The sequence below is a fragment of the Haemorhous mexicanus genome, chromosome 6 (assembly GCF_027477595.1).
Source record: "Haemorhous mexicanus isolate bHaeMex1 chromosome 6, bHaeMex1.pri, whole genome shotgun sequence".
Classification (NCBI taxonomy): domain Eukaryota; kingdom Metazoa; phylum Chordata; class Aves; order Passeriformes; family Fringillidae; genus Haemorhous; species Haemorhous mexicanus.
This window is the reverse complement of record NC_082346.1, coordinates 25,540,700-25,684,878: the sequence shown is the minus strand read 5'-3', so window position 1 is coordinate 25,684,878 and position 144,179 is coordinate 25,540,700. Positions and strand designations below refer to the sequence as shown.

General features: G+C 36.7%; 1 protein-coding gene across 6 annotated transcripts; it reads left to right on the top strand.

Annotated features, from left to right (window-relative positions):
• Positions 1 to 40,216: 40,216 nt before the first annotated feature.
• Positions 40,217 to 136,466, top strand: FUT8 (fucosyltransferase 8). Of its 6 annotated transcripts, none has more exons than XM_059849312.1 (13): positions 40,217 to 40,345; positions 61,863 to 61,939; positions 82,465 to 82,559; positions 90,245 to 90,376; positions 91,706 to 92,126; positions 100,310 to 100,425; positions 100,576 to 100,741; positions 106,721 to 106,835; positions 112,818 to 113,055; positions 126,305 to 126,551; positions 127,719 to 127,895; positions 131,749 to 131,899; positions 135,499 to 136,466. In XM_059849312.1, exons 5-13 carry the CDS (start codon positions 91,924 to 91,926, stop codon positions 135,814 to 135,816), a joined length of 1,731 nt encoding a protein of 576 aa, XP_059705295.1. In that variant the 5' UTR covers positions 40,217 to 40,345; positions 61,863 to 61,939; positions 82,465 to 82,559; positions 90,245 to 90,376; positions 91,706 to 91,923; the 3' UTR covers positions 135,817 to 136,466. The 6 variants fall into 6 exon arrangements, with proteins under 6 accessions (XP_059705295.1, XP_059705290.1, XP_059705292.1 ...); XM_059849307.1 differs by having other exon boundaries at positions 40,218 to 40,345; positions 100,573 to 100,741; XM_059849309.1 differs by having other exon boundaries at positions 40,218 to 40,345; positions 61,863 to 61,943; positions 100,573 to 100,741.
• The last annotated feature ends 7,713 nt before the right edge of the window (positions 136,467 to 144,179 follow it).

Sequence of the window (144,179 nt, the reverse complement as noted above, 5' to 3'; positions counted from 1 at the left end):
GGGAACTTCTGGTGCTGGTTGTGAGCAAAAGCAAAAGAAACATTTCTGCTCATACAGCAAAGGTGCTATATGAATGGAGATGTTTTAGACTGTAGTTTCTGTTTTAGTTGTTTTAGCCTGTTTTAGATTGCACTTTCTAAGCCTCTATCCATAAGACCTCTTCCTGTTCCCAGTATAATTGTGGTAAAAACTTCACTGATTTCATTGCTGTCGGAGCAAGGAATAATGCATTCTGAGAACAAAAAGCATTCATTGTGAATTTGCACTCCAACCAATACAAGCAGATATTATGTTTCATTCTGTTTACACAGTAGGCCAAACAATTTTGAGACGTGAATAAGCCACAACAAACCTTGTAATTATTTTCTTCTGTCGTTAATTTGGAATCTTGTTGGAGCACAGTAATCTAGTTGTGGAAGACCTGGGAGATACTGCAAAATTATTTACAGCCACAACAGACTACACTGGTTCCAGTTGGTGCCAGAGTCTGAGGCCTCCTCAAGCCCCTTAATTCCTTACCTTTAATAACAGCTCCAGATCCTATAACTGCATTCTGTCCTTGCCTGTCAGGTCCCCAAGAAATGTGTTTTAATCAAAGGCTCTTCTCAAAAAGAAAAAAAAAACCCAGTAATTTTTTCTTTCAAAGATAATTGCCTATATGTAGGCCATGAAATGTCACATTACCATACAAAAACTCTATAAGAAAACACTGAGGCCTGTTGAAAGCACATTCTGTTAAGGAATTCAACTGTCTTCTGTGTTTAACTAGCATTTAAACCTTGTTCCATGAATCTGAAAATATTTTAGCAGTGCCCAACTTGCATGCCCTGTTTTGAGATGGAAACTGAACACCCTTGGTCAAAGTGCTGTGACAGTGCTGGGTAGACAGATTTGGGGTACTGCCTGCAAATTCTGTGGTTTTATTGGAAAGGCATCCCTTCCTACTGATTTCTCAGCATTTCTCCATCTTTCTCAAAGGACTCTTCATGGAAATAAGTTAATCTTTTCAAATTCATTCATTCCTGCCACTGGGTGCTACCCGCTGCCAGAACCTTCCTGGTCACATAATTATCCCTGCAACTGCCAGCAGTGTGCTGCAGAGGATTATGCAGCAGGAGCAGATGAACTGCTAAATAAATCCTGTTTTCTTATAGATAGTATCAGAAAGGAAGGACGAACAGTAAAACAGGGGAATATCATAGAAAGAGACTTAGCTGCTCTTGAGCTCAGATATCTTTTGATGGTTTTGGGTTGGTGGCTGCAATGCTGTATGTGCAGCTCAGAATTGGAATTAACTCCCCGGAGCTGTAAATGAACATTCATTAGGGCTCCTTTGCAATAAAATGGGATCTCCTCATCCATTTTAAAACTGGATGAGTCAAAGAAAATAATCCCTTCTTTGGCAGAGAGATAGGCAGGTTGTTAATTAATAGGGCTTGCAATTTTTATGATTCTTTGACATTGTCCTTCAAACCCCTGCAGGTTTAATGGGCCTATAGTCTTATTGCTTGGGAGTGTTAGAGAACACTTTTTCTATGTATGCAGGAGGGAATACCCAGGTGTGAATGCTTCATCAGCAAGTCGTGAATACTGCACTCTTATGCTCAACTAATGTTGAGCACCTTACATTCAAATTTTGAGGATTCTGCTTCATGGAAATGTGGCTATTTTTATGTAGAAGCCTTTCAAATAGATTTAATGTCCAACACTTTGTACCTAGTGTTGGCACAAGAAATTTTTTCCCACAGTCCACTCAGATCAATGATGGCATTACTTGAATATTTGCCATTGTACATATTTAAGGTTGGAGAAGTAACCTGCTACCTTGGCTTGGAGAACTGAAGGGCATTGTGAGCTTCCAGCCATTAAGGGTTTCTTGTCTTGATGATGACTCTCCTTGAACAAATAAACTCTTCAATAATAATACTACCCCGTGTGTTATGTGAGATCCCCTTTAATAAGCTTGTAGGGGTATGTACATATCCCTCACCAGACTGTGAGGCAGTGACCCTCAGCTGATAACAATGACTCTACTAGCCCTAGAACTGGAAGAGATACAGGTTTGTTCTCCACCTAATAAAATGTGCTAAGATTAAAAAAAAAAAATGTAATATACAAGGCTCCACAGTTCCAGAGAAACCTCTCTGGAAAGAAAAGAATTTTTTAGTCATACTTCTGCCAGAACTCTACCGTATGGGACAAGTGGTGTGGATTGCCCCAGGAGGAGCTGTGGAAAGATGGAAATTTTTCAATCACCTGTGCTTCTGTGAATGAGAGCGGGAGGAGGTGAAGTCTCTTTGTCCATTGGGTGTGCCTCAGCCAGGATATGTCTACACTGCCCTTAAACTAGTGGAATGTTCAGAGTTGCATCCTAGTTAGATTTGAACTGCCTCATTCTGCCATTGGTTTAGTGCAGCACAGAGCCCAGCATAAGCTCGTTTTCTTCAGCTCCTTAGCTGGATTTTGCTCCCATTCTGACCTTCACTCTGCGAGATCAATATTGCACACTGTACCCAGCGTAGCTAATTTTGCACATCTCTGTGCTGTACAGTAGTCAGTGGGATGGCTGCATACCCAGCATCGCAAGAATACCTTCCCGTTGTCACTTGTCATGCTCAAATCTCTCCACAAGAACAGGATCTTCCGCAAACAGGAGGCAAACCTGAGCTCTGTTGTGGTTCATTAGGAACAACAAGCCCTGCTGTGCTCACATCCCATCTATGTCTTGCTCTTGGATTCCTGTGGTTTCCTGTTTTATTTTCCCCCCCACTGCTTCCTGCCTCTTTGCTGTACCCGAAGTGGTGAGCAGCTGAAGCCTCTGGGACACAGGGTCAGTGCTGTGAGGTGGCCAGCATGGTTTGGAGCATGATCAGACACTGTGCTTGAGCTAAGCCCTTCTTATGGTAAGCAGCTCTGCTGATTCCTGCTTGTTTGCTGCTAGGAGTGTGAAGGTTGATCTAGGTAAGAAATCTTTCCGCTGGGAAATACTATATTTCAAAAGTGAATTACACCTGAAAACAAAGGGCCAGATTTTCAGTCCCCAACAAGATCCCTTTGAGGTGAGGAGTGACATGGATATATGCCCTCCACACCAGCCTCACAGACAGTTCTTGTGCTGTCATCGCTTGAATGAACACAATGGACTTATTTTCTGATTGCTGCCTTTGGCTTAAGGGACATGTTGAAGATAGTAGTGGGGGGAGTTAGGACCCAATGCAGTCCATCAGTCCCAGGTTAGAAGAATGGTTTGAAAGGAATCTGTGGACAGAATGCCCTGAAGCTGTTTGAACAGGAGCTGACCCCTGCTCAATCCAGAGTTAAAAGCTAGAAAAGGCATTATCCCTCTTTGATTCCCCCACCAAAGTAAAAGCTCATGCACCAGATAGAGTCTTTAATTTCAGATCCAGGTCCTATTTTGTGCAGAGCAGCCCCTGCAGAGTCAATATTTTGACTAAAATGGCAAAGGCTCTCATTGCCTGTTCTTGGCTATAAATGTATCCTCAGCTAGAGCTGTGTTACTTCCTAAATTACATTTTCCCATGATTGGATTTAAAGGACCCAATGGGTTGACGTAATTGTTTAAAAATTATTCTAATGGGGGATAGCTTGTTGTTTTATATGTTTTAAAACGTCAGCTTGAATGAAAACTGGCATCTGCTACCAATGAGACAAACACAATCCTCTTTTTCACATCTCTTTCTTCCTAACAGAAGTCATTGTATTCTTTGGTGTACAGCATTTCTGCAGTGAGATAGTTCCTAGTTGTTTCCTTTCTTTGAACCTAGACTGAGAGCTGAGATAAAGTATCTGACTATGTTGTACTGAAAGAGACAGAAAATCCCTCTAAGTTGGTGGTAAAAGATGAAGATCGACTAAGACTTTTTCAATAAAGGACTGGATTTGTTTTCAAAATGTTGTGCTAGTGTCTCCTACAAACCAGATTCAGCAATGAATGGGAATATCAGCCTGAAGATAACAATTCTTTCAGAAACAGCATATCTGTTACAGTGTTATCAGGAAACTGCAAAAAGCTTGGATTTTTGTTACAGTAAATTCTGGAGCTGGTTTTGCCAACAGCTTAAATAATGGAAATCTTTGTCTCAGTTTATAGGTGAAGATCATTCAGACATATCTGAAGATGAAGGCAGATATCATCTCTCTTTGCATGATAGTACCAGCCATTTAAAGATTCAAAAAGATGATGGTGTGGGAAGCCATTATCAAAGAACTTCCCTCTTCTCTGCCTTTTTCCAGACTGATGGACAGCAGGTGCACTAATACTTTACTTTGCAAGAATTAATGCTTTTAAATAATAAAGCAGATGGCAACATTGACTGCATTTATGAAGGGCAGATTTCAAAGACTGCAGTTCCCTGTCCGTGATATCACACACGTTTGAGTGGAGGATCTTTGGAGTATAGTGGAGGAGGAGCAGCCACATGTACCAGGCGTTAAGCACAGAAGCATTTTTCCACAGCCCCAGGGGAAGCTGACAAGTTGGTTTCCAAACTAGGAAGGGAGATCTAAATATTATGTGTGAAAATAGCTTGATGCATTGGTAAAGCAGAATTCCCTTTCTCTCCTGTCCTGTCCTGTCCTGTCCTGTCCTGTCCTGTCCTGTTCCCCAGCTGTTATGACAACTTAGCAGTAAAGGCCCATATCTAAATAGGGTAGAAATAAAAAAAAAAAAAAAAAAAAAAATTACTAGAAACAAAAAATTAAATCTAGGGCTCATATACAAAATCTAAAGGAAACACCTGATGGAGAAAAAGGTTTCAGCTGAACAGATTTGCCAAGAATTTCTTTTTGCAGACAGCTTTCATTGAGGGAAAAAAAAAAAAAAATCAAAGGTTTGAACATTTTTTCAAACCATAAAATGGATTTAGAGAGCTATTTTCAGTCCCTGGATTTGTCTGTCAAACTTGATAGTACCTGCACTATGGAAAAGAGCAAGAAGAGAGGTCACTTTGCCTCACAGAAGGTGTAAGCTGAAGGAGAGCTCAGCCTCCAGGGCAGAGTGTGGGCATGAAGCATATGCCAGTCTAGGGAGTTGTGGCTCATCATTGCACTGAGACAGAGCTAAATACTCTGCTTCAGCTTCATGTATTGGAACCTAAGATTTCTCTCATGGAATACTGAAACATTTAATATCATATTTAAGGGGTGAAAAAAAGCAGAAATATCATTAGTTTGACAATTCTGAAAGTCCCAATTACCCAAGAAAACACCCCAAACCCCAGTATGTTTGTAGAAAATGACCCAAAGAGAAAAGAATGCTTTGTCCAGCCTTTATTCCAGTAGGAGACTGTTATGTTACCTTGTGGGTAAGAGATGAATTGAAGGTCTTTCAACTTCAGAAAGTGTTTCTACAACTTGGACAAAAGCCTCTTGGGAGAATACCTAGAACTAATAGCCAGATCTTAGAAAAGAATCTGGCAACTTTTTGCCCTCTCTCCCACCAAAAGGAAAAAGGTAAAAGGTAGGAGGAAAAACAAAGCAAGTAATCAGGTTTTGTCTGCATGGGATGAAATCTTGAAGATGCTGATGGAGCACCAGCATTGCAACCAAAACCGCGTGAGGCTGTTTTTCTGAGAACAAAGCTGCTTTCAGAGGGCTGTTGTTCCCATTAGAGAATATTGTGCTCTGGCAATGAAATCTTCATGTGTTTTATGCATTCTGCTTTCTGTCAGTGAAAGTGCTTTGTCACATGTTTGTCACCCGGCAGGACTCAGGCCCAGATCTCTTCTAAGTGACTAATGCTATCACCTTTCAGCCTGCCACTGACAAGCTCACAATCCCCTATTACTGTCAGCATTGTGGGCATGCTGAAGTATTAAAAGCTCTTTCTTGTTCCATCAAAGGAAGAATTAACCTTTTGATCTACTTTGCAGCATTCTGAATCTTGGGTTGTTTGTTTCATGCTAATGAAATTCAATCTGTGCAACAGCAGAGGCTTCTTAAGTCTTACAATTCTTCAACAGAGGCTGGGAATGGAAACCTGATCTCACAAGTATGGTCTGAAATCTTGCTGTCAAGGTCATTCAGCCTTTTCTGAACAGAAAGGAACTGCAGGAAAAAAGAATATAAAATGTTTTCTGCTTTATTTTTGACCATTTATTGGACAAAAGATATTTTTCACCTTCATCTTTAATATTAGCTCTAATAACAGTCCTATAAACAGCCTCCTGTCAAAAAATTGTCTCAAAGCAGTGTACTGTGAAAATGTATTCTTAACTCTGTATCAGAGAATAGCTGTGAGGTCAGTGCTGAATTAATTATATTAGAGATTATTCTAGATATTTCTAAGACCTTGGTTCATCTCTGTATATCCAGAACATGTGTAGAACAGCATCACTGGTAGCTTTTCTGAGGGATACTAATGGATGGTCTTTAGTCCAAGAGCTGAAGATGACACAGCGGAAGAGTGGTAATGACACTAGATTCTGTCATTGATCATTAAAATAGTAGAGCTGGGCAGGAAAGATGCTGGCACTGTCGCTGCATGGCACATTTGTTCTTCAAAGCATAGTCTGCAGTGTTATGCCACGTCATACAACATATAAGGAAAAGAGGCTGCCTTGCTGTTTGCAGCAATTTTCCACGGCCATTTTTCTTGTTTGGACCCCTTGCATGGAAGATATGCAATTTCCATGACTCTGAAGCAAGTTTTTCATTGCTTGAAGTAAATCAGTTCTGTGCAGAAGTGGGGAATGCACTACAACTGCAGAACAGTGATGCCATAAACCTTTTAAATTCCTTTTTTGTTTTTTAGAGGCTGTAGGGTAGGCAGCTTGCAGCTCATGCACTCGTAACTCTTTGCGCCTGTAATAAAATTATTGAAATGAATCTTTCACAAGGTATGGTTCAGATAATACCACAAGAATTTCTCAGCAGCTTTTTTGGAACTTACCTTGACTGCCAGACCAGTGCAGACAGGTGGCTTAGTGTGCATGTGTGTGAGAGGGGCAGAGCTTTCTCATGTGACTGCGGCTATCACCTGGTTCTATGCAGGCTGCAAGATCACCTTGTATCCTGATGCATCAGCACTTGCAGTGTAAGCTCTAAGCACAAATACAAAGGCACAGCCAACAACAAAACCCTTTGAATAGATGCAAGACAAAAATAGGATTGGTTTTGTGTTTACACGAACAAGCAGCAAGATCCACTGTCTGCCTTACGATTTAAAATGTAATGGGAATTATGACTGTCATACTTCCCCTTGTGTACCAACAGAAATTGAGGCCACAAAGAGAGAAAAAGCCTGGCTTGAGATGGTACAGCAGTTCTTCAGCAGAGGCTGGAAATGGAAACTTGATCTCACAAATATAGTTTGGAATCTTAATGTCAAGGTTATTTAGCCTTGTGTGTACAGATTAAAACTGCAAAAGAGAGAACACAATCTATTTACCATTTAATTTTGAACTGTTTATTGGACAGAACTACAAATTTCTGTCTTAGCATTAATACTGCTTCTTCACCCTTGCTTTGAAACAAAAAATACTTCAAGACATGGAAGCTGTCTGAAATTGGTAAATGTTTTGTTATCTAGTCCCACACTGTATCACTATTCTTTTTTGCTTCTTATTTTCTTTAGGAGTGAAAAGAGACATCTAAAAGCTGGCATTGATGCTTAATTTGTAGACTGTAAAAACAGGAGATGTTTGGAAAGGTACATCAAAATTGATTGGAATTGTGTCATTCCCAGTGCAGTTCATTCTTGTGTAGAAGACTAAACTCCAAATTCCCTGTTTCACTGATGACAAGATTTTGCAGTAATCCTAATAGCGTGGCATTTAGCCTGCAAGGGCCAGAGCTGCAGTGCAATGGTGCCTCCCTTGCCTCTTTTAATTCCTCTTCAACCCTCTGCAAAGCAAATTTACAGGTAGAAAGTCTGGATGTGGTACAAACGCCTTCTGCTCACGTCTGCTCTTATTCCAATGGCAGAAATTCTCTTTTTCCTGACATGTGTATAGCTTTCTGACCAGACTGTATTTGCTTCTTTATTTTCATCTATCATCTCTATTTCTTAAATAATTAAAGAGCTTTCCCTGATTAGATCTGTACTTTAATGCTTTGAATGCATATATGCAGCTGCAATTTTCACCCTCAAGCATGAGGATAAATAAGGATGTTGTGCCTCTGAACTGTTCCACCCTTGTGGTAACAGTCCTAAAGTAATCTGAGTAGCCAAGATGCTGAAGGAAAGAAGTTGGTTTTGATCTGTCCCACTAAATTAATTTTCCTTTACATCTCTTTGCAGATTAGTTATTTGTCTGTAAATTAAAGCATTTGAGTATGAAAAAGAAACAGAGAAACCAAGAAAAGAGTGTTTTTGTAAAAAAATTAAAAAGTGTCTTCAAAATTAAGAATATTAATTTTTATCCTTTTGCAATGAAAAAATTTCCATTGCAGTTACTGTGGTGGGCATTAGGACAGCTTTCTACGTGACTAAGAATACATAACTGCATATTGAGTGTAGCTGTCCTCTGTTTTTAAATTTTATGGATAATTAACCTTTTCCAGTAGCTTTTACTATGGAGCTGAATATTTGCTAGGATGGAGGAGGTGAAAATGCTTTGGAAGGAAGACAGTATAGGAGATTAGAGAAGGAAAAATACCCAATTAAATTATTTTTTTCCATGGGATATTCTTTGCTTCTTTTCTTTTTACAAGATTACACTATCTGAATCAAATCTTCTCCATAAGCTCAGTTCTTCTGCTGAGTCATCTTTTCTCTGCAAGGTACACCACCCCTTTTGTCCAATTTTGAGAATTTTCGTGGCACTACTCACAGAATATGTCAAGTCTTCCATTATTAGATACTGCACTGACCATTTTTTTCCCCAGTCATATATAATGGGAGCTGTTCCTTGGGTCCATGGTCTTTGGATTGCTTTTTTCTTTTGCCTACAAAGAGCAGCAGCAAGAGTAGCTTCCTCATGCCCATCTTAAATCTTCTGAATGGACCAAATCCCAATGCACATGTCTATAAGTCCTGTTCAAGTTCTGTCTATAACAACTTTTTATTGCTTTCAAGATGAATTTTCAAAATATTTTTACCATCTAGTATTCCCATTTGGTATGTATGATGGAAAACCAGACTGTTTTACATTTCATACAGACATCTGGGGCAATATTATGTATTTTGTGAGATAACAATAGGGAAATACACATTCTGTAAACTGGATTATACTGAATCCTGCCTGACAGTTAGTTTCGGAGCAAGTATTTATCATGTGCATGATCTCATCTCAGTCTTCTGCTGTTATTTCATATTTACAGTCCAGACTAAATAACTTAATAGTTTGTATGCAGTTTGTCTTTTAAAACCAGCTATGAATCATACATTCTAGACATAATCTTGATCATGGAAACTTCAGCTTTTGCATTATACTTTCTAATGAAGCTAGCCTAGTTTGTCTCTTGTCCGGAAATATTATAAATAACATTAGCAAGCAGTGTACATTTATATTGAATGGCCCTTTCTCTTTCCCTAGCTTTCCCCCTTCCTTCTGGTAAGAAATCATCTCTTTGCTGCAGTTTATTTTAATGAAGATATGAAAGAATTTTTATTTTCCTTCTGATTAAGAGAAATTTATAAGGTCTCATTTTTTTTTTTTTCCTTTTTTTTTTTTTTTTGGCTTTATAGCTTGTCTCTCATGCAACCAATTAGTAAATATAGTTTTAATTACCAGGTGATATTGGTGATATTTCATGGGTGCCAGAGTTTTGGGGGAAAAATCTTGTAACTGCTATAATGAGAGTTAGTTTGCCCTTTTATGGTTGAGTCATAATTGCCTTCTAATGCCCCATCCTCCAAAGGTTCTCATACACATGACCTTAACATGTTTTAAAAATGTTCTCAGTTACTGTGTTTTAATCTTGGACTTTGGAATCTCTTCTGAAATGTTTCTTTGTGCTTTTGGCTTTGTTTGCTTGTTTTGATGAAAGAGAGGCAAGAAGTTCCTGAATTTTACCAGATAATTTCACCTGCTTGAGCTACCACTCAGGGCTCTAATTAATGTCTTAATTTATACACAATGATTTTTGTTTAGTTTTTCAACCTTTTTCCCCTGCATAATAAGGCAGATGATTTTTGTAGATTATTTTGATCCATTTGAAAATGAATCACAAAATAATTTCTCCAAAATATGACGCACTTACCATTGATAGCTAAAATGCTAAAGTTTTCTTCTTCATATTCTGGGTGTGCTATTCCATATGGAGAAATCCTCTTTTATGTTTTCATATTTATATATACCAAAGACCTCCTTTTTTAATAAAGCCTTTTGGGTGCTGCTTCACCCTTGTAAATATTTCTGTGCACAATCCTCAACAGCAGCATTTAAAACTCCTTCACTTGCATTCAAGAAGGAGGTCTATAAGACTCTGGATTAAGAAAAAATTTCCATGTTTGGTCTAAGTTTTAAAATTGCCTCTTTGTGACAAGTTGATGATCAGCAAGCCTTCTGTCACTAGAGTGAAGTGTTCTTATAATCAGGGAAATGACTGTATCTCAAACATTATGCAGCATTTATGAGCATGTCCATTTGTTCATGTCTCCTTCATTTCTAAGAATTTCATTGTCTTGCTGAGTTCACCAGGCTCTTTCCTTATATTAGAATCAGACATTTTTAAACCCGTTTCATACTAGCTCTTGCAGCAAAACAAATTGTCTTGATTTTCTTGTTCACTAGAGCTTATTTTCTAAAATGCTCTGAAGTTGCAAACAGCCTTGCTCTTTAAATATACCATTTTTGTCTTTGAAGTGTAGTGTGGCTGGCTGGACACATTCATTTGAAATCACTCAAATTCCTAACCTCTGTGACTTCCCCACTTGCAGAGTCTGTCTTTGCCAAATAGATGAGCTGTCTGGGATTTTCATGATATCAGTGGTTTAGATGCCATTTGCATGTTTTTAATCTCTTGGAGAAAGTCTGCATCATTCTGCAGTCATCTTGCATTTTCAGGCAGCTCACAGTGAGATTCTGGGAGGTTCTTAGAGAGCACCTCACCCCCAACTAGAGAAAAAAATGGGACAAGACCAACCAAAGCCTTGAAAAATGCTAGTATATGTGAGGTTTAACTGAAGCCTACTGTTTATCTGTGGAATTACTGAGCTTTCTTGCAGGCAGACAGATAATTTTTGAGAATCTTTATGTCTGGTGTAGCGGTGAAGCTTTATTTAAGTAGGCTTTGTGAATGCTTACAGGAAAGAAAGGTGTTTACAAAGAGGAAGCACTTCAGTTCATTGGTATCTAGTATTTTGGAGCAAATAACTGATTAATCGCAATTGACAAGGATGATGAAAATCATCCAGAAGGCTGAAATGAAAATATTTAGCATTAATCAATAATCACTACATTATCAGTAGTGATAATTAAGTGATTCTGTCTTCAAGTGACAGTTAAATGGACATGTGGCAAAAGCTACCCATGAGTTTCTTTGTATTATCTTCTCTCTTCCTCTGTTGGATAGCTCATGTGAATGGAGAATTTGCTTTTCTTAACTAAAGATGATTGCAAATGAAAAGTGCAAGCTGCTTTGTTATGCAGCTGTGGGCTGACAGAGAGTTACTGTCAGATTTCTTTGGGAAGTTCAAACATGAAGCACATTAAGCTTCGAGTAAAGACCAAATTGGGGTAATCAGTTTGGGTAAATCAGAAGAGCTTATTTGACTTCAGCTAAAAATCTTGCTGTCTAGGTCTGATTCTCAGCGATACCCTTGTATTTACATATTTAAAAACTGGGAGTTGCAGAAACCTAACTTGTGATAGCAGCATTTTTTCCCTGTTAAATGCAAAGCAGCAGAGAATTAGGTCCCAGCTTCCAGTCAAATTTGGAAAAAGAGAACAGCAGTGGGAGATAGCTTTTAAATATATTACAAAGTAAAAAACACCCAAAACTCTAATACACTAATACACTCTTCATTTATTTTTCATCACCCTCCTTGTATGTGTGAATAGTCACACTGAAGCACAACTATATTTAATCCTTGTTTAAGTCAGCTTCTGTCAACATAAGTTGTAAATGAAGTCAGTACAACCTCACCCAGGAGTGGAAGCGATTGTAGCATGACTTGCTTCAGCTCCCTGCCTCTCAGGGCACAGAAACAAGTGCTGCAGTGCCTGGGACCTCAGCAGGGCCAGGGCTAGAGACACCAAGGAGGGCATTCTTCAGCAGACTTGTGGTTCCTCAGACAATGCTGTGTCCCAGCAGGAAGTCAGGTAACAAAGCCAGCTCTCGCTCTTGTGAAGACAAATCCCTGTGGATGACCAATGCACTGTTGACAGCAGGAGGGGTGACTCACACTTTGGGTTTGGTTAACTGGAATACCAACAGGGTGATTCTGGAGTTGTGTTACTGTGGTTCCTACCACAGCAAAGACTCAAAGTGTCAGGAACTGCCTAGGTCTCAGTAATGTTTTCATCTTTTTACACTGGTAAGTGCAGTAGAGATGTTATGAACTGAAAGTCAGTAATCCCTGACCCAAATAGGTAAGTGGTAAATCATGTAGGTATAGAAGCAGTGCAATAGATCCTCAATTCAATGTACAATTATTATGAGATATACAAAGAATAATTGACTGTCTTAAATGTGCACCTTTGTTTTTCACGTTCTCCTACATGAAATAGCATGAAAATGTGATTACCCAGTGAATGGAAAATTACCTGAATGAAAATTTCATAGATCTGAGAGAGGTGTTTGAATTCTGCTGCATTTACACAGAGCCTCTCACATCCTGACTGATGTCATTAAGTGACATCATAATGGAACATGACACAATGCTCTTTTAAATGCCATCAAGTCCAAAACTTGATGGTTTTGGTACACTCAGCGAGAATAAAACCTCAGGGCATCCAGTCATATTTTTTTTCCATAGACTTCTTGTGGAAAAGATTCTTTCAGCTCTTTTTGTGATTCTCTTCCTAGGTTGCTTTTCTCATAGTGGGGATAATATGCACCATGAATTGGTGAAAATGCTATTTAATGTACGTAACATGGTCCTGAGGATTCAGGTCGGTAAATGCTATTGTGCTAATGTTACTTTGCATCATCTTCCTCTTTTATCTTTCAGATTGGTGAGTTTGTCTCTTGCACAACTCTCCAAAAATAGTTAAGGGTCTGAGTGCCTCGGTGCCCTTGTGAAACCCTGCCATTGTTTCTGTAAAAGGTCATTACATTAAATATAAGCTGTAGTGATCCTTATGAAGGCATGAAAACCTGCCCAAAAATGATAAAAGAGCAGCCACACACAAACCCTTTGGTAACTCTGTTATTGAGTGAATGAGTTCCTTAATCTCTTGGGATTACTTCAGTAAATTTTTGCTTTAGACTGAGTTTTGGTTTAAACCATAAACTAGTTTTGTCAGCACAGCTACTCAAAATGTAGAAAAAAAAAAGAATAGAGACATAATCCAGTCAAAGAAACCTTCACAGCAGTACACTTCTCTGTATGGGGAAGGATGCCAGATTTCTTCAGCTGCTGCTAAGGCTGATGAGACTGGTTGCCTTCCCTGAAAACAGCCCAAGGCATAAAGCCACTGGGCTCCCCTACTCCTTGTTCATATGGAAGTGCAGATAGACCAGGAGTCCACAGAACTGGGTATCTTTGGTCTTTCTTGTGAGACTGCTTTCAAACCATGTACTCTGACCCACGGCTTCAGGCTTTTCAGGCTACGACGAGCAATGGCACAGCTTTCTGCTTTCATGCCTATGAATCTGGGACCACTGAGGCCACTTGAAGGCCTTCAGTACAGACATTGATTGCTGAGCAGCCTAAAATGTTTATAAGCAACTATTTGTGGATCAAAAAATGACAATGTTTCAATTTGAATGTTGTTTTGTAATGAAAATGCTGCCCTGCTGAAGGCATGGTCAGCGAGGCTGTCCATGTGAGGTGTCTCAAGCTGGAGGCAGTCCCTCAGAGCTCAGATATATTGGAGCTTGTTTGCTTTCCTGACGTCCCACATGGACAAGGTGTTAAGGAGCAGAAGATAGACACAAGTAGGCAAGAGTAGGTCTCCTGAATTCCATCTTGGCTGCCATGTGCCCTGACATCCAGACTCCTGTTTACTGTTTGGTCAGCTTGTGTGCACTTTTTAGAGAAGATATGATGACAGCCTCTCTAGTCCAGCTGCAAGGGATACCAAAGAGGATGCTTATATTTTAGACTTCTGTAATTTCAGGGTAATGTTTACCACCTAAGGTTAATTACTTCATGCCTCAGTTTACCTGCAGTACAAGCCATCCACCTCTTGGATTGCTGCTAATGGATACCTCCAATGGTACAGAGCAGAGCTGCTCTAGAAGCAAGGGTTGTGAGCTTCACCATCTCCAGAGTAGTGTCTGCAGGTAATAGAGGCTCCCCAGCACCTGGATTTGAACTTGGCACAAGACAAGGGCTGCTACTGATCATTTGCCTTAAGGAGGTAAAAATGTTCTTGAGCTGGTAGGAACATGCCTGAGCTAAAGCTGGAACAGCTGATTTCACTGTGACTGTAAAGCTGAATGAGGATTTCTCCTCTTCTGTGCAGAATGGGACACGTCACATAAGGATATGAAAAGTAAAATTCCAGAAGTATAGCACTGGCCAAAAAGTGTAATCAAAACAGCTTGGCAATTAAATGTCTTAAAATAACTTTTTTTTTTTTTTTTTTTTTTTGTGAACTTCCAAATTTCAGAAAATATTCCCCAGGAAAATTTAATAAAATGAAAACTGTTTTTGGAAAAAATTAATATCATAATTTTGGTATTTCAATTTAGCATAGGATGCTTTTACTTAAATGTATTTTTTCCCTAAGTTTTAACTAATAGTGATTGTTTTATGTTACTACTGCCATATTTTTGGTAAAAGAGCTGTATTTATTTCAAAAATAATGATTTGGGTTTACTATTTTGAAATGGTTGGGATTTTATCTGTTTGCTAGATTAGAGTATCTTCTGTTTGTATCATAATGAAACTATTAGTATAAATAGACAGCACTTTGATCTAGAAAAAGTACTTGTTTCAACTTACTGTTGTTAACAACTTGTTGTTCTTTCAGATTTTTAAATTAAGGAGTATCTATGTTTCTTCAGGAAACTCTTCCTGACTTCCTTTAGAATTCCACAGTAAAACAAATATATTTTTCTAGCACAGCATAATGCCAATGAGACAAAGGTTAGGGAGAATTTTACACTGGTACAAATGCATTTGTTGCTCCTTTCAGCTCTTCTGCAGGAAGCAGACAGGGAGATGGAACTCCAATGTCTTTTCCTGGTCAGATGCATGTGATCAAAGCTCAGGTGTCTTGACCTTTGACATCCTGCCTGCTGTTGTGGCAGAAGGGATGTGCTGCATGTGTGAACTGAACTGCCCAGCTTCCCTGGGCCCCAAGGCAGGGGTGGGGAGGGATGGGGGTTGTTTCTGCTTATGAATGAGCACAGCCTGGCTAACCATGGTGTTGGGTAGAAAAAGCTTTCTTCTACGACTGCTTCTGGCCAAGGGCTGCTTACCTTGTTCACTGGACTGAATGCAGCCTTCCTTAACATGGGAAAGGGAGCAAGGGGATTGAACAGGGTAGGAAGGAAAAAACAAGGATGGATTTCTGAATTGCTTCACATGGAGGAAAAGGCAAATGTTACTCTTGTTTTGGTGAAAGAGAAAGTCATTTCTGAAGCATGAAATGCAAACCGAGACTCTTGTGCCATTCTGGGAAAGGGAATAAATTGCTTGGAAGAAACTTTAAAGAGGTTCTTGATTTTTGACGATAATGGCTATCAGAGAATGATTACAGGATTTTGTGTGGAGAGGACTATGAGACCCAACTAAGCAGAAGAATCACAGAAAGTGCTGATAGAAAAGATGTGTGCAAGATTAAAAATAAACACTTATTTTTTTCTGGATGATTTTTGCCAACTGCTGGAAGTAGCTCTCTATTCCTGCTGGAAAATATCTCACTGTGTTCTAAACCACTTCATTTTATCCCAGCAGGTTTGATTACTTAAGGGCATACATTTGTCTTGGTATATGATTGTGCAATGCATTTTCTAGTGGCTAGAAACCAGAAGTAGTATCAAGGTCACACTTGGTAAACAAGGAAATAAGATGCCAAGCTTTATAGATATATCTTTCACCTGCAGAGTTATCTCATGTGGATCAACATAAAATAACAATAATGGCAAAGTCTGGAAGAAGTTTGTACCATTGCTGTTGCAGGTTTGTGGCTGCATGGAAGATTTCAGCCTCAGCAGCCACCATCTCACCAGCATCTTCTCCACCATTACAACATATCTTTCCTTTTGTTCAGACCAGCCTGAGCAAGGTGCTTTGGGAAGAACTGTGCGTGCTATTTGTAGGTAAAGGACTTGCACAGTCTGGTCTATTTATAGATAATACAGTTAATCTCATCTTGAAAACAAGGAGAAAAGCGATATAGACAGTGGCAGCTGTGACACTAATATATTATATTTAGCCGTCGCATCCTCTTCTAACCTGCTGTTTATTGAATGTCATGACTGCACACAATTAGTCACTGTTTTGTTGTGGCTGGTTGTCTCCTGCTGGTCTCCTCCATTCAGCTTTGCAGACTTGTTAATAGTTAACTTGTGATTTTCTTCAGGGAGCTTAACCCAGTTTATTCAAATGTTCAAGCCGTATTTACCTGGGAGGTTTATATTGTTCCAGCTTCGTTTCCCACACAGCTGTACGTGCTTCTTGCAGACAAAAGATCTGTACAGCCCTATTTATTTATTGATTACAAGATTCACACTGCTTGGGAGCAGGAAGAAAACAGCAGCCAGTGGCAGGTGAAACACATTTTTCCAATTATAGTTGAGAAGTCTTTATCATTAGTCCAGTTATACCCATCAGAGCGTTCTGGACTGACCTGCCAGTATATCTTCCTTGGAAATTACCCCATCCAAGGCTGTACTGAACAAGATGGTCAAGACTGCATTCAGCATTGCAGCATTGTGTGTTTCCTTGAGCTAACCACTGCTTAATACTGATTTTTTTTTTTGCTATGTTAAATATTTCTCTCCTATATATAAGAAATCCAGAGCTACAGATTAAAATTGACCATGAGACCCGTGAGAGAAAAAAAAAGTGGTTATATCAGCAAATGATCTCTTCCAGATGGCCATGATTCTACAGTTCCTTGCTCAGAAAGGGCTTGGTCATTATTTTTGTTTTGTCATAGACCAGAAACTTGCTATAAAATCCTCATCCCAAAGCTCATCTATGTATAACACTAAACACATAAATAATATAGAGAAAATGTTTATATCTAGAAGGATGAGTCTATCTTATAAATACTTGAAATGTGAGACAGTAATGGTATTAGTAAAGATAACCTTACAGTTACATAGTACTCACAGCTGAGGGTTAAATATTTTTTCTATATTTTCCATTTTATACTTACATCCTAAAACCAGATAAAGAAGACTATTTTTTCTTGTAATAGAAATATTCCTTTCTAAACTACAACATGTGACATAATAAGGTGACATTTTAAACTTGGTCTATGTCAGAATGATACCAAAAGAACAACTAAGACAGCAGCAAGGAGAGATCATGTTAAAGGCAGCCAACTTCTTCCTGATAAGTAACAAGGAGAGTAGCTCCTGCCAGGTTGTGACTGCAAGAAACAAACCCTGTGATCTTAACCAGTTTCTGTGTTTCAGCAGTGGCTGACAGAGAAGCAAATCTGCTTTTTATCGTCCTCGTGCAGGCTGCTGTAACGTCACTGTGGCTAACCTCTGACTGTGTGAAGGACAGGACATTGCAGCAACCTCAGAGACCATGATAGAGAAAGCCAAGAAATGCAATACCATAAATAGTGAGAGGGAGGAAGAATTAGCTGAAGAAATCTTTTGGAAGAAAAGTAACTCTTTTTAGTTTTGTGTCATCTTTTGTGTCTTTAGAAAGCTTGGATTTTAGTGAAGCTGTATCCAAATATCAACAAAAGAGTTCTCCTCCATGCTGTCCCCAAGAAAAGAGCCACAGGCATCTTCTGGCCTATGTATACACTAAAATTACTGGGGTTGCATCTCAGAGTATAGAAGCCTGTTTCCAATTTATAGATGGTGATATACAAGTGCAGTAAATCATAGGTTGAAATTTTTGAAACTTCTCTTGAGTTGAGGAACAAATATTCCCTCCAAAAACATCAATGATGAACATTTACAGTTTATTGACTCAGTTTGTATTTGTCTGTTCTGCACCTTTGCTGATCTGGAACAGTGTCAGCTGAGGGTCTCTTCCCCTTTGCATGAACTGCATTTGAGAAGACCCAAGTCATGCCAGAAAGATTTTATGCGCATTATTAAATCAGTGATGTGTGTTGAAGAATGATGCAAAATTTCCAAGTGCAAAAACTTTTTAATGATTCACCATGACTCAGAAATCTATGATTCTGCAAATTGTAAATATATGTGGCAAACAAAGTTGGCCAAATCTAAGAAATACAGATATATTTTATTTAGACTGGGAAAGAGACCATTTTCTGATGTTTCCTGTAAGATGGATTTTTTGTTGTAAAGATGGTCTGCAAATACCAACACATGGGATTTCTGAAATGAAGTATGACCCCTGGCAGCTGCTGGCTGAAATTGGTGTGGTCCTCACTGGGCTCAGTGCTGCCCACCTCCTGAATAACAGCTGTGCCTTCATGACTATGTTAATTTTGCTCAGTGTCTGCTCCCTTCCCAGGTCTGGATTGCTGGGATGTGTCTGCCCTCTGGAAGCAGTTTCAGAGTTTCTAGGCCCCCAAGCCAGTTGGCTGCCTTGCTTGTAGGGGCTGGATGCCTGGCAGTCTCTTGGAATTCCACTCCATGATTCATCAAAAATGCAGATCCCATTCCAGTGCTGATACCAGCCTGATGAAGCCATGTCTTCTTGGAGAGTTCACAACCATCTTTGAATGGTAAAAATTATTGATACTCCCAGAGACACTGATACACAGGCACAACATTATCATTAGTTCCCTTGCTGTGTAATTACCAGGCATAATTCAATATTTCCCCCATGAACAAAGCATTCACCAGTTATGCTCCACCTGCCCCTTTGGCAGTGTCCACAGCACAGAGTAGCTGAGCAGGCCTGCCAGCCCTTTCCAGCCTCATCCTCACACTCTGGCACACAGTTGCAAGGCAGAAGTGATCTAATGCCCAATGCCCAATTGTCTTCACACAGCTCATCCTTATGTCAGCCTATCCTTTCCCCATCTCTGTCCTTGGCTACCTGGGCCCACTGCCTTCTGTCACTTCGGTAAGGTGGCACTACTGCATTTTCCACTGCTGCATATGCTCACTTTTCTTCTCATTATCTCCTCCTTCAGTTTACTGAGCTCTCTTCTGCCTTCAAACCTCTTTTTCCATATTGCCTATCGCTGGGGAGCCAGAGCTTCCTCTGCCCTTCCTACTTCAGAAGCAGTCAGCAGTCAGACACAGCCTTTTCACATCCCATCCCTTCCTCTCCTGCTTTTCAATAAATCAGTCTCTTCTGCCTTTTTCTCAGGTCTCTATTAAATACTGTCTTAATAGGTTTTACCTCCTCTTTCACTATTTTTCCTGGAGCCATGACAAAGTCGGTTTTCTCTTCGTCTTGCCTCATTCATCTCCTTTCCACTCCATAACCCCAACTCTTCTTCCACTGGGATTTGTTCCACCCAATTTGTCTTATTTCTTAAGGCTTATTTGATTCAGCTATGTGTGTGTTTATGTGAGCATCTAAATCTAATGACCCATTCTTTAACCCATTGGTAAGCTGAAACCTCAGCAATAACAGTGAAGATCTTACAAATATCAGCTTCCTGCAATTTTCATGAAGATTGATGACTGGGTGAGGTAAAAAGATTTGCACTTGCCTTTCCTGATGGAAAGGCTGCAGCATGTGCTCCTTCTTCCAGTGAAAGTACAATTATTAATTATTATTAATTGTCAACATCAGGAAAAACTTCACTCAGAGTTTGCATTTTCCTTGACAAAGGAAAGTGTAGTCATAAGAAAGAAATTTTTAAGAAATCAGACAACAGGAATTCTGTTGCTCACAGAACTGCTCCTTTTTCACTCTTTAACTCAGAGTTTCATTATTTAACTTTGAAGTTTTACTTTTTTATTTCATATCTACTTTTAGCTACTTTTATCTTGGCTTTATTGAAATGTCTCATACAAATTTTTAGTCACTCAGGTTTCTGGTTTAACCTCCGTTTGTGAATCTGTTCTTTCTGCATCTTGACTTCTTCTTCAAGGTATCCCTCTTCATGTCTCCTTTCACCTTTATGCATTGTCTCCTCCCTTAACGCTTCTATTTCTCTTATTTTCTCTCTGAGGACTCTTCTCATGAATGTCAGTTCCTTAGTTTTGTAGCTGCTGGTGACTGCCACCATCCCTGAGCACCTTCTTTATAGTCTTTGCCTCTGTAAGGAGAAAATTGCCTTTTAAATGCAGAACTAAAAAAAAAAAGAGAAAAAATAAAAGGCATTGATTTATCTGGAAGAGAAGGGAAGAATATAGAACCTTTCTGAAACCTTGTAAATTAATTCATAGCCACAGTGAAAACTGATCTGCCCTCTTATCAGACTTGATACATTTTCATATAAATGTTCACAGTTCTGTCACGTACAGAAGAAATCTTTCTCTTATTATGCAGATCTGTTTCTGAGACATGTAAAGTTATTCTGCACTACAGTTCATGCAATGAGAAGGCTGTATGGCTTTCAAGTCACACAAGTCTTATTTTGCTTATTTTATTCTCATTGACCTCTCAACAGTATTTAAAAAAATAGTGGGAAATGAAGCTGGGACCTTCTGAATAGAAGAATACCAATACTTGGCATAGAAATCTATTAAAAACCAATAAGACATGAATTGTTCCTTCATCCTGGAATACCATCTGAATTGTTTCATAAATACCACCAATGAGTTAAATTCACCATTTCAGAGGTAAGATCCTAAATCATATACTTGCAGAGAGAATTTCTTAAAACCTGAAATAAAAATATAACTGATGCAAGAAATCAAGGATAGAAGTCTTTTATAATTGAATGACAGATAATGAGAAGCAGCAGAGAATAGATGCTCTCTAGTGGGCCTGGTTATGAGGGATGCTCCTCATTTTCAGTCCAGGAGCACATAGAGCAATCTCTCCAGCAGAGTTTTCAATCACTGTATTACATAAATCCCAGAGACCACACACAACTGCCTGCATAGGAGTAGAATTAAGATCCTGTACTAAGTGAGAACTTGATTTTGCCCTGAGCAATTTCTGCAGAAAATTTTCTTAGTACTTCAGCCTGTGAAGTATTACAGGTCCAGTGTTATGACAGATAGCTTCATTTCCACAACCAGCTAAGAGCTCCTGAGTGACAGTAGGTTCAGCTCCCAGTTTCACACCTTAATTGAGTAAATGGAAATCAAATAAATAGGAGCAAGGAAATTGCAGCTTGCTTGTGTATGATCAGATCAGACCAGACCAGACCATAGCTCTTACACAAACATGAGATAAATGGGCACACCATACTTGACAGGCAATAACCTCAGTTCTGACCAATAGGTGGAGAGTTTTGAAATATTTTTTTTTACCTGGATTTTAGTCTTTATGTCAGGCTAGAAAAAGAAAGCTTCTCAAAATATTATTTATTATATGTGTCAAAACCTATTGTGTGGAGAGCAGTTTATGCTTTAAATTTGTAATAGCTGTCTGCCTTGTAATGCACTGCCATTCATGTAATTGCCATCAAATTTTAGTGTTTTGGTCGAATAATTATTTGCTGTTAAGTCACAATCTGCTTCTTATGCACTGCTTGTAGGGAACTATGAAATTATCCATCTATGATAAAATAGCTTATGGAAGTGGGTAGGCTAATAGTAATGGTTATGTAATTGCAGTGAAATGTGGAGAGATTCTTCAGGTCACTATTTTTCTAGAGTCTGTGCAGACAAGTAGTTAAGAAATGCCTACTTTAGTTACAGGAAACATTGACTGTACGAAACGCGCAGGAGAAAGGGGAAGCAATTATGGGTACATATAAACATAGCTAAACAAAAATAAAAGTAGGCCCACATATTTTGTCAATGAGAGTCTTCTTCATATGAACATTTCAAGTGGAATCCAGCAGACATTGCAGACACACTGAAGCAGCTGCTGGAAAAAAAGGGTAAATTGATTAATATAATCTCAATAGCACTGATTTTGTACCTCAGATATCACAATGTTCATCCTTTGCTCCAGACTGTTTTAGTGAAAACAGTAAATAAGTATACTTGCCTTACTGCCTCATATTCTTAAGTCTTCTCAAAATCTCCCTTGCCCCTGGATTAAATGCCAAACCTTTCCTCACTTGGTTTATTTTGCTTTTCTTCAGTTTTCTCTCTGTTGTTGATTCCATTTTTCTGGCATTTCCTTTTAAATTTGTGGGATTTTATTCAATAAACTTTATCCAGGAAATTGAGTGAAATGAAACCACTTTGGTGGAATATTTTCCCCAGATCTTCCATAGCAGAAAATAAAAGCAGTGTAAACCTCTGCCATTATCTCATTTAAATCTGTTTCTGCTTTCAGATTATAGCCTCACTAAATTAGCATTAGAGAAACAGACCTTTATGTTAAATTCATTGCAGGGTTGTGCCAGCAGGACTAGTTGCATTTTAGTGGTCCCTCTTTGCCTGTTTGAGCAAAATTATAGCAAAGCCTTGAATAGTATATTAAAATGGAACACAACCTTTTTATGTTGTACTTTGAGTAGTTGAAAGCTTAAGCTTCTGTAGAACCCCATTACTATTGCATAAAGCATGTTTCCCATATTTAAAACTCTGATTAATTAAAAACACTTGCAGTAATTAACATGCATGCTAGAGGAAGCCAGAAATTACCTACACAAAATTGCTTGTGGTTTATTTTGGTGTACATACAAGAAAACTTGATAAACAAACTCTTTTCCTGGACTTCTGACTCCATGAAGTAACACTGTCTGGGTGTCTGGTTTTATGGTATTCCTTACAGCAGGTTTTTCTCTTACAGGCAGCTCTGTCTCTTTGAGCAGATTTCTGCCTTGTGTGTATTTCATGCCCCCAGTTTGTGTCCCAGCAGTTTGTGAGCAGTTCTCCTCTTGCTTACTACCTCTACCTTTTTTTGGCCAATGAGCCCTTCTTTGTCTTCTTCACATGTATTCTGTATTAATCTAATAGTGGGCACTGTAGGAAATGAAATAATTAATAACTGATAACTACTGCAACAAACTGCAGTGCAACCAGGGTTGCTGAAAGATGTTGCCAAATGAGGTGAACTCAATGGCACTTAACAGTATTTTTGCCAGTATTTTGCCTTACCTCCCTGCCATATATTTCTTTCAAAACAAGGATTCTCTGGGCCATAATCCCACAAAGATCCATAACAAGATGAAATGTCTATACATAATTTAGGACTAAAAATTGCTAAAAGGATATAGTAAACACCCCACACAGTTTTATATCATTGCATCCCAGTAAGCTCCTCTTTTATTTTATAGTCTGAGCAAGAACAAGAGTAAGCCAAGCCCATCTAAACAGTAAAGATATAGTGCTGGTTTTCATGGAGGCTTTTAACAAAATCTACTCTGAAAAACAGATTTTACCTGATAGCTAACCTGCAAATGCATACTGAATGAAATGTGACATTACTGAAATGGCTTTAATTCTTTCATAAATACAGATAAGATCCATATCAGCTTGTACCAGAAGACAGGCAAAATATTTAATCCACAGTTTGTTTTGTTCTTGTTTGGGTCTGGGTTGTTTGGGAACACATAGCTACTACATGTGTACCAGACAGACCACTTAACCTGCTTCAGTATTGTCACAACATCTTTTTGACTAATCTCCTAATCTTGAGATTTTGAGTTGATTTTGATCATACTTGTAAAAGATACTGTAGAGTCTGTGGGTGATCAGTTTATTTGGAGTGCATGTGTCCAAGCACACCCACTGAATGGAAATTATTCATCTCATAAAGCTGGCAGAAGACAGATACTGACTCTGCAGCTCCCCTGAAAACTCTCCCAGAGTTGCAAAGGTGAGCTCACCTACCAAGACTGACTTGGTGGATCTGGTTTTTCTACCTGTTCCTAAGGCTGTGAATTCAGTGTGGTGCTGTTGGTAGATGATATTCTTCTCCCCTGGTTTACTTACCAAGGAACAACTGTGCTTCTTCATGGATATGCACTTGTGTATGAACAGTCTGTGGAAAAGACAAGCTCAATGACTTTCAAAAACCTGTGCTTTCTTCCAGTCAAACCCAGCACAGCCCCCCAACTTTACAATTAATAGCTGCAAGTGTATTTCAAAGAAAAATGTTTCTTCTGTATATGCAAAATTTCCTTATTAAAATAACCTCTGAGCAGTTCCTCATATGGGCAACTACAATGTTTTCTGTGCATTAAGGTGGAAAGACTTCAGGTGACTAAAGATAATTTTTAGACAATAGAGAGAAGGTTTTTAGCAGTTAGAGACCATGATACTTCTCACAGTGTCTGTCACTTATAACTTTGTGTAAGTCTAAGTTGTCAGGTATAAGATACTGTGACATTAATTTTTTCCTGCATGTGGAAATAGATTATAATAGTTATTGCAAGCTGGCTGAGATGCTGTGGATTTATCTCCTGCTTTATTGTGCACTGATTACTTCTTGTGGACAAGCCCATTAGTCTCTGTAAGTGTGTTAATGGTTTCCCCAGATCACTCTGCAGCAGGACTTGTGATGATGGAGTCACCTCACTTTACAAGTAAAGCAATTTGAATGAAAATCAAATTTGAATCAAGGCTTTCCTAATTGTTTGGGGAGCTGTTTCCTAATTATTTATCCCTCTTTGTTCTTTCTCCTGTTAGTACATAAAGACGATTTTATTTTACCACACCACCATGCAAGTTTTTTGTCATTGTTTGAGTAATTGCATAACTCAGTCAAGAGAAACATAACTAATCTAGATTCAAGGTGGTGACACCTTAGAATACCAACAGTTATGCATTCTGTATATCATATAAAGTATTATTAACTCTTTGGGGTTACGCAGAAATCAATTAGCCAGAGTGTGAGGATGTCAGACTACTAGGCTACGTATTTGCTGGTATTTCAAATTTGCACTTGCTGGTAATTTATTTGATTAAAAATTAGCATATCCAGATTTTGCCATGCTGTGATTATGAGGGCTGATTTAGCAACAAATTGTAAAACAGGCTTATTTGGTAGTGTGCTGCTCTAGAATAGGAGGTGGTGGTTAAGCTTACTATTACATGAGGTCGAGGAGGTAAGGCTTCATTTACTCTGAAATGCATCACTGATGTTTTCACCCAAGAACCTGAATCATCTGAGAACCTGTACTGGGTGTACTGAGTCAGACAAGAGGCCCAGATTGCCCAGTGCCCCATGTCCAGCACTGGCCATACAGAGAGGCCCAGGAAAGAAGCACAAGGCAGGCAGGAATGACCTTTCTCCTAACACATTCCTGCACTCCAGCGTTTTCCAGCCATTTTTCCTTGGGCTGAATTTTGTTTGGCAGTCTTAAGTAACCCGTACAAGACCTCTATTTGTGCCCCTGTGAGCTTTACTATCCACAATTGCAACAAGATATTGCACAGGTCCACCACCTGTCACATGAAAAATTACCTTTCTTGTTTGCTTTGAACCTGGCTGGTGCTAGCCTCTTCTCCAGATGATCAGTAAGGTCCAATCCAATCCAATCCAATCCAATCCAATCCAATCCAGTCCATTCTTTTCCAGATCTGGGAGCCCTAACTAATTTAAATCATGCTCTAAATGGAAATATTTCCTTTTGCCTTTCAGCATTGCTGCTAGATTAGACCTTCCTGCCCTTTCATAATAGAAATTGTTTGGTAGCTTTTAGAACAGCTGACTCCACAGCTTCTATTGCATGGAAATATTTAACTTCTGTATATTTCTGTGTACATGTATATCAGATCCTGGAATGGTATAAATCTGTAAATCTGCTGGTTTCAAAGCAGCTCTGTTTAGACAAAATGAAGCTGTCACTGAGGATTTGCCTTTCTGTTTATTGATGATGATATAAATTTAACAGGTGTTTGAAGATTTTTACAACTTTTGTAGCCTACCTTAAAGATAATCAATAACCTGAATCTTCAATATAATCTCTGTACAGAATTAAATGATAAAGAGAAGTGTGTAAAACAAAGTAGAGCTGTGTTTTTTCCTTTTTGGACTTAGGCCTACTTGCCAATTGATTTTGGTCTGATATTACTGATCTGGTGAGAATTTGGATTATGGAAACAGGAGTGCCTTATGTAATTTATTCCATGGGTAGTATGAGAACACAGCATGTTTCAGTAGTGAATACTTCAGTGCAAATCTGACAACAGTGATTGGCACAGACGAGTAGCCTCTATAAATGAAAAGTCCTTTACATTGTGTACATTTGGAAGAAATAATCGGTAGCACTCAAATTAAATGTGAACTGTAATGAAACAAAGGAAAATCATAAAATAAACAAAGTGAAGTTGCTTTATTTATTTATTTATTCAAGGATTCTGTGGAAAAAACAGGAAAAGATGTAGGCACAGTCTGGCTTTTTAATTACCATGTTAAAAATCAAAATGCAAATAGTTTATGCAGAAGTCAAAACCAAACCAAGCAAACTACCTCAGAGCTGGGCAGCATTCCACCCGCAGAAGATTTGTTACATCATGCTTTAAAACTGCCAGCAAGAGCTTTGGGGAATATTACCACTGCAATGTTGCAACCACCCAAGGAACTGGCACACAGAGTGCACAGCTGGGCTATGCTTTGTAGGTCTGATCACAGATCTATTGCATGAATTCAGTGCATAAATATCAACTTTGAGCCACACATATGCCCCTTTTCAAGAGTTTGAACAGTCATCTGAGACAATAATGCAATAAAGATCTTGTTTGCAATTTCTGAATGAGACAACATTTAACAGGAAGCAAGTCAGATAACTGACTTCTGCATTCAAACCTGTCACATGACAAATTGTATTTCACATTTAAGATATAAAACAACTCTATCATTCCTTGTTGCCATTTTGAGCCAAATTTTATGCCTTTTTGAGAATGGATTTTAGCTTCTTTATGGCTTAGTAAACTTTGGGTAGAAAGTGACAGCCTGAAGAATTTGCTGTTGTATCATAGTTTCCACTTCTTCAGAGATACAGATGTCCAGTTTTAACCAGCTGATTTTGCTAAAGCAATGAAATTAAAGGTTGACCAGGGATATAGACTCTCACACTTAACTAATTAAATGCCTTTTATTACTGAATAGAGGATGGAGACATTTGCTGTGGCAGACAGGTTATTTGGATATTTGGCTAGCTGCAGATCTTTCTTTGGCACTGCTCTATTAGTCTCAGCTTACAGGGAACCTTCAGCAGTGTCTTCAGCAGACCCAGGGAATGCTGACAGGCTACAGCAAGTCACAGCAGAGGCAGGGCCCTGAATGCTGAATGAAGTTTCAGCTACCAAATCCTCCAAAACTGTCAGCTTCAATGAGACTCTCTAACACTGTCTTTTTAGTGTCAGTGAGTAAGGCATTACTTTATTCTTAGCCTGGAGGCATGTGTGTGGCCAACAAAATTCCAGCCTCTACACAAATGCAGATACCAAACTCATTCACTTATTTATACATTTTTAGCAAACAAAAAAATTAATGTTCATTGGTCCTAAATGACATAATTGTCCTTCATTAATCAGTATTATGTTTTCTATTGGTTATTGGTTTCTCACTTCTCATGCTAATTAGTTTATATTTTTCAGTCTTTTTTAGTATTTTTTTTCCAGGTAGAGACTTTTCAGCACACATATACTGAGTCTTTATTAGCTTCTTCTCTCTCTTCTGGTTTCTGCAAAATGTCCTTGTAGTCCATAAATTCTGTGCTTCTTGTATCCAATTTCAACAATACATGACTCTCTACCAGGCCTTGTTCATTGAAGCATATCAAGGTTAGCTTAGCAAACTTAAAGTTTCATTAATTTTCCCACGCTCTATTCCCACGCTAGATGCTTATGACAACTTTGCTAAATGCTGGCTAAGAATAATTTAAGAATAACACACTATTTGTAATATATATATATATATAGGTTACAATGAAGCAATTAAATTAAAACCATTAACTAAAATTATTAAGAGGTTCTATTGTTTCCAACAATTCCAGAATAATTTCACTATTTCTGTGCTATTTCATAGTGCCAGCTTGGGACACCAGCAATGCCTGTGCTGCTGCCTCTTAGTTACTTATACAATCAACTGACTTATCAAATAATAGGAGTTTCAACCAGTTTCCCTAAATTTGGCATGGCACAAAACCTTTTCCAAACTATTTGTCACTCACCCCTCAGTGTGGATTATCGGCCATAGCTTCCTCTTGATGTCAAGGAAAAGGACCAATTCCTTATGAAATTACTGCCAAAACCATACCATTAGCTAGAATTAAGCTGGTTAGCCTCCTGCAATGAAATGCCTTCTGTGCTACACGATCACCTAATTTGTGAAGACTTATTTAAAAATGCACACAGTGTGCCAGGTGGAAAAAAGCTGCTTGGAGCTTGACACTATTCACACTTACATGAACACAGGAATTATACTTATTTTGCTCTGTGTCCACATTTCTGACATTTTCCTTTGGAAAATTGGTAGCCATGGAGTGTTCCCTGGGTGTGCACACAGCAGCATTTTTGGAACTGTCGCCTTATATTCTCTTTTGGCTTCTAAACTGATTCTGTAGTACCTGAGGTCCATTATGCAAAGCCATCTATGTAACAGGGAGCATTTTCAACTCCTCACCCTGCAGGATCTCAGAGCACTTTCCAAACCAATAGACATGTGTCATTTACTGAGCACTGTATGGGGCTTATTATGGCTTAGTAAATATTTCACCTCTTCAATAAAACCTACATTCAGAGCCTACATAGGGTCCGTGTCTGTAAGAGTTCAAGAGTTGAAGAGAGGTGGCAATACCAGAGAATATAAAATCTACTGAAATAAAATTTGAACCAATAGGACTGTTAACAGCCAAAAAGTCCCCCAGGAACAGGGTGTGTGATGAAATCTTATGATAAAAAGCAGCTTGCCTGCATTCACTGAAGGTTTGAACTTTAAAACAAAACACTCCAATGCAATTAACCTCCCCAAGATACCAATAAAAGAACATCTTTGTCATGCCAACAGAGAAATAAAACTTTGCAATAAATTCTGATGAAAATCCAGTGTCCAATACTATTTAAAAACAAACTGCAGCATCGATATTTGATACATCCCATTGCTGTCCTGTGAGAGCTACCTTCTATCTGGGGATTTCGGATCTCTTTGGCACAAGTTGGCTCACTGCCTTTGAGAGAGTTGTTATCTCACCATTCTCCAGAGGAGAGCAGGAAAAGTCACAATGAATAGAGTTATAAACTGATCAAAGTTCACACAAAAAATCAACAGCAGAGCTGACAGGAGAGATACCTTCATTCCAGTTCTTCTACTGTAACCATATTTATCCTGCCAGGTTAGTGTATACAAAATGTGTCAGGTTTTGTGGGGCTGCCCCGCTGGAGGCAGGGGTTAACAGTTTTAGTGGCTATGTGGGTTTTAGTGGTATTTGGGTTAGAGTGTACACAGTACACTATAGCCATGCACCCCCGCACACCAGTTCCACACCTGTCCATCGAAGTGATGGACTAGAGTTTTACCATTTACTTGGCACTAAACTTCAAAAGTAGACAAAACCCAAATTTAAAATCTGGGCAGAATAAGTTGGAGAAGAGTGGATTGGAAAAAAAGAAAGATTTAGACAGGAAATCCAGATCAGTTTTATAGTTGTGGTGAAGCTCATAGGTACTTCAGCCCAAGGAAGCAGTTGGTCTTGGTGAAAGGCAGATTGCATGAATTGCATGATTATGAATTATTATGAATTGCAAAAGCCATTTCACATGTTTATCTTCCAGCCACTTCACATATTTCTCTTTCTTCGGAAAGAGACTACCCACACTCAGAGGAACAGAATAGCATGAAAGTTTCTCTTCACTAGGGACCAATAATAATTTCTGGCAATAGCAGCTACTTTGTTCATGCCAGATATTTTGAAACATTTCAAACTATTACAGAGAGATTTAAAATGTTCTTTTACATGTGCATACTCTGATTCAGAATATTTAGAAACTTGTTAACAAGAACAGCTCTACTATTTTAAGATGTGAAATGGTCAAAGGTTTTGTACATATTTTTACAGCTGTATTGATGATGAGAGTGAGGGCTGGCTGACTGCCACACAGAACTCAGAGAAGTCATTGGCAGATGAAACATGACCTGCATCATTCGTTTAGGTGGGAACAGAAGCTGCTTTGCTTACCCTGGATATGTAAAATATAATGTCAGTCAGATGGGCACACACATTTCTTTCCATGAGCTGCTGCTGGTCACCCTCTGGGACTCTGCCTTTAAAAAGTACTCCTAAGTTGCTTCTGCAGCCAAATCCTTTTTGGGTTTTGACTGACTGACATATTTGCAGTGAGTGGGAAAACATGTACAGGTATTTCACAACAATACAATTTATTATTTAATTCTCTAATTGCATTATTTTAGCTATGTAAAGTTTTGTGTTACTCAAGTGTGAAAGAGAAAATAATAAAAAGCAATCTTATAATAATTACTACAGGTCTGAAGGCTTTCTGGATTGCGACCATCTTTTCTGGCATTGCTGTAGAGGAACCCTGGAATGATTGAACCCTGCTATATAAATCTTTCTGCTCCAAGATCTGTGCTGCCATTAATGTGTTTTTGACTCCTCAGTGTTTAAGCTGTATTTACATATGTCAGTTTTTACCAGTTCTCTCTCATGGCACTCCTATTTCTCTTATCAATTATGAACTTGGCTGTAGGATCAAGAGGAAATAGAAACATCAAAAGGAAGTAATAATTTGTATTAAATCATGTTTGTAAAAGATTATGTAAACTTTTCACCCCTGATGTCTCCAATGACAGAGGAGCTAAGCCTTCTTCAACTCTTCCCTGGAGGCAACTCTTTGAGTTCAGACAAATAGCAAGCCTTATTTGAACACAATATAAATGTAGACCACGTTGGCTTTATAAGATTGCTTTGCTGCACTAGTCATCCTTGAGGGTGGAGTAAAATACTGCCACTTATCAGTTGTTCTGCGGCCACCCTGCAAAGATAAATTCAGTTAGGCGGAATTAGGAAAGAATTTTGGTTTACCTCTGCTAAGATAAGACTAGATAGATTATATATGTGTTCCTAGCCCAGTCTATCTACCATCTACAGCATACAGGGGAAGGGAAGAGCACAAAAAGAGGCTCACCCATTTTGAGTCGTTATGACGTAGGAATTTGTACTTTGGGCGTAATTCCCAAAGTAGTAAACCACTTCACTCTCAATTCCCTGTGCAAATGAAAGTTTTGTGCTACCAGTTTAGATAAAATAAATTTTAATCTCACACATGCATCATATTCATGTCCAAATTTTACCTTAGAATTGGAAAAAGCTTGCAAACAGTAGATTGCTTATGATTAGTGCAAATAAGCACTACCACGGTAGCCAAACACATATGTGCTTAGAGAGCAAAAGTGGGTCTTTTAATCCTCTTTCTGCACTGGCCAGATCAGTAACTGCCTTTGGTAGTAACCAGGTCCTAACCTGGGCCTTGCTCTGCTGCTTTCTGTGTTGCTAAAGGGCATTGCAGCAGCTCAGCTTAATCAGGCACAACTGAGGAGAGAAGGCTGCCTTAGGCAATGCTTACATACTTAATCTAAGAACTATCAGACTTCACAAAAAGTGTACCTGTATTTTACTGGAACTGAACCCCCCTGGCTGATTGATAGAGATGCTCTGAAATAATCCCTTGAATGTTAATTCAAGAAAGGTGAAAGGTTAGCAAGGAAAACAGTTTCAATTCTTCATATCATGCAATATAATGTTTTTCAAAATTACTAGAGAAGCCTTAATTATTTGGCTTCTCTAACTATATTGAATAATTTTCCTTCTTAAAGGTTAGAAGTAAATTGATTATCAAAAGAATCCAGAGAAAATTACTAAATGGGATAGCCAGTTCTAAAGCCTGGTAACAGTGCAGTGCCTCTGAGCGTTACTGACAAAAGCTTTGTTTCTCTCCACTAGCTGACAGCTTTGTGATTACAGTGGGACACTATGGGAACTGCCACCAAGTGGGAATGCTGGATGTTAGAAGCAGAACCTTAAACAACCTTGGCATTTGGTGGAGAAACAACACAGATGGGCATACCAGAGTAGCTTGCTCTCAACAGCCCTTCATTCCCTACAGCCTTTCATTCCCAGCAAAGAGCCTGGTATGTTTGTAACCATCTGGAAATCGGATTTTTCTTTGTTTGTTTGGTTTTTTTTTTTTGTGTTTTCTTTTTTTTCCCCAGGGTTAATGCAGTTTAGTAAGTTAGAAATAAAGTCTTGAGTACATCTATCAGTGTAGCAAGACCCACTTCCAGAGTTGCAAGTAGATGTTTTGCTTCAACTGTAAAAGAGCTGGTGGGAGTGAAGGCTTTATTTCTTTTCTGGCTTTTTTTTTTTTTTTTAATGAGATACCAAGCCATACTTAATTGTTAGCCACAATATTTACTTTGTGTCAATGCTTCTACAAGCAGGAATGCAACTCTAGTGAAGGCCCTGCACATAACTGTTAAATTTCCAGGTGGGGTACAGTATCTGGTTTATCGGGCACTTGCTAGGAGGTAGATCCTTTTTCTTAATCTACTTGCTAATGGAAGGAAAAACTGGTCGTTCAAGTTACATGTGGGACATGTGACGTGAGAATGGGCTGATAAGTAAATTGCACCCCGAAATTGATTTGCTTGCTTATTAGCTGTTTTTCCATTTGCGCCAATACTGATAGGCGCAATAACAATGAAATGCCCTTGGGAAATTGAAGAACTATTTCAATTGCAGCTACTGATGTAATAATAAATTCACATAAATTAGTCAAAAGGAAAACAAAATAATTGAGTCTAATGAAAGCTTAATTGAATCAAATGTGTTGGTCTTGCCTGGTTTTAGTTTACAGAAGTATTTATGTCCAGAATGCAGCAGAGTTCCATGTGATGTGCCAGGCCAGTGCAGCAGACTGTCCTTCTCCAGCAGATCTTTCATTGGCTGCTCATTCTTTGAAAGTGTGTGCATAAACCTCTTGCAAAGGCCGTGCAGAGAAAGAGGACAGCTGGGGTTATTATTTGAAAAGCTGATAGTACTCTCTCTATAAGCCACAGATAAAATGTTTCACATTTCTATTTCAGGCTGTAAACCAGACCGGGCTGTTCTTGAGTGTAAGTTTACTTTCACAGGAAATCCATTGTTTGGAAAGCTAATGAAATCACCACACCCTGTGAGCACACAGATGAGGCTCTCAGATAAATTCTTATTCTCCATGAATACCTAGAAATTATCTGATAATCTATTGTTAAATTGCAATATTGAAAATCTTACAAGAAATGATACATTTATTTACACAAATCTGTTGGGCTTGGGAACTTGATCTGAGAAAGGAGGCAAAATAGCAAGCAGGAATTTTAATGTCCAGTGCAATGCAAAGATAAATCATCAACCTGGAATAAATCACAGCAAGTTAGCAAGAGCCTAAATTCGAAGTCTAAGATCTTGAAGCAAGAGAGCTTAACCTGTTGTATAAAAACACTGGCAACCCTGTAGCTTTATTTATTCCCCTCTGGATGTATACAAACCAAAAACTACTCTGAAGAAACATTCTTGCAGAGTCAAGCATTCAAAAAAATTTAGCTCTTTCCCCTTCCCTCTTGTGGCAGAAATAGGAGCTGAGAAAAGATAGGAAATTTTCATGTGAAAATGTGTGGGTGATAAACAAGTGCATTTTCTCCCTAGATGGCAAGAAGTCCAGAAGAGAGAATACAGCTGTAAAGTACTGTGAAAATAGTGTAGACACCAGCACTCTTTTGAATGTCTTGCATTCAGTTCTCATAAAATAAATCTGAGCCAGGAAACCTTGAAATATTTAGGCAATTAGCATCTTAGCAACACCACAATGACATATTTTGAAGTTTGTAATTACTACTCAGCTCTAGAAATGCTGCTTCTTCTAGTACTTTACAGTAAAAAAGTGATGAATTTGTCTATCTGTAAGGATACCCTAGCTACTCCAGGCATAAGAAATGCATGGAGATGATGTGAAACATGAGAGAGAGGACTTCCTTCTTTTTGTCTCCATATACAGCAAGACCAGGAACTCAGTTTCAGATTAAGTCCTATTAAAAGAGCAGGCCATATCCATTAGCATATTTGGAAAATTTGCTAAGAAAATCTAGCTGCAAAACTCGATTTGCTTATATGACAATTCTGAGGGTGTGAGACATCTGATTTTTAAAGTCATATCCTCCCCCTTGCTCCTTATAGGAGTAGTCTGGCTAAATACACATGGATTTTTAAAGGAAAAACTAAAGGCACGTTTTACCTGCATAATTCTGACACATTTGAAACTTAAGGCACTGCATAATTCTGTCACTCCGAAACTTAAGGCACTTGAGAAAAAAGGGACACAGCTTTAAAAATGCTGGTCCAAGCATCTGAGAGTTTGTGAAAACAAGTATTTCTGCTGTCAGCAATTGAAATGAGATCTTAGAGTGGGAAGTGAAATGAGATCTTAAAGTGGGCCAACTTCAGGTGTTAGTGTCTACATTAGTGTGTTAGTGTCTGCAGCTCATCCAGCTCGTAATGCAAGTTACATTGTTGGATTTTAATCCTGAAGTAGCTTTTACTGTGCATAGTTTTGGATAATCCAAATCACACATTTTGGATAATCTGTATTTTACTTACTCACCTGCAGGCACAAATGATTGTGTTTACACAGCTGTACTACTTGAGGCTCAGTTTAAAGAAAGAATGTACACATGGAGAAGATCCTTTTGCCTTTGCATTTACATTACTGTCTTTCCAATATAACACAAGAATGGTCTCTGCTCTGCTGAGATGTAGAGACTGCTGCTGTTAGTGCAGCTCTCCCTGCTTCATTTCCCCAGAAGAGATACCACTGTGCAGCTATATTTTCCATATAACCACAGGCATCTCTGATATTAAATGAACATTCACAATATGATTTTTTGATTACACAACCTACCCAGCACATTTTAATTGTGTTTGCCCTTTGTTCCTTTTGACCTTTAAGCCTCTGCTTGCAATAAAACCAGTAAATAGAAAGAAACAAAGTGCTATACCACATCAAATCAGACTACAATTCACGGAGAAGAATTGTAAATGTGGAAGCATCAAGAAGGAATAAGTTTGTCCTGATTCATATAAACACTTTATTCAAGTGTTTTGGGTGCAGATAAACAGTCCTTGTGCAATGTTTGTTATGGTTTCACCTGCTTCAAGCTGGAAACTGAAAGTGTTTTGGTTAATGGGACAGAAAAGTTTCTTGAGTTGCTCTGCAGCTGCAAGTACTTCTGTATGTTGTAATGAAGCTGTATCTCACATCTTTTAACAGCAATGCATCTCAGTAATTCAGATTTTTTTTTGTTTTGTTTTGTTTGTTTTGTTGGTGTTTTTTTTCCACAGAGGAGGAACCATTGTTTTGTAGTGCACTTACAATGACTGGCTGTACTTGCTGGCATTTCCTGGAAAAGCAGAAATAAATACAGATTTTCTTGATATCTTTTAATGGACACAGATATAAGTCTCAGTAAAAATGTATTAAAACTTTTCTTACAACATTACTAACTAGAGGTGGGGGGGGGGGGGGGTGTTTCAAGTATTTGAAATTGTTTTTTGTGTGAAGCTGAGACCTAACAAGTATGAGACCTGATTTCAAGCCAGTGGAAAAAGCAGAAAAAATTCTAAGGGCTACAACAGAAACATTTGATGGATCCTTTAAAAGGTTCTTTAGAATTTAAGAAATTTGGTTTCATATTAAATGATTGGTAATAGTCTCAGAATTATTTTTTTAAGTTTTATGTAATATTGGCAGTGTCTGTAATCTCATTCCTATTTTGTCTTGAACTACCTTTAACCCTTGTGACACGTTTTCTGTAATTCTTATGTTACAGCTGCATTTCTGCAGTTTCCTGACTGGTGCAGTGTCTGGGTACTCATAGCACGTCAACTTCTACATGGCAGAAAAATTAACTGATTTAGATTTTTGTTTTTTGTTTTTTTTTTTTCCCAACTCATCCTCCTCAGTATATAAAATCTTTATTTAAGAGGGACAAAGGCTTAAGGCTTAACACCCTTCCACTGCAGTTTTTTCAAGTGTAATTTCTATATTTCTTTCTTGAATATACTGGTTTTTGAGCTGTTCCTACCCATGTCTTCCTACTTCATATGACAAAACAAAGCTTGGATAAATTATGTTAGAAACTGTATTATTCTTTATAGCAAGCAAAGAGAAAAATACCTGTAACACTCTCCTGTTCTGATTTTAGTTTTAGTGATCTTTGAGTGTTACCATTTTACAGTGGTCTGCAACAGGTAACATAGAATAGTTGGTATGAAATAAAGCAAATTTGCAGCACCAAGCTGCATATGGGAGGATTCAGATAAGTGTGTGCTTTAACTCTGGTGTCACCTGGAGAACTGGATGTCTTTGTAAGTGAAGTATTTCTAAGGTACAGCTATACTGCAATAAATAAAAAGTGTCTACAAAACCTAAGGTAACCAAAGCCCCTAACTGATGCTTAATTAAAAAAAAAAAGAGAAGTACTTTTTAACATCCCTTCCAGCTCTGGTGATTCCTTCTTTTAAGTTTACTTTTACTACTGCAATAGCTAAAAACTGAATGTCCTTCTAATCATAACTGAATGTCCTTCTAATCATTTAATATAAAGGGATAAGGATTTAAGGCATTTTTTGGAGGAGTTGTTGTTATCCATTAAGAGTGCTTTATGGCTCTCAGGTGTAGAGATGGTGAAGAATAAGAGACAACTTGTTAACACTGCACAGAGAAATAAAAAGATCACGAAAGTAGAATTTTGTTTCTAGGGAGGTTTAAATGTGGACTTCAGTATGTGTTCATTATTTGGAGGAAAAAGGCAAAATATCTTTACATTCCATTTTAACTCTCATTGCTAATCAGAGGAACTTCTGAAACAGGTGGCAGGATGTCTCATCAAAGTGAAAGTGGAGTTGCCCTGCTGAGATTCCACCTGCTTTGTAAAAGTCCTACCACCTTCTTGCCAAGTGGAAAGAATTAGCTGACTCCAGCAGATTTTGGGTCTGTATCAGGTAAAAGTGATTCTTTAGGCTGTGAGAGTGAGCACTAGAAACTGTACACTCTACAGCTAGAACTAGAATCCTCCACCTTAAAATTGTTTAAGAAAATTAATTTCCTAACCATGGTAGTGAAAAAGTGTTCCATATTCTAGTGTAAAGTTCCTTTCCCAAACATTTCAGAGCACTAACAAACTAAAGCTCTGCCCCTTGGTCACGGGATGAAGAAGTTGTTGGAGTCACAAGAGGCATTCTACACCTAAAAATGAGCTTTTTGTGGTGAAAATAAAATTAGCTGCTGGCCTTTCAGTATAATTTGGGAAATGTACTTCAAATTGTATGTACCTGCTGCATTTAGCATTTGTAAAAAGTTAGCGCTCTGTGATAGCACTCCCCTCACTAGCTTTTCCTCTCTCTCCCTCGTAATTTAATTTTCTTTCTCCCATTATGTCGTGGCTTAGCACAGCTCAGGTCACAAATTCCTCAAAATAAAAATGAGGCTGATAGCAGTAGGTGCTATAACATGGTTAGAATTGCAATATAAATAAAAATAACTCCTAACCATACAAGTTATGTGCAGACTGATCACATTTTGCCCACTGGTATCTCCAGTAGATACTGGGCATAGTACTGTGTAATTTTCTTCACTTTAAGATCATATGCCTGTAGCACAGAATATCATGGGCTTGAAAGCAAGTAAACCAGCAGTAGTTTCCACACTGCCTTAAACAATCACTTGAAATGAACTTAATTTCACACCACAGTAAGTACAACTGAAATCACCACCAGTGTATCAATGAAAGAGCCCATCTATTTTGGCCTGATTTTCGTCCAGTTTGCAAACATTGTATCTAAGAACTGTTTGCATTGAAAGTACCCCAATATTTTGTGGGTTAGTAATCAGGTTTATGTCTAGAAAACAGTATTTTCCTACCAGACAGAAAAGACCCACCACTTTTCATAAGTCTCCTGAACAATTTTACTTTCTTTTAGAATCCTTCTTTAGGTGACATCCTCCAAGAAAAGGCAACATACAGTTAAATGTATCATTTGGAAAGCCATGCCTTGGTTTCTGGATCATCAGCTTTGAGTCACAGAAAGATTTGTGTTGGAAAGGGGCCTTTAAAGGCCATCTAGTCCAAATCCCCTGCAATAAGCAGGGACATCTTCAGCCAGATCAGGTTGCTCAAAGACCCGTTCAACCTGACACGTTGAATATTTCCAGGCATGGGGGCTTCCTTCTCTTCCCTGCATTCCACACATTTTTGGCCATTTTGCATATACCTAAACTTTTAAAATGGTTTTGATTTATGGGACTGGATTTTGGTATATAAATCCTTGACTAAATTTGTAGGCAATATAATTGTTAGTAGGTATAACAACTGTTGCAGGAGCTAGCAACTGCACTCAGTGCTTGACAACCATCAGCAATCTGCTTATCATCTCAATTTCTCAACTAATCTCTATTATTGTCAGTTAGGAATCAAAACCTTTGGGAAAAAAGATATATTAATTATTTCTGCATTTCCAGATCGCTCTGGAAGGTTGCTATGGGCACAGAATATTGTAACTCTTCTTGGCATCCCCCAGACAATGCTGGCGGTGGTTGTGCCGCAAGCTCCATGTCAGCACGCAGCTGATCCAGAATGTATGAAGTCAAGAAAGAAAACACAACAGACACTGGCATAGTGTCTCACATTACAAGCACATTTGTGAATGTTTACTAGTTCTGGGAAAAAAAAACCAAAACCAACAAAACAAAAACCAACAAGAGGGCTAGTGAAATAAACCAGGGAAGACAAGTGTGAATGAATACAGGACACAACACCAATATGCAGGACAGCTCTTCTGAGCTCTGGGACGGAGTGCAAAAAGGATGTGATACTTACAAAGTATCCATCCTTACCAGCTCTGGCTTTTACCGAAATCACAGTATCTTCGAACATACTCCTACCACAATTTCTACTTCACCTGCTACCTTGCCATCTCTGCCATTTCGTCTCCCAAGCAGACTGAAACATTAGCGGTGCCCATTGCAAACTTTTAAAATGCACATAGCTTCCCCAGATGAATCTTTAGGAAACTATAACTACGGTAAATGCCTGAAATTCCGCATCCATCCGAGTTCAACCGTTTACGTGCACCTTTGGGAAGGGTTTTGTTAAGCCACAAAGGCGGAACAGTCAAGGGTGCTTGGACGAGAGCGGGCCTCTCTCCAGTCCTGCTGTCATCCAGCAGACAAAGAGCACTCATTTTTCTCTCATAATAGAAAATTTCGTGAGATTTCTGTCTTTTCTAGGGATCTTTGCATGAAAACCACTAAGCCTGTTCCCGGGCAGAATGCGCTGGCGCTGCGGGACCAGCCTGTTGCGGGCAGGAGCGGGGGCTGCGGGCGGCCCTGCCCGCCGCTCGGCATCGCTGCCGCGCATAAACCCGCCCGGGGCAGGGACGCCTTTCCGGAGGGATCAAGCCGCAGTTTGGGGGTGCCCTGCAAAGCCGCCCCCGAGCCCGGTCTCCGCCGCGCTCCCTCGCGGGAGCCAGGAGCGCCGCGGCGGCGCTCAGCGGGCGCCGGCTGCTCCGCGCTCACGCCCATCGCCGGGGTAAACGCGGCCGCTCCTGCGCCTCCCGCGGGCTGTCGCCGCCGCCCCGCGCTGCCCCGCCCGGCGGGGACAGCCCCGCGCAGCGATGCGGGACGCCGCCGAGCCCGTCCCGGCCGCTGCCGGGGCGGGGGCGCGCGGGAGGAGGCGGCGGGGCGGGGGGAGCGGCGGCGCTGGAAGGTCCGGGGCGCGCATGCGCGCTCCGGCGCTCCGTGACGGGGGCGCTCCCGCGGCACCGGGGCCCGGCTCGCGCTCCCATAGGCTGCTTCCCCCGGCAGGCGCGCGCCCGCGGCGCGGCTCTTCCTACCGCGCTCGCGGGAGCGCGCGCTGCCCGGGCCGTGCGCCGCTGTCACAGCTGCCCGCGCGCCGCTCCCCGCCCTCGGCGCGCGCCCTGCCCGCGCCCCGTCCCCGCCAGCTCCGCTCCGCCGCCGGCGGGTTCCTGCTTCCGTCTCCTCTCGCCGCTCCCCGCCCGCCAGCCCCGCCGCCCCCCCGCCCGGCACCCGTGGCAGCGGCAGCGCGGGCTCCGCCGGCGGCGCCGGCACTCCGGTAAGGGGATGCGGGGGCTCAGCGGCAGCCGCGGCGGCGGGGAAGCGGGTACCGAGGCGAGACCGGGCTGCTCCGGCCAGCGCTCCCCATCCCTCCCCCGGGCCTGGCGCCGCCGCTCTTGCGACTCGGGCGCTGTTCAGCAGCCGCTGCCGCCGCCGCCGCCGGGGTGGTGATGGCGGGGAGGGGGCCGGTCCGTGCCGTGTGCCGGGGTCCCCGTGGGCTCCCTCACCTGAGGGTCGCTGGTGGGGCCTGAGGCCGCCGGAGAGCGCGGCAGAGAAAGGGGAGGCCGGGGCTCGGCGAGCGGCCGGGGCATCACCGTCGGCGGCGGGGCCGGGCCGGGCCCGGGAGGGAGATGCGTGCGAGCCCCGGGCGGCGGCGTTGCCCCGGGCGCGGCGCGGGCAGCGGGGTTCCCGCAGCGCCGAGCGCGGCTGCCGCCGTCCCGTGCGCCGCGGCCGCGGGGCGCCGGGGGCGGCCTCCAACTTTCCTTGTCCCGGGAACTGCGGCCGCCCGAGGGACGCCTGCTTTTGGCAGGGAGGAATACACGGGGAGCGTGGGCTGTGAGGACGGACCTCACGCTCTAGAGCCGCCTCGTAGCTCGAGGAAGTGTTTGCCTGACGCGGGTACAGAGCCATCGGTTGTTGCCTGGGGCTTTTCCCCACGGCGACCTTTCCTGTATTTGGGCACGGTTGCCTTCGGTCGTGGATCCTGTTGCTGGTAATGCTCTGGCGATTTAGCTCTAGGCGAGTTAGTGCTTGACGGATGCTCAGGTCTTTCACATGTATGTGCAAGAAGTGCGAGCACTGTGTTCTTGATGCACCGCAAAGACCAGGCTGTGACCCTCTGCTTTCAGAAGCTCCTGGTTGAGGGTACAAGAGGCAGAAACTATAGCGCTGTGGTGCAGATTGTACCAAGAAGCCTAAGGGCAAAGGCATGAGCTTGTAAAATTGCTTGTTGAAAGACTGTAACTTCCTCGGGGCAGTACCTGCTGTCCTTGCGCCCTCAAGGCACACATGGTACGCTGTGATGCACAGTATGCTGTGATGCACATGCTGTGTGTACATGGATGTGGCAACCAACCCTGTGCTCACAACATTCGTGTACTTTATCTGCGATCTTCTATTAGCACTTGGCACCTCTTGTTCTGTGTGTGTTTGTATACTGAAACATATGCATCGGCTGAAAATTGTATGTTTCAGTATCTCTGTGTACGTATATAAATACACACATACTCTTTCTGTCCCGAAGTACAGGATCTTAATGTCTAGACCTGAAAGTTACTGGAGTAAATACTTCAGAATGAGTGAGCCTGAAAAGGTTTCTTGATTTTATAGTATTAATCTTATTTATTTTTCCAAGTAATTTTCCACTGCAAGTCATCAAAAACTTCAGAAAAGTCTGAACTGCAAAAGTAAATAAGTGGCCAGCTTGCCTGTGCTGCTGATGCTTGGGGTGCTTTTACAGATGACTGTTACAATTCCTTTCACTATTAGAGAAAACTAGTTATGAGGAGTTGGTGATTCTCCTTTGATGTATTTCCAGTAGGGTCTGTTTCTCCAGTTATTGCAGGTATGCTTACTGCCAGATTTTTAGTGATGCTTGTTAGGGTTTTATATGTATATCTACCTTAAGCAGGCACACTAGCATATTGCAAAGTTTGCATATTTTCCCAACTACGTGTAATAAGGCAGCCTTTTCAAAGTTGGAAGTGCAATTAATTACTCATATTTTCTGAGCAAAAAGTTCAACAACGAGGGAAAGGCAGGAATCAACTTGGAGTGTTGAATCAGGCAAATTCACTCTTTCAGTGATGTAGCTGCCAGGACATTTGACAGCTGGGAAATACAGAAGGTCAGTTGGAACTTGTAGCTTTCTTTTCCTTTTAGTCCATTGTCTTCATTTGTTTAAAATTTTGGTGGTTTCATTAGCTGAACAACTGAAAATACAGTAGTTCTAAGTAATACGAGAAAAAAAAAGTTAGCTGTACATGCTGGAGTAGAAATGGAGCTACTTCACCTTAAGTGAATTGGTAAAGGTTGTATTAAACCACATAGGGGCTTCCCTTTGGTTTGACATCTGTGGTTTATGATCACTTTATTGCGACTTCAAATAGAGACTTGATTGTATAATTGAGTGCTTATATTTTACAAATATTGCAGACCATTCAGAGTGTAAAAATTTTTAATTGTGATCCATTTCTGTCTTTGTGTAGCTGTATGGAATTGGTGCTTTATCTGTCAGATCTTTTCTAAACCAGATCATTTTCCCAGGCTTGGAATGTATGCAGTTAAAAATAATAAATGATAATTTTATTTATAGTTTATCAGATCAGTCTGTTCATTGACATTTCAATGGATAAAGAAAAAGAAGGTTTGGATTTGAGTATTTATATCTTGTTGCAGTCAGAATTAAAGTAAAAAGTCATGACTATAATCTTAGACTGGTCTGGAGGGGGAGCTAGTGTCAAAGCAAAAGTGACTTAATTAAATCTTGTTGTCTGGTCATAGAATATGCTTCTAATACAATTAGGAAAACAAATATAGAGGATGCATGCTTTGTATGATTGCATTAATATGCATCTCTTGTATGATGAAAGTAATCTGAAAGTGAAGTGATGTGTGATTTTTTTTGGGAAATAGAGTGTTTGTTTCGCTGTTGTGCAACAAAAACTATATCCAAAGAACTTAGAAGTTGGAAGATCAAGCTCTTACACATCATGAAATGGCAGAATCAGAGATTCCTGTAAGACATGTAATGTGGCCTATAAATGTAGGGTTTAATTTTACATTTTCCCCTACAATGTTGCTTTCAGTTTATAGCATAGAATGGCATAGATGGTGTTCAGTGTGCCATACTGAATCCTTCTTCTTGGTATCAAATAATGTGTGGCCTCAATATTTGTTTATGTGCTGTTCACACTGTACTTTCTTAATTTCCTCTTTTGCTGTTTCATTACCTTCAGTCTCTAGTGCCTGCATGTTTCACTACTAATATGTTCACATAAGTCTCCTGAGATATATTATATATTCCTTTGTGTTGAATATCCAATTTAGGACCTTTATGATATGATTTTTCAAAATAATCTATCAGTGTTTTAATGATTTATGTGTTCTAAGATGTTTTCCCATAAAGGTCTCATTTACTAACAATAATCTGGCTTTTTTTGGTTGTTTTTAATAAACCCCTCAACAGGGTTCCATGAATGCATATCTAGAAAAGACCTCATTGCTTGATTTGTAGTATGGTGTGTTGATTTAGACTGCAGGTATAAATACTTAGATCTGTTGCAGTGTTAATCCCAAGGTACTAAGTCCATAATTTTGATGAAGAGTGGATTGCTCATTAAAAGTTTGTAGGGGGTTTTGATATTTTTTTTTTTCTTTTAAAGATGATTTGTATGCAAGAAAGAAGAAGAAGAAGAAAATAAAAATTTCCAGGACAGTATTAATTCCCTCACTTTTCCTACAATACCTGTCTTATTAACAACACACTTGCCAACATTTGCAGTGCATGTGGCAAGGTCCTTATATAATATAATGTTGTTATTTATTTTTTTTTCTAACACATTGTTCAGTAACACAGCAAGAGTACCTTGAGTGCAAGGGCACAGAGAACAAGATCAAATAACCTTTAATTTTTGTGATGTGACTATATATATTTTTTTAACTGATGCTAAGGTTTTTGATAGTCAGCTGTTTAAAACTCCACAAAATTCTTTGCATATAACGAAAATGTTCAGCATTCTAGATTTAAAAAAAAAAAAGTCAGCAAACCTGATGGACAGGAGGAAACCCTCTGTCCTGTGGGATTGCACATATGACTAATATGCATATAGCATATAAGTCTTTAAAAATGCTGAAATTTGTCTATTTTGCCGTGCAACTTGTGTCACTTGAGCTGGCTGGGAATGTGATACTAGTAATTTGTTATTCAGCTGTACTCCAAATGATGTTGTCTGTGTATGTTTTTCTGAGATTTTGAAGTGTTTGAAAGTAGAGGTGAAACTCTGGAATCTTGGGCCCTATTTCAGGCTCTGGGAGTGAATATATTCTGTTGGATGCTGATTTTTCTGCTTATTCCTTGTGTGATATCCCTGTCCCAATCTTCTTTGCCCTATCCTGAAATTTTTATTACAATTCTATTTTCCCCAAGTAAACAGTTTGTTTTTTGCTAGAGGGCCTCTTATCTGGCATCCAGTACCATCCAGTGTGCATAGAGGTTCTAACTAATAAGTTGTTTATCCAAGTTTCTTTCACTGTTTGAATTCTTTCACAGTCCTGTCTGCTGGTCTCAGGTTTCTGTCCACTATCCTCAGTTTCATATCTAGTTCTCTGTCATAAAAAGGATCTCTCCTCTCTGTGTTGCATTTCCACTGGCTCCTGTAGTTCTGTATTCTGTAGTTTTTCTCCTTCAATTTTGTGCTTCATTCTTCCTGGCTTCCCTCATCTGAATTTGTTTTTTCCTTTCATGCCTGTCTTCCCAGCCATCTCAGACTTGGTCTGTATCCCAAACTCAAGATTGTGTTCATTGTGTCAACTGTTGCAGCTTTTTCCCACGTTGCAGTTCTTTTGTTTAGTCAAATTTTAGTGGTTCCTCTCTTTTCCATCCTTTTCTTTACATGGATAGCTTATGTTTTCATACTTGTTGGATCCAGCAGGGGTATCACTGAGAATAAATTTAGATGCCAGTGATCCATCCTGATAGTCAGGAAAGCAAGCAGGCCTATCAGGAGATGACTTTGTGGGGAACTCATATCTGAGGTGCAGTGCAAAAATGGGATACCCAAACAGGGGCAGCTGGGACAGGCTACAAAGGGAAAATTTAGAAAAATTATCCTGGTATGTAGGGATGAGATCAAGAGGGCCAGTGCTCACCTAGAGATGATGCTTAGGAGGGAGATCCAGGTCAGCAAGAAGAGTTTCTTCTAGTACTTGAGTAGTGAAAAGCAGGGCAATTAAAATATGAGCTTCTTTTGGAACGTGATGTGTCATAGTGACAGTGGATCAAGATAAGGCTGGGGTACCCTGATCCTCCTGTTCCTTAGTGAGGCATCACCAGCAGGGTCTCCCAGGCCTCTGTGTCTCTGTGCTTAGTAATAAGGGCTTGAGGAGAGCAGCTGCCAGCAGTGGCTGAGGATTCAGCTGGGGATTATTGTGATGACTCAAATCCTACCAGTGCATGGGGCCAAAAGGAATGCCTGTGAATGTTGATAGAGCTGGCCAGTGTCACAGCGAGGTCCTTCCCTAGCATCTTTGAAACATCTTGGATACCAGGAGACCCTCTCAATGGCTGAACAAATGCATATGTTGCACCCTCCAAAAAAGGCCAAAATACAGCCCAAAGAGCTACAAACTGGGTAGCTTGCTTTATGTCCCTGGGAAAACAGGGGCATGGGTTTTCTTGGAAGACATTTCTGGTCACAAGAAGGAAGTGAATGGGAGCAATCAACATGGATTTGTCAAAGGTAAATCATGCATGACAAGGCAGATTGTCTTCTATGGTAAGCTGACTGAATATTTGGAAGAGGTAAGAACAGCAGATTTAATTTTCCTGGACTTTAGCAAGATTTTCAACTCAATCTCCAATGACATTCTTGTATCCAGATTTGGACATAACAGATTTCTGGAGAACTAGAAGATATAAAAAAGACTGGTTGGATGGAGGGATGGATGGATTCATTCAGAAAGAAGTGCTTAGTGTGTCATATAGGGAGGTTGGTAACATTAGGGGTACTGCAGGGATTTGTGCTGAATAGTGACAAAGTGTGCTCTCGTGCTTGCAGATTACACCAAATTGGGGGGAGATAGTTGTGCTCGATGATGGGGCTGCCATTCAGGGGGACTTTGTGGCTGTGAACACAATGTCCATCTGGAGCTTTATTCAAGAACAGCTGCAAAGTCCTAGAGTGGTGAAACAGGAGCACTTTTCACTGATACAGGCTGGGGACTGACAGGCGGAAAAGCAGCTCTGCTGGAGAAACCTGGGGTCTTGGCAGACAGTACTCTGACCATGGATCAGCAGCAGCACGCCCCTGCAGAATCATAGAATGGTTCCCAGCTACCAATGTAAAGCACAGCACTGAGGGCTGCTAAGGAAAAGGAAAAAAAAGAACTCAATCTCTGTCACACTCTATACAAAGGGACATAAAAGATCATCTAGTTCAACCCCTCCTGCCATGGGCAGGGACGCCTTCCACTAGACCAGGTTGCTCAGAGCCCCATCCAGCCTGGTCTTGTACACTTCCAGGGATGGGGCATCCACAGCCTTGCTGGACAACCTGGTCCAGAGTTCCACCACTTTCACAGTAAAAAATTTCTTCCTACTATCTTATCTAAACTTTCCCTTTTTCAGCTGAAGGCCATTCTGCCTTGCCCTATTACTGCATGCTCTTGTCAGAAGTCCCTCTCCAGCTGTCATGTAGATCCCCTTTAGGTACTGGAAAGTGCTTTAAAGTTTCACAGGAGCCTACTCTCCTTTTCCTCTCCCTTTCCCTCTCAATCTCCACAACCCTGACTCTCTCAGCCTAAAGAAAGGAAGGACAGCAACATCCTGGGCTCTCTGAGAAGGAGCATAGCCAGCAGATGGAGGGAAGTGGTTGTCCCTCTCTACTTGGTGCTCATTAGACTGCATCTAGAGTGCTGTGCCCAGTTTTGGTATTCTCAATACAGGAAAGTCATTGATAAATAGAAGTGAAGTTGGTGGAGGACTACCAAGATGATTAGGGAACTGGAACACTCATCCTGTGAGGAGAGGCTGAGGGAGATGGGTTTGTTCAGCTGGAGAAACAGATGATCTCAGTGGGATCAAACAACAGCATACTGGTTTTTTTTGGAGGATATCACTGAGAAGATGGAGTCAGGCTCTTTTACTGAGATGTGGGGAGAGGACATGAGGTGGTGGTGTTCATCAGTTGAAACACAGAAGGTTCAGGCTTGATATAAAGAAAAAACTCTTTCCACAAGAAGTATTGAAGCTGTGTAGAAGGTTGCCCTGAGAAGCTGTGTAGCTTCTGTCTTAGAGGTTTTCAGGACCCAAATAGGAAAGCTGAGCAGCCCATTCTTATATCTGACTTTGATCAGGAGTTTGGACTGAGGGACAGGTGAAGGTCCCTTCTAAACTATGTTATCCTGTGAGTCTACAGCTGTGGATCTTTAGTTCCCAGAAGCCTTACAAGGATGGTATAAGTACAGACAGAATATGTAGGTGGCTCAGCTGTAACATATCAAAACAAAATCAGTAACAGTAACATTACAGTGAGCTTGACAAAAGCCTCACTTGTATGTCAGGGTAAGCATTTTGCTGTCTCTTAGAAAGATGCACGTAGAGCTTAAAGCATACAAGTGATTAAACATTTTGAAGAAAACCTTTTGTAATGAGGCAAAAGTGTATTTTTATCTAGCTTTCCTTGGAAGGAGGAAAAATATGTTTTGCATATTTGCATACCATATGAACTTTGAAGCAGCTTTGACATGGACACCTGGCACAGAATGGGTCGTCTTGAAAAGCCTTTGGCAACTTAAAATAAAAAATTATTCTTCTACAAGTAAGTATCTGTCAGCCTTAAAAATTGGTGATCTCTCTTGGTCGTTTGTCATGATATGTATGTGTATTCATATTATGTAGCTCATAATGCATCATTTCAAGGTGATGATTTTCTGACAACCTGTTAAATCAGTTGCAATCAATTCTGATTTCCACCTCCCCCCCCCTTCCCCAAATATTATATACTAGATCCCTCAGATGATTATTTTTTCTTCCTGCTTTTTACTCCCTCCCCTGCCACATTTTCAGGGTGGGGAATAAATAAAGGAAGAGATGTAGTCTAAGATGCAAGAAGCCCAGGAACTGTTTTGGAAAACTTTTGGCTAAAAGTCTGCAAATCAGAAAACTTGCCTGTTGCAGAGAACTACTATGAAATAACAGGCTGGGTCTACATGTATAGTTAAAATTTATTTTTCTTTTTTGTTATTTAAGTATGAGATGTTATATGAGGAATGATCTTTTTCTGAGGTTTTGGCCTCTTCATTTGTATTTGCTAACCTGTCCTCTTTAGATCTCCTCCCTAAAACAAATGGTGATTTCTGTAGCAAAGTGTAGTTCTCATGAATAAATGATTGTATTTAGCTCCTTCAAATATTAGGTATTTATAAGCACAATGTGCATAATTTATTTTCAGAATATATAACATGGTAAAAATAAATGCTTCATCTGTTGGTCATTCTAGAGCTTGATGAAGTTTGTGCTGCTACAGTTGCTTTGTGGTAGCAATATTCTGAATGTAAATGCTTTTTAGAAGTGTGCTTTCATTATATGTTTGCTTCATAATCTTATAGTATGATGAATAATTTTTTGTAATGTTAGAGAATTTCTTTTGTGAGGCAGTTAATAGCAGTAAATATCACCATGACATTAATAATTCCACAAGCTTTAGAAGGTTGTGGAACATTGCTGTGAATATCTTGCGGACATCAATTTTGACTTCTGTGAATTAAACTCTTTCTTCAAAGCATTGCTCTTACAAAAGGTTGTGTAAAAGAGCAGTAGGAATTCTCTTCCAATAACCTCCCAGTGTTCATCTTTAGTTTGTTATATTACTTTTGTTGTACTTCACCATAGTTTGTTTAAATGTGACACTGTAACTTTTCAAAGTAAATCTGATTTATATGGGTACCGATATATTTGTTAAGCTTTTTGGAATTTATTCTTTGAAGTTTTTTTTTTTTAATGGATGTAATAAATATTAAAGTAAGTATTTATCCAATATGCTGTTTATTGAAGAGTTCATAAAACATACTGTAAAAATATTTGTTTAAATTATTAATGTATTCAATTACAAAAATTTCTTCTTAAAACCCTTTGCCTCTAAGGAAAAATCCTGTTGACCAAGTTCAGAATGTGAGCTTTCAAATTACCTGGAACCTTTGCCTTTAGCTCTGTGCTTCTATTTATGATGATAAAATGTGTAGTGTACCTGATAGGCTGATATTTTTTTCTCCTTTTGGGTGCTTGCTAAACAGCTTCCTTTGTTTGACAATCAGTGCTCACACAGCAACAGCAAAAACTGTTCCCTCTCAAGGATACAGTCATCTAATGGGGCTGTAATATGTTGATGGATACTCTCTCCCCCCACCCCCTTTTGATTTTCTCCAACCCCTAGTTGTATAAAACCATTAATGGCAGGGCACCTTTGTCTTTAGTTTCTCTCAGCTGCCTAGGCAAGCATTTGTTTCTTATTGAGGGCAAGATTTGAATATACAGGAGAAAAACTTAAACAAAACATAAATGTTTTGCTTACTTTTGAGGGTTCACTGAGACACCTTTGTGGTATTGTGCCATGTCTCAGTATGCTTAGATAGTCTCTGCCCTTCCCTTTTCTGTAGTCTGGGATTTAGAATGACTTGTTCACAGTTTACAGTCTTCTTGATGCATGTCTTCACATTTCTGTTCAATATCTAAATCTGTTTCACAGTTATCTTGGGATTTGTTTTTTTAACAGTACAGCATCTGACTTTTTGATCTGTTTATTGCTTGGGGTGTTTTTAAGCTATAGCAGCCAGGACAGCATGAGTTACACCTTTTTCCTCACGTGGCCCACTGGAGGCATTCAGTGGCATTGAAAGATGTTCTCCTTGAGTTATTCTTCATTGCAGATGCTTACTCAGCAGTCTGGATTTTGGATTGAACTCCTAGACATTCTCTTTGCAATGGTTCTTGCCTTTTAACGTCAATGAAGTGCTGCTGGACTAGGTATCAATACTCTGAAGTGTGCCAGGCTGTAAAGATGGATGGCAATTTTGGTAATATGGCAGCTTACTTTACACCCTATGACAATATTTTCAGATTCTGCAGATAAATGCTTTGTGTACTTCGTAGGGAGCAGGGGATATCCCTTAGCAGGTTGTTGATGTTTTTCTCTGATGTAACTTTTTTTTTCAGTGGCAGCAGGATCCTTGTAATGCATGTGAGAAAGCCCTTTTATCCTTCTTCACTTAATTACAACAGATTGTGCTCTTACAGATGAGGAATTCAGTACAAGTAGAGCACAGAAATGTTTGTCTCTCAAGGAGCCAGGCATACATATGAGATACAGAGAGATCAGCATAATTTAAAATGCTTGTTTGATTTTCCTGTACAATGTACTGCAGCATCATGCATAGGTAATGTTAATAATTCTGCAGATTCTGTGTCTACAGAAGAGCTGAGAGAACATGGTCTGTACTCAGTTGCTTGCTCTTAAGACCCTGCTGTATGTGTGCACAAAGTCACTCACAGTTTATCCTTAGGCACACTGAACACGTCTAGTTGCTTCAAGCTGTTGGAACAAGAATAGGAAATATCTCAAGGACTGAAATCTGACACAGGGTCGTAAAACCATGTGTTGAGATGTAACAGGGTATGTTGGCATCTCTTCACCAGAGATGTTTTGATGCTAGACTTTCTGAAGAATGAGTTTGAAATACTGTTTTACAGAGGATTGATTTTTTGCTTACTTCCAAATCCACTGTGTCCTGAAGTCCTGCAGCAGATAAGATCCTGCTGTCCTGGCTTTGAAGAGACAGTGACAGTTTTGTGACCAACTGTATTTTCGGTTAAGACTTCCAAGACTGTGCCTTTTGTGCACATGTTCTTGTGTAGATTGTGAGTACATTTACTATTCCAACTGTATTGGTGTCAGGGTTGCTGTTTGGGTGCTGTGGCTATTTGGAGTGGGCTTGCTCATTCTTCCCAAGCATGGAAGGGGAACTGACACATTTGAATGCCTGCTCAGTCGATTGGTTAACTGCATGCATGTCTCCAGTGTTGGTTTGTTCACAGTTACAGGTTTCACCTGTGGTTAAAATACCCTTTTATCCAACTTTCTATGTCAAGTGGACATCAGCTGTCATTAGAAAAAGATTAAATCTAAGTCCTTTTTAGCTGCAGTTTTTGTTGATGTGATGTGTATTCCCCCCCACCCCATCTGATCTTTGATTGGTCCTTTCATAGCTGTTAACTTTGGGGATGCCTTTTGTAGTTCTTTGGCCTGTCTGATTCCAGGTTTTCTCTTGCTTACCTAACATCCTGCTTTCTCTGATGGAGAGCCCTTTTCTTGGAGGAGAGATTTGGAAGATGAGCATAAAATTGACTGTGGTACAATATAGCACAGATTTTCAGGTGTTTTCAAGTCATGCCATGCTGATTAAGGCATTGTTATGATATCCTGAATGTCATGGAGCCATAGAATGGTTTGTGTAGGAGCAGACTTTAAAGATCATTCAGTTCCAACCCCCCTTTTCACTAGATACCTTTCACTAGACTCCCTTCAGGTACTGGAAGGCAGCAATTAGGTTACCCTGAAGCCTTCTCTTTTTCAGGCTGAAAGAACCCTTTCCTCAGAGGAGAGGTATTTTGCTATAGATTGTTTAGAAAATGAAGTGGTTAAATCTTGGCCTTTTGATTTTATAGATTTATATGATTAATTTTTTTATGCCTTTAAAAATCTGAGCTAGTGAATTGAGGTAATAGTTTGGTGTCTCATCAGAAATGTTAACCAGGGTTATATTTGGAAATAAATGGGAAAAATAGTAAGCAGAATTGTATCTTACTTATTTCACAGTCTATTTTGAAGGTGCATGCAGATTCTGAACAGCTTTCACGCTGAGTCAGGCCTTTTGACTTTCTTCATGTTCATATTGCTAGTATAAATACAGAAACATTTTTTCACAGTTCTTAAATTTTCATTTAAATATATTTCCTTGTGACGCTGATGTGAAATGCTACAATATGGTCCTACTGTGTTAGACAGCAAAGGTGCAACCTGGGTGTTCCTGAAAATAGTTTCTTGCTGAGAAGTTTGTAAATAGTGGGTAAAACTCACTGGCAACTGTAAGTCAAATATATTTAGCCAGTTTTTTGTTTCTTAAAGGGGTTTACTGTGATCTGACTTCTAGGACAGTAAAAACCTGCTTGTGTACCTAATGTTCTCTGTGCCATTCTGTTATGCAAGACCTCCTTGAAGTCATAAGCAAATAGGAAATCTTTAGATTGCTAACCTTTTGTTAGTGGCTTTTCTCTTGAAGTCTTTTACAGTTCTGTAGTATTTAACTTCTTACTGTCCCTGGCAGAAACAACTACAATGAAATTGATTATTTATCTGGTTTAAGCATACCTTGTCAAAAAAGGTTGTAGTTTTAACTGTTCTTTTTGAAATCATTAGTACTGTGAAATGGAAGCATTTGGAAGGCTACTTTGGACAGTTATTTTCTTGGGTTTTGCTTGAAAATATTTTATTAATGTGGTGTTTATTAACTGCCATCACCTGGTGTCGAATTGTATCTAGAGCTCAGGGCTCTATTATGGCTTTTTTTTATTCTTATGTTAGGTCAAATGTGATTGTAGGTAAAAAAATGCTGTGAGCTGTGGATTCCCATCTGAGAATTCTTCAGCTGTGTTTGGATATGCTGTGTGAAGACTTACTGTTATTTTGAAGGTAGATAGTCCCAGATGTTCAGTTAGTATGTGCTAACATAAAAAAATACAGTGTGACAGTATATAAGAATAAACAATGGTAAACCAAAATGGAATACTTTCATTTGAACTGATTTCTAATGACACTTGTAGTATTACAGGTGTCTGTCTCCTCTTAATTGCACTAATTACATATGTGTAATTGGTGACAGCACATATAGTGTGTAGAGAAGAGATATTTAGAAGGCAGACTCAGTACTTGAGGGTGCATTTTGAGCTTCAACAATTTTTTCTCTCATCTGTCTTTTATCTTGTACTTTCTCAGCTTTAGACTATTTCCTGATGGAAATGTAGGAAGTGTAGTGACAAGTTTGTCCTTCTTTATCCAGCAGGCTCTCTAATGAGTTCACTGATGGACAGCACTGATGTCAAACTGTGTCTCTGTAAAACTAAATGTACAGTGAAAGCTGCTGCAAGTTTTGCTTGCATATCAGGCTTAAGATTACATGTTTTTTTTTTAATGTTGTCTCAATGTCTTTTCTTTCATGTTCCCCAGAGCTCCTCCATATACTACCTTTTCTTTTCCTACTGTCCTGTTACTGGGATCAGGGTTTAGCAGAAACCCCATTTTCATAATTCTGTATCTCTTGGTGTTTGAGTACTTGTTTTCTTGGTGTGGTGTCTGCCAGCATCTCTTGACTGGTGGGAAAGGGTGATCTGTGGTTAAATGAAGCAGCTGTTACAAAGGGAAACAGAAGTGATGCTTGGTACAGTTTATAAAGTTCTTTGCTGTTTGAAAACTGGGTTATATGTATAGTGTAGATTAAATTTATCCATATTATGTGCATATACACAGAGGTATATACAAAAATATAGAATTATACCAGATTATAGGTATTTTTTATATATATAGGATATAGATTGTATGTATGTGTGTGTGTGTGTGTGTGTGTATGTGTATATATATATATATATATATACCCCCTATAATATATAGATTGTAGGGTGGCTTGTACCACAGTCATTGGGTATTGTAGGGAAACCTGACTTACTACCAATGTATACTTGCCTTGGGTATGAATGAAGCACTTTTTTGTGGAGTCTTTAACCCATAGTAAATTCATTGCAGTGTCTGTCTGCTCTCCTTCATACATTATAAACTGAAAGAGAAAAAAAGATGAAATTCAACTCGATTAAAAATCAACATGTAACTTTTTTTGCTTTTTGTCCCTAAGTAGGAAGGACATATGTATAATTTGCTAAATATTTTCTTCATAAATTAAGCATGAGAGGAGTAAGAAAGTTATACAAGATTGGCTAATGGATAGTAAGAGTGGGAGATAGGAAAATAACAACCACTTCAGTAAGAACATTGAAGTGTACATTTGAAGGAATAGTATCTTAATATCACACTGTCTGTTTGTGGTGATGCCTGCTCAAGGAAAAGATGTCAAAATTTTTCAAATACCAGCAGCTTAAAAGACCTGAAATGTCCCTGAAATGAAATGTACTCTAGTATTAGTACATGTTTTCTTCCCTAACATTTAGGTTCTGTAATACTTGGTGTGTAGTGTCAAGGAATATATTCAAAGGCATTTTCTGCTGCTCTGAATGATATAAATAACATGGATTTTCTGTATAATATTAATACTGATGGAATTATATTTAATACAGATTTTCAGCTTCCTTCATTATCAGGCACCTAACAGACATTGCAGAAAGGTTTTTCAGATTTTGTTATTGAAAATCCCTGACCACTTCTTTGATCTTAATTCCAAGGATCTTAAATTTGATAGTCTTCTTGACTTTGTTTGAAGATTTGTTTGAAGATTTGTTTGAAGATCTACCTTTGATTAACCTGTCTGATAAACATGAACATTTACCATGTCTGATAAACACGAAGCTGCACTGCTCTCAAGGGAACCAGTGTTGTGTGTTCCTTTTTTTCTCAGCTTCCTGGTTGCTGAATGCTGCTTGCATCTGTTCTTAGCCTTCCCACAGAGGAGCAGTGGCAGCAGTACAGAATTGATACTATCTTTGAAATCTGCACAGCTGCTGGTGTGGGTCTGAGTCACAGCAGTGAGGTTGACCACAATCTTGTTAATGCACTGCTACTTGACCAGTCAGTTAATAAAAGCAGAATCACTCAAGCTGATCGATGATAGACTTTGAAATAAAGTTCTATGATTTTTATTTGGTTCTTGTTTGAAAAGCTTTAAAGGAAAGATGAAATTATGTATGGATCCCTAGTAAAATTTCCATAGCAAAATCAAGCCATGTGCTCGCTGTGGGTAGATTTGAAGAACATACCCTTTTCAGAAGGTAGAAAAAAAAATGAAGAAAGAAAAGGGTGAGGCATCTAAGGCACAATAGAAAATGTGGTTTCTTTCTTTTAATTTACTAAATGAATTGTTTCAATTCATACGTAGAAGATTTTTAATAATTCTGTTGGTGTTTCTCTTGTGTGTTCACATCTCTTTCAATATAAGTTTTCTGACTGTAAAAGACTTGAGTAATGGTAATTGTAGGGGTAGCTGGTATTTGAAGTGTAAGGTGTATACTTTTTTAATTTTTAAAAAACTTTTCCTGCTTTATGTCAGAACTTTGATAGTGTGAATTAAATTCCACAGTTTAAAATGATTCTGCCAAATTAATAGCAAGATTCTCTAGCTTTTTTTTTATGTAAATATGAACTAGAAACAAATAAGACTTTTCTTTATTGGCTTACAGCCATGTTCCTTGTTGTGTTCTCAACATCACAGTTGTTTTTCAGTGAAATGCATGGTACTGTCTTTCTTCTGTGAAGCTTGCTGATTTTTTTTTTCCTGTGACTGTCAAACATTGTCTTTTAGTAGGATGGACTTTCTCTTTTGAGCGAATTACTGCAACTGGTAACAAATAAACATGAGGCTGTACTGAATGAACAATTTCCTCCCTCAAATTCAAAGCTTTTTTTAAAAAAAAAATTGTTTTTTGACATGATTTTAAATGAATGGGTTTTGCCAGCATTTCAGCTTGTGGATTGTTATTTCTTCTATATGTTGACTGTATTCTCACTTACTGGGTTTTCCTGACAGCTTTTTTTTCCAGTTTTTCATTCATTAGCCAGCATCTACAGGGTGTTCTTTCTGTGTGATTTTCTTTCCTTTAAATTTTCTCATTCTTTTGGTTGAATTTCTAAAGATAGTTACTACTTTCTCCTCTTTTTTTTAGTGTACTTTTCCAGACTTTATCTGCGCTTAATTTTAGTTTCCTTAAGCTGGTTTGATTTCAAATCCCTTTTGACTGCATCATCACTAATAAAGTGGACCATTGTTTGTTACTGAGGACAGCTGGCACAGATTGAGATCTGTCCTTTCTGTTAATCTTTCAGCCTTAAAACAGGTAGCTGTGTGTGCAGTGCTGTTGGAAGTTTTCCCAGCCATGTGATAACCCTCAGATTGTTCCCAGAGGTTGGGAGAGTGCAGTTGGCCTTTATCAAAAGTATTTCAGGACTTGTTCTGACATGATGATTTGCATTTCAGTGTCTGGGAAAGTTTTAGTCATTAATATATTGATGTAACCTTTCAGGTTAACTTTTGTAAATGCAATAGTTAAGCCAGTTACTAACTACAGGTTAGCTCAGTTTTATCTGTGATCTGCTTCCTAAAAGTTCTACTCTGTGAATCATTAATATTAAATCTGATGCTTTGAATGATTCTGCTAGCTGTCCAAAAAAAAACCCCAAATGATACCCAACAACCAAAAAAAACCCTGAAATAAACAATCTCAACAGTCCATCCAACTCCCTTATCCACTTAAATTTTCTGTTTTGCTAATTTGTAGGAGTTCTGCATTTTCCTGCTAATTGTAACTTTCCCGTTCTAATGTTATGTGGAGTGTTTGGCTTCTTTTGCATTCTGTATTTCAGAACAGACATACTCATCTGAAGATTTTCTGGAGAAGACTTCCTGCCCCACCCTTTTTATCTGTTCTCCCTGAGCCAAGCAAGCCTGCTAACAGGATGGAGTATCTCATAAGATGTGTCAGTTGAGTTATATTTTTGTTTACTTTCCGAGATTTCCAGCTACCCTTTTTATATTCCCATACTTCTTGTGTTAGCTTACTGAGAAGCAGAAGTTTACAAAGATGCTCTGGAGATATTCTACTGTTTGCCACCTTCTCCTCCCTGTGACCCTTTAGCTACCCACGCTTGCCATTCATTCCTTTGGAGCTGTGATCTAGGTTGCCATTTGTAAGTCTTGTTATTTTATTAAAGAGGACATTCTTTGCCTTTAATTTGCTCACTGGTGATTTGAATGACAGCAGAGTTTTAGCCTGCCAGGCTGGGAAGCACAGATGGCACTTCACATGGCTGAGAAAAAGTGGAACTCTGGGGAAAAGAAGCATATGTTTTCCTGGATTTGAGAGAACTAAAAGAGGTCCAGTGCTTGAAATGTTTTTCCAAATTTTCCCCAAATTTGCACCACATGTGCAATAGTGTAATGCATTAGCAATGTTTCTCAAGTATACAGGAAATTCTGTAAAGTGAAAAATGTAGGCCTGCAGACACTGAACAACAGTGATGTGTCTTCCAGGAATAATGGGCTATGTCAGCTAGGGCCATGTAAATAAAAAGGAGAAATGAGTCAAGTGGTTGGGCCATTGTGTCTTGAAGGAGAGGAGCAGGAAAGAACTTGAGAACTGTGCAGTAATAGGTTTATTACCTTCTGAGTCATCTGTCTCCTGGCAAGTGGATAGGTTAAAAATGTGTTTATATTTGAGATGTTATTTTGTGCCTTAATTCTTCATTTGGCCCTTTAATATGTCCATGAAAGGAGTCAGGGGATTGTGCACTGTTCTGTGTACTGCATCAGTTTTGAAGAGTGTTCTGAGTTTGTGCCTTGAGAAACCATTTTGTGTCAAAATTTCAATATCACGAAGAACCTTTGTACCTCAAAGCAGCTATTTTATATTTCCTTCTCTAAAGGATAAGCACTTAATGATACTAAGTTTTGTTCCTAATTGTTATATATGCTGTTAAAAATGGTGTTCTCTTAGAACAGCATCAAAGTGGCAAAGTACTGTGTTACAAAGAAAAACAAGTGTGGGGAGATCTTTGTCTTTCATGGTTATTTTGATGAATATTGAGGAATAATGCTCCCAGAGCTGGCTTGATTGAAAGTGGAATTCAATTGACCAACTTCTATGTCCTTCTCAAACCAGTGGTAATCAAAGCTTGTTTGAAGGGGAACCTCCTATACCAAACTGAACTGCAGAAAGGATCCTGTGCACTTCTCTGCAAAACAGGTGATTCCTGGGAGCTGCTTCTCTGTGCAGTAGAAGTTTGAAGATTTGACTTTGTACATTGCATATGTCAGCTTTTTTAGCTCTTAGCAGTAAGGAATCTGAAGGAAAAAAAAGTAACAAAACCAAACCCCAAACCATTATGTAATGTATATAGAAAACCCTATATGATTTTTTAAATGTGTACATTAAAAAGAATAGCTTTCCTTCTGTCTCTGTGGGATATTTTTCTTTCCATATAGGTATAAGAGAAATTAAATTCAGTTTTTCAGTTATATACCTACTTCTCCATTAGAAACATAAATTATCTCTTAAAACTGGGAAAATTATGTTCTGAGGCTCACTTGGGCTTACAGAAGGAATAATTTTCCATTTATTTTTCTTTACCAATTTACTGATTTTGTTTGCTTGTTGGAAGTGGTTTTGTTGTGTTTAAATGTTTTAAGTAGTTTAAAATAGATTCTTTTCATGCAATGCAACCCTACCATAGGTTCAGTCACTTCTCTTGAAACTTGAAAGTGTAAAGCTGGCAGTGGAAAATGTGGGTGACTTTACTAAAAAGCTGGTCTGTGTGCTTCAGAAATTGCTTGTACTAGAGAAGATGGGATTATTATGCTTCGGAGTAGATTTGTGTGTTTGGAGTAATAGAAAATAGTTAATAAATAAAAAAATGGGTTGCAAATTTACATACTTGAGCACTGGTGAGAAATCCAGATATACGCAGACTGGTGACCAGAGGCAGATTGCAGTTGTATGACCCAGCTCCTGATCTGCTTCCTTCTCAGATGATGTGGCTGGGTGAGAGCAACAGGGTTCTAAACCACACCAGCTGGTTTCTAGCTTTGAAAAACAGATTGTTAGGACCAGCCAACAGGGCATTTGTTGATTTACATTCAGATTTGCATTAGCTCTGATCACAATCACACTCAGAAAAAAGCAAGTCATTTGGATAAGAAAGAACTGGTTAAGCTGAACTTGCCTTCTTAAAGGAGAAAGAAAGCAATTGGCAAGTAGGACCTGGGAAGAAATAACAATAGTCTTTATTGAGTGTGAGGGCATGTATGGGAGAGAAACATCTGAAAATAAATTTATGAGCAAATCTTGTTTGAAAAGGATCTTGTTTGAAAAAAACCTCATCAGAGGATGAAGTCTAGTCCCAGAAATGGGGAGAAAGAAACTCAGTGGCTCAAGATGATCATTTATATATTTACCTAAGAATACTGTGTAAGATGATGAGGTTGATCCTGGACTCAGAGGGTAGAGCAGATAAGGAAATATGTGATATTTGTCATAAAGTTTTCAGTTTTCTGTTCAAATTCTGTTCCTCAGATCTACCGCTGGTATCCTGTCCATATCTGAAGGGAATGTTTGTTGTTTTTATTTTTTTCTCTTCTTAGTGCGTAGTTTATCCTCTTATGAAGCAGAGACAATTTGCATTCTCTAAAGGTGGGATTTTGAGTGACATGTCTGATTTGTCCTGTGGTACTGGGAAAGTAGTCCTGGCCTGGCATATGGGTCTAGTGTCTGTGTTCAGAGTTAAATCAGTCTGCCCCAGTCAAATGGACAAAGGATGAGAAAAGTGTTTCCTTTTTTTCTTCGTCTTTGCTGCAACCCTCTGTATTCCTAAGGTGATATAGGTATTTTCATCTGACACTTCTGTAGTTACAGTCACTAAAGCGTGGCATCCTTGAACTCTATTACCTTGCTCTTGTGCTTTCAAATTCTGTGTCTTTTTGAAATGCAACTTAAATTACATGAACAGTGTTGATGAAATGTTTTGGTTGCAATGCAGGAGACTGGATTGAACACTGCAGATGTTATTGAATCCTTTATAAGGAGATATATATATATATATATATGAATTAAAAAAAAAAAAAAGAGAAAAAAGGTAAAAAGGTAATGACTAGTCTTTGTACATCCAGCAATTCAAAGTCAGAACTGGGCATATAACTAACATTTTCTATCTGTAAGTTCACTCCATGACCTTTATCTCCAAAAAGATCTGTGTAAGAGAGCAAATTTATATGAAAGGAACTACTATCTAATGATGATTGTAAATACTCTTGAGGTGGTTGAAACAGAAATGTGAAGATTTTTAAAAATACTTTCAGTTTTTACATTATGAATAGAATTCAAATCTCAGGATTTATTAGCAATACTGGGCTGTAAAATTGTCAACTTTTTGGTAGTTTTGAATGTTTCAGAGTAGACTGGCTGTTTTAAGATAATCATAATTTATGTAAAGTGTCTGTATTCTTTTTATGGCACTGTGGGAAAAAGCCCAAAGAGCTTTATTTCTGTCCTAGTAGTAATGTAGGGCATGGTGATTTGCCCAGCCTGGTAGGACTGGACGGCCTTTTGGTACTGCTTGCAATTCTGTTGCTTACAAATAAATCAACTTGTAAATTTAGTAATAGTTCTTTTCATTATATGAAATGTAAATGTTTCCACTTCATGTTTACCATGAGCCAATCTGTCTAAATCTATTTTTCCATATGTATGGCTCACATAATGTGCTACCTTCTACTTGTTAATGAGGTTGGAGATATGAACTTGTAAGAAAATACATCATAATGCTTCATACAAAAGTTAGAGTGAGCATCATTCTAGACCATGCTCTAATGTGTTTAAGCTACCTCTTGCAGGTGCCCTCTGCAAGGCAGCCCTGCTGAATTTTGTTCTGCTTGGCTTCTTGAGTCACCTTCAGCTGAAAGTTTCATCTCTCAATTTTTGTGAAGCAGGCAGTGTAGCTGATTTGATGAGAGCTGCAATAAAATAATGAGTTTATTTTTTCTGATTTTGATTTTTACACATGGAGCAACTGAGTTGTATTTTTTGGTTTGAGTTTCTGAGATACTTTATCACAGCAAAAGCTATAACCTTTTGATTGAGTATACTTTGACCATAGCCAAAGTATACCCAGACTATCAATCTCAAATAGATGTGAAAATAGGCTATCTCCCTGTTTCCCTCAGGCTTTCCATTTTTGGAAGTTCATGGGCTCTGACTTTTTAGGTGCTGATTACTTTAAATAATTTATTACATGAATAGGAAAACACAGAATTTAGATTTGTTTTTTATCACTGTTGCTGCTTTTGAGAGCTTTAGAGTTGCCAATTCACCTTTAACAGTACAACTGCTGAAGCTTCTCTTTAAAATAGAAAATCACTTAATTTTCATTCAAAAATAAGACTAATTTGGCAGAATTCTCATTGCAGTAAAAGTCAGTTATCTGAAGCATTTATAATTTTTTTCCCTTTGTTCCTGTTCCTGGTGCTATTGTTGCTTTAATTGGTTTCCTGTTTATTTATTTTTTTTCTTTCTTTCATTGCTTTCCTTGAAGTTAGGTTCACAAATAAGTTTTTTAAAAACCAATTTCTTGCTGTTTCAGAGTCTGATAGTGCAGCTTTTGATTGCTTTTCTGTTAAATGGCCAGGAATCAACGTTTAGTTCAGTAGTGTGCTGCCATTCTGAATTAGTGAGACAACTGTTGGGAAATGATGTACTAACTCCATGCCTTGATAACTCCAAAGTAAGATTTTGTTTAAAACAGTTTTTTCTTCACTGAAAGAGTAGTCAAGCACTCTAACAGGCTGCCCAGGGAGGTTGTTGAGCCTCCATCCCTGGGTGAATTTAAAAGATATGTAGGTGTGGCTCTTAAGGACATGGTTTAGTGTTAGACTTGGTAGTGGTAGGTTTATGGCTGGACTTGATGATCTTCAGGGTCTTTTCTAACCGAAATGATTCCGTGATAAAAACTAATGAGCTTTTCCTCTTCTACTTTCAGAGACTTGCCTATGCTTCAAAATGAAAGTGAGGAAGAGGAATCCCCGGAAGTATTAATTTGAACAATAATTTTTGCTTGTAAGTAAGTACTTCTCATTCTTTGTGATGTTGCCTTCACAATTGAAAACTGCTCTTCTGTTGATAGGACTTAGTGAGCTGAGAAGAGGAAACTTTGCAAAAGAGAGGTCAGCTCCTTCACTTTTCAGTGATCACTGGCAAAATGGGTCAATCAGATACCCATTTCACCTTTTGTTTCTCCTTACACCCATTTCTCTCCCTTCTCCTCTTTGCCTCTGCTTCTCAAAGAGAAATTCTTTTGTAGGTTCATTATGTACCCTCTGTCTTACATACAAAATCCTGTATTTCTGGGCCCTTTCCATCTGTATTGCAGATATTACATGCATTTCTCAGAGGTGAGCTGTACTTCTGCAGAGGCTGGGCACAGGCCCTACTCCATGAAGTTTTTCAAGAGTTGTAAGCAGCTAAGCTGTTGTGGGTGGAAAGTATTGTGTGTTCTGGATATCCCAAATGCAGTGCTTCAGATTCTTATGGTTTTGAAGGTCTGGGCAAGTACCATAATAGTCATGTTTGAGGACACGTTATTTTTTATTGAAATATAAGTTTGCAGAAAGGTAAATCTTCATTTCACAGAAGAATGCTTAAAGAATGAACTTCACTGAAACATGAATCTGGGTGTGAACTTGGAAACCAAGAATATTATGACATTATTCTTTTTTTTGATGCAACTGTAGAAAAGACTGTTATGATCAGTATTAACTATGATAAGAAAGTTGTGAAAATTTCTTAAACTTTCACAATTAAACAAATTAGACTAAGAGTTCAAGTAAATTTGTTGCAGATTTGATGCTTTTACAGTTCACCCAACTTCACTAGTGGCTGTCAAACTGGTGACATCTAAAGTGCTCTCAATTATTTTGATTTATTTTGTGCACATATAACTTTAAAAGTACTGTGGTATTGTATGAGTTTAATGGATGGTTTATTTAAAAAAAAAGAAAGAAAAAAGTGGGATTTCAAATAATGTTCTAGGGACCCTCTGACCAGCCAGAACAAAGAATATGGTAATAGCTTTCCAAGTGTGTCCAGGGTTAGCTGTTGTGACTTCTTCCTGTGGGTGAGAGGACTTGTTTCCATTTCCTGAACCCAGCTTTCTTCTCTGTCTTACTCCTGCTGAAACGAGTTGCCCAATTTATCTTACAAATCCAGAGGAAAGCTTTTGTTGGCTTTTGGGATGGATCAGCTCAGATGACTGTTCAAAAAGGTGTCCAGATGGTGCAGAAGAAGCAGAGAGATTCTGCAGGCAAGAGAAGAGTGTGGCCATGTAGGAACCTGTCCCTTCAGGCAACTGTCAGTCAGTGGACTTGCCTAGCAGGTTGTGGTAATGCTGTCTTGAAGTTGTTAGGCTGGGAGTACATGATTTGGCTTTGGAGAAAAACAGGCTTCTGTGGATGCTTCAGACTAGAAGTGGCTAATCTTGCCAGATCCCTGCCAGCCATTGCAGTTCATCAGAATGGTTTATTGATATGGAGTAGAAACAATGATTCAGATGGAAAAAAATCTTAGCAGGTAACTAGGGAATCTGTAACTGTCTTTCCCCCAGCCCACACTCCAACTCTCCAGCCCCATGTGTAGTATCTGTGTGCTGCAGGCTCTGAAAATGAATGAAAGGTAGGAGAATTTTCATGACTTCTCAAAACCTCACTTGTAGTCAGAATTGGCTGGTCCCTTGTACATGATGTTATGTAATAGAACAATTATGTAATAGAACAATTTGTATCTTGATTTGAAGTTTTGTAAATTAAAATCTGTTTCCTTGTGAGAGCCTGCTTGCAGGCATGCATGCATATGTAATCACTTATTTTTGTACTTCCTGTTGTTCTGTGTTCACACTAACTTGCTTTGTCCGGAAGCTCTGGTGATGGTTTGACTGTCTTTAGCAGAGATGTCTTCCTTTCTTTAGCAAGAAAGAGGCACAGTGTTTGAGAACTGCATGAAACCTCTTCTTGCCTTTTCTGTTTGGTTTGTGTGGGAGGGTAATTAAAAGGATTTGAGCAGGTCTATAAACTGCAGTGCCTGGAGCTATAGTTAAGCCAGTGGTTGGGTATATGCATTGCTCAACTGCTGAGGGAGGTTGAGCAGTGGAGGAATGCTGATTTGGGCTCAGTGTCTAGGTAAGATCTAGGTGGTGCTGGTGGGTTGAGAGAAGTAACTGTGCACTACAGTGAGGTGATATCTTCCCTGCAATATGTGATTGTGCAATCCATGGATCATGTTGGATTCCTACTTCCAGTCAGATCTTGTAATAAGCTGCATTTGGAATTATTTTCTGCTATCATAGTATGGCTTGGGGAAACTGTATTATCATCCATATACTTATTTGATTTTTTTTCCTTATTCTTTTCAGATATAAAAATGTTTCCATGGTAGCCTTTCCTTTTTTTCCCTAAATCATATTTCACACTTAGTCTAATCCATTCTATCTTTGAACTGCTGTTCTATAGTTTGTTGGGAAATAAAGATAAAATCAACATTTTTTATTGCATTCTAAAACACTTTCTGATCCTTTCTCAGATATTCTGTAAGTTAGATTAATCTGCAATGGGCTTTTCAAGATAAACTAATCTCTGGATAAGGCCTGTATATCTTGAGTTTATTTATTGTAAAGGCACCTAAAATCTCAGATACATATTCTCTGTTTCTACATATCTAAATAGATCAGTGTATGATTCCTGATGGAAAATACCTTTTTAGGAGGGTATGTTGCTGATTTAGCCCTGCCATTTTATTAGAACTGTCTCTCTGTGGTTCTGGAGTATCTCTGATCTTACTTGCTACTTTCTCTCTTGCCTGAGGATCAGCAAAGTCTGTTTCTTGTTCTAATATTTGGCTTCACTGTGCTCTTCTATCCTGGTAGGTATTTAGCTTGGATTCTTCTTTGAAAGATTGCTTCCTGCTCCTCTGTCTCTTTATTAAAAGTGTGTTCTAGATAAGTCATTTCTGATGCAGTGGCACAAACAACATTTTTTTATGTTTTTCTTTTCAAGAAAAGAGGATGCTAATGGATCCATTGACACACATGTTTACTGCAGTAAAAAATGATACCAGGCTGAGACACTGCAGAGAGGTTGGAAGATTGGAGGAGAATTTAACATGAAGCAGGAACTTAGAATGATCAGAGAAAAATGGGATTCAAGCCATTAAGGGCAAACTTAAAATCCTGATTTTAAATTAAAGAAAGAGAAAACAGGGGAGTCCAGGATAAGGAATGGCGGAGAGTTCTGAAGAAAGAAATTGAGGGTTAAGAGCAACCTTAAATCAAGAATATCAGTAGTTGTAAGAATGTAACATCACACTAGGATGAATAAATGAAAGCCCTGTCATTCAGCACTGTAAAACTGATGTAGACCTCTCTGCACAACCTAGGGTAGAAATGGAGTCAACTAGGTCATTGTGTCCAGTTTGGAGCCATGCACTTAATGCACGCCAAGAAATCAGAATTATCCTGCTGAATTGGAGAGTCTAGGAGAAAATAGTATTGAAAGTGTAATGTTTCATCCAAGTCCTGTTAGGAGAGGTTGAAATAATAAGAGGCTGATTAAGGAGCAAAATTTTTTCGCCCCTTAATTGTCTATCTCTTGTGAATGAAGCATAGGGAGAACAGGTTTTTGTAAATGATGCTGAGAAGGAGCATAGGATCTCTTTCTGCATATTGCAGTATTTCTTATTTAGTTTTTTTTTTTTTAATAAATCTTTCAATGGACCAAGTAACATTTTATCTCGAATGCATCTAAGTTTAAACTTAAATAGTCCAAATCTAAAACATCAACTGAAAACTTGAAAAAAACTAGACATGATAACCTGGTGGATATTATTTGGCTCTAAATTAGTACTATTTTTACAGTACCTGAAAAGCCAAATTTCAAATACTGCTGATAGTCTGTACCTTTTAAAATGTCTAGGATTAGTCTGTTACATGAAACTAAACTTTTGTAATGACCAGTTGTTTAACGGGACAAGATCAGAGGAAATAGCCAGGCAAGAAGTTTCCTGCTTCACAAGCTCTTTCAGTTAAATAGGCGAGGATTTACATCACAGGATTTTTAAATTTTTGTTTATAGTATGAAATACAGAGAGATAGTGTATGTGGGATAAATGTATCTGTGAGTTACGATTTTTTATTTAATATTATAATTTTTAGATGAAATGGTAAGAGGGGGTGATAGTCTTGCACACTTTTTGCTGTTGAGTGAAAGAAATTGTACTTGTCATGGGGAGGACAAGATGTGGGTAAGTGTCAAGGTGACATCTATAGTATAGAAATATTCTGCAGTTGTTTTGGCTTTGCTCTTTTTAAATGATGTAATTATACTACACTAATAATTCAGTACTTCTTTATAGTTTGGATTACATTAAATAGTGGCTAATAAACGCATCTGAAACTGGCAGATCCTGTTAGCATAAGAAAATTTTCATTTAATTGTTTTTGCACTTCTGTCTTGGTGGGGTTTTTTTGTTACTAATTTTTTTCTTAAACAAATATTGAAATAAGCCAAGTCTAAGGGGAATGAGAAAAATTTGATGTTTGCCAGTATGTGGAAAAAAATCTAATCAAGACAGAGGTTAATTGTAGGGTGATTCACTTGAAACTGATCCTAATGATACTGTCTTAATGAGATTGATTTTCCCTAAGCATATTTGTCGTAACTCATGTTAACTGTATTAAAATTGGTTAATGGATCCAAATACCTGTCAGTAAGGGGAGAACTTTCAAACTCTAAGGAAGGCTCCCTCTTTGCTACATGGCACGAGGTTCTTGGTCATTGGCTTTAGCTCTTGGGAAGAATACATTGCTCCTAATAAATGTCTAAATTTGATAGAAAGAGATCACTAACTGTTAAATTGCTTGGCAAGTTGAACTGGAAAGTATTTGGATAGAGCCAAATGTGTGATCTCAGGTCTAGAGACCAATATTGTAGATTGCACTTATGGATTAGAGACAATGGTTTTGAATAACACAAGCAGTAGAAGGGGTGTAGGGGAGGTGATATTAACTGCTGTATACAATATTAATGGGCTGTGGTGAGTGTATAATGGCTAGTTTGGGGTTCCTAAGATTAGTCAGAAATAGTCTTAAGAGGTTTAGAAGAGAGCTGTAAAAATGCAGATTCTGGGAAAGTATATCTCATTTTAGAGATTTAAGAAGCTTGTTCTGTTAAAGTGTTACTTGAGCAGTTTTGAAGATTTGAACTTTAATCCTAAATGAAAAGGCATTGGTGAGAGCTGAAAACAGATGTTTGGTAACTAAGTAGGTGAGCAGTTTATGTGGGAATCATTTGTTTTCATTTTCTCTTTTAATCATGGATGGTTTTAGTAAAAACGTGTGCCTTTTCTTGGAGAACGTGTGTGGTCCTGATGCGAGAAACAGGAGAAAGTGTGTGATCATTGGATCACAAAGCAAAGATGTATTAGAGAGGAGCAAGACAGTATAGCAGAAAATACACATTAGATGGGGAAAAGCAAGGATTGCAATTGGGTTTGCAGATGGAGCTGAGACCTCATGTTGTGGCTCGGGAAACTAAGATATTACAGACTGCTGTGGAGCAATCCCAGTCCAATTCCGGGTGCCGAATTCCCCTCCGGAGGCAGGCTGTTAATATTTCCTTACCCAAGTCAGCCTGTTAGTGGTAACGTTTTTGTCACAAATACTATGTAAAATACAATGTATCACAGTAACAGGAATATAAATCTGTGACATCCATCCTTGTCTTAAGGCATTACCAGCTCCTTTTCTGCCAAATACATTTTCAGGCATCGTATTGAATCTTCTTATGCAGTAGCTGTATTACTCCTTTCTCCTTTCTAGATGGTGTGTAGGTTTTTCACCTGTTGAGCTGATGGTAGAATCCTTCTGAGTGAATGTTGGCTTTGCAACTCTTCCACTGAACATGTTCCTTTCCAGGAAATATGCTAATGTTTTCCAAAGTTCTTTTTCTAAAAGACTGCTTTTTGCACCTTCCTTCCCAACCACATTAATATTAGTGGTATTCTTTTTTTAATTTTTAACCATGGAAAAGTACTCCTTTCCCCTCTAAACTTAAGATTGGCTTAGAAAGGCAGAACTACTGTATATCTCTCTTGATTCTTCACAGTGTAGAAGTTCCCTTGTGTTAAAATTGCTTTTTTCCAGCATGTTACAGTTGCAGTGCTGGGCAAAGGTCACGTTTTTAGTGCCTCTAAATGTGTAAGAATAGCTATTTACTTTATATTTCCCTTCAAGCAGGTAGTAGTCTGGAATTGCATGCTTCTGGAGGGCAATATTTCCATTTTGCACCATTGTCAAATGACTTGGATTGTGTCATCAGCATTATGTGCAGTTGTGTTTGGCATGAACGTAGTCTGAAGGGTGCGAGGAGATTGCTGATTATCCTGTAACTCTAAGAACTTACAGCTACAGGAGTTACAACTCAGTGCTTTTCTCACAGACCCGAAGGCACCACTCAGCACTGTGCAGGTGGTCAGTGAACACTTGCAGCAGTTGATGGTTTTTGTGCACCATCTGTGTCATGCATCCTTTCTTCTTGATTATCTTCAACATGTTTTGGTAGTTGCTGAAGTAAAAAAAATATGGAAAAATTATGTATGCTATTGTTACATGTTCATACCACTCCTCTGAGAAGAATTCGTGTATCTTCTGGAGAGTGCCTGAATGAAAACTGGTCTGATGAGACACATGTATTTCATAGAGGGGACACTAAAAAGCCACTAATGAAGTTGTGGGAAGTGGACTCTTGAGTCCTCATAATTTCCTGAATGCTGTGATTAGCATCCCACAGAGCATTGTAAAACAGTTCATTAATCATAGTCAGTGACAAAGAAGGCTCTGGAATGTCAGCTGTATTGTGCACCTTTCTGTGGTTACAAGATCTCGTGAACAGGATATTTACAAAAACAAGTACATGTGTGCTGTGATGGGCCACTCTTAGCAGCAGTATGACAATTAATGCTTTCTGGAATAAAGAATCAATGGAGTAAAACTTCTAGTGTAGCAATACTATTAGAATAGGTTCTTAAGTAATATTGCTAAAAAATATTTTATGATCGTTGTGTTTTTCTGTTACTAAAACATTTCCATTTTGAATGAATGTTCATATTAAAAATTCTTGCACTAATTTTGTCCCACTGGTTCCATCCAAACAGTTCATCTAGTTGTTTTCAGTTTGCTGATCTACATGTTTTCTTATTATTTTATAACCTTTTATCCTAGTATTCCAGATATTCCAGGAAACTAATTTACATATACCTGGAATCTCTGTTTTTCAATTAATAATTGTTGCTGTTAACTAACGTGTATTTCTTAAAATGTGTTCTGATATAAAATGATCTGTATGATGAATCTGAGTTACTAAGCTCCATTGGATGGAAAAATTAATGCAGATATTTTTGGAAGTTATTTTGCAAAAACCAAAAATGGAACATTCATTCTACATCAGTGCTACATTGTTTATTTGAAATGGTATATTTCTGAAAACTATTCCAAAGCATACACTTGAAGTCAAAAGTCACTAAATCAGAAGTATTCCACTGATCCCTAGATTTTTCAGCTAGCAGCTTTTATTTAGTTTTGGCTCTTTAGTCTGGGTAGCAATATTCCAGAGAGTGTTGTTAGGATGCGACCAGGGAAAAGTAGTCTCAGAGTTTGGGAGAATTTTCCAGCAGCATATATTAGAGTGGGCTTAATGTTTTGGTGTCTCACTAGCAGGGAGCATAGCTTGAAGCAAGATCAAGAAAATGGATAACTTGAACTCTGTTCACAAAATTAGTGGAATATAGTTCATGCATTCTAAAGGCTTCAGAGAGTATTTTACCATAAGCTTTCCACATCTTGTTCAGCTTTTTTTCTTCCATGTGCCTTTTTGGAGCACTGATCTTTCAGTCTTGAGCTCTGCAAATCTCTTAAATTTGGAAGAACTTGAGGGTTTTTCCATTTGTCTTCTATTGCTTATTGCCTGCTTTTCATTTATTCCTTTGCATCAACTTTTTCATAACTGAGTAACTGTAACTGTTGTAAACGTGTCCTCTAGAGATGGAGTGGATGGCAGAGAGAATGGGATCTTTTTCTAGTCTGTGCCAAATATAATGAGTAGGTTATGTGTGCTTTCCTAAAAATATATGGATTTTCTCCAGATCTCTGTGCACTGAGACTCAAATCTCTTCTGTAAAGAAGCATCAGAAAAATTAATTGATAGCTTGATTACAGAAAGTAATCAGAACTTTGATGCAATTCAGTGCTCCTGTGCATGTATGTGCTCTTTCCATGTAGTTGCTGACTAAGTCATGGCCAACTACTTCTGTTGCTGTCTTGTATTTCAACAGTATTTTAAACTCTCCCATTTCTTTAGACATGTTAGGAGCATATATCCATATGCACACAGAAAACAATTTTTAATTTTTTTTTTATCTATGCCCTTCTTAGCAGTCATAGTATGAAGAATTTTTTTTTTCTGTTTTCTGTTTTGTTCACATCTATGGTACTTTTTCTAAAATGTAATTTATTCTGGTACTCTGCTTAAGGATGTAACTTTTTTTGGTCTAATTCCTCGCCTGTAATGATGAGTAATCAAGTGTTTCTTTCATCTAGTAAGATTGTTGTGTTTATGAAATGATTATCTTTCTTCAGCTGCTAAATTTCTCATTTCTGTTTCTCAGAGTATTCAGCGTTCTTCAAGGCAAGAAGAATTTTACCTTTTTTTTTCTCTGTTCCTCTGGCCCAGTCCATGCAGTCAAATTGTGGAGAGGATTCTAGACTTTTTTGCTGAGCATGTTTTTATCTTTCTCCACCTGACATTTAATTAGACAAGATTAAGGAATGAAGTATAAAAATGCATTTTTCCTAAGCAAACAGGGAAGACAAATTATTTCATAACAAGCTAATAACCAGATAATTAATAAAATGTTGTGGGTTTTTTAATATCAAATATATTATTTTTGTAATTATTTGGATGAAGTAGTTAAAAAGTGGTTGTAGGAACATAATGTTTTTCTTTATTTATTGTCATTATTTATTCCCATTGCCCCATTTTCTTGTTGAGAAGTCTCCTCAAACATTTTAAAATAATGATTCTCATTTCTAGAAAGTTCAGAACTGTAGGTTAAGAATGTTTTGGCAGTGTATGATTGTAATGATATATCCATTTTCATGCCTTTTTATTGGTATCCTAACATTCAGTGTGTTTGATCTATAATTTTTTTGGTCAAGCAGAGAATATCTGAGAGAATGGGGCAGAAGAGTCAGCTCAATATTTAAAATATTAAAGTGTCCCAAACCAACAAGCAATCAAACTAACCAAAAAAAAAAAGAAAACAAAAAAAAACAAAACAAAACAAATCCTTAGCCAAATTGTTCCAAAAGTCTGTGTTGCACGTGAGAAACCTTTCTCAACAGCAATGCAAAATGATGGCCCACCATGCTCCTTGTAAATGTGACTCCTTCATAGGTTACACCTTCACCTTAGTTGGCTGTATGTCTGTCCTAGGATCAGATCCTTTCCATTGCATGTGTAGAACTGACTGCCCCGTGTAACTCTGGCTTCTGGGGGTCCCGATACCGGGAAACCGGGAGGTGCTGTGCCTAATGGAACCTCATTTTACAAGAGTCCTGAAGATGGTCTTTGAGCTAAAAGATCTCCGAGTTTAACTCCTGTTAAACACATCCACAAAAAGAGTTATTTGAGGTGTGTTCAAGTATGGTGTGTTGAAGAAGAGCCAATGCAGAGGTGACCTGATCAATAAACTATAATTAAATTGCCTGGTTTTGGCAAGGCTCTTCAACAATTGCTTTTAGAAAAATGAAATTTTGGGGAGAAAAGAGAAACAGGTTTTTTCTTTGTGAATTTGTAACCCCATAATGGAATAGAAAAAACCAGAATATATCGTTATTTTCATAATGGCAGCAGTGTAATGCAAGATTTCATCTTATCCTGCTCAAGGCCCTATGCTGGGTCATGTGTACTTCATCATAAGAATAAATTGTCTGGAAATAGAGTCTTCTCAGCTTTTCTGGGTAGAACCTTTATAGGAAACTTCAGTATTTTATTTATGACCAAATAATGTTGGCATAATGTTTTCATTTTAATAATTTTTTGAGTGTGTGTGCTTCTCTAATATAGGTAGGGAGTGAAGGAAGTTGGAAGTGAGTACATATTTAGATTTGGGAAGAGCTCTTCCTATGGTCAGGTAATGAATAAAAAATTCTGAATGGTAGCAAATGAACTTGTGCATGTAGCATTCCATGAAGATATATGATATGTGTTACTTGGTACAGTATGTCTAGTTATGGATCCATTTAAAGCCCATCAGGGTTGGGTGTGTGGTTTTTTTTTTAATACCAGTGTTGAATTTTCGATCACCCTTTGAAAGTCTTAGATTTTCATCTAACATGATTGCTGTAAAAAACAAGGTATACTACTAGTATATTTAAAATATGTACTCCACTGCATGCTGTTTTAAAAAAGCTTAATTTCTTTTGTATGGCTGAAATGAATAAAGATCTTAAGTTCAACTCTGGATCCAAATTATTTATTTATCTCTAGAACCAGCTGTGTAATCACAGTGAGATAAACACAGTGTATGAAATTTCTATCAGTTGTTGCATAGAGAGTTTTTCCTAGGGAAGTCTTATGAAATCAATTAATAAATATTTAACTATTTATAAGTGGTGTTGTATCGAAGTGGGAAGTAGTGCTTCTTTTTATATATCATTAGGGAACCTTTTTGTAATGGTATATGTTTCTGTGAAATAATGAGTAAATGTTTACAACTATAAATTATATGCTTACCACTCTGTTGTTTTTCAAAAGAAAACAAGAATATTTTGCTACATATCTGGTATTTGAAAATTAGCTAATTTAGCTAATAAACACATCCTGGGCTAGTGCAGTAATAGGATGTGAAATTTTTTAATAAATTTCTGGTTACTCTTGACTGTCTTTTCCTCAATATTGCTGTCTTTAATATTGATTTGAAATGTATTTAGTAAGTAGATAGCAAAATTCATCTCACTGTCATATTCTGGGAGCTGTTTTATAAAGTTACATTTAAGAAAGCTTACATCAGTTTTAACCCCCTGATATAAGGAAACTGATGTCCATCACCACTGTGCTTTGGAAAAGTGATGGCTATGTTGTGAAGTAGAATATCTTGCAGCCAGGCCTGTAAATATTTTAAACTGCTAAATAATTCTACTGACCATAGCAAAAGACTTATCATTCACTTGTGTTGAACAAACACTGTGGTAGTGAGAGACAAGATGGCAATGCCAGTAGTAGTGGTGCTGCTGTAGGTGAAAATAAAAAGCACAGCATTCTTGTTTAACCTTGGTGTTATAATTTATTGAAGCAATTTATCACTTTGTTTTGTTCTGAAGTTAAAAAGGAGAAATGTTATCACAAAATTTTTGCACCTCTTCTGAAAGAAATTCAATGTGAATGTTCCTTCAGCCATACATGCTGTTTAACTTCATCAAGGAAAAGGCTAAGGTTTTACTCCAAATAAATGTAGTGGTAGCTACTAACAGTCCTTAAGTCATTTATAGGGAATTAATCACCACCTGAAAAGGTGGCTGAACTGACCATAAAACTTATTTTCAGAGGAACCATATTAGTATTACATTTTAAGTTGGTGCCTTTATGAAAAATCTGAAAACAGCAAATATATGTGGTCCAAGATTATTTAGGTTTATATCAAATTTAAATTAACTGTGAGCAGAGGAGACAGAATTAGAATTGCATCCGAGATACTGTAATGATATTTTGTTTCTCATGTCTTTGCAAACAAGTCGATGTTTGCAAGTTATGGAGGTTGAGAAAAAGAAAATTGTAAAATACAGGTGGTATTGCAGACTGAATTTTACAGATTTAAAATTTACAATTGTTTACAGATTGTAAAGTGCAATCAGAATTTTGGTGGCTGTTTTATTCAGTCTCTGTGAAAGCACGTGTATATGCAGCAGGCAAAACCTGCTGGGGGGCTGGTATATCTGAAAAGTTCAATCGAGCATAAGGGATCTGTTCTGAAGTAAGAATTCCAGTGCTAGTTGTGTGGGTAGTATTGTGTAGTGATGGATGGAGTGCAGGGAGAAAATCAGTTACCACTTTATCAGTGTTATTTGTCCAATTTTCAGTTCGTGTTTCCTTATGTACTACACTTCTGGGGTATCTGAATAGCAAACACAAAGAATTTTTAGAATTTAAGACATATAATTCCCTGAACTTTGAAAACAAGTTTTAGTATTACCTAAATGTAATTTTTCCCCCGCCTCTGACTTGAAATGTAATGCTTTATGATTATGTATATTTTAAATGAAGTCTCTGGGTTTTGATGTTTTGGCAATCTAATTATTTTCCTCTGTATACTGTGGTTAGAAAATGAGTGAGGCACTATTGTGCTGAGAATGCAGTGTTGGTATTTGTGGGCTTTCCCCACTCCAATAAGTGCATTTAGTAAATAGTAAATTTATTTGACATCATTTGTAGAAATGCATGTAAATGAAAAAAGGAAGAATGAAGCTTTCCTCTGAATTGATGATCGGAGCTGAAAAGATTAGCAATAATTCAGACTAGTTTTCAGAAAATGAACACGTTTGAAATCACATAGGTAGTATGGGTTTGTGTTTTGTTTCTGAGAATTCTCCTGTATTGATTGCAGCTGACACTTTGGGTGTGTATGGGTGCTTCTGTGAATGCTGGTTGCAGGATCAGGATCTAAGTCAGGGGTGCAAAGCAGGAACAGTAAGTCCTTTGAATACAGAAGGACTTAATTATACCAGCAGCAGCACGTGACACCCTGTGAGCACTTCTGTTTATTACATGGTTCTGAAGAGTGCAGTCTGCCTGTGTTTTAAGTAGTCCATATACAGATTAAATGGTGAGGTTCCTAAATTTAAACATGAACACAAAGAGTTCACATGCACAGATTTCAATAGGATATAAAAATCACATACAATTACAAGATTTCTTCAATCTTCTTTTCCTAATAGACTGCTTTTTGGAGCCTTTGACTGTGTTTGTCATAATAATGCTCTGTTAGTTTGTAGAAGAACATAGTAATCACTGCATTTACAAAACTTATTATTGGGATTTTTAAATAAATTTGTTATGGGGGGTGGAAAGCTCTCTGATAGCAACAAAGTTACAGACAGAGTGTAATAAGTTTGTTTGTTGTAAGTTCCAATTGTTTTATAAACCACAGGTAAAATGTTGTGTTTCATGTTTTACTTTACCATCCAAGCATCTTACATAACTTTTTTTTTTTTTTTTTTTTTTTTTTTGTGTGGAAATGCTTGTGTTGTCTCATCTATCACCATTTTCACATGACTGGTCACATATTGTGACTTCTTTCTTTCTGTGTCTTACTGCTGCTTTTCATAGAAGGAAGAGTGTGAGAGAAATCAATCTTAAAAGTAAAATTTATTTTCTCTAAAATGTATTTAATCTGTATTAACACTGACATTGGTAAATTTTAGTTTTGAAAAAGTTTTTCCTAAATACTCAAGCAGTCTGAGTTTGTTGTATATCTGCAGAATTCAGCTCTTGCTATCTACTTCCAAATGCATACACATGCACTGTATCATTCAAGCCAACCCCCAAATTACTGCTTTTGAAATTCCTGCAGTTAAAATATTCTCCCTAACTCTGGTGCTTCAGAAGTTCAAGTTTATTATATTAGATATCTTGAAGACTCTTAAGAGCAGTATCAAAGCTCTATCAGAATGGGCTGAGTTCTGTGGCACTGTTTATTTACTGTATTTTGTTGCAATTTTCTTCCCTTTTTACCTTCACTTACTGAATAGATTTTCTGCAATGACCATGCCTACATATGATCCAGGCAGAAAAAGTCAGACTTAAAATTCATGTGATCTGAGCTTTTGTCTGCAAAGGCTCCCTGTCCTACTCAAATGTCACTAGCAGTTATCTGTGGAAGTGGAAGCAAGTAGCCATGACCCTTCTAGTTTACTTTCTGAGCTTCCAGGACTTGGGTTGTTCTAAGACAGATGCAGTATAGTATCCATGGATGGATTTTTGTAGAAAGAATATCTAAGTCTGCTTTCTTTAACATATCAAATTCTTTAAACTCAAAACATTTTAATTACAGTGAATTTCACAATCTAGTAGCGCCTCCTAAAAATCCCAATATTTTACATCAAGCAGGTCTCCCTAATTCCATGCTAATTTAGTTTATAAAACTTAGTCACCCTCTGAGGCATGACATCCCTCAGAAAAACAATGTTCTTTATTTCCCAGTATCTGGTGTGAATTGATGTGCCTATTGTTTCTGATGGGTATTGTAGTTTCCTAGCTGCAAGAATTCTTCTGTCATCTTCTTTGTGAACAAAGATTTCAATATAGGCATCAATTTAAGTTCCTTCTAGTAACTGCGAATGCATTTATTTCATTTAACTTTTCCTGCTGTGGTCCTTTATTTAATGTGTTGTAATAGTCACCTCAAACATAATTTGCACTTATGGCATCTGTGTCAAGTCTTTCAGTTCCACTGTGCTTTAAAAATATTTGATATAGCTTTTATGCATGTAAGAATTGGCTTGTCAAAACTTCTGTAGGCTGTCAATTTAGTATCTTCTAATTAAGCTTCATCACCACCTCTGCTTGGTTTATGTGTGTCATGGGGAGCAAAAACTTGGTCAATGATATTTTACAAAGCAGCTTAAATTGTAGTCCAAAGACTTCTTTTCTGCTGCTTCTGGTCTTGTTACTGGAAGTGATTGTGGACTTGAAGTCACCAGCTCCTTCCCAGCATTTTTTAAAAGACCATTTAGTTTTCTTATAAAATTCTGTCTTTATTCTCAGCAGTCATTTCACCACAGAGCATTCAGTAGTGTTAGACAGCTTGTTATCTTATACAGATGATATTTTATACCATATCGTATAACCTGCCTTCTATCCTTTAGAATCCCTGGTAGTCTCCACATAAGAAGGATCATCTATTTATGGGACCATTTATTTTGTCAAAGTTTACTTGAGGCCCCCTTGTCCTGGGAGCCCAGGGTGCTCAAAGTATTAAAAATTTGTTTGTTGTACTTATGTGTAGATGTGGCGCTTTGGGACATGGGTTGGTGGTGGCCTTGGCAATGCTGGGTTAATGGTTGGACTACATGATCTCAGAGGTCTTTTCCAACCTAAAAACTTTTATGATTGTGTGAGTCTGCTTATCTGTCTAGAGTATTTTGATTTTAGCAAAACCAACTTCAAAAACCATTGTTTCACTTAAGTTCCTCATTTACCTACCTCTGTGTAGGTAATCACGTGTATAATGCAGCATGATGGGGTAGCCCCTGCCTTCTAATCTTCTGCTGCTGTTTGTTGTAATCTTCATTTGCAGTTTTCAAGTGTGGGAGCAGACAGATTTTCTTGTTTCCTTGTTGCTTTTTGTGAGTAGCTTATGGGCTAGAGATATAGATCCTTTATGCCCCCCTTCCTTGTGGAACTGAACTCTAAAAGCCATCCAGACTCTCTTTAAAATTACTAGGAAATTCCATCCTGAGACTCAATTTGCTAAAGCAGGGTTGCTTGCTTTAAAAAGAATACAAAGATTTATAAACCAAAAGTCTACTATCTGTATTTGGGCCTTAGCCAGACTTGAGTGAAAAAAAGAGTTTGTAGAAATGTGTGTGAGTCTGGCAGGAGGTAGCTCAGAACCATGGAGAGCTCTTTTAAATTCCAGGATGGGGAATAATGGGCATCCTTTATTTTTTCTGGTTATTGTTGCTAAAATTAGCCTGAGCTATTCAGAAATGAAGGAAGCTGAAGGGCTAGAAAAAGCCTACACTGAAAGTAGGAACAAGACTGTAATACCTGTTACAAAAGAGTAGGTGGAAAAAGCCTAACTTGCAAGTTAAGGACTTGTGAGATACTGCTGTAAAGGAGCTAAACATAGGAGCTGCTGGCTTTGATAGTCACATCCTTATTATAATGTGTTCATCACAAAGCAAAATATCGCTTTTCTCACAAATAATGACTTTATACACAATTATTCTATGAAGGAAATGCCTCTCTCTGTGGCTGTGTAGGTTTACTTAGGAAACAGTAAGAATAACACGATTTTAGGGTTTTCCTACAAGTGCTTGAGTTCTACATTGATTCAAATGGTGATTTAGAATCCTGCATTTTGTTACTTATTATCAGTCTGAAATCCTTTAATGGGATTTCACTAGAATTACCTTTGAGAACATATGCAAATTGAACTTCTAAGTCTTTTGTTACTGTAAAGTATTAATATTGCTTTAATAATTACAGACACTTATATGGAAAATGAATTTTAAATCCTATTTTTAGAATGTTTACCTTATAGAAAAAAGTATTATTTGGTAAAAAACATCAAGCTTTCTTTAATTGCTGTAGAAAAAGTTATATATATCTGGACACAGAGACACAAAAATCCCATCTTACAAATAAAAGAAAATAGCTCACTCATTAAAGCACTTGCTGTGGTTTGACACCAAATTTATGCATTAGGGATAGTTGTTATAAATAAAAATGGGAATTCTGATTAACAGTGTAAACTTAAAGTATTAAGTTTAAAAGGACATAAAAGGAGCTAAGCAAGCAGCTAATACTTTCGAAGGTGTTTTAAACTCAGCAAGTTTTAAACTCACCTGTCATTTTTCCTTAATAATGTGTCACACCAATTTTGAGAGGAAAAGGCATTGGCAGCATTATGTGAGGTTTTGACTTGCAACTTCATAGCTCTGTTTTATTCTTAGCCTTCCTATTGTACAAAGTGCTTTGAGTTTTTCAGTTCCTTCACTTTTAAAGAAATGAATAGATCTTAGATCAGTGGTGCACTTGAGCTATGGTGATGGTGAGGATCACATGCAGAAAGCAGTCAACTTTTGGTGGCCTGGAGCTCTACAAAAGCTGCAAACCAGTGTAAATTAGACAGCATGAACCTGTATGCTAATGCAAGTAAATGGCTACTTGAATTACCTCATTAGGTGCCTTTTTTGGTGCATTTTAGTGTGTAAAGTTCTGTATCCCAAGTAAAAGGAAACTGAAATGCCAAGGGAAATCTTTGCAGGCTAAGATTTGCATGTTTTGACACAGTGGAATTAAGGTTAAGGCAGATACATTTTTATCATATGGCAATATTACTATTTTCAATCCCCAGTAAAATTTGTCTTGCTCTAATATAAGTACTGCATAAAACATGGTTCAATTTGAACTAGAAAATGGTGATAAAAAAGTAAGTCTGATTATTTAGTTAATGATCTCATTTGATATTCTTTCCCTGATGTGGCCCACTCAAAACTGTATTCTGGCATTTCTGTCAAATCACCCAGTCCCCAAGCCTGCCATGTATAAAAACAAAGTCTTTTAGCTCAGTTCTGTGACTGTTTTTTTTTTTCCCCCCCCCAGCATCTGAATACCGTATAGCCTTCGCATGCTTTGATTTTGCAAAACCTCCTGGTTGCAAATATCACTTCAGTTTTCTTATGGCTGCCAGGTGTCATGCATTTTTGCATAACTATTACAAACTCAGCAGCTCTCTCATCTGCCTGTTTTTCATCTTGATTTATAAACATCCAGCTGAGTTGTGAACAGACTGATGTTAAGTTTCCTGGTTATTAGATTTTTGCATGTTGCTTTGATGCCAGCCAAAAGAGAAAAGATCTTACCTCTGATCTTGCTTCTGATGTCTGCAGCCATTAAGGAATGACACGGGGAAGCAAGTGGAAAAGAAAGGAAAGTTTAGTGGAGCGCTGCAGCAGAAACAAGAATGGAAAAGTTAAATATTACCTTAAGGTTGTTTTTTTTCTTCTTCTCTGTTCCTTTCCCAAGGCATCCAGTAGATTATTCTACTGATAGGGAGCTGCACTTTCCCCAAGAAGAGGCAGCTGTACTTTGGTCCCAGATGAGCACTGAAGCAGGAGGCAAACACTCTATTAAGTCTCTTAAGAAAGGGATGCACCATTTCTGTTTTGTCAACTCTCAAATGACTAATGCAGGGCAGAAAGCCTTATTCTGTTCAGCTTCTTGATTCAACTACTGTATATTTTTGAAAGCATTTTTGATGCTTTAATTAAAAGGAAATAAGCACTTATTTGTTTAGGAGCTACTTTCTCCTACCTCATGAGCCAAATTTATCCAGGTGGAACTCCTAATTCTCAGAGTTTATTATGTGTTTATTCGCAAGTGTAAAAAACAATTCAATGTCACAAAGTCTTTCTTTTTATAACACATAAGTTATGTCCTTCTAACTTCCATAGTCTGATCTTTCACTTCATTGCTTACAAAGATTCTCTTCCTGGTTTTCTTTGAAATGAGGCTTCTTCAAAAATTATCAGTAGATTATTAATTTGTTACTGTGGAGGAAGATCATGCTTGGTGTTAGAGGTTTGAATTTTCATTATTCATCAACTGGGGTTTTATTAGAATAGGGTTCTATGGAGTCAACACAGTAAGTAAACAAGAGAAAATAAACCTTTACTATCATGTGACTGTCCTGTTCATTGTCTGAGGTAAGTTTTATCTTACAACACCATATCATTAGTTCAGATTAAACGAAGGTAACTTCTCACTTCACTGTGTTTCTGGTTAATGTATTATCCTAGTAGCTAAAAAGGACTGTAAAAGTGAAGGCTGCTTTATCCATTGCTTATTAAAATGAATCCATACATGTAATTTCCTTGGAGGAGTGCATTGTTTCTGTAATTGACTCTTTTATCATTCTAAAAGAAGAGTCACCAGTGAGTTTTTGTCTGTTTGACAGAAAATCTTGTATATATTTGTCAAGTACTCTGCTCTTTTTCTTTCAAGGTGCAATTCCCTCTTTTGTTCAAAATAATATTGATTTAAAAAAAAAAGAGAAATTACTGTATCTTTTTTGAAGCTTTCAAATGTAATATGCTACAAGAACTATGAGCACTTATATTTATTACTGAATCTAATATGAAGGAGTGCTTATTATTTTCAAACTGTATTTGTTACTGTTGGTGTACTGTTGATTCTTTTATCTAGTTTAGAAAAGTAATTACTTCTGATTAGATTCTTAACTCCTGATAAACTCTTTCAAGGTCAGTGTTCTATGTATAGCTTTGGCTTAAAAGCCCCCAAGTGCTGTGGGTATGGACTCCTCTGAGCCACTGCTGTTGTGATAACTGAACCTTTAGGTGTTCATGTAGCATAATTTGGAGGAATAATTGGTCTCTGATACTAAAAGTACCTAAATTGGTGTTTTGATAATTTGTTTTTTATCTCTGACCAGAAGCTATGTAGTTGAAGTAGGATTAGTACTTAGCTCCATTGTGTTTTTTGTTATTGTGTGTGTGTGCTTTGGGGTTTTTTTTTTCTTCCAGTAGAAATAAATTTAGTAACTACAGGGGCATAGGACCCTGAATTTGCCATAATTTTCATGTGGTTCACCTTAGGCATTCTCTATGTAATTAGCTCTTCAAAGGAAACCAAATGTTTTTTAATTGAAAAAGTGCTCAGTTTTATTAGAGTAACAGTTAGGATAATTAACAGTTTAAGTTTTGCAAACTCAGTGAAGAGGGAAGAAAGAAGAAAAGGGGAAAAAAAATTGCAAGGTTTACTCTGCCCCCATTATCATTCTGAGTGTACTGTTGATTCTACTTGCTTACAGTTAATTCAGTGCCTTTAAGCCTTGAACTGCATGAAGAAAGCTTATGTTTCTTTGGAAGATAGCAGGAATTTCCTTGAAAGTTTGGAAGTTGTATTCTTTTGCTGTGGAATACTTTTAAAGAGCTGTTCAACTTACTTGTATTTTGTTTTCTCCAAGTTTTCAGATCTGTGATTTTTCCAGTGATTATTCTAGTGACTTTTAAAATTTTGATTGAAAGAAAATTATTTCCAAGGTTTCCTTAACAAATTCATAATTTTTATAAATTATAAAAAGACATAAATGATAACAGATATGAGAGAATATATGAATAGTCTTCTATTAATTTTAGTAAAATTAAGGTTAAATATTCTGTCTTGGATTTTATTTTTTGTTTTTTTCCATTTCAAAGTTTTGCCTGATATTTTGAACAGGGCATAATGCTTAGAGATGGGTAAACAATTATTTGACAAAACTGCTAAATGGCTGAACTGCTTTAATTGATTATGCAGATTTATATCTCTCATTCAACATGTATAACATCTTTCAGCTGCAAATTTGATGGTATCTGTAAATATTAATGAATCAACTTCAAACATAATTTTGAAGTTGGCAAATATTGACAAGGGAAATTGGGGCCTGGTGAGACTGACTTGTAAAATGTACTCATAAAATCAATACAGAGCCTAAAATATTCTTTGATTTAATTCTTTGGTTGCTAGATCACATTGTAGCCTAATCTAGATATTATGAAAGATGGTAGTTAAAAATATTCTGATTGAGTGATTGATCTTTGTGGATAATCTGTGATTAGCTGAATAACAAGAAGAAAATGTGGTATTTTAAAAGAAAGTATTAGATTCTTTCTCACTGTTATGATGAAGAGTAAATGAAAAGGAAGTTGTTCTTACAGAATGTGAAATTAAAGGGTTTTCTTTTTTTCTTTCAAACAGTTACTCATCTCACTGACTGCTGGAATAGTGGAATTACATGTTAACCTCCAACCTCCATGATGCAGTTGTCTTTCCTTCCTTCTGTCATGGACAGGGTAAGCTGTTTTTCATATGTGTTACAAAGTTAGGATTTTTTAAAATGCACTGCTGTATATGTGACTGATAAAATACTTTGTATGTTTGCATGTTATGCCTTTTGGAATAATATTTTTTACACACCAAAACTGTAAAAGTTTTTATTTCATGGAATCACATCATAGCTGCCTTTAGGAAGTTTCTTTGGGGGTCTTCTAGCCCCACACCAATGATCAAGGTAGGGTTGATTGGAATTCATTGCTTGGAGCTTTGCCCAGCCTCCCAGGATGGAGACTTCCCTGGCACTTTCTGCTGCACTTGCACCAGCATGACCGTGTGATGCACTAAATACAAGGAATTTAATCCAATGTGACATGTTGTATAAAATAAGCTATCATGGGAACTTTAAATAATGAACTGGTTTTTTGGTCATGAAAAATTAATAACTAGCAATTGTCATGCAGATTTATTTTTCTAGATATTTTGAATCAATCTTTTATACTTTCTACTTTTTAAAAAAATTTTTATCAAACATTTATATTTATTATAACCACGCTTTTTTTTTTTTTGAGGAATAATTTCCATTATCATCTGATTGATTTATTGATGTGAAACTTCCTAAGTATATGGGTTTGGTTTTGTGGGATTTTTTTTGTTTGTTTTGGCTTAATTTTGTTTTGGTTTTGTTTCTGTTTTTTTCTTATTTGTGGATATTTAGACTTGCAAAGCATAAAATCCCGAAATTACCTGAGTAATTTTTACCATTTTGAACAGCAAGGAGTTAATGTAAAGGAATAGAATAAAATAGAAAGTAATAATAGAAATTATTTTGGGTTGAAAGAACTAAGACTGTGTTCAGTGCTTCAGAGATTATTATTCTTGATAACAACTCAGGTATTTGTGGTAGTTAGGGATCACTGAGGGAGGAGGAGGCTTATAGGAAATAATTGCATGCATTGCTTATTCTGATTGAACTTAGACTTGTGAGGGAAATTGCACTTAATATTCTCTCAGCCTAAGTTTTTCTGATACACCCCACCTTGAGGATTTGAAAAAAGCAGTAGCCACCTTGGTTTGGTGATCGCTGTTGCGTCTTTTTAGGAAATTTGTTGATGCTACTTTGGTTGCAAATGCAGCAACCCTTGGGCTGTTGATGATCCCTTGATCCCTTACTTTGTATTCTACATGTGCTTATTCTGTTGATTTTTTTTGGTTGCATCAGTAAATATTGACTTCCTAAAAGAAGAATAAATTTGGCACAAGATTACTAATTGGTAATCCTGAGTATTTGCCTATTTATTCCTCTGCCTTCCATTCTGAAGGTGTTTTCATTTCAAATTTTTGCAAAGTTGCTTTCAGGTATAAAATACCTTTTAAATTGAAAATAGTTTCTGAGCTGCTCAGCTGAGCATTTCACATCAAATACACACTATAAGCTCCAAAATAATACCAGAATCTTCTCCTACATTCCCCTGCTTTGAATGTTTTGTCTGTATTATAATATGTATTGTGCTAAAGCTTCTAAATTAATCTTCAGATGACTCATCTCAAGTTGATGATCTTGCTTTTAGACTCAAGGTTTTAATTCCTCAAGTCCTATTAATTTGCCTTCTTCATAATCTCTGTAAGTCTGAAAAAGCATCAAACTTCTACATTCTGTGACAGAACCTCTATAGTGAAATTTCAGGAAGGATAAATCACACTGTATCTTTCTCCAGAGCTTGTTCTAAGATTTTATTTTCTAACCAAATGAGTGGCCCTGGAGCTCTGACACAGTTAAGAAAGTCCCTCAGTACCATCTCTTCTTCTCAAATGTTTAATTTGAGAATTATCTGCAGATTGTATCAGATGCATAGATCGTATTTATTAATGTACAAGCATAAGGGACTGTATGAAGAGAATATCATACAAATTGCTCAGAGCAATCTGTACAGGTATAAAATTAGACTTTTACAGAGAGTAACACTAGTAAAGAGAGTGTTGTGGATGTACAAGTCAATAGTGAGTCTAATGAGTATGTCTACTTATGGCCTCTGATATATGTTAATAAAAGTTAAGGAAAAAGAAGTAAATTTCTACAATAAGTATATATATGGAATACTATGAATTTTATGTCCTTGTTCCAGAGAAGAGAGGAAGTGGATAGTTTTTACGGGGAGAAAAAATAAAACTAAACCAGTGAGCTTGACTAGGAAACTAAATGAACTTCATTTTGGATACTTTTAGAACACAAACATTAATACATGCTCTGTCAATGGGTTTCTGTTCTCTGCTTGAAGAAAACAATAGATATAATTTGTATGTTAATAAAGGTAATTAAAAAGTTATAGATGAATGAAATGCTTTCCAAATTGTTTCCAGTCACGATTCTAAAAATGTTTGCAACTAAATGGGAAAAGGTCTCTTGGGATTGATAGATGTGAACGCTAGAATTAGAAATAATTACCAGTCCTGGCTTGATCACAGTAGTGTGCAAAGCATGAAGAAAAATTTCAAAGAAATGGTTAACAAAGTAGAGGTAGATATAAATGGGAAATTAGATAAATGCAGCATAGATTTGTTATCAAAGATTTTTTGATCTGTATTGTTTTGGGTTTACTTACTTACTGGTTCAATGGGGTCAATTTCCCAATGAAACACAGTTGGGGAGATAATGTGTATGTATCCTTTTCAGCATTTCTTGGCACATAGAAAGTTCTATATTGAGTGAGAGAAATTGTGGATGAAAAATAGAATCATTTGTTGGAAAAGGAAGTAGCTGAAAATATGAAGTGACAGGGACTTGTGCTGCAAGGAAGAGTATCAACCTGGAGGAGAGATCTGATTAATGCAATTGATTACCATGGAGGAGAGATCTGATTAATGCAATTGATTACCATGTTACATCTTGGGTGTTTTCAGTGGTGACAATGTCACAAAACCATAATAGTTTATTATGAAAGGTCACAAAATAGAGGAGGGTTCTGATGGGGTCAGAAAAATGTACAAGAATTTTTTACGTGGGATACTGGAGTGGTAGAATGGGATAAAGTGTAATAACATAAATTTAAAAGGATGAAAAATAAGAATCTCTGTATATAAGATAGGAGCTTATAAATTTGAAGAGAGATAGATGCAAAAAGGTTTGAATGTATTATGTCCTTGTAAAATGGTTGCTGACTGCCAGAGCAATGTGGCCATGAAAAGAGAAATCCTGTTTTGGGATGCATTGCATTAGCCAGGTCCAAGAGAGAAAAGCAAGTATTTGGCTCATACAAGACACCAGCAATGCCTTGTGTTACATGCAGAATTTTGATTCAATTACTGTGTAAGTCTTCATAAAGAATGCATTGCATACACCATGAATAATATTTGTAAGGTTTACTTATTTTTATCAAACACTACAGAAGGATTTACTTGTTACTTTTGTCCTTTGATCCTTAGTTTTATTTTAATATCCTAAAAGGATTATTTCCTTAGGCTCTAATCCTTTGTCAGAGGCTGTGCCATCACATTATTCTTAAATAGGAACTGGAATCAGAAAGTTGGTTTTAATTTTCATCTTTATGAGAGCACAACAGGCTGACATTACTTAGAGTAGAATACTTTTCTAAAAAGGTAATTTTTGTTAGTGAAATCTTAAAAATATGAAATCCTAAAAATACCAGTTTAAGTTTGCTTTTAAGGGAAGCTAACAATGTTCTGAGAGTTCAGTCTAAGTTGTATGTCTGGTGTAACTTGCTTTTTGAGTGTTTCACAGTTAATGGTAAGTCATTGTGATAGCTCTTACAATGGAATGAATTTCATCTTTTGTGCATTGTACAATTTCAGGTGATGTACATGCCTTAAGTATAGTCCTGTACATGTTTATTGTAGTGAGGGTGTGTGTTTTACTTTTTGAGTAATTTTCTCCTTTTCAGCTTACATAAGGTAGACTTTTTTCCTAGGCCAGTAGGTGGTTGAGCCAAAAGTAGATTTGCTTAGTTTGCTTTGAATTTTATCTAAAATAACTTGAAGTTGTACATTGCCAAGAAAAATCATAATGCTGTTCTGGGACCAGAATTCTGTAGGAGGCAAAAATACACAAGGAGAAAATACACACTGTGTCACTGAATTTACTATTGAAAGCATGTGTGAAATAGTACATTAAAAAGAACCTTTTTTAAGCCATAGAAGATGTCCTTTCATTTGAAATTATATAGTATTGAGCTAATAAATTTTTAAATTCTTAAGTACCTTTTAAAGCTTTAAAATAACTTGAAGGCTTTGTGGGAGCAAGATGAAGAAAGATAGTATTTTTGTGGGGGGGGTTGTTTTTTTGTTTTTTTTTTTTTTTTTTTTTATTAATCATTTTTGCTACAGCAAAATAACTTCAACATGGATGCACATTATTTCTCATTAAGATATTGGTGCTACACTTCAGTTACTTTTTTTAGTTATCATTTTAATCAAGTCTCTTTAGTGTTTCATTTAGTTGTTTTCTCTTAGTCATTTAGTGCATTACATTGAAGCAATGTTGTTTTTTAACCAATTTTTTCCTGTTAATTTGGCAACAAAACTTTATCACATTCTTACAAGCAACTGTGCTTTACATGTGTAGTATGCACAATTTGATTTCCCAATTAAGGCTTGAAGCAGACTCTTATTTTAGGTAAACATTCTGTCTCCTCTTCATGGAGTCCAAAGAAGTTTGTGACACTAACCACATATTCTGTGCTATGCACTTACAATAAATAAATTTTAAATTGAGTTCCTTTCTCACAGTGTTATTTTTCATTCAACTGATGCATTGAACATTATGTATTCCCAATGATTTATGGAAGCCACTTCTTACCAGACCTGTTTTGTTTCATTAGATAATGCTGCAAATTTTGTAGTGACTTTTTATAATAAACATTCAAGATTAAATTAAACCTGAAAAATAGGTTACTGTATATGATGCTTTCAACTCAGCATTTGCTTTTTATGTTATTTTGTTCTTATTCTACAAAACTTTTTCCTGATATTGGTTTGATGTCTTTAGTAGCTGAAGTAACAAATCAATTTGTAAAGAGTGATAGAGAACTTCTACATTTAAAACCAAAAAGCATTCGTTTTAATCATCATCAATGTGCTGTTTATTTCTCATTAAGTTGAGAAAATTTTATAGATATCTGTAGCCTCTTCATCTTCTCTCTCAGGGAACCAGGAGACCTTTCAAATTTGTGTATGGAAGATTTTGCAGTGTTAATGTCATACCAAACTGCTTTATTTCATGGCAGCTAAAAGTTGTGTCTTTACAAGCATACCTTGAGGAATGACTGAAGTTACCATTTCACTGTGACATCTGCAGTCCCACACTGATACTGCATTAAAGCTGGCTTTGATTTACTACGCTGATGGAAGCTGCTGCTTGTTCTGAGCTTTGCCTTTCCTAGCCTGGCCTAGCACCTGTTGCTGGGATTTCTGTGGTTGCTAGCTGGGCTCTTATAAATGGGACATGATTTACCTGAGGGATCAGTTGAAAAACCCTCTTAACTGTGTGTAGTGATGAAATTTGTTAAGAAAATTAGCTGGAAAGATTGCTCTAGAGCTGATGAGAAGAATAGAGGAACACTTTCTTTTTCATTCCATATATCCAGGGTAAGCCTTTTGAAAGAGATAAGAGATTTTTTTTAACATTATTTTATAGAGTAACATTGTAAGAATGTAGCTGACCATTCTCAGGATCCCCTAGAAAGGAAACAAAACTAATCTAAAATCGAAGGAAAAAAAATAGCTAATTATCAATATACCATGTAATGTATTTATGTCCTGGAAAATATAAGTTTATGGGTAAATCTAATCAAATGCAAGACAAGGAATCATGGTAAATCTCAGGGAATGACTAACTACTAAATAAAAATTTATGGCTTTCTCTGGTAAAAGAAAACTAACATAATATTCTTAGATAAAGGGCCTTCACTATATAATTAAAACATAAATTTATAATAACACTAACAACTGCTATTTAGGTATTTTTCTGTCTCCTGCTTAATAAAATATATCTATTGGTACTGCTCTGCCCCTCCTTTCAGGTTTGGTGGACTCTTATTTAGATGTTCAGTGCCAGATGGTGTTAATAACCATGTTATGATCCATGGCAGGTTTGAATTGCTGCATTTGTGGGCTGCTGCTGCGGGGCTTTTTCTAACTCAAGGCTCATACTTTCAGTCTTGGCAGTCTTGAACTTAGTTTGCAGTATGAAACCTCATAAACAGCTGTAGAAAATTAAACAACTATAAATATTGACATTAAATCTTGACTATCTGTCAGGCAGATAGCTGTGGCATACGTCTGCACATGGAGATCTTTCAGAAACCTGACACAAGCTATAAAAATTGAACAGTTTTAAAAATGTGATGATTTTTCCTTTGTTTTGATTTATATAAAGATCTTGTGTGAACTTTGAAATAATGAATCACAGAATGATAGAATGGTTTGGTTGGAAGGAGCCTTAAAGATCATCTAGTTCCAGCTGCCCTGCCACAAGCAGGGATGCCACTAGATCAGGTTGCTCAAAGTCCCATCCAGCCTGGCTTTGAACTCTTCCAGGGAGGACACATCCCGAGATACTGGATATCTCATCCCTGGAATGTCAAATACTTTGACAAAATGTCAAATATGTTGACATTTTGCATTTCCAGAACAGCATGAAATAAAAGAATTATTGTAAAAGCCACATTACAGTACCAAGTTGATAGTTAAGTGCTGTTGGAGCATATTTATAATTAGATACACCACATTTGAGATACAGGCTTTTTAATATTTTTTTCAGAATGTTCTTTCTATTCATTCAGCTAGTTTAGCATCTGTACTTTATATTAACTCTACTGTGACCTAACTTATCAAAAGAACAATGACATCTCCAGAGATTGATAGAAATCTGATAAAACCTGTGAGGACTTTGTTGCATTTAGCCCAATGCTGAACTGATTTTTCATACAATTTCCAATCACAGCTAAAGTCCATTCAAAATGGGCCTCAAAGGTCATTTATACACAACTCTGCACACTGATGAACTGATTTTTTTCCCCATTTTTGATTTTTTGCTCATTAAACATCGTGATGACCATCTCAGGTCATTGCTATCAGAGTTTTTCACCTCATGTTTCACCTTGTTTCCCAAACACTTACGAATATGTCAAGCTGTATGGAGTCTGCTGTGGGTGCAGAGAGGTCCCTGCTCACTCTTTCCACTTGAACTGACTGATCTGGTCTTACTGTACATTTCTTTTCTTCTAATGGGGTGGGCACTCACATGACAATCTTTCTTCCATCCAGCTTAGTTTTTTTGGGACAATTTGGGAATCTTGAACGCCATTTTAAAATACACATAGACCAAATCAATTATGTAACAATTAGAACTGGTTCTGTCTTGCCTGTGTGTTTGTTTACATCTTCAGAGGAACTTTAATAAATTTATCTGGCACAATTCGTCTTTCTAAAAGTAATGTTAGTACTTTTATACATTGATTACTTTCATCCTTATGTCTGCAGATTTATTTCATCTTATTATTTCTGCCAGTTTGGCTGAGACAAAGATATTTTTTTCCTGGTCTGTAATTACAGGATTCCATGCTGTGGACTTTAGAAATAATTCAGTTTACTTTTAAAATTTTCCATTCCTTTGCTACAAAGTCCTTATGAGTAAGAGGTTGCACACCTCTGTTAATAATTAAACTATTGCATTCTTTAACTTCTTTAGAACTGTTGGAAGAATACCATCTGTTCCTGATGAATTGTTATATCAATTTTGTGGATTTTTGATTGTCTGATCTGCTAACACTGTTGTTTGAGACAGACCAACGCTGCCTCTGATAAAGAAGATATCTGATTTGTGAGTCTGCTTAAGCTTATATTTTATGAAAAACGGATTGGAAAAAAAGTCAATATTTTGCTTGCAAAGTACTCTGTAAACTTGTAAGATTGTGTCCCATCTTTCTAGTCGTAAGTGGATTTTTTTTTTGTCTCTTTTAAACATATACGAACTACCTCTCTTCTCAAGATAACTTGAGAAATTTTTCAGCATTTTCAGTGCTGTTGAAAACACTAAACATTTTCAAGGTTAGAATTACTGTATCTGGAAGTGTGTGCTCCAGGCATATTTCCATAACTGGATGAGTTTGGAAGTTCCTGCAATTTGGGAAGATTTTGCTCTAGACTTGAAATGAGTGGGGACAGAATAAAATAACTAAATGAAATTAAAAAGAAGTTAAGGTGAAAGAAGGATCAAACAGAAGAGAATAATTTGGGAGAAGGTAGATGTGGATGGTATCTCAAAGGAAATACTGTACATTTAGAGATTTGAGAATTTAAAAAATGAAAATTGAGTCAGAATGGCATATATGTGCCTTTTAAAAAAGGTAGAAATGTTACATTGCTGAGAAAGAGGAAGAGAGGGTAGAAGTACTTTAAGAAGACACTGGACATGCTGTCAGTTAAAATTTGATCTAGATAGATGAGGAAATTTGTTCCCTAGTAGAATGATATTTTGCCAAGTAAAAATGAGTTGAGATGATTTTGCATTTTTTAAAATGGCATGGTGGTTTTTTTGTGAGAGAAGGCATTACCTTTGGAGCATTTTTTGCTTTTTTTTAGTTTTAATAATAACAACTTGTCAAAATAGGTTTGATAGTTTTGAAACACCAGAGAAGTGTTTCTAAAGTCATGCCTGATTTTTAAATACCGGCAAATAACAGAATATACTGTTAAAATGGCTGTAACTCATTTGTTAGAGTGGCAGTCATGATAAAAATAGAGAAGAAAGTTAATAAAAGTGAAAAAATGAAGATGTATTTGTAATTAAATAAAAGCTATTTGTTGATAGTAAAGGAAAATGTTAAGTTTACCAGAGTGACTTTTAAGCTATTTTAATGTCTGAAACAACACATAAAATGGTAAAAATTTCTCTTATAAATAGCAGCGTTCTTCTGGCCGTATGAAAGCCAGGATTAATTACATAGTCTTTGTCATTCATTTGTGAATTCAGCATGATGTTCTGTGGAAAGTTAAAAGCTTTTTTCTTTGTCTCTGTGACAGAAAGTACTAACATTGTCTGTTGTCATTCTTGAATGTTAATGACAATACATTTAGCTCAGTTGCAGTCCTCTATATTTTTACCTATCAGAATTATAATTTCAGATTTATTTTTATTTTTTTCCCGCAGAATATAAATGAAGAATGATGCAATATTAATGCTTTCTATGTACAGCCTTATAAGAATCTTCTTTAAGGAGTTGCAGTAAGACAAACACTGAAAATAATTTTTCTCTGGTACAATGTGTTGAAGCAGAGGAGCTGGAATTGTCCACCTTTGTACAAGCTAAGAAAATGTTTGCTATCTTGTGAGTGGAAGCAGCTCTGGAGTGAATTGAACTTCTGAAAATGCGGCCATGGACTGGTTCCTGGCGTTGGATTATGCTCATCCTCTTTGCTTGGGGAACTTTGCTGTTCTATATTGGTGGGCACCTGGTACGAGATAGCGAGCACCCAGACCACTCCAGTCGGGAGCTGTCCAAGATCCTTGCTAAGCTGGAACGGTTAAAGCAGCAAAATGAAGACTTAAGGCGCATGGCAGAATCTCTCAGGTAGGATCTCAAAGTAAATAAAATGTTTGAAACAGGAAATAGCAGAAGTTAAATTGTAAGGGTTGTTTGTGGGAGTTTTTGCAAGATTATATTTCATGTTTAAAGGTATATGCAAGTGTTTTAATTTGTGCTATAAGTAGATGAAAATATATTGCAAAACCTTTAAATAAATAATGTACGTTTAGCTCTGGTCTAATGCAGTCATTACTTAAGAGTCATTTAATGGTGTGGAAGTGTTACTGTCACAATAACAGAGTTCTGTAGGTGATTCACCCCTCAATGCCAACTTCAAACAAGTGCAATTATTATGACATTCATACAAATGAGAACATCTAGTTCTTTGTACTTCTGCATGCAGTAATTGGAAGAGCTCATTTTAAAATTGCTGAAAACATTTGTACAGCTTGTTGAAGATAAATGCTGACTTGCTGAAGATGATCTGCAATAGATTGCTGCATTACACAAATTCTTTTATCTAAGTTTTCTTCCTTGCCTTGCTGCTAAACTTGTAGAAATACTTGTAAAGCAGTAGGAGCATTTCCTTTTTTACAATTACACAGTCACTGAAATCTCCCCCATTCAAATTACACAGTGGCTGGAAGAGAGTAAATGATTTTACTGGTGCCAGGGTACTGTTTGCTGCTCAAGAAGGAGGCACTAGAGGCAGGAGATGCTAAGCAGAGGCTAAACTATATTTTAGGCAGTCAAAATTTTTCTAAATACCTTTCAATATTTCACTAACCTTATCTATATTCAGATAAATATTACATTTTTGGTGGGCAATGTTTAAGTGATAGCTTATGCTGTTGATAATTTCCCATGCTTTATAAAAATAAAAACCTCAGTTCTTCATGCTACAGTATTTCCACATTGCTTCTCTGTGATTCCATTAAAGGTGTCAGGAGGCAGGAATTAGATGCAAAACTGTGTTGACTGGACTCTGTTCAGCTTTTTGGGAAATATGTTGTTCAACAATATTTCTGAGACATTTCCTCAGAGTGTTTGTGTATCATAACCACAGGAAGATCTGAAATTCTGGCATGAGAAATCCTAAATTACTTTACATACCAGTTGAACAGCTACTCATGTACAGATTCAGTAGTCAGTGCTCTCCAGGAGTGAGCCAGCTTGAGACTGGAAGATCTTCAGGCATAGTTTTTTTCTGGAAGTCATGAGATTGGTGAAATACTGGACTTTGAGGGAAATGATGCATGACAATATAGGGCCTTTTAATTATTTTTACTGTGTCAAATACCTGGTACTGTTTACATAGAAACATCACAAATAGGTTTTAGAAATATCCTGGTCAACCTGTATTATTAAAGTATTGTTTTATAATGTGGTACAGAATTTCAGTATCTCACTTCTTTGTTTGCCAGACAGAATAAGCTGTGTTGAAGATAGCTGCTAGCTTTAAAACTGTCCCATTTGTAGTTTTGTAGCAGTGTGTCTGTTTAAAACGAGGCATGAACCAGCAGTCCATGGATTGAGTGTCTGTGTCCTGGAAGAGATCACTGCTGCTGAGAGCATACATCATAGAAACAGAACACCTCAACTTCAGAAATCCAATTAGACAGAAAAGGTTACTTTTGCTCCAGTTTACATCTTAAAGTAAAGATATAATTTGTTTTAGGCTTTACTGATCAAAGACAGAAAGACTGTAACGATTATTGGAATAGGATTTAATTGCTAGAATATTTTGTTTTATATTGAGAACTCTAATTTCTGATAGTGTCAGTTAAGTCTGAGTGGTAAGACAGCTCTCTCTACATCAATAGAGCTCATAACAGGCATGAGGTAGAAACTTGGTTTTGCTGCCCTTTTCCACTAAAATTTTGTATCTAGAGAACAAAACAGCACATGTTTTTTGGTTAAAACAGAGAATATATTATGGTATGCAGCAGGGCTAAGATAATGCCTGAAATGAGGAATATTCCAAATAAGAACTTAAAGTTACTTGTGGAGGATTTTATACAAGATGAGAGTGCCTGCCTGTAAAATTGGAACAATAGACAAACATCTGATTAACTGTACTAGTTAACTATACTAGTGAAAGTATTTTGACACTATTAGATAAAACCTTTGCCTGCTAAAAAGCTTCAAGTTAACAGAATTTACCTTAGTGGGAAAAGAAGTTTTGTGGATGCTAGAAAATTTTCATAATGAATAGTTGTGCTATTAATAATAGCTAGTTAGGGCAGGCAGGAAGGAGCAGAAGGCAGGTGTGGTTACAAGAATTAGTAGTTTAGTTAAAGTGTAAGTTGTTTTTAATTTCCATTTTGAAGTCGGAGAAAATTGATATTTTGCTTTTAATTGTTAATTAAAATGGTAAAATACATTTCAATATATTTCAATTGCCTAGTCTTTCCCATTATAATGGGTTCCTGAGACTCCTCAGACTTCCTTATCACCTGATAAAAGTATCAGTCTTCTGGGATGGTTGAAAGCAGGAGTTGGACTGTGCTTGTTTGCATCTCTCCATGAATGCCAACATGCAGTGACAAGAAGTGATCTTTCCACCCTGAGATTTGAATCCTCCTTTGCTGCCAATTTATGTGGCAGCCCCTCATCCCCAAAGACAACAACAAAAAAGAAAACCAAAAATCTGCCCTTTGAAACAAACCTTATGTGCATGCACAACCAACCATTCAAAACTTGACAAAGATCATGTCTGTGAAAAGGCTTTATAGACTCTTGCATAACCCTTTTTTCCTCTGTGATACTTAAATAATATCTGATTTTGTAATTCTCTCCTGCTTGCTTATGTTCGCACATAAAGAAGAGAATTAGGGTTTTAGGGCAGGGGTAGGTACTTGTTTGGGTTATTCTGCTTCCTACCCACTGCAACCGGTTTTATGTTTGATTTCAAAAAATATGTTCTTATGAATTTATGATTTTAAAAATATTACTAATTTATTACCTGTATTGGTTAAGAGTAGGTAGTATTTTTACATGGATTTTTGGTGAGCATAATTTTTGATACTTGTTTTCTAAGATGTACCTTAGCAAGAGTGCAAGTTGGAACAGTCACATCTTTTTGTAAATGGCCTGAAATAAAAAAAAGTATTCCTTTAGGAACCGAGTACACTTTTGTGGTGCACTTCTGATTACTTGAAATTGCATCAGGTACCACATACTTTTATGGTGTATTTAAAAAGCCTTAGGTGAGAAGTTACTGTACTTTTTCTTTTGCCAGTATGATGCTTTGTAAAAACCTTGCTTGTGGGCTAGAAAGAGGCACAGATGTATGTTAATGATGCAGAAGATAAATGGAATTAAAGGTATTTTGTAGTGTCTGAGTTTTAAAAATTATGTGCATGAATATTGTAGTATAGTGAGTTTGGAGAGTTACCATAGTCTGTATATTATTATAAACAATATTGTGTGAGCAGATCTGGGTTGATTTTAGAAGCATTCTAGATTTCATTGGTGTAAAATAGTAATAAATCTGAGTTTTTTTATAGGTTGTTTTTTCACTATTCTGTATCCAGTAGACCTGGAAGAGCCCTTTCAAGAACACTTATTACAGATGTAGTAAGTGTGACTGCAAAACTGGAAATCTTTACTACAATTTTTGTAGTTATTTAAGGGAAACTTGAGAAGGAGTAATAATCAAATCAAAGTATTACATAATGTTGTTTCCTAAAACCAGTAATTTTGCCTAAAAGTTTTACTTAGGGTTATGCTATGACTTCTAAAGACTGTCCCTGTTGCATATGGATGCTACAAGGCTTTTAGCAATAGGAGAGCTTAAAATTACAACTTTTGTAATTCCCATTTTCTTGGATGGAAACTGTGAAGCTTCATCTTTGTCCTAGGCTTTCTTTATTTGTGCAATACATGAATGCTTCATAGTATTCATGTGCTTCTTTATGTATTACTGGGTGGTAGTCAAATTTTTATATTTTAGGGTATTTTGATGGAAGATAAACCGGGCAATTTAGGAACCAGTAATTTCGGAGTTCTCAGGGGAATAGAAAATCTTGTTAAATGGATTCACACTGTGTTCATGTTATGACTGCATCACATTTGGACTAAATTTGCTTCCTAGACTCTTTTAAATATTGCGTTTTGTAGAACCTGCAATTCTTTTAATAAATACGATAACCTGTTTCTTACTCTGAATTAGGAGTGTGTGTTGTAAAGCAGAACAGAGGTGGAAAAGGGCAAAATGTCATCAAACACATAAAACCAAACACCTACACATTATTCTTATAGTTCTGAGTATAGCTTCAGAAAGAAGAGATCAGATTTAATTTTGAAAGAGCGCTAGAGTTGCTTTAATGTAGGTGGTGCTGAGGCTGGTGGAGAATCCAAACTCAAGATCAATTTATCATAAGCAACTCTATTAAAGTACTTCTGTCAATTACTCTGGGCAGTTTTTTGGTCTTTTAAACCTGTAGAAAACATTAAAGGGGCTTGAATAGAAGAATGGTTTTGGGTTGATAAAAATTTAAATACTCAAGTACAGTTTCCTGCTACATGGATTTAAAATATCTCAAGTTTGAAGCTGAGGCTATTGCACAGGCCAGTGTGGGAAGAATGAAGATAATTGAACTAAATGGGGGCCACCTCTGCTCTTTTTACAGCTTTTTTGTGCAATTCTGAGTTAAGGGAAGCAAGACGTGCAGTGGATATAAATCAGTGCTGATCTGGGCTGTGCTGATCTAAGTTGATAAGGGATGCTTGCTCTTTATTTGCAGATAACATTGACTCTTCCTTTCAGTTTTATTTACTGAGGAGGTTTTATCTAAGGAGGATGAAGTGACAGCCTGTATTCTTTTTGTTTGTGTGTGCTAGTGGTCATTAATAATTGAACATTATTTTCTTCTTGGGAAGAGACAAAAATGAGAGGGGAAAAGGCAATCATAATGTGGGTTTGGGTAGTTATAAACCTTCTAGCTCCTTGCAAAGAACTTGGATATAAATGAAAGAATGAACTAGTGAAATCTTACATTTTTCCTTTTGCTGATAAATTAGTCTAACCTTTTAGAGATATCTTGGAAATAGGAAAAGGTTAGAATGGTTTTTATAATTTATGGATTTTTAAAAACTATTCTTACAATTATTTTACACAGTATGGCAGTTCTTCTAGCTAAATTGAATGTCACTATGATTAATTTTTAAGGGGTTCTTTTTGCCTTCAGAGATCCAGACTAGAGATCCATTGCTTTGTCATTGCCCTTTTGTCATTGCACCTGAAGGTGATGAGAAAGTGGCCTCAGTCATATGGATTATGTACACAGAATTATTTTTTTAAAAGCTGGATTACTAACAAAGGAAAAAGCAGAAACGTCTTGTCTGTATAGCGTAATCTTTTTGATGTTTAAAGTTATCCAGTAATATCTTTATTTGATGAGTTGATTATGGGTAAGATAATTTATATTTGGTATCAGATAGTAGGAAGCAGCATGCAAACATCACACCTTGTAACAACTGAGAATTGAAATAAGCTTCCTTTATTAGCTTGATTGACCATTTAAGTGGCTTATAATGATGTTTATTTTGTGTTCATAACTTAATTACAGTTTTACCATTGTAATAAGTGAAGGATACTTTGTGCTAGATGCTTACTGATGTGTTTGTTTTATTAGTAAAATAGTTGTCAGGACTTCGGTAAGAATTTTTTTTCCCCGTAACGCTTCCTGTTTTTCAATAGGCATTCTTATTCATGAGTATGCATAATTACTAGGATTTCTGCACTAGATGCTACCTTCATACAGGATGCCATGAGACTAGACAAGGATTTTAATTCAAACACTTTTCCCTCAAATGGTATATCCAGCTCAGCTGAAGTACTTGTAGAGGGTAATAACTGCCAAGCTGTGCTGGCTGCAGAGAAGAATCTTTTCCCTAATTTTGAAACTGGATGAAAGTGAGGAAGACAGCAATTCCAAGTCTGATGAGGTAACAGATGTAGAGACACAACTGAAAAAAAGAATAAGCATTCTTAGTTCCATCCTAAGAAGATGTGATTTTTGGAAGTCTAAGCAACTAGCTTAGAGAATATCCCCCCATCCCAGCTCTTTTATCTAACAGTCTAAGTATAATAAAAATTTTTTATTGCAGTGTGCCAAAGCAAGATGAATGTTAAATGGCAAAATGGTACTTTTCTTTTTAAGACCTTAATTATATCAAGTGCTCAACATTACTGTGCTTATTTCATATCATCCACAACCATCCTTCTCTAGGATTCTCTAATTGCTACTTTACAGACTTTCCTTATGCTAAGAGGATGTGTGCACTGTCTCAAGACTTATGGTAATGATTTTCTATCCTTTCACTCTGTTGTTCTTCACAGACTCTACCTTTAGGATATGTGACTTGTACAGGATAAACTGTTCCACTTCTTTCTGGTAATTTTGTGGCTAGTTGTTCTTTCACAACTCAAATTGTGGTACCAAGTTGGCAGATCACAAACACATTTCCATCTGGTAGTTTTAAATTAGTGTAAGAATGCAAATGTTTTTCAGTATACTTTTTAAAGGCTTGTTTGTATTGTCTTGTACTTGGCAATCCAATACTCTATCTCAGTAGGATATAACACCATACATTTGTTGTAGAAATAAATTTACAAATTGATTGTTGAAACAGATTATATTTAGGGAATGCACGTGCTTAAGATTAGGATATTTTACACAGTTCTGACATGCTTGTTCCATCAGTGCATGAAAAAGCAGATGTACAAGCAGTTAATGAGAATTTCTTTTTGTTTACTATTGTAGTTTTAGAACACAAGTATTTTTTTCAGTAATTTAATTATCCCTAGTAGGATATGGATAGGATAGCTTTAGTAGGAAGCTTTAAGAATGTAAAATTTTTTACTAAATTTCTGTCAGGCTGTGTAGCTGCTTCTTCCTCCACCTCTCCTACCCCCTTCTGAAAAAAGATGCTTGAATGCTGTGCTTTGTGTAATGCACCTTTCTGGTGCTCACATTAGGTATTTGTTTTCTTCAGCTGTTCCAGGAAAAATGAACTTTTCATCAGTCCCTGAAATTTTATTGGAATTTAGTTATCCAGACCTGAGAGACATTAAAGAAATAACATCACAGTAGGATATTTAGAATGCTTTCATTTCTTTTTTACAGGGAAGGTGCTCCCTCAAACCACTGTCTTCTCTATGCCAGAGACATCTTTTGTCTGTCAAGGACTCTTCCTGTGTATGGTGCTATGAAACTGTGTTTGTGTGTGGACAGAATATCTGTTTCTTTTTATGCTCATATTCCTTTATGAAGGAAGAATCATCTTCATGTTCTGCAAGAATTCTGTATTCTTTGCAGTTCTAAAGACTTCCCATTGCACGGCTGCTTGCTCTTTTTCTTTCTGGGGTCAGCTCTTACAAAAGCTTATGAAATGTGGAATAATTTTTAACCAGAAGGGCAATTTCTCTTGAAATGAAAAAGGTTTTTATTTTCCCTGCATTAAATTTGTGAGGCAAGAAGAAGTTAGCATCTAATTTCTAAATGTTAATAATTTTGCTTTATTAATATCTGGATTCAAGTTGAGATGATGAACAAACCTCAGTAATGCCCTCAGGGCTGATTTATGGCTCATGGATTTCAGGGTATGTGTTTCCATACTTCTCCTGTGCTCACATATCAGAAATTTAACAGATGGATGTTACAATTGCTGTTTTTTTAGGTGATCTACGCTTTAGAATGCTAGAGTTTTCATAAAAAATCATGATAGTGGTACATTTAAGACAGTTGGATCTTTTTCTGAGTCCAGACAATGCATTGAAACCATCCTGTGTGGTTGTGTAGGAAGATTTAACTGGAGATCAAGTGCTGGTGCTCTGGTTCTCCTAGAAGATATGGCCAGGGTTCAAGAGCAGAATGGCTTTGTTTGTGTGCCAGTCAGGTTAACAGTTAAATTGCCTCAGATATTATTTTCACAAGCAGAGCCTTGGATTGTTCTTGTTGGTGAGTGAAAGTCTTGTAAACAACACAGTTGTTACAGGACCTTGCAGCTGTGTTGTGCACTGTTTTCTCCTGTGGGATTGTGCTTTTAAAATCTTCTTTATGTTAATATGTTTAATTTCTTCTGGTTTTAAGGAAATCTGATGAAGGTTTAGCAGTACAACAGTATGAAATAATGAGTGAAGAGCTGAATTGTTAATGCCAATAATTTATCAAATAATTATATTTATAAATCATGCAATTTCTTTCTTTTCTGTATCCTAGGATACCAGATGGTCCCATTGATCAGGGACCAGCTGCAGGAAAGGTACATGCTTTAGAGGAGCAACTTCTAAAGGCCAAAGAACAGATAGAAAACTATAAGAAGCGGACAGGAGATGGTTGGTAGATAATTTTTCTTTTAATTCTAAAACAAGTTTTGATGTTTTGGTATTTCATATCACAGGTGTATTGGCTTCTTAACAAGTAATTTAGCTACCAGTACTGATGCTTTTATGTTTTGGTTTTTTTGTTGTTTTTTTTTACAGTAGAAGGCCTTGGAAAAGACCATGAAATACTGAGAAGGAGGATTGAAAATGGGGCTAAGGAACTTTGGTTTTTCCTCCAGAGTGAACTGAAGAAGTTAAAAAATCTAGAAGGAAGTGAACTGCAAACACGCATTGATGAATTTCTGTCTGATTTGGGTCATCAGGAAAGGTACTTCCATTAGTTGGTTCTGCCCTTTAATTTAACTGTCATTATATTGTTCAAAGATGTGTGGCAATTATATTTTTCATTGTTGTCAATCATCAGGCCTCCTTATTGTTGGAGTACCTTTTGTATTATATTAAAATATTCTGCATGAGTTTTGTTTGTACTGAACGAAATTAATCCAGGAACTGTTAAAAATTCAGTGACATCTGTCTTTAAGCATATTATAACTCTGTTCCCAACAGGATTGCAATGACAGTTTGTATCTCATCAGTAAACAGTTATACAAAAATAGCTGAATTACCTAAATACACTACCTTAAATGAATGCCCCTGAAAAAAGCTGTGATCTCTATATATGAACATCTCTAATAAAGCAAGAGCCTTTGAAAATAATAATATAGTACAGGGAAAAAAATCATAAGAATTTTCAATTCCTTAGAAATAATGCAAACACTATTAAAAACATAAAGACAGTATGAATTTGATTATTAATATGGGCAAATAGTATAGTCCATTAAATTTTGTAATTTAATATTCCACAATTCCAAAATCCATTTTGTCACAGATTGATTGAGTTGAAAGTGAGAAGGGACTATTCAATTATTGAGAGGTATTATTTATATAGAAGACATGATTAAATTTCATCCAATTAGTTCTCTGCCAAGTGCAGTTTTATATATTTGACTGAAATAAAAGTAGTGCTTGGCTGAAGAGGAATTTTCCAAAAGACTTGAAGTCTTCACTTGAACAGTGAATTGGCAGAGAAGTGTCACTTCTCTGGGCAGTTTCAATAGTTATCTCCTCTCAGAAATATTTATTTTCCCCAGAAGTTATTTCCATCTGGGCTTCTTGAACTTTAGGTCGTGGATTCTTATGTACCTTTTAAACTATCTCTGCTAAAAACTGGAGCAAGTAGTCTAATACCAGACTTTCTGACATTTGTCATGGTAACAGAATCACTTTTGGGCACGATATTGCTCTGTTTATAAAGTCAGGATGAGGCAGTCACCACAGTGAAACCTTGAATAATGTTGTGTGTGTTTGGTGCCAGAAGGTTCTTATGTTGCTGCCTCCCAGGATGAGTCCTTTTCCTTAGCCCTTTCCGTTGTACACCAATGATTATTAATTCATTAAGTCTTAATTTTCCGGTTTCTGCATTTCTGACTCCCTTATGTTCACATGTCACTGTACTTCAGGATGAGGTGAAACCCGTTCAAGAGGTGCATAAACTCCTTTGCATGGAGTTATAAAACTGCCCTGTGGACCTCTGGAAGTTACGGGATAAATCTCAGTGTGGTACTGAAAGAAGTTTGAATATGATGCAAGCAATCACAACTGCTCTTTTTTTTTCCTCTGAGAATTTTTGTGTTGAGTACAAGTATTCTGTCAGTTGTCCAGGTGGTTATTAAATATTGAATAATCTGAAGTCCATTTAGTCTTTGTAATAGATCTGTGTAGACCGTCCTGACTGGTGAGGTCCTCAAAGAAGACTAAAGTAATTGAAGCTAAAATCAAACAGTCATAAACTGGTTTTTATTAAACTGAATGTAGACAATCTGTTTACAGTGTAGAAATTCAAAGGAATTGCATTTGAGAAATACAGATAAAAAAATATTTATACGGTATTCAGCCTGTGTTCCTGGTGCATTTGCAGTGTTGCTTTCAAGCAGTAGAATTATCTTGTGTTGCAGAATGCACAACTTGGTTGCCTCTAGTCCTGAGGAAGTGTTTTCCTGCACCTTTGAGGTTGAGCTGTCTCCTTCTTTCCCTTTAATCTTTCAGTCGTGTTGTGTGAATTGCAGGAAAATTCCCGGTTTGTGTGCACATCCTTTGGCATGTGATGCACTACTGCCTCTGGGGTTTTCTTTGCCCTTACAGTTCACAGTACCTCCCTGGGGAAGGAGCAGTCTCATCTTCCCTCCACACTGTCCATCTGCTCGCTTCTCCGAAAGGAACAGAGCATAAGTTTGGAATGAGCAAATCAGATGTTTGTCACTCACTTTGAGAAGCACATGATTTTGCTTTGGTTTTGTTTTGGGGGGGTTTGTTTGTTTGTTTTGGGGTTTTGTTTGTTTGGGTTTTTGTTGTTTTGTTTTTTACTTATTGCCTGTATGTTTGTTGGTTTGGTCTTTTAAGTATATGTGCACTTCTTGAGTTCTTTTAAAGGAATTAAGTCTGTTGCCAAATGCTCTTTTGTTTACAGTGCTGTCTGAAAAAGTTATATTTTAGAGAAATGGAACACTGCAAGTGCAGCTGGTATTACTTACTTTTATAGATATACACGCACATAAATATACATAAGGATATCTCAGAAATTTTAACAACTATTATAATCTACTGTTTGGATTAGAAAGATTAGTGTTAATTATAAGTACTCAAAGGAATTTTTCATGCTGTCCTTATGTGGCAAAACAAAGAGGTGGGTATCAGATGATGAGGTAGCTATGTAAGGAAAGAGGCTCATACTTTTATTGTTTAGTTTGTGAGGAAAGCCTTCTGCGTCATAGATTAAGACTTGCTTTCTAAGAGATGATAAACTTTAGTTTCTGTGGCTCTGGACAAGTAGTATTCGAGTTCTTTGTTAATTTTGGTGATGTTGAGCAAATTTTTTACTACTCATATGGTAGTGCTTCTTGTTGGACACCTTAGTCACTGTTGGCTATGCCCTAGGAGCTGTGTGGATTTTCTCCAGGGCAGTGCTGGTCTCTCCTAAGTTTTTGTCAAGTATTTCAGTACTGATTCTGTTTGAGAAACAGTGTTGCCCAACACAAGATTTTCCTTGAGAATTACATAATTGTATTCTCATAGTTGCTATAGGGAAGAGGGCTGTTGGGAGTAAATTCATATAAACATTGGAAGGGCTATTTGATATTGAGTTATTAGAGCGAATTAGTCCTCTAGTTGTCATGGTTGTTTCCTGTGTTGACAAAAGTTGTTTGCAAGGTGGCTTTTACTGAGTTAGTTACATTCCTTCTCCCGGGGAGTAGCTGTCATCAGGGATTTTGTGGTAACTGGCCAACATTTGATGCACAGTGTTTGCACAAATTTTCACATTATTTCCTTTGAATTACATATTTTCCTTTGAGTTTTTATTTGTTGATGTAAAATTTTAGGAGGTTTAAATTTTTTCATATGACTGATGTCATTTTTTCATATGACAAATGTCTAGACTGATTGTTAAAAACACTCACCCTTCCCCCTTTTTTTTGGCAATCAAATACAGATGAAACACAGCTGAATTTTTTCCTCCATTCTGCTTTCCAGGAAAAAATGCTTTTAAGTCCGAGATTTATTTTATGATATGAAGCAACAAGCAGCAACAAGTTGATGTTGTTGGTTAGTAGCCCAGTGAAAGAGCAAGTTTGATGCAGTAAATATCTGCAGTGCCACTGTGTGAAGTTTCCTGACATTTCAGCACCTGCAGTAGCCTCTAATAACCCTGTGCAGGCTCATCCTTTGTCTGCACTGAGCTATCTTGGGCTCATGGATCACCTCTCCCCGTGCTTTTAGCTCTCGGCACGGAGCATGACCCGGGTCTTTGGTATTTGTGTCTCTTCTAAATCTGCATTAATAAGTTATCTCAGTGATCTGTCACACTCAAAAAGCCCTAGCAGAAGTAGCTAGAAAATGCACATTTCTGAGCAGTAACAATCAAAGAAAAAAGGACTCTGTCTTAAAATAGCACTACCTTCTAATCATTTCTGTGTGATAACACCTGTGAATTTTTCACTTCCTGGTTTACTTCAGGGTTTTATAACTTTTTTTAAAGAAGATTATGGATACTGTCTGAAAACTTTCATGAATTCGTAACATTTCCTGCAAATCATTTGATACTTTTTATGGTTTCTACTGAGCAAAGCTGCCTTTACTTAATGTGGTGAGTCATTGAGGCTGTGTGAGGACACTCATCCATTTCTCCTACCTCAAAAATTATCAAAGTAATTCTAATTCATCCATAAGGCTGATTATTAAAACTAAGCTACTGCCTTTTCTTTGTCATGGTCGCCGTAGCCAGTAATATAAAAAATTAAATTTGGGCAACACTTTTTTCCTGTAGAAATAGGAAAAATCACTTATAATTGACAGATTTTTTATTGGTGTTTTTTAATTGGTAAACTTTGTATTTTCAGTTATTTTTCAATATTTAATGGAAATCTATTTCTATAAAATATAGGGAGAGTACACTGATAACTTGCATCACAGGTACTGAAAAGATTTGTTTAAGGCTAATGAAAGAGCATTTGAAAATGGTTGAAAATGTGGCTGTGTGGTTGCACAGCTGCTTTTAATGAAAGAGTATTTAAAAAAAAATTAATGTTTAAACCTCAACTTTGTATTTTATCTTTAAACACCCAACATGGTTACATCCTGACTGGGAGGAAAAACATATTTAAATTCCCAAGAAAATGCATTGGTTTCCTTTTCTAGATTGCCTACCAGCCTGTGTGTTTTCTGTAAGTAGGGAAACTATCTTAAGAGGAGCAAAGCCTTCATCTGTTCAGTTATCTGTATGTAATGCATTGTATTAGATCTAGTCTATCATTAGTTCTGTTCTAATTCTCTTTAAACTCTGTGTGCATGTTACTGTATTATGTGTCTTTAATAGTTACTGATTTAAAACGAGTTACCCGGTGATGCTTTAAATTAAGTTTTATGCAAAGCCACAATAGGGTGTTTCAAGCTCAATTACCTTGTAAAAGAAAATTGACTTTATATAGTTTCAGATTAGAGTGTGGATAAGGGTCTTCCAGTTGATTGACAGAAGGTGAGGATTATTGCTGCTGAATGATTTAGGTAAAATATTTAATACAATAACAGTAGATGCTATGGTCAGTGTCTCTGTTACCCTGTGTAGTAGCATCGGGATAAAGACCAGAATGAGTGTATGAGAATAAAATTACAGGTCTATAAATCCAGTTATTAAATTAGCTAGAAAAGTTTGTCTTTGATAACTCTGCTGATAAATCAAATTAGGGTAGCCCTATCTTTATCTCAATGTTTACTGCTTCAATATTGTATCATTGAAGTAGTTTCCTAGCAGGGATATGCAGCCTGCTCCTCTCAATTATGGACAAAGGGTGGCCTTGGCTAATTGGATTTGTGCTTCCAGTGCTAACAAGTGCTGCCAACAGCTTAACAAGACCACTTCAGATGTTGTTAGGAAATGTATTTTTCTTACCTTCACACTGATTTTTGGTCACCTCCCAAATTTCTCTGCCTTTGTTCTGTTGCTTCTCTTTCTAGTGCTCAAACTTTTGGTTTATCAAGAATTTCAGGCGATAAAAGCAGCATCTGAAGTTCAGATGAAAGTATTAAGAAAAGTGGTTCAAACTTATAACTTTAGCACTGTTATGGAGAAATGTTTAGTTAATATTAAATATTTTCGATCTATAAAACCAGCTCTGAAATTACTGGTTCTCAGTTGGGCCATCTTTTACTTTTAGAATAACCATTAACATTTCTAGACTTTGAATAGTTTGTCTCTAGTTTTCTATTTCTTCCCAAAAGCCACAGAGATTAAAAAAAAAAAACTTTTCCAGGGTGGTACTGTTTGGAAAAAAACAGTAATTTTGACTTATCTGCAAATTTTAACAAATGTCGTTTTTATTTTCATGATTATGAGTTCTTTATTCTCTTATTTGGACAAAGAAATGTTATAACCCTAAGAAGAGAATCTCTAATGTATTAGATAATCTCAATTTAGTATTTGATAGTTCCTCAAAATTAATGTTTTGTAGTATGGACTTGCATGGCCAAGAGTCTGTTCAGAGTTTTAAATTTTTAATTGCTAATGAGTGTGGAACATTTGTTAGATGAAGGACGCAGTCAGTCTGTCTTGGCTGCTGTTTGACTTGTGCAGTAGGAGGTGTCATGAAGAAACTGATTTTGAAGCTGCAATTGAAATATGTCTTTAATTTGTCTTTGATTTCATTTAATGCTCCAAATTAGCAATGTTAAAATTGTTTTCCATTATTGTTTATAGGTCAATAATGACCGACTTGTACTACCTCAGTCAAACAGATGGAGCTGGAGATTGGCGAGAAAAAGAGGCCAAAGATCTAACAGATTTGGTACAGAGAAGAATAACTTATTTGCAGGTAAGAGGATAGAGCTTTTGAATCAAGGTAAACATTTTTTTCTTCTTATATATGTAGCGCTTAGCTAAAACCTTGCAGTAGAATAATTACACTGCAGTTAAAAAATGAATGTTGGTGTATGAACAAATTATGTAGAAAATAAATTACTAAATTTGTTCAAACATTATTTTATATGTATATGGATGGTAGTATTCCAAGGCAATCATTGGGATTTCTATTTTTGTTGTTGGTTATTTTGGTTTGTTTCTTTGTGGGGGTTTTTTTGGATCCATGGTTTTTATTAGGCTGTACTTACCTGTTTGAATTATTTGCTTTATTGTAAAAGATAATTGTCTGGTTAGTTTTTAAAATTTTATTCTTTAGAGTGTCAAAATACATTAATATGTTTGCATGGTTTTAAAAACAAAATTTAAAAGTCCTTGTATCAAACTTCTGAACTAGCAGCCCATTTTTAAAAACATAAGGAAGCAAAATTGAAGTGCTTGTACAGCATATTGTCTAGTCCTAGATTGTTTCAACAGATGTTTGAGACTTCTCTAGATGCTCATATTTTTGAGTTGATAAGGACTTTTTAATATATATGCATGTGTGTGTGTGTGTATAAAATCTAAATAAAACTTGATCTGAAGGTGTTTGGACTTTTTTTTATGACTGAATGCATGCAGCTATTTATGTAAAGATCAAAAGGATATTTAATGTAGTCTATTTTATTCATACTTGGTTTATTTTTTATGGTATGTGTGCAGCTCTTTTGTATGGTCACTCCTGATTCCTGATCTTTTCTCTTGTGTAAATAGCTGAATTTGTTTCTCAGATTCCTGTTATTTCACAGTTCAGCTGTTGGAACCTTCTCTTCTGTGACCAAGCTATGGATTTGTTGATTGTTAAATAAAAAAAGACACCCTTCTGAGGAAAAAACATCTCTCTAAATTGTGCAGGAGTCATCACTTTATTGTACTTTTTCATTTTGATACCACTGTTTGGCAGTAGTATACCATAACTGCTTTTCATGCTGATAAATGTAGCTTTTCTCTACCTTTTCCTTGTCTTTCACTATCCATTTGTTGTCCTATTTAGTAGTACAACTGTGCAAGTCATCAAAAAGAGCACAGAGTTATTTGCTTTAACAAATATGCACCAATGTAAAGCAGTCAAATGGTTTGAAATTACACACATTTATATACCTCTATTAATAATAAAACGAGATTAAAAAAATAAAAAAAATTTCAACAACTTTTGTCCCTCAATTCGATGCCAAAAAGAATTATGTGAGACATATTTGTAATTGTTTTTTAGTTAAGTATGAAAGTACTGCATAGCTTTTTTCTGGTACATGTTGAACATTGACAGCTGCATTTTTTTGGGACATCTCCCTGGGAAGTCATTTAGCTCAATGATTGTGAATAGTGATGACTGCTATTTCATTTTGATGACATTACCATACATTTAATTTAATGAGGCTACATGTAACTAGTTTCCTATAGTTGGAGCAACATTTAAAAAGCTAGGACTTTATATTTAAGGAAAAGGCCTTATTTTCCGAGATGTTTTTTATCAAACAGGTGAAGAAAATGTGCAAGAGACATCAGATAAGAGCACCTGTAGTGCTGTAATCAAGTGAATAAATGATTATGAACGCAGCAGTTTTCTGTCCCTTCTCTTTTGTGCCTATTTTTGTTCTGTTTATTTTAGGAAGTTTGTGATTCAGCATGCAGTCTCGCAATAGCAGAATATTTTTGCCTCTCATTTAAAAAGAAGGCAAACTTTTTGTTCAGCTTTGAAGGTTAAAAATACAATCAGGTGAGAAAGGTTACTAAGTACTCAACAACACATCAATTATATTAGTCACAGTTTGCTGTATTTAAGTCATATTCTGCCATAGTATTTAGTTGGGGCTTTGTATTTATATAAAGAAAAGAAAGTTGCTCACAGGACTTTTTTCTGAGCTTTCTGGACTTCACAGTATTTTTGATGGTTTAATATGTCACTTAGATTTTTCTGTCTTTAAAGTGTATTAAATCCTCTCCTTCACATTAAAATTACTGATTCATATTTTTAATAAAAGTCCTCATGCTAAAATGACAACAACAATAAAAAAGGCTTTGGGCACTTTACATGCATGCAAGGGGATGCACCCCATACAACTGTAATCAATCAAATCCAAAGGATATGATATGGTTTCAGTGTAATAACCACCCAAGGAAGTATGGTTATTGCTGATATCTCTGTGAGGCTTTCTCTAGGATTGAGGAACACAGTGTGTCAAAGTCCATCTGCATGCTCCAGGTTTCACTTCAGCTGAAACTTGTGTGTCACAGGAGGGTAGGTGCAAACTAGAGACATTTATATTAAAGGAAGGTTTGAGATCTCTGGCTCTCAAATCAAATGCCTACTATTTCTGACTAGGGAGAGAAGAATGTTTTCTTCCAGCAGTGGGAAGAAACTTCTGGGGGTTTGTTTGGATTTTTTTGTTTCTTTGTGTGGAATGTTTCTGCCCCCAAAGTCTTGAGGGGAGCTGGTATGAAAAGGAAGGATTACAAATGACATCACAAAAGAAGGGGAATAGATGATAGTATTATTGCATTTGTGATAACTAGGATGAGAAACACCAATTTTTGACATATTTCTCTAAAAAAATGGGATTTTCCAAAGATTTTGGGTGGGACTCTCTTATCCAGCAGACTAAAGAATGAAATATCTTTGAAAATATTAAAAAAGAACAACTTTGTTAGTGAGCATCATACTGTGTTTATGAGGTTACTCAGTAAATGGTAGTAGAGTGCTTTCCCACTCCACTCTAATCTGTTGTGATTCATTGGATTCAGTAAATTTCTCTGAACTGTAAGTTCATTAACAACACTGCAGTTTTTCATACAGTAAAATGTATGTTAAGAAGCAGAGTTTACTTTTGCCAGTTTGTCATGTGTTTTGATGGCTGACTGCACACTTGAAAGCACTGGAGCATGGAGGCATTGAGGCAGCACTTGGGACTTTATTCCCACCTGAGCCTGCTTTCTGTGAATGGGCCAACCAAGAGCCCTGGAAGAGGAAGACAGTGGGAACCCTGAATTTTGTGAGAGCAACAGTACATGCTCATGTTCTTTGTGATGGAAGACCATTAAATCCATCTTGCCAGTTGCAGAAATCTACTTTTGTTTTAGAGGGTATTCTCTTCCATAGAAATAGGTAATTCTAACCATTTTGCTATTCTGAAAATTTGTTAATTTTTTCAGTTGCATTGTTCATAGAAGTTATTCTTTTTGCATATTCTATTTGCAGTTGTATTGTTCATTAAGTTATTCATAGAAGATAAAAGGTGTAAACTCTGGAATGGCTTGATGATCTAATCTTCTATATATTGAATTATGTTTTATGTAATTGGTCAGGTGTAGGTTTTTTTTGTTTGTTTGGGATTTTATGTGGGTTTGTTTAATTTTTGCTTGGATTTTTTTTTGTATTTTCCTTGTACTGCAGTTTTATGGCTGTTGCATTACAGGGCTTGACATTCGTGGAGGTCCCTTTCATCCCTCTCTTGATTATATAGATCATTAAATTGGAGATAGGAGTGTGATCAGCAGTGTCATTAGGGTTGAGAACAGAATGTACTACCCACTCAAATCAGGGATTTATAATCCTTTTTTGTGACTTTGTGCCAGGAGGAAAACTCTTGTCAGTCTTTGTTGGTTTTGAAATTGTTATACTTTATCAGCTCAATACTGGTTGCTTTGGTTGGCAGTTTTGGTTATGAACACCCAAGCTATTCTGATGCTTGAACTGTAACTTTTCTTCCTTATCAGTGGGTAAAATTTTCACCTTTTCCTGGAAACACCATTTGAAACTGCAATATATCCAAGTATCTCTACTCTCTTTTTCTTTTAAAATTCTCAAGAGACAATTGAAGCTCAAACACTGCTTTGTCTTTTTGCTACTTGAATATAGCAATTTGAAAAAACACCACAGTCATAAAGAAATAAGTTAAATAAGTCACAAACTAATACTAATATATATAGTTTTTAGTTAAGTCTACAAGCAATGATAAAACCCAAGTAAGTGCATTATATTAACATTGATAAGCAATCGCACTGTCAAGTTATGTTTCATGTTGTGATTACTGCTTGATTTCCATAATATTGTTCATAAGCTATTATGTGAAGCTTGCATTTACATGAAACAAAGTGAGAAGGGCATACCTTGACAATATTTCAAATATGCCATTGATTAAATGCTTTCATTTTAGAGGACACAAGCATTTGGAGGTAATGACAAGTGTAGAAAGCTTTATCTAAGGACATTTTCTAAACATTCACAGAGACTATCCCTTTCAAAGAGAATGATGTTGTGGCTTTACCCAAGCTGGCAACAAATACCCCCCAGACACTCCTCCTCCTCCCTGGTAGACAGGGAGGGGAATCAATGGGGAAAAAAAACCCCAAACAAGCAAAAAAAAAATCCTCAAAAAAACCCCATTGTGGGTTGAGATAAGAACAGTTTAATAACTGAAACCAAGCAAAATATGATAATATGAATGAAAATTGTTATAATAAAAATGTCATACTGCTGATAATCATGAGGAGGTATTTTTTCATGGAGTTCTTTCTGTGTGGACTTGTGCAGAATACTAGAAAGGCCCACTTTCTCTTCTGGAAGACTGTGGGAAATACGTTTGTTATAATTTCAAAAGATACCTGTTGGATTTAGTCTCAAGCTATCCATTAAATTTATGATGACAGAAGTACTGGTCTGAGGAATAAAAATTTGGAACAAAAATTTTATTTCATTTATTGTTTTCATACCTAGTTAGGCTTTGAATCAGGTGTATTTAAAATGAAAAAAATAAAATGTTGATGGTATAACACATATTCTAGAGTTTTGGATTTTTTATTATTCCCTACCTACACCCCTCCCCCATCTGAATTGCTGTCTCCTCCTTTACATAACTGAATGCACAAATAAATTTTATTTTAAAGTATTTTAGGACTCAGAATATTCAGATTACCTGTAAGATCACTTGAAGGAGGGATTTCAGTTCTCCAGATGGGGTTCATTTTTGAAGATTTGATTTGATTTACAGAAAATTTTATTTAAAGTTTAGATGTGAAAGAAACAGAATTTATATTGAAGCTCAAATATCAGTATTCTTGCACCTTATCTGAAACTTTAATCCTGGAGATTTTATAGAAGACCTTTCTGAAATTTAGAGCTATATCTAGAGCCATGCAAGTATGAATATGTACAAAAAAAGTACTATCTTTTATGTAAAGAAAAACTTCTGTTGATTATGATGTTGTGTCCACATACCTAAAAATATTTATTAGTTTGTACTTTTAAACATAGCATTCAAACAATGTAGGCATTTGCCTGCTATCTTGTGGTTTCTTGGTTTATGGAAGTCAAATATGTTATTTTATGGAAAGTGTATGCAGATTAAAATTCTGTCCTTTATCAGTCTGCTTGGGAATGTGTTTTACATTCTGTATTTGCTATGTGGTCAGCTAGCCTGGGAAGCAGTCCCTTAATAAGCATTTGTTTTATTCTGTACCATTTGTTTTATTCTGTACATTGTAGACAGGTGGAAATTTTCTTTATTGGGTGACGTGCATGCTTATTGAAAGAGAACTAACAAACTTGAAAAAATGCCAAAGGAAAAAGCATTCTAACACCGAGAATCATGTTCATGAAATGTGAACTCAGAGTCCAAATGTTGGCTTTTTCTGACAGATTTACAAATGAGAAAGTAATTTAAAATCTTGAATGTGTTCTATTTTATATTAGGATAGTGAAGTGTGTTCAATAACTGTTCACGTTCGCAGTGAAGAATTCACATAAAATTTTCATGGAGCTGAAGCTTACTCATCCATTTTAGTCGGAGATGTGTTATAGCAGGGTGGCTTCCGTGATTTATGACATTTCCCAGTTTTCCAGAAAAACGCAAGCCTTTGGTGTAGCTTCTCTTCAGCTCCACTTTTTCACCCATCTTTACAGAACCCGAAGGATTGCAGCAAAGCTAAGAAGCTTGTGTGTAACATCAACAAAGGCTGTGGCTATGGCTGCCAGCTTCACCACGTGGTGTATTGCTTCATGATCGCCTACGGCACGCAGCGCACACTGATCCTGGAGTCGCAGAACTGGCGCTACGCCACGGGCGGCTGGGAGACCGTGTTCCGGCCCGTCAGCGAGACCTGCACCGACAGGGCTGGCTCCACCACGGGCCACTGGTCAGGTAAGGCCAGCCACCCTCACCGCTCCTCCTGCTGCTGTGCAGCCTCCTTCCCGTGGAGTTCATTCTTGTCTGTCTCGCGTTGTGCGGAGCATGATAACTGTGGCTGCAGCTCTGGTGTAAGCACCTTTTACATCTTATTTGCACGCTGTGTTAAAGAAATTCCTTCATAAGATAGCTCTGTGTTGGCAGGGTTTTTATAATACAAAAGTTTAGTATTTGAGACTTAAATTACAGTTTTTCAGCAGGGTTGCTCCTGTGTTCTCTGCTAGATATTAATCCAATTTTCATGGGAGAAGAGTGTTAAATAGAGGCTGTTCTTAATAAACTTTTTAGGAAATAAGGGATGTTTCCAATATTAAGCAACAGAAATATAAAAGAAATGGTGTCCGATAGTCACACCCCAACAAAATAAACAAATAGTTGAGATAACTCTTAATGCAAGCTGAACAGATCCAAAATTCATGGCAATGTTAAATATGAATTTTTATTTGTTTGTCAGCAAGTTGGTCTGTTCTTATATCATGCTGAACAATTTGCCTGGAGTAAGTAGATGGATGCTGATGTTTGAAGGATCAGGTAGCTTTGTTTGTGTCCAAGTAAACAACGTTTGTTTTAAATGACATCTTTCTCCATGTGATTGGTAGTCAAAACATATCAACATCTTCAGTCTTTTCACTAGGACACTGCATACCCAGTGCATATGGAATCTTAAAGTAACTCTCAAAGGTCTGAAATTAACCTAATCAGATTAACCTAATCCAGTTTACAGGTTGCATGTCAACTGGTGTGTTTACACATTGAAACAGCATTTGCACATTGAAATAGCATCTGTTCTTCAGAGCTTCAAGATGCTACATAATTAGCTTTGAGAATTCTAGTTAGTTTTTGTGAATGAGATTTTTTTTTTTTGCAAAAAATGTTTTTTTGAAATCGATGTTTTATAAAAACAACTATAAATGGGCAACAGATATTGAGAACTCCAGATGAAGTGTTATTTGTATTTGGTGAAGTCAGTAAGTGAGACTACAGTCTGGACATGGCTCTTAGTGGACTCCTCTATGTGACTCTAGAATTTAGATGCAGGCAGTTTTGTGAGCAACTTCTGAGCTCTGTAAGCTGGAGAACAGTTCACTCGTGCACACATGGCTTCAAAAGGTCATATATTTTAATGAAAATCTATTTAAATAGATGATGATTTCCTGCAATATAGTCTCTTGCTGATGAAAATACAAATAATGCTTTATTTTAGGCTCCTACGGTTTGGGTTATTTTCTTTTTTCTTTTTCTTTTTTTTTTTTTACCTTTCTATTAGTTTCTAGGTTGGGATGGATAGGTTGAAGGCTGACCACATGAAATACCCTGATGCAATCGTTTTTTAAATAATGGATGCCACTAATTTGAGTTTTGATATTCTAGAGCTAGAGGGCTGTGAAAGACAATCTTTCTGTAGTTAGTGTGTTGGTGAGCCACACATGCTATAAACTGTGTTAAATTCTGATCTTGTGCAATGGCTTGGTCAGCGAGGATGAATGATACTGACAAGGGATCTCTTCACTAGCCTCAGCCTGGCTTCAGTAGGAGTCATCACTGGATACTTAATTGCTTCTACATTTTAAAGACAGTATCTTGCTGTCTGAAGATTTCTGTGTGCTTTTTATGTCTCCCTAAGTCTAGATAGATTTTTATTTACCTGTATATCTGTTTATTTATTCCCTGTTTTTTCAGGGACAAATAACTCTGAAATTCTTAACTCTAGTTAGGAGTAGTTGGTTTGCAAAACCACACATTTAATTTTTTTTTTTCTCTTCAAATTCTGAAATCAGCATGGGATTTTCTATATTTTCAAAATAAATATATTAAAATGCATTGACATTTATCAGTTTTCATTTTTCATAAAACATTTCTCTTATGTGTTGTAGGGATTTTAAAATTTTTTAAAATTATGTTTCAAAAATATTCATACAAATGAATAATTTTAGCAAGTGTTCAATGTAAATTATGGAAATAGGCCAACAAGTCAGAAAAATAGATCCTCTGAGAGAGATGCTTTCATGTAATTTGCAGACCTGAATAGATAATAATATAGTAAAATGTGCTACATGACAAAATTGTTTAAATTTGTTCATCTATTATTGCTCCTGCCTGACATTTTTTAGTTTTATTTGCAGCACAAAATTTTGCAGTTTCTGAACTTTATCTTCAGTGAAACAATATAGATTGTAATAGCTTCTCCAAGAATTAAGAAGCTTATATAAGCTGAGAATACATATAGTTCTGGAATTTTCTTTGTCCAGTCCTCTCCTAACTAGGTATAAAAGCTAAGCTTGTTTTTGGAATTTGGGAAGTAGAGTGACTTTTAATGAGCAAGCTGATATTTGCCTGGTAGCAGAAGATTAGTTAGACATGTTCTCATCAGTGGAGAATTAAGGGTCAGCTCAGCCCATGTCATGTCTTGCAGGAGTTGTTCTTTGTGTTTGACATGGTAGTTCTGGACTCAAGTTCAGCTTTTCTGGCTTAAACATATGAAATAATTGAGAATTCAGTTGCAGATTTCTGTAAATACGACAGTCATTTTACATAAATTTTCCTTGTCCTTTGTTTCACTCATATTGTCCTTCTGGAGAAAAAAATCTTGAGAGATGGTTGTATATATGCACTTCTTAGTTCTAAAATTATATCTTGCCTGTAATTGCATCTTGCTTGTAGTTTGTGTTTCCTTTGATATCTATGGTCAAACTGTTTATGAATAATTTAGCTAGGAATTTTTATAAGAAGCATGAATGATTTACTACTAATAAGAGCCAAAACGTAGAGAACTTGCAAAGACATATTTATCATGAAATTTTTGATTAATTTTCTTTAAATTAATTAGTTAGCCAGGTCATAATGTTATTATCATTGCTGCATGCTAAAACGAAGCCTCTTCTTGCCATTTTTTACTTGCTGATTTATGATGTTATGGTGGCATTCCCCAATAATAAATTGAAAGAGGTCTGCAAAATAACTAGACCAAAAAACCATAAATGAAAAAGAAAACAGATTAATAGGAAGGACAGATTAATGTCCTGTTAGAAGTCATACCTGCATTTCAAGCTGGAGAATGAGGGGATGTGGAGGTAAAGAAACCATCTACTTCCTTTAAATAACAGTATCTGCTCCTTCCCATAAGGCCTAAAAACCAGAAAGATCAAAGATAACTTGAAAAAGGAAACCTGAAACAAAGTTTCCTGCAGTTATCCTTGAATATTGATTTTGCTGCCTCTAACTATGGTTTGATGAATTAATGCTTTTGAGGAAGGGATACCCAGAGGGGAGAAAATGGCAGAGCTCTTCATTTGTTGGTAGTGCCAGCTTTTAAGTATTAATTGAACTACAATCTTAAAATATGAATTAGCTAATATGTTTATATGTATAATTCAAGAATGAGGATACTGTGGGTACACAAAATGAATGTTTAATTTATTAAAGTCTATCTGGCAACAGTAATCAAAAGGACTAAATAAAAATTGCAAAATCAAACCATAAAAAGTTGTACAGAATTAATTGCAATAAATTAAGAAGTTTCACTCCATGAACTAGATATTCCTTGACAGTAGTTTTTTATGAAAATCAGCTGAATATTTAGTATTGGCCTAAAAAAAACCACTTTAACTTGCACACAATTGTATGAATTATGTTTTGCTCCCACATCTCGCTCTTATTTATAAAAATTTGCAGAAAGAATGGGTTCATTTCTAGTTCTAATTCTTAACATTGTGTTTATACAGTGACTTTCATGAGTTACTTTTTAATTCAAGCAAGTTCCATTTCTCTGAGGTGAGCTGGAGAATGGTGATTTGAGAGAACAGAGTGGAACAGCAACCTCTCTGAATTTTCCCTTTTTTCAGTTGTGTTAATCTTGAAATCAAGCTACTGATGCTGTGTAGATTTTTTGTCTTCAAGGTGCCTTGTAAGATACTCTGTGTAAAGACATTTGTCTGTGTAAACACAGAAATATATTTGGGAAATGGTAACTTTTAAAAGGACCTTGGAATTCTAATGAAGTAGGTCTGAGTTTTCAGAGCAATGCAATAGCCTGAAAGAGCTAAGTGTGATCCTTGTTCATGTCTAAGTGGAGGGTTATGGAATAATAGCAAGAAGTTATTTTCACTGTGCAGAGCAAAGACAGGCTGCAGGACACTGTCTACTTCTGTTATCTGGCCTTCAAAATGAATATTGATAAATATGAAAGGATTCTGAGAAAAATCTACACTGATTCAAGGTCATAAAAATCTGCTTTACAGTCAGAGATTAAAAACCATAATTCAGTTCCAAAATAAAGCAAGTTTTAAAAGCTGGTTCTGCCACATTTTATAGGAATTTCTGCATGTGAAATATTTCTACTTTTAGACAAAGATGTGGCTGGATTATTTTGATTAGAGATGAGGTCTGCTTTTTAACAACAACTTGCTGCTGCTCTTGACCCCTATTATGGCAACTGCTCCAGAAGTGGAAAAGCATGATCTGACATTGGAATTACAGGGGATGCAGTATTTTCTTGTAACTAGCTTTATTTCTTTTGGGGATTTTTGACCAGAAGAATGTTTGCCTTTGGTTTTTTTGGAGTGGGTTTGGGTTTTTTAAATTTGTTTGTTTTGTAGTGATAATTTTAATATTGTCTTACAACTTGTGTCATGAAGTTCACTTGTGCAGTCCCAAATCTCCCATACTAAACTAAATTAATTTGTATTTTGAGGAGGTTGTAATAAAATACATCTCTGTGTTCTTTCATGTTATGATCAATCAAGCCAAGTTGATCCTAATGAAGCCATTTATGTGGCCTAAATGTACCACTGGTTCTCATCTAATTATGTGAGGAATTACATCAAATCTATTCTTGGTAAAAGAATGCTGTTCTTGGATGTTGTTTTGCATGTCAGTGGCATCTTTCAACAGGATGGGAGATAAATGGGAGATACTTTCATTTAAATACAGCAATTGTCCAGTAAATTTTCTGACAGCAGAAGTAAGAATATCTGTATTTCTTTAAAGGTTGATGTATATAATCATGCTATCAAAAAATGTTCAAGAAGCAAAAACATGGGGCTTGTGTGCAGTGAGTTCTCTTTGTGTCATTGCTAATTTAGGTTAAGATTTGATGTCTGTATAAAATGCAATTGAGTGTTTGATAATAGTTCCTTGCATGGGCAGGACCATAAGCACAATTAGCAAATGTGTTCCATGAGAATTCTTTAGCTGCGTTGAAATTAAGGAAGGCAACCTAAATGTGCCCTGACTGAAGATAATTACTTTCCAAATAGCAGGGGCTTCTTTGCCTACATTTCTTGATAAGGGGAAGCTGAAGACTTAGAAATCCAAAGAGTGCATGGAGGTGGGGAAAAGGATCCTTGGCTTTGTTCTGTTCGGTGGTAGGAATAATGGATTGCAAATTTGATCACAGATCTTATGCTGTTTGTATGAAATACTACACTTGGAAGCATGACTTTCTCTTTTTCCTAACAGATTGATGTTGCCCCCCCACAATGTAGTAGCAAAACTAGTACCTGTAGGTTAGTGGTTAATTGCAAACTTTTCTCATGAATATTAAATCCTGGATGAAAAATTACAGATTGATAAACAAAATGGCCATTACAAACTGAAAAAAGTTTTTGCTTAACTGTCACCCCTTCTAAGGATTGTTTAGAAAGAAAAAAAGCTACAAATTGGCTTATTTGATTTTTATTTTGAAAAGCTTTTTTCAAAGAATTGTTACCTGAAGAGTTGTACTGCAGCATGCATGGTAGGGAAAAATAGTGTGTTTTCTACTCAAATGAAAAAAATAATTTTTTATTCTTAACATGTCATGCAATCGCTTCATTTTATCTGACTTCTTTGGCTGCATAAATTTCAATCCAAACTGAAGCATTGTTAGGTTTTTGGGGAATTAGAACCTGCATTCAAGTTTTGAATAACTTTCTATTGTATTACACTGGTTATTACAACGTCCTAGTTAAGTAACATTACCTATTTTTAAGTAATCTTTAAACAAGGGTAACCTGAGCTGGCAGCTGTGGAGTTGAATTCAAGTCATCCAAACCCTTCCTACATCTTGAAAATGACTACTGCCCTTTCCAGGTGGGAGACATCCCAGAGCACTGCCAGCACTATGGGTTATGGCTCTGGTGCTTGGGAATATATCAATTATTTTGGTGGCCATTCTTCCTCTTCATGCAGCTACTCTTAGTTCTTTACAGCAGCACAAGGCTGGGGGTTTCATTTGTTTCAGTGTAACTTCACCAAGTTTTTAAAGGTTTTTTGTCTTTTTGCGTTTGAGTAATAAATTAAAAGAGAACCCTAAAATGCCAGCTAATTCTCAAGTTATATCTCTTGTCTCGATTTAGAATGTCATATTGAAAAGCTGCTTATAGGCAAATGGCTCTGAATAATGTTTTTCCACCATGTGAAATAACTGAAAGTTATACTAAGACTTTTAAGGCAGAAATACTTTCTTGCATTTTGTATTTTTTGTTCCTCAATCTTTAGGCCTTCAGCCCACTGATTTATTTCCAGTCTTGTGAGCAGAAAAGAAATTTGAAAAGCTGCCTTTTATTGCACTGATCTACTCATTTTTGAAGACCCACAGTAATTTTAACATTTGATTTAATTTAGCATTTCAAATGAAACGATAAATATTTTATATTAAAAGAAAAAAATACTTACTTTAGTACCATATTTTTGGCACTGCATGTCCATGAATGTGATTGTGCTAAAGTTTTGTAGAGAAATCTTTAAAGATGTTTTCCTTTAGCTGGTATTACATAAATCCTGAACACAAACCTGAACAAAACAGGTAATTTTTTTTTTTTTTTTTTGCAAGTACCCTTAACTAAACTAGTGGTTTTAAGTTTCTAAAAATGTGAAAATTAAGAATAGTTTATTACTTTAATAGTTATGGAGAAAGAATCTCTATTTCTGTGTGATTTTCTTGATTTTTTTCTTAATGCTTCCCTTACATTTTCCCCTATGACTGAAGATCAGTAAAATTTTCTTTTCCATTATTGCAGGCTTACAGTCTTGATTCTCTCCTTTCAAGTTGGTAGACCATATGAAGTAGAATGCATCCTTGGTTCTTTCAGATGCATTGTTAAGGTGACGTGTGCCTCACTGCTATGAATCTCAAACAACATGGAAGGTTTATTCTCTCCTGATTTAGTTATGGGTGACTAAAATGTCCTTTTGTCTACAAATACCTTGAGAGCTGTGTTCCATCTGGACCTGCATATGGAGATACTTCTACTAATTCATTGAAAGAGGAGTCCTCCAAGTGTTCAAATTAGAACAATACAAGATTGGGAGTTATAAACCACTAACTCAAAAAGACAGTAAATGCCTTGTCTAAACTGAGAGTGCCTCTCCATTAGATGCCTGGACAGGCAGCTGCAAATATTAAGCTCCATTGTCATGACCTGTTGGAAACTTCTAGGTCATGAGATATTAAATACTGTCTGCATGTTGTCTTGTTTTTTACATGCTTATACATGCCTCTTACAGGCTGGAGTGTATGTCCAGTCTGCATATGCATGCAGGAGATAAGTCCCTGAAGCTGTTGAAGGATTATAATAAAAATAAGCTATTTTCTATTCCAGAAGAGATAACCTAATATTCAAAGCAACTATTTGGAACTATTTTCAAATATATAATAATTAACATAGACTGAAATAGAGAATAAGCTTCAGTGCAATTGTTTGAAATCAAATCTAAAACTGGTTTTTCATCAATATCGCTGTAATGGTCTTTTTTATGTGTTTCTGAGTTATTTCAACTATCCTTACATATGATCTTATTTTTAAAACATCAGTTATGTTTCCTTGAATGACTAGACTTGGGTAACGTGGCAAAACCCCTTTGCATTTATAAAAGTGTATTTGCCTTTGCAAATGCATTTAAAGATATTTTCTGGCAGCCAGGGAATCGAGCTCCTTTTTAGCAGGTACCCCTTTCATATTGGCTGTTTAGATGAAATGGGGCATTGTTCAAAAGCAGTTTGAATATATAAAGATAAAAGGAAAAATAAATTGCTAGTAAGCTTCTTGATTTCTACCTAGTTTGATGGTTTCCTGACTGCTCTGTGAAGTCCATTTGTGCAACCTCTTTATCTGTTTCCAGATCTCTTTCCAGCTGACATGCTGGGTATCTAAACAATTGAGGATGGGAAAAATCTTTACTTTTTAATGTTCTCTCAAAGTGATGTGACAGTTGCCACATAAAGCTTCTGGTAAGAGATGAGAAGTTTTCAGTAGGGTGAAACAGAAATATAGGTCTTTACAGTGCAGCTCACCTGAGCTGCTAAAGAGGGAACAGAGGCTCTAAAGACACCACTGCTTTTGTTTTTTAAGAGGCAGAGCTATTGCAAATGCAGAAATTGTTACACTCAGTTGAGGCCTCCATCAGGTCAAAAAGGAAAGCATTCTCTGGAATCTCATCACTTGTTAGGACAGTAAAAGCACTGTTCATCTTTGTGCTATGGTTTTGATTACGGGTAGGATTATCAAAGAACCGGAATAACGTGGGAAAATAAATATTATTGCAGGACTGTCATTTGTGTTACAAAGACATGTTGGTAGTTCAGTAGCTCTGAGTGTTACAGTTTTTGCAGGAGCAGAAAAGGCTATCATTAAAGTTTTACTTTTCAGTAGGGAGATGATAAAATAATATCTTTACAGATTTTTTTTTAGACAAGTTTCTTGAGAGCAAAAGTTTTGTCATCATGCTTTACCTTTCTATCTGCTCTTTTTCATCTTAAACCTAACTTAGTTTAAGTCCTGAACGTTGGATGAATTTTGGCCAAATTTGACTAAAATAAATGGGTCTTGTTAAAAGTCCTCAAAGTAGGTAGACTGTGTGTAAAGAGCAACTGAAGTCAACATTCAGGCCTGTGAGGAAGTGAGAGGCAGTGACTGATCACAGATGCCACTTTTCCGCACGCAAGTGGTACCCAGAGAGGTAAGAGACATGAGAGCAAGTGAGGGTAGTTGCAAGAGTTGTGCAGCAGAGGAGAGGAAAGAATGCAGGAAAAAAGCCTTGGAAGTGCTGGATTGAGAAAAGTAATAGAAGGCACGTTGGCATGTTTGAAAACATTTTGGTTTGTTTACTCCTGAAGGTATTGAGATTCAGCCCCTTGGGATGACAAATGGGACAACACTATCCATATGGCATGTGAAACCTGGGAAAAAAAGGACTATATTCAGTTTCTTTAAATCAGAATTGCACCAAATTTATTTAACACCTGTCTGCCTTAAAAGGCTTGATTACATAAAGGATGATTAAAAACTTAGTAAGTGCAACACTAGTGAGAAATAGTTCAGAAAACCAAGTTTAAAAATTCGGTATTAACATTGTGCAAAGCAAAAGCTAAGAGAAAAAAAAAAACATTTAGATGTATGAGTTGAATTTTACATTGACTAGTTCAAAAGAAAAATATGATTTTTACCTCATGGCAATTCCATTTTATAGTTCAACTATGACATAAAGCTCTTGTGAGGTAACTTTATATTCATGAAGAGCACAACATGACATAACTTTGCATAGTTTTCATTTTTTGCTATGTCTGAAAAGAAAAGCACTGAAGTATCATGGATGAGCCCTGAACCTGCTGTCCTTTGCAATATGTAGCAAGAACCATCAGGACATTGAGGAGCCTTGAGAGAGTTCAGCACAGTCCTCTCACCATACCCTGTGCTAGTCAAAAAGCTTTCCCAGCACTCTGATATATCTCCTGTGAGTGAAGTTAGAGTTGCTCACTTGGGTAAGGTTCCAAATTGGGAGTCACTGTTTGTGCTGTAGGGCTTAGTTAAGTAGATCTGTGATAAGTCTATGCAAGTTGATATGAACTTAATTAAGTATATTATAGAAACAGAAAAGCAGGGAAGCTATTCCATTTTTACATCAGTTTATTCAGTTGTGTTTCTAGCAAGACAAACTGAAATGAAATTGAAATTCTCAGACAGGAGACAAGAATGAAGACGGGAATGTCCTTAGCATGATGTTCTTTGGCATACTTTTAAGGACTTCTTGAAAAAATTGAAATTAGCTGATGAATTTTGAAATATCAGTAGAGTGAATGATCAAACAGGTTTTCAGTTAACATTAACTAATGGTAGTGATTGCGTGGTAAAATGTCATCCCTCTTTCAGGTAAGAAATTATTTAATAAATACCCAATGAAAATGCCCATCCAAGTGCAGGTATGACCCAATGTTCAGATTGGGTCAGGAAGTAAGCTTACCTAAATGACAAAATTCCAAAGGTCTTTTTGAGTCAAATCAACATTTTTCAGGCTTCTAAAAGAAGTTGATAAGAAAGATACAAACAGCAAAATTTTTTAAATAGGCTTTAAGTTAGAGTAAGTTTGAGAAGTAGACAGATGGTAAGGTTATGCCAAATCACAAAAATTATAGAAGTCCTGAGGGGTGTAAAGTGATTAAGGCACATTGGGATACTGCAAAGAAGTAAAGTTATGCTTTTTATGACACACAGAGCTCATTTCAGTACTTAAAAAGTATTCAGTGTGTCTTGTGAAAATTGAAACTGTGTTACTGATGTATTAGTGATGAATATTTACAAAAACTGGTAATAAATAAGAACTAGATGGTACAACTGGCATGGGTCATCTGAATTAAAATAGTTTTCAGTCCAGAACCTTCCTCCTGAGTGTGTTGTTATGGTAAGAGTGAGTGTTTTCAATATTGCAGTATTTTATGACTCTTGCAAAAACACTCAAAAGTGAGTGAAGACTAATAGGGAGTTTTTCCTTCATTTCCTTGATATCCTTCAGATATGATGATATAGGTAATACCATCTAGAGAGTTGCCATAAGGTTTTCTGGAATTGTACACATATTTACACATATACATCAGCAGATGATAATTGCATGTAAGCAGTTAACACACTACAACATCATTGAAATAGCCATGACCAAATTTATGATTTGATTAGTAATTTTTTTTAAAGACAACACTGGACCTCATAGTTAATTTTAAAGAATCAAATTGTTTTTCCTTAATGAAATACATTTGCAACTTCATTACTATTCAAACAACATATCACATAGAGTTGAAAGCTGAAATCTGATTCTTTTTCATAATTTTTGATATTCTGTGATTTTGGTATACTTTAATATAGTTTGCTAAATATGCTGAGAGTTTTCCTTGTTATTTCTGGCCAATCTCATTTTCTTCAAAACCTTTAGACAGCCTCTGGGAATTTTTAGAAGCACACTTATCCTTTAAATAGGATGGAACAATGTATTGAGTGCTTTTCAGGGTAGGAATGTCAAATAGTAGGTCAGATTGCTCAATCAGCTTTATCAATAGTAAGACTTTACAAATGACTGTTTACAGACCATCAGATTTATTCAGTCACAGAACAAAGTTTTAAAGCTTGTCAGCGATGCTGTACTTGATAAAATCTACCTTTTATGTGCAAATTTGCATTGCCCTCTTTTTTCCCTCAAAAAGTTTGCAGCAAATTTCCTTCCCTAATTTAGGATTGAAGTCTTTTCTTTCTTCTCTTGGCTAAGACTGCTATTGTTTTATTTGCCCCCCTGTTTCTTCTCCCATTCTCGGTTGAGGGGAAAAAGGTAATGGAACCTCAAACACTCTTTCATACCATTCCCAAGCTAAACATTTATTGTCTAAACTTTTGCCTGATACTTCACATCTGCACCATATTTAGCACTTCTCTGGCTTCACGCTGCTTTTCTTTATTGCAGCCTTCTGAAGTCATACTAATAAAGTATTATCCATCATATTATAAGATTTAAATGCTCAATATTTTTGCTGAATTTATGAACTTTTATTAAATATTTTCCTGTGAGTGTGATTTAATAGATGGTAAAAAAATGAACTGTCTTCCCGAATTAAAAAGAATCATCCATACCTGTAGTATAGGAAATTCTTCTAAAGAATCCCTTAGAGTGATGGTAAACAGTGCAGTGATGAAATACTGACATATAGATACATCTTAGAAGATAGATTTCCAAATCTGGTAAAAATGAATTGAAAATACACCTGAGCATAACAAACATTCCCTATTTAAATAACTATATCTCAGAGAGTTACTGCAGAATTTTGACTAGTCTTGCAAAAGTGTTCTAACCTTTGGGATCTTTAACTGTTCTTAAACTCGTTATTCCTTCCTTGAATTGATTTTTTTTTTTTTTTTTTCAGCATTAGGATTTACTTGCTGGTCATCAAAAGTTATATGAGTTTGTTTTGCTTATATTTAAAGCTGTTTCTTTTTTCCTGATTGGTGAGCAGTAAAGGGAGAACTAACCATGTTTGCCAGTAAATACTGCAGACAATGGAAACATTATTTTGGAGGAAATGGGCATATTAGAAATATTAGCTGAAATGTTCAGTGCTTTAAAAATGTAATGCTTTTTTTTATGTTGTCATGTGTTTTAATTTATTGCAGTATATGAATGTAGCTTTGAATTATCAGTTATGTAGACTGTCATGTTTGTGTAATTTTTAAAAACTCTTAAAATATGTTGGTGGCAAATTAGCCTTGAATTAAAATCCCATCTAAATCATCTGTATATTCTACTGTAGTTAATATTTAAAACATAACAAATTCTTACCTGTATGTACATCACATGCTTATACAGTGCTTGTGTTTTCCATGGTCTGTTTAATTCAGTACTTCATTGTTGAAGTTCTTGAAGACAGGAATCGTCTTTCTCCTCTTCTAACAACAGGATAGCTGATTCAGTGGTTATAATGATGTCAGAAACTTACTGCAGTAAGAGGGGGTCAAAATAGTAGCAGCGCTGTAGTTATTTTTTTAACAATTTCCTATGCCTTAAAATATTTGTATAATTTTTAAACAAGTAACTGAATTTTAGACATTTTAGATAACCAGACAAGCCTTCGCACACAGTAATGGTATAGTTGTACATAAGAAGATATCAATATATACTCAGGAAAACATTTTATATTTTATTAACTACCAGCTACTAAGAATTCAAGAACATTCAGTTTTGTTCTGCTTAAGGTCATTGTTAGATACAGCTCGTATATAAATTTTGTTTAAAATTATGTTTTTTATTAGATTTGTTAATGCTGTTTTTGAAAAAGTAGAGCAAGGTTTAGGTAGTCTTTTTGAAATTGAAGATACAGATGAATTTATATGTTTGGGATATTATTTGCCAATGGTAAAGCTTATTAATAAAGTAAACTACTTGACTCATCTTAGTATGTATTTTAAAACAGGTGAGGCTAATGATAAGGATGTTCAGGTGGTGGAACTTCCCATTGTTGACAGCTTACACCCACGGCCACCCTATTTGCCCTTGGCTGTCCCTGAAGACTTGGCTGATAGACTAATTCGTGTACATGGGGATCCTGCAGTGTGGTGGGTCTCACAGTTTGTGAAATACTTGATTCGTCCACAGCCTTGGCTAGAAAAAGAAATAGAGGAAGCCACAAGGAAACTTGGTTTCAAACATCCAGTGATCGGGTGGGTATTTAGTTTTCTTTTTAACTGTCTGTCCTTTAATATGTGTATGTAGTGATTCTTGTTCAGGAAAAATTGTTTCATGATGATAATCAGAATCTCTTAAGTATTTTGTGGGGAGGGAGAGTGATATCTTGAGAGTGAAGCTCGTATTTTTTAACTGTGCATAATACAAGTTGATTGCAAGTACTTCTTCAGCACACTTGTCTACCTGCAGTTGGACAGATATGTAAAAGGCAGCTCAACAGAAGGTTTTTTAATATGTCCTTCCACATCTGGTAATAGAGAATTTCATTAATGTAATTGCCTTGTAGCTTGTATTCCAGGCACTTTACTTGTTTGTGTCTTCTTTCAAGTGGCTGTAGCTTTTACATTGAGGAAAAAGGCTAAACCTATAGTTTACATGCCACAATTCACAACTAATTTTATCACTGGCTACATATGAACATGCTATGTGCTTTTCCCTTCCCTGCTGGTGTTTTTGCAGTTGTTGTTTCTCAGCTATAATGATGAATTGGAAAGGCCTGTGTGAGGAGATATGGGGAGAAGAAAGAAAAGCAGTAAAAAGCAGCTTGTGGGAGAAAGGTTTTTCCATCATGTAGTCTGAAAAATGTTGCTGCTGCTGCTGTGCTAGAGCCTTCTTTTGTTGCCAGAATTTCCTTCAGTCCTTAAACTTTCTTTTTGTAGAAGTACACAGTAGGTTTTCCAAATGTTAGTTGGCTTTTGACCTTGAGGCAGTAGGACACCTCACCACTGATGTGTCTGGAGACTTGTTATGTTTCAAGGAGATCAAAAAAAAAGCATTTGTAACTACTTTAATTCAAACTATACATTATATGATGTAAATATTCCTATTTTCCTTTTGACCTATATTGATCGAGCATTATCTGTCTGCAGTAGATAACTTAACCTTGTGCACAAAAGGAATGCCATCTTATATACTATAATTCAATGTCTTTCATTCCTTTCTTTCAGTTACCCTTTGCCTTCCTTGTCAGATTATTATATTGTTTTTGATAGCAGACTGACTTCATATTGTCAGTGTGTCGAGATGGACATGGATGAGTTTAAAACCCTCATTATTTGATGTATTCATTCAATCTAAAATTTCATTTGCTGAAGTATGTGTAGTACTTGTAAGTGTAATTCCTAGTTTTTCCCTTTTTCCAGTGTTCACGTCCGAAGGACAGACAAAGTGGGGACGGAGGCAGCCTTTCACCCCATTGAGGAGTACATGGTACACGTGGAGGAGCGCTTTGAGCTTCTCGCTCGTAGGATGCACGTTGATAAAAAAAGAGTGTATTTGGCCACAGATGACCCTTCCTTGCTGCAAGAGGCAAAATCCAAGTAAGATGAATTATGTTTCTCTTACAGTTCCTCCCTTCTGGTTAGCTTTACAATTTATGACTGTTGTGCGCCACAAGTTTTGCTATACATTTTTTAAAATCCTTTATTCAGTTAAGACAGCATTTAATTTTCCAGTGATTTTGATTTTTCTCTCAGATATGCTTTTTTGGGATTTTTTTCTCCCAGGTATGCTTTTCTAAGCTTAATGTTAAAAATCTAGAAGAGTTGAGCAAGATACCTGTGACTATGTGAAAACAAATCAATGCTGTAGAAGGGAGGTAAATACAAATAATATACACATAAACAATATAAAATATAAATAATAAACACATAGAATTTATTGTTGAACATGCATATTAAAAATAAACTACTTAGAAATATTGTAAAAACTGGTTAATATATTAAGAAATATATAAAACCTGTCCAAAAAATGTGAGCAGTTGCCAGAGGAATTTTGTAAGTGGGTTGAAAAGCTTATGATGCAGCTCTTCCCTCTTTCAGAAGGACTTCTATAGTGATAACACTGAAGACTTCCATCCTGCATGTTGAATAATTTTGTCCTTAAATACAGGGATTCTCAGCTTCTTACGGTGTCTTTGTCCATTTTTTTACTCTGTATCCTCTTCTAGCTCTCTCTCTATCTGTGGATACACAGTAAACATTCATTTACTCCTAGATGGCCTGTATTTCCTTGTAAATTAATACTTCTAATTAATTGATTAATACTTTCTAAAATAAAAGCAACTCAGTAGTGGCAAATTTTTGCACTGTTCTGTTCTTGGTGACATTCTTGGAAAAATATGTAAGATAATATATTAGACAATAGATTTTCTTTGGCATATACAAAGTAAGCAGAAAATGTTATTTTGTAGTAGAATAATTTTCTACTACATTGAAAACCTATCTATTTCAACTGTGCTGTTTCTGTTTTTCTTTCATATTTATAAAAGGCTGCTGTTTAAAATGATGGTGTTTTGTGAAAACTAAATGAACATACTCAACTCCAGATGATGGCAACCTAATCCTTTTTTGTATGTGTAAAGGCAAGAATAATAGCAGAAACAATTATAGCATTTAAAGTACAAATCTAAACAATGAAAGGACAGGCAATAGAAAGCTGAGGTTATAATATTTAATTCATTATATTGTCTTAAATAACTTTAAGAACTGTTTGTAACATAACAGAATTCAATATTGATGTAACAGTCTTAGTTACGCATTTTTATTTTTGTTTAACTTTCAAACCTTAGCATTCTTTGTGAATAATAATGAGCTGCTCTGCCTGTATAAACATATAATCTCAAGTTTTTAATAGCAACAAAAACTTATTTAATTGTAACTTATTCAGTAAAACAATACTGAATTTTAAGAATTATAGCTCAAGGCCATTCCAAATCATGATTTTACTTTAATATGGTAAGATATAGCTCAGTCATACAGCAATAATTTTATGTTTTCTTCATAAAAGGCATAGAATCTGTGAGTATTGAAGAATTTTTTATGTGTTACTGCTGGGTTTTCAGGTTACAGCTTACACTAAAACATATTTTCCTACGTTGCTTGCACCCTACTGTTGCTTGCGGCCTCAGATGCCTCGAGTAGAAGGCATTTGAAACTTTCTGTGATTCATAGAAGGCAGGATGCAATTTGATGTTTGGGCATTTAATAGCATCTGAAGGCAGGTTAAGGTCATGTTTTGGCAGCAAAGAAGCTTTTCTTTCTCTTCTTGTGAATTCAACTATAAATTGGTTTACGCTTCTGACAAAAATGTTCTAGTCACACTGAACTACCCAGCTTTGATAGAAACAGCTGTCACATTGCAGTAGCTTATGTAGCATTCATTATTTGGTGCAATAATATTAGTAACTCCTAGGTACTGTATCTCTCTACAAGAGAGTGACTGGCTGTCAAACAGTGTTGGCATTTAAGTAAAGAAAATGTAGCCAACCTTCACATGAATAGGCATGTTGTTTCTAGCAAGAGACGTATTTAAACTAATCATAGTCATGAAAACAGAAATGTTTTGACTTAAGTTTCAGAAACTTCCCTTGCAGTCAGATGTCTACCAAGTGCAAGTGCAGTAGTAAAGATAGTGCAGTCACTACCAACAGTTTGTAGAGAGTTTGTGTTCTATTTCCGAAAGGAGGAAAGAAGTGATATATTTTCAGAATTAGGATCATGTAGAACAATTTTAGTAGAGAGTAGCAGGGTTGAGAGTTCAACAACTGTAATGATCAGGGGATTAAAGCATTTGACAGCTTCTGGTAAGCAGAGGTCATGGTATTTATCTTGGATAAGTAATGTGTTAGGGATGGTGTAAATTGCTTTTTCTTTGGCTGATTTAATCGTTTTCACATGCAAATTTTTGAATGTCTAGTACATTTATTTTTAGTCCATAATGCTCTTACAGTATCTTCACTCTTAAGGTATTCACAATAATACAGATTCTATATACATAATTTCTTAAAGAGACTATATTTAATATATTTCTGGTTTGCGTATGAACCTATTTAGGTTTTGTTCTTTTGTACATGAGCGCAAAAATTCAGCAAATCACATTCTTCCTTCCAGAATGTTTTCCTGTAAAGTCGTCTGTATTTTCTTTTTTTCTTTTTTTTTTACTGTTTATTTACTTCCACAATAGCAGGTTAATGTCTTTTCTCCCATTCTACTATCTGCAGTTTGGCTATCCCTCCCCACCCCCAAGTCATAGTATGCCTGATATACAGAATTCAGCAGTGCTTCAAAGTACTAGAACTTAATGAACAGCTCATATATTTTCCAACTTTTTTTAGAGCAAGGCCTGAGAAAACACATTATTTCTCATTCAATCTTTTTACACATATACTCACAATCTTCTTCCAGAGGGAAGAAAATTTTCAGTGCCTGTTCTGGACACCTCCACAGGCCTAGCAATTGAGAACAGGAGCCTGGGACTCACCTTGATTTGCACCTGCAGTGATAAGCTGTAGTTACACAAGGAGTTGGTCAGCTTCTGAAACCAGTGGAAACTCGAAGCAGTCCCAAAACTGTGCTTTATTTGTAGCCTTCTCTGAGGCTGTTCTGTGCAGGGAGGAAAGATTTTTAACTCTCTCTCTTCCCCACCTTCTTTTGTTTTCCCATACCCATAAGAACAGAAAAAAAAAGGATTTTTAAAAATTTTTAAGCTTTTGTTACATGAGAAAATCTTTAATATGATTTAAACTAAGGTTTCATATTTAAAAAAAATATTTTGACTTACAATAGTACTAATTTTTTTTGTAATAAGTCAAGAAAAGTGTATTGCCATGGAATTTTACATCTATTTCCTTTTGACCAGTGAATTGCAAAATTTGTTCTCCATATAGCCTTGAGAACTGTGAAAGATCCTTTTTATTCTTTTCATTAGTTTGCATGCATTTATTTAATATGTCCCTTTCATGAGTGACTGGTTTTTTTGCACAGTGTCCCGATCAGTATCTGATAGTATGGTAGTAAGTGTAGCCTAGTAAGGTCAGAATCCCACTTCCTATTTAGCAGTAGAGAAAACGTAGTGGTCTGAGTATATTTCATCTAAAATCAGCATCATTTTCAGAATGTGGTATATGCTTCCTGATGTGTCTTTCACTTCTACTTTGTTATGTATCTGACAGACATACAGGATCTTTTTATTTAATTTTTTTCCTAGATAAAGACAGGGCGTGCTTGGAGGCAACAGTGACATTCTAGAAGGTTCAGCAAAATTGTAATTAATTTCCTATAAAGCAGCGACTCACTTAAAATGAATTAACAACCCTATCCTGCAGCAGAGGTAATGCTTCTTAAAAAAAAATAAACAGAACAATGCTATTAACTGTGTGTTGTATTTTCACAGGTATCCAAATTATGAATTTATCAGTGATAACTCCATATCCTGGTCAGCAGGACTCCATAACCGATACACTGAAAACTCCCTGAGAGGAGTCATCCTGGATATTCACTTCTTGTCTCAGGCAGACTTCCTGGTCTGTACGTTTTCATCCCAGGTAACGTGCAATGCAGAGACAATGCTGATTATATCTACCAGTTCTGATTCTTAGTTTTCTTCATGCTTCTATTTATAAAAATTTGTTTTAAGAGAAAAAGCACAGCAGAAAGTCACCAAGCTAATGTGGCTAATGTGCTGATCCACATAATTCACATATGGCAAGATATGATTTCTATCAGATTGAATGTTTTTTACTTGCTGTTGTTATTCTCTTAGGTACACTGTCACACATGATTGTACTGTTAGATGGAAGTTAAAAAGTTAAAATTCACTTAAAAACTAAATGTTTTCCATAGCCTCAAATGTAAATTTTCTGCTGCACTGTAATGACAAATAGAGAACAAGCTCATATTAATATTAATAGATGGTCAATACAGTGATATATTGACCTTGACAGGCACAATTCTTAATAAAATTGCGGTAGCAAGAAGACAGCAAAACTACAAAAAGTATAGAAAAGCCTCTTATCCCTCAATCATGCTTGTGCATACACTTTATTTACTATTCACCACATCCTGTAAGAGAGAATGACATTTTATAGCATATTTAGGAGGTTATTAATACAGGCTGTTTCAGACCAAGGACCTGAGTAAAATCCAAAGTAAAAATCCTCACTAAGAAGAGCTGTGAGGAGCCATCCACTTTAATAATAATGTTTGATTTAGCTGAAGCACATCCACTGAATGCATATCACAGAGAAAGGAACAAAACCTACAGCTGTATGTCTTAAATGCCACACATGCACATTGGTGTAGAGACAGTTCATAGTCTGAAAGAAGAATTATGTAGTCTTGGATAAAGACTTAATGAAAAATCTGTAACATTTTCTGCTATTGTGATATTCAGATAGCTGTGTTAAAAGTGATGTTTCCTTTAAATAAAACTCTGGGTATAAACATAGTTTAAATATAGCTGCAAATGGCTTGGCCAGAATATATTGTAAATTAATTTTAAGTGTGAAAGAATATGTGTTTAAAATACATCAACACAGTTAAGGTGATACAGGTTGATCAGGACCTCTGGAGGGCACCTGACACTACCCCCTTTTGAGGTACATGGTATCTTTGAGCTCAGCCATTCTCTTTCACCATGCATTTGACAGTAGACTTGTTTATTGAATAACATATTTGGTTTTCCAGAGTTTCAGAAAATTCTACTGAAGTATAGGAGATCTAATATTAGAGTGTTACTGTCAATAGCTATGAATTTGGTCCAGCAATTAATCTATTCTAGGCAATTTATTGTGCTGTAATAATTCAAACTCCTCAAAAATAATTTAATACAGTTTTTCTGGGCATGCAACATTGTGGATCTCTACAGAATCTTCATATATTGGGCTTTTCTAAGGTCTGTTGCAAGTTTTCCCACTGTTCATGAAGTTTCCTTTTAAAGGGTTTTTAATTTGATTCTCTTATCTCTAACATTTGAATTGCTACCCTGGTCCTTTCATCAGTTAAATAAACTATTTGATATTTACTTTGGCATTGAAGGTAAGCAAAATAAGGCAGTTAATGACCATCTTTTGTCCATTAAGTGTGAAGAGGAAATAAGGTTAGAAATGTATTCTTATTTGTTTTCATTGTGGGTTTGGACTTTCTCATTAACCAATTCTATGCAGACTTTGTTTTCCATTTTTCCAAAGAGACTCCGAACCTCATTACAGAGGTATTAAGGAAAATGTTGCTATATGTGAATAGAATCAGGAATTCCCCTGTATTAGTTAGGAATTAATTAAGAAAAATTAATTAACTAAAAGAATATTGGTAGAAATTGAAGATTAGGTATTTCCTTAAAGTTCTGTTGTTAAAGAATTAGTCCTATCATGTAATGGAGAGTCAAGGGAAACAACCTGCCTTGGCACTACATTTCAGCAATGTCACATTAATTAAATAGATTAATTTCATTTTATAGGAAAACCAAATGGGAATTACACAAAAAATAACACAGTAGGAGAATTAAGATTACACATTAGAACAAAGATTTTTTTTTTGGTCTCTTCATTATTCATTTAGATGAAGTCATAGCTCCCTCTGACTGACATAACTTCATTTCCTTCCAAAATTTATTAGTCTTTGTATGGGACCCAGGTTTGGTGCTACACAGAAAATAATTGCTGAGAGGAGATGTTAAATGTTTTGTGTTAGATATGCAGGACACACTTGCTCAAAGCATTTCTACTGAAAAGATTTCAAATCTTTATAGTGTGTATTATGTATGTCTCTTTCTGGGGTGCACACACTTGCAGAGAACAAAACAAATACAGTCACAGAAACTATAAAATAAATAGCCTTTTGCAAATATATGGGTAATCAAACTTGTTTCTATATTATGGTGTGTAGCAGGTACTTTAAAATAATTAACTTCAGCCTGATCTTCTGAAAGGTACTTCTGAAAAGTTTTTTTAAAGTTCAGATGCAGAGGGATAAAAGGAAATCTATTACATTTTTAAAGCAAATGCCTCTCTCAAAGGAGCTAAGAAAGTACAAATATGTCTCATATGAGTGATCAAAGTTCTATTCACTGTATCTTCAAAGGGAGAAAATAAAAGTAAAATCAAGCTTTACTATATTAACATGGACTGAAAATTATGAAAAAGCTCAAATGCTTCTTTGTATTGGAGAAATCTGCTGTACTGGTAATCAGCCTTTATCAAACTTACTTGAAATTAGAGAAAGATACAGTAATGGAGGTCAGAAACCAGAAAACCCACAGCAGCCAAGTCAGACCCCTGACAGAGAAGAGCCTTCTAGCCAGTTGTTGAAAAAACTTTTTTAATATAGTGGTATGCTTTTGTGTTTCTGGCAACTCTGAGAAATACAACATAATTCTGATGTGGGAACATGTGTTCAGTCTGAAGAAAATTCCCTTCATAAAATGGGGTACAATGACAAGTAAAAATGCATCTTACTTCTCACCGACATAATTATTGTCTTGATGGAATTCAGTTTCATTTATTTGTCTTCCAAGTTGCCAGCAATTCTATCACTGTTCTAGTATAAACAGCATTTTACAGCCTTGGACTTATGGAACTGTTTGGTTGTGAAAATTTGAACTTCCTTCAGAAAATAAATGCAAGGCCTCATTATTGCAGGATAAATTTGAAAATGTAAATTCTAAAGGTTCAAAGGGAAGTAAAATACAATTTTTAGTGGTAGTAGTCGAAAAAAGAAAACACTTGCTTTTACATTTGATTGCCTACAGGTCATTAATTTTAAAAAGCAGAGTTGCTTGTGTTCATATAGATTTTTTCATTTTAAACTGAAGAGTAGATAATATTAATTATTTATCTATATATTTATTTGTTTGTTTGTTTGTTTACCAAATCTGATCACCAGAGGCCTAATTAAGATTCTGCAAAATTTCATGCTTTTTAGTAGCAAATATGCAGGAATTCTGTAGGGTTTTTTGGTTTGGTTTTGCTTGGTTTTTTGATTTTTTGAGGGCTATTTTTGTTGGTTGGTTGACTAGTTGGTTTTTTTTAACCCAGATATTCCAGACCCTGATATTCTTGGGAAACATTACTATGCATTGGTTGTTGATTTCTGTGGTATATTTCAGTCACACACAATAATAATGACTTCTGGTTTTATTCCTAAGGTTTGTCGAGTTGCCTATGAAATTATGCAGACGTTGCATCCAGATGCTTCGGCATATTTCCATTCTTTGGATGATATCTACTACTTTGGGGGACAGAATGCCCACAACCAGATTGCTATTTATGCTCATCATCCACGAACTGCTGATGAAATTCCTATGGAACCTGGAGATATAATTGGAGTAGCTGGAAACCACTGGGATGGTTATTCAAAAGGCATCAATAGGAAATTAGGAAGAACAGGCCTGTACCCATCCTATAAAGTTAAGGAGAAAATTGAGACAGTCAAGTATCCTACATACCCTGAGGCTGACAAGTAGATTAAAAGGAAGACATTCAACAGTTATTATAACAAACTCAATATTGATTGGTTCAAACCAGTCAACAACACACTAACTATTGGTTTCTATGGGATTTGAATTTGCATTTTATCATGCGGTTAAAATCAAAGCCCTTGCAATGAAACTGGACAAGAAGCTGAGAACAAGTGGATGGGCTATTGTCTGAACTTACTCTTAAACATTTTTGTTATATGCACTGTCACACATGCACACACAAACCCACGTACAACAGGAAAACTGTTGTTTTATACTTCTTGTCTCTTTTCAGGAGTTGTCCCAGTCATTAGTCTTACGTGAGCTTTGGGCTCTTTTCTCCGCCATTAATTGACAATAATGTTCAGACTTATAACACTGCCACATTGTGTAATTTGAGTGACATGAACATATTTTGTATGTGCAAAATTTGAAACATGGTGCCTATATTTGAAAAGTTTGTGACCTTTTTAGAAGAGCCATGCCTGTTTCACAATGGGCAAGAGTCCACTTTCATCTGGTGTTACCGTGACCGCTGAACTTGCTTCAAACAAGAGATTCAGATTTCAGACTAGATTTCTTTACAAGTTTGGGTTTTTTTTAGCATTCCATTGATTACTTCTCATCATTAATAAAATAAAGGTTACATTCAACAATCAAGTAGTCACTGTCTCTTAGGAGCTTTTGTAAACAATGCCATGAACAGTTTCTTTAGTAGTGGTAATTTCTGAACATTGCCTTTGATTGAAAAAAACAACAACACAAAATCCACAAAAGAAGGAAAAGATATCCAGAGTTTCATTGAATTTTAAAACACTTGTGGAGTACAGCAATTGCGTAGGGCACGGTGCTGCTCAGCTTTGTGGACAGTCAGTAACAGCAGGATTATTTCAGTGGCTAAATTGCTTACATTTACCCTCTGACACTATTTTCTTACCTTTTCTGTTTCTCTTCTGAAAATAATTCAGGGTTTAGGGTATTATGGATGGCCACTTAGCATTTTGACTAAGTAATGTAATTACTTTGAAGTAAAATACTTCAGGTTATCCCATTTATAGAACCTGTCAGTCTGGACTACTTTAAAAAAATCCAACAGCTTACCCAAAAATAGTAGGTTACAAGAAAATATACAAGGATGAACTTTTATGCATGTCATAAGATTATTAGTACTTCTTAGTGTTTTGAAATCTCTTGCCAGTCAGCTCTCGTTAAGAAAAGAGATAATTTATAAAATATTTTACAAATAAATTCATAGATTTGATGGTTGTATATATAGATACATATAATATGTAAGATGACAAGAGATTGTTTCCAAATAAAAAGAATATTTGATAGCATTTTATAGCTTCTAGTGCAATCCAATTTGGATTACTGGAGAGCAGAAAATGTTTACTGTTCAGAGGCTGAGGAAATGCCACATGAGTAAAGGTTAAAACAGCACGGCTAGTTGACCTTAGCAAAGCAAAAATATGCTTAATTATATTTAGGAATAGACCAAGGACAGTGTTTACATAGTGAATGGATGCACTTGACCATGAATAAATTTTAGGCTGAAAACTAAAAGGAAATCTCTGGCAATGTGCAGTTCAGCAGCAGGCTTCCAATTGAAATAGTGCTGAGATGGAACTGGATTAGTATGTGAGGGAATTACAAAATAGTACTTTCTGACATTACTTTCAGGACTGATCCTGTAGATCCCCTCCAGTAGTATGTCCCTCAACTGAAAAATTATTTTGCATCTTGAAAAAGAACAACAAAATTAAAGTTGAAAAACTCTGAGGGAAAAAAATGTACATTTACCATGGTGTTAAACAGACCTATCAGTGAAAGTGAGCTTAGATACCAAATGAGATTTAAAGACTGATTGAAAGATAATGGAAAGTTAGTAAGAGCAGTCAGGAAGTGCTAAAGATGAATTTTTGTGACAAAAGATGCCTAGAGTCAGCTGGTGTTTCTGTATTTTGGAGCTGCTAAGGAAGCAGCTTTATGTAAGTTTCCTGTCTAAGTGGTGCTGGTAAATTTTCTACTAATTCAGACAAATACTGTATTTCAGAGGTACAAATGTAGGCTAAATAATTTTTTTTTCTTTATTTTGAGTTGTACATACAAAGCTACTGCTACTTTCCTTTTCAACTTGAAAAAAATAAAAACCCATGAGCATATTTCTTCCTCAGCAATTAGGTCAATGCTTTTATTTTATTCTATTTTTTTTGGAAAAAGTAGTTTAATTGTTGGTATAGATTTATAGATTTTGAAAATGTTTTATTTTTTAAGCTGTTTACTTACAGCTTCAGAGCCCATCATTTCTAGCTCATTTCTTAGAGTGTAGTTCAGAAATAGTATTCATAAATAAACACTAAAGTTTTCCTGTAGTTAGGTAACTCAGTTAAAAATACAATGAAAGAAAATAAATAACAGAGCATCTAAGATGATCCCAAAGGCAAAAGCAGGTGTGTTAATGAGAGGACTGGAAACACTGATGTTGTGGAAGCTGTACCCATATAATGTGGCAATTCCTCAGCAGACTGTATCTGACAAAACATTGGCAAGGTACACATGCCTCCTTACATATTCTAAGTACCTAATGAATTATTAGGTCATCATCTTTGAGAAAATGATCATGAAATTATACAAAATTATGGCATTACTGTTAATAATTCAGAAATATACTAATGTAGATGCTATGATCTATTCCCCAGGGTCATATGATCCTGTAGTGCTCAAAGTGCAGTACTTCTCAGAGGAAGAAATCTAGCAATACCCTGCTTGCTGGATGCATGTTTCTAGAGATTTGTTTCCTTTAAGACTACCAATTAGTTATATTTTGGAATCGTGGGACATTGGTACATTAAAACTGATTTTGTTTTATATTAAACAAAATGAATATTTGAGAGTTTATTCTCGCTGTACAGTGGGGTCCAGGTAATATAGAAGGATCGATGGGCATGTGGAAAAGAGACCCCCAGATTTTTACTGTAGCTCACAGAAAAGTGAAATAATAGGAAATAAAAATTTTGTCTTGAATACCTGGGAGAAAGCTGAATCTTTTGAAGGCTATGAACTCATTAAGTTGCTAGTCAGAATGCTTGGGAGGAAGCAAGCATACATCATGTTTCTTCTGTTTACCTTGCAGCCCTGCAGCAATCTTGTCTTGTTATTTTTGCCACATACCAAACCACCTTCTCTGATACCCATAAAACAACAAGCCTTCATACCCCCTTAAAGAGCTGCTGTTAATTAAATTTTTCCTCTTGAAGGAACTTTGGTGCATGTGTGTGTATGCACGTTGCATACATAGACCCCAGTGTGAGCGGCACTCTTGCGTTCTTCGCTATTTTGTGTTATCGCTGTCACATTCTAGGTAAAAACTTACTTGCCAGCTAAATGTAATCTTTGGAAACTCCCTATTCTACATGCTGCTTGGAAGCTAAGAAATTTGTTTTGAGTGATTCAGTTAACTGGTCTACTGTGACACTGCTGTACCACCGACCTCAGTTTTTGATTTTCAGGCCAGCCCACGGTCAGATGCGTGAGATTTACAGGCTTTCTCTGCCAACATCCTGCCCATGTGAACTGCTGAGTATTATGGATTTGTTCAAAAAGGATGATGTTTTATTTCAAAGTTTTTACATATTTTTAAATGTTTACCTTCAGATAAGTCTTTTTTTTTAACGCTTCTATCACTGAATTTTAAGAAAATTTTAAGGAAACCAGATTTTTCTCCTTTAACAATTTTCTGAAAGGAGATCTGGTGATACCTTTTTTTACAGAGAGATATTCGCAATGCAGTTGTTTCCTTCATAATGGGTTTTATGTTTCTTTGGTTTGCAATTATAAAATAAGGGGTCTTCTGAGCTAGGAACATAATAGAAAATAAGTGGATAATATTCATGACAAATTCTTGATAGAGGGAGGAAGATTTTTCTTCATGCCAGTGGAGTAGCATCTACCATTTGGAACATTTTCATAACACTGAATTGAACTTGGTTTTTCCAGGTCATTAGTTTCTTCACAATGTAATCTCTGATGTGACTGAGGAACCCAGATAAAAATAATTTGCTTAGTTTGGGAAATGGGAAGGAGAGAGAGTCTAATAAGACATGATATTGTGCTTTTAATATGAGTTGCTACATCATCTTATAAAGCCACAAATAAACATTTCTGTACTGGGTTAAGCACCTCTGCTAGTGAAATCGTACATAGAATTTGCCACTCTCCTTTTGATTTTGCCTAATACCATCTGAGTTGTGTATAAACATCATGGTCATGCTCTGATTCTTGGTTGTTATTATACTACAATTTCATTCCTGTTTTGGTGCCGTGGGAGCAGGTTGTCAAGGGGCTTAAAAGGTTGTTTGGTTTTCTTCTTGTATGGAATTAAAATTGCATTTAAAGCTCACTTAAATTCTACTTCCCTAAGGCGCCCCTAGAATTGTAATTGTTTCTCCCGACTTTTGTTCTTCCTATCTACCTGCAAGTCTACCTGAAGCAAAGAAAGTTATTTATAAATATGAAATGCATACAGATTGTGTTGACTTCATAGTTCATTTCTAAAAAGCCTGAAACATGGCGCTGCATGATACAAATAAGAGGATAGTATAAAATTCCCAGGTCTGCAAAAAAGAGTTGCTTGTCTGCTTGCTTGCATTACTGGTTGCATTCACTGTGTACAAGATTGTTTAGGAATCCAGGTACATGAGGCAGAGGTGTTTTAGCATTACTACTGAATCCCTTCCACTGATGTTTGCTAGTCTTCAGCCCTTTTGGTACTGTGCACAGACAATACTGGTGATATTCACTGGAATCCCTTTATTTTTATGTTTGTTTCCTTTGACTCCTCAGCAGAATCCTATTGCCACTGCAATTCAAACAAGTTTGGATTAATGCAGAAAATGGATTAAGTGTCAGTGGTTTCCACAAAAATGTATTTGCCATTGCTCAGAATTAACATCACACTCAGGCTGGCTCCTTGGGAGGTGCTGTTGAGGGAAGGGGCCATCTCCACTGCACTATACTGTACATGTTTTATAGCTGCTGGCAGTACATGTACTGGTTTTACTCTCAGTTTTGCATGATTTTTCCACTTAATCCAGACTCAAGGTTTTGTTTAGTATATTTATGATGTGCTTTCTGGAGGATGGTGAGATGAAGTCCCAAATATGCTACATTTTCTTCAAGAAGTGTAACAGACCTCATCCCATTACCTCTTAACTGCCTTAAAGACATACTGTAGTTGCACCATTTTAGTAGAAGCAGCTAGATTGATGTTTCCTGAAGACTGTGACTTTTTTTGCTCTTCCATTAACCCTACCACTTATATCTGATCTCGATCAACCGTGGTTGTATGAACCTGCTTCACATATTTTGATTTCTCTACCATGTGGTCATTACTTGACAAGGATTCCAAGGGACAAGTCTGTATTTGGTGTTTCATAATAACATGTGAAATTGTATTTCTGGCATATTTGCATTTTTGTTTTTAGTTTTTAGAAATGTGCTTTTGTGTTGTCCCTCATTAGTATAGTCAAGGATTCAAAGATGAAACACTATAATCTGCTGTGCCTGGTAAGTGTTTAGGAGGCTTACAAGGCATAGAAATGCCTTTGATAATAAGGTTTACACTTCATACCATGACAAGTATCTTGACCAGATGAAGGATGTATTTTCATAGCATTCCATATTAATTTTTGGCTGCAGCTTAATTTGCAAGAGACACAATGTGGCTGCAGTCTTTTTACAGGACCATACAGATAATTTGCTACTCTTCTGCCTTGGAATCCTTTTTATTAACTTAGTTTTAGTGTTCCTCTCTGGCAAGTTGTGGGGGGGTGTTTAAATAATACAGCTGCACCATTCTCAGTTAATTAGTCCACTGCAAGCAGAGCTGTGAGGATATTGCAGCTCAGCTGTGAGAAGCCACTGAATGTAGAGATTGCTGTCCAGTTTGGCTGTCTGCAGAAGATCCATCTCTTGAAGAAGCCAAGTGTATTTGCTGACACCTTTTCAAGCAGTAGCAAACTGGAAGAATGGAAAGAGACCAAGAACCAGGACATTCTGCTCACTTCTTTGCAAATAAGAAGGAGTTGGGCCTGTGTTATGTTGGTGGGGGTAGTTTGCTTCAGTACTTCTGCTTATTGCTGGAGAACGACCTGTGATGATGGGTTTATTATTCTAAATCTCTGGTCAGTTTGTAACATCTATAAAATTTTGTTTTCACTTGGGAATAAAATTGATATACACAATAAGTTCAGACTTGTGGAATTAGACAGTTTCATTCTTGCCTCAGATGTGTTAGCTTTTCTTAAAATGATGGTTGCTTATGAGTAAGATTCAGTTATTCAGCAAAGATAGAAAAAAACTTGTTAGGCTGGCTTGATCATTTTTTAACCTGTATATCAGTAGAGATTATACAGGAGCTAGATAATCTTTATGTAATAGATTTAGGATTGATAGTTTTGTTCCCTTAACTGCTCCTTTTATTTATAAACCATAGAATTTTTTTTTAATATTAAAAAGTTATAGTTGCAATGTATCTCCCTGCTCGAAATGTATTTCTTTAGGGCTGGTGATGTGCTATGACTGCTTTTTATTACACTGATTCATATTAGCTTGTTTCTATGTTTCTGAGTGTATTGCTCGTTCCTTTTGTCCAATGTTTAGACTATAAGATTTATGATCCAGGACTTGCCCTTTTTTGTGTTTCCACCTCTTTGTCCCAGTGGGATTCTTCATTCAGTAGGATCCCTAGACAGTACAGTAATATGAATTATAATTGTAGCCATAAAATGGCTTAAGCATTTATATCTGTAATCCTAAATTCAATATGATTTTGTAGTGCTTGCTTTTATTTATGTAACATTATTATTTTGTTTAGTTATATATGTTGCCTTTTTGCCATTATGTGTGTATAAAAAAAACCCTCAACCCTCAAGGAATTCAAGTATCAGAAGTCAGATTCAGGAAGTTATCTGAGATATCTCCTACATGCTGATGACCTTTGTCATTGCTAGTATATTTACATATTTGGTTCTGAAACAGCACAGTGATTTAAGAAATTATCTTGTGTACTTTTTGTGTTCTCACTCCTCTTGGAAGTTAATAACTGAGCGTTTGTATGCTAAATCTACTTAAATGTGAATTGAAACAGGTTCATTTCTATGCTGATTGGTCTGGTATATATCCATCAATGATAATTTTGCAGTGAGCAGGAATATATATCCTTTATTTCTGTGCTTCTAAAATTGAGTAGAATAAGTGAAGGAGCCATTGGAATAACAGGCTTTTCTCACCTTTTGGTGAAATGCCTAAAGCTTGCTCATGCCCTTTTTCATTCTTGCACATATAGAGAGTTATGTATCTTATATGAAGAGATAAAATCTGTTGAAGTGTTTGAAGAAGCCTTGAGAAGACCAGGATGCAACCAAGGTGATGTTTGGCTTGATACAAAGGTGTGCCAGTCTTGTAATTAACTGAAGGTCTTGTTGTTCTTCTCTTCCTGTGCTGCCCCTTCAGGTTTGATTTAGCAGACATTATTTTGTTGTGACTTCGTGCTGGATGGACACTGGTTCCAAAACGTCCTGTTCCTTTCTGATGAGATGCATCGTGTTATTGCAGGTGCTCTGCTGTACTGCCTCTGTAGTGAAACAGGTTTCCTCAGTGCAGTGCTGATGCTACTCCCTCTTAATAGTTTCTCTTGAAGGGTTTCCTTTTGGTAAAGCCACACACAGTCGGTGGAAAAAAGGAAAATGATATCATTCCTTACTGATAAGAGTCTGATATTTTATTTCTGAAGTAGCTGTGATTGGCCTTGCTGGCATACAAATCCACAAGGTAGATTTTAACGTCACTCCTGTAGCAAGTAGTTACTACTGTTAGCTGTTGCCAAAAATTTGTGCTGAAAGTAAGCTTTAAATCTCTGAAAATACTTCTGTCTCTTTTTACTGTCTGAGAAAGAGTGGTGACCCCTCCTAACAGCAGATGTATGGAGTCCACAAGAACTAGCTAGAACTAATTCCATGTGATTCAATTTTTTCTCTCAACATTGCCACTCTTTCGCCTAAGTCTCTTTTATCCAGCTTGAATTAATTTTAGAATTTAGAAACAAGGGAATAGTGTTGTCTGATTGAAAGGGAGTTGTAAATAAGTTTTCTTAGCATGCTGCTAGTACAAGGCACAACAATGTCCAATACTCTTTTCATTTATGCAATAACTTCTCCAGCAAGTTTTCTACTGCTATTGCCAACTTCTTTTGTTTCCAACTGATTGCCTCCCTGTCTCTGCTTATACATAAAGTGGTCTTCTACTCTGTGCCTTTATATCTCAAAAAAACCCTGCATATGTACAAAAACTGAAAACAGAAAACTAAATGC

Bases quoted from the DNA above. Each gene is read 5' to 3' on its own strand.
- FUT8 (XM_059849310.1), top strand. From the start codon at position 91,924: ATGCGGCCATGGACTGGTTCCTGGCGTTGGATTATGCTCATCCTCTTT. The intron at 126,552-127,718 runs GTGGGTATTTAG...CCCTTTTTCCAG, and splicing joins TTCAAACATCCAGTGATCGG to TGTTCACGTCCGAAGGACAG. The intron at 127,896-131,748 runs GTAAGATGAATT...GTATTTTCACAG, and splicing joins CTGCAAGAGGCAAAATCCAA to GTATCCAAATTATGAATTTA.